Consider the following 115,186-nt stretch of genomic DNA (forward strand, 5'->3'; position numbering starts at 1 on the left):
CAGACAAAGTGGGTATAATGTGTGGGGTACCCCAAGGTTCGATTCTTGGACCATTGCTGTTCAATATGCTCCCGCTTACACGTTATACAGAACACAAAGTTAATTACCATAATTATGCAGATGATTCTCAAGTGTACATATCCCTATTTCCTAAAGACCTAGATCCCATACATTCCCTAACTCAGTGTATTGATGATATTAATCTATGGATGACGGAGAACTTTTTACAATTGAACAAAGATAAGACATAAATACTTATTTTTGGTGCAAAGACTCAGAGACAGAGAATTAGAGCTCATCTCAGCTCTCTGTCTCTGGAGTGCAAAAGTGAAGCTAGAAATCTCGGTGTAATCATAGACAGTGATCTGAATTTTAAGAGCCACATCAATCATCTCACAAGATCAGCCTTCTACCATCTTAAAAAACATTTCAAATCTAAGGGGCTTTCTATCAATATCAGACTGTGAGAAATTAATCCATGCATTTATAACAAGTAGACTAGACTACTGTAATGGACTATTCACTGGCCTCCCAAAGTCAGTTCTGCGCCAACTTAAGTTAATTCAAAATGCAGCAGCACATGTTCTCCCCAGAACTAAAAAGTATGAACACATTATACCTGTTCTTAGATCTCTGTATGGCTCCCCGTCAAAACTAGAATTGATTTTAAAATTGTTACTTGTATACAAAGCGCTAAATGGCCTTGCACCACACTGTATAAAAGACATGCTAATTACTTACAAACCAGCAAGAACTCACAGGTCCAATGCCAGTGATCTTTTAACCATCCCTCGTGCTAGGTCTAGAGCAGGGGAAGCTGCATTTTGTATTTACACCCCAAGTAGATGGAATGTCCTGCCTGAGGATCCGAGAAAGGCCCTGACACTGGACACATTTAAAAGCAGGTTAACAACCTTACTTTTTAAAACAGCCTATGGCTAAGTTCTTGGTGTGTGTGTGTTTGTGAGTGTGTTTTGTATATTTTGCAATTCTGCTCCGATTGTCGTTACTTTTAATTAATCAGTTTTTGTGGCACTTGATTTATTTTACTAACTCAGCTTTAAACTTGGCTGTACTTTTATAAAATTTGTCTGTACTTTTATTTATCTTATTTTATGCTTTTATAATGCTTTTTTCCCTTCTTGTCTTTTGCATTTAAAGCACTTGGAACACTGGCGTAAATATAGGTGGTGCAGCCGGTGCAGTAGCACCAGGGCCCGTCGCTAGGGGGGGCCCGTCAATATTTCTGCATGCATTGTCCTAGTCCAATGTTACGTGTCTGTTTTGAGCATGTGATGATAGCTTGTTTAGCGCGCGGAATATCATTTAACTATCTAGCCTACCTAAGTAATGTTAGAAAAATAAAATCAAGCAAGCAAGCATGAGTTACACACATAAAAGTGGATGTAAAAAGAGGAAGGAGAGCAAGGAAAAAAAGGAAAGCTGCAATGTGTGCTGCGTGTGTGCCAAACCATGCAATCTACCAGGTTTTGAGTCTGATGTGTGCTCCCCTGTTACTGTCGAATGACAAGGCTATTAGCTATGTTACAGCCTAGTTGCTTGTTTGACTTGTTTTATTGCCTTGTCGACTGATTTGATTTAGAGACTGTCTGTTTAGGTTTCCAAACTCTGTCCGTGGTGCGTCCGCTCTCCGTGGTTCTGAAGTGTAGCCAATCTTTGATGTACTGACCTTAACAATAACTAATCTGTGTAAACGTTGTCTGTTACTTTGATATTTCTATTTTATTTGTTATATTTTATGCTGTGAAGCACTTTGTGATTGTATATCTGTGAAAGGTGCTATACAAATAAATTACTAAAATTACTTACTAAACCCACCTATGGTGGTGGTGGTGGTGTGTGTGTGAGCGAGTGAGAGAGAGACGGGGGGGGGGGGGCTACGAGGGTTGCTTGCACCAGAGCCCATAATACATATGTTATGCCAGTGACTTGGAATGAGCTCTGCGATGATAAGGTGCTATCCAAATAAACTTGCCTTACCTTGCCTTGTCGATATCATATCGAGACATTGGCACTGATGAAAAGACAGGAGGCGGAGCTGGAGGTGACAGAGTTGAACATGCTAAGGTTTTCATTGGGAGTGAAGAAGGAAAGGATTAGGAATGAGTATATTAGAGGTACAGCTCAGGTTAGATGATTTAGAGACAAAGTAAGGGAAGCAAGATTGAGATGCTTTCGACATTTGCAGTGGAGAGATAGTGTATATATTGGGAGAAGGATGCTGAATATGGAGCTGCCAGGGAAGAGGAAAAGAGGAAGGCCAAAGAGGTATATGGATGTGATGAGGTGAGAAAGGACATGCAGGTGGCTGGCATGACAGAGGAAGATACAGAGGACAGACAGCAAGAGATGGAAACGGATTATCCGCTGTGGTGACCCCTAATGGGAGCAGCCAAAAGTAGTAGTAGTAGTATATATAGAATATCTGGACCGGCCCACTTTTTCCTCAACATATGCTGAGCTATGTTTCTTTATGCAACTCATAAGTTACATAAAGGAAGATCAGGCTATTTATAACATATAGGCAAAACAATTCGCACCCTAACAACAGGTGTACTTACAGGGTTTCATAAAATAATGTAATAAATAAATAGCCAAGAAATAGCTTAGAGGAAAAGCCGGCACCCCAAGAGGTGCATTTAGGATTTTATTCATCTGACAATGGGCAATCCAACTCTCGGCACTCTTAAGCCACAATCCATATCTTAAATAAAACAAACATGACATAAGCATATGTCATGAATTTAATCTATGGCAAAATGTAATGTGGTCATCATGAAACAAAATGGCCAAACTCAATTTTTACACTGGACAAAAGCTTTCCTTAATGCAGGCCTAGCCAAATGATGATCTGGAAATGTGTGAAATAGGACATTAATTAACAGCGCCCTATTTATAGTCACTCAGCCGACATTGTGTTTGCAGCTGATCTGATGCAAGTCACACATAAAGCTTAAAAGTCAGGATTTCATGCAACCGACACTATTTAAACAGGTTCATTCAGCGCTATTGTCAGGCTGTGACAAGCAGCATGCCTGCACCCTATTGGAGTGGACCCAGAGTGACTAATCAGCAGAGCCATACTAACACTTGCCTTGACTACTACTACTACTACTACTTTCGGCTGCTCCCGTTAGGGGTCGCCACAGCGGATCATCCGTTTCCATTTCTTCCTGTCTTCTGCGTCTTCCTCTGTCACACCAGCCACCTGCATGTCTTCCCTCACCACATCCATAAACCTCCTCTTTGGCCTTCCTCTTCTCCTCTTCCCTGACAGCTCCATATTCAGCATCCTTCTCCCAATATACTCAGCATCTCTCCTCCACACATGTCCAAGCCATCTCAATCTTGCCTCTCTTGCTTTGTCTCCAAACCGTCCAACCTGAGCGGTCCCTCTAATATAATCGTTCCTAATCCTGTCCTTCTTCGTTACTCCCAGTGAAAATCTTAGCATCTTCAACTCTGCCACCTCCAGCTCCGCCTCCTGTCTTTTCGTCAGTGCCACTGTCTCCAAACCATATAACATAGCTGGTCTCACAACCATCTTGTAAACTTTCCCTTTAACTCTTGCTGATACCCTTCTGTCGCAAATCACTCCTGACACACTTCTCCACCCACTCCACCCTGCCTGCACTCTCTTCTTCACCTCTCTACTGCACTCCCGTTACTTTGGACAGTTGACCCCAAGTATTTAAACTCAAATGCCTTTGTCACCTCCACTCCTTGCATCCTGACCATTCCACTGTCCTCTCTCTCATTCACGCATAGGTATTCCGTCTTGCTCCTACTGACTTTCATTCCTCTTCTCTCCAGTGCATACCTCCACCTCTCCAGGCTCTCCTCAACCTGCACCCTACTTTCGCTACAGATCACAATGTCATCCGCGAACATCATCGTCCATGGAGACTCCTGCCTGATCTTGTCCGTCAACCTGTCCATCACCATTGCAAACAAGAAAGGGCTCAGAGCCGATCCTTGATGTAATCCGACCTCCACCTTGAACCCATCTGTCATTCCAACCGCACACCTCACCATTGTCACACTTCCCTCATACGTATCCTGCACCACTCCTACATACTTCTCTGCAACTCCTGACTTCCTCATACAATACCACACCTCCTCTCTCGGCACTCTGTCATAAGCTTTCTCTAAATCTACAAAGACACAATGCAACTCTTTCTGGCCTTCTCTATACTTCTCAATCAACATTCTCAAAGCAAACATCGCATCTGTGGTGCTCTTTCGTGGCATGAAACCATACTGCTGCTCGCTGATCGTCACCTCTCCTCTTAACCTAGCTTCTATTACTCTTTCCCAAATCTTCATGCTGTGGCTGATCAACTTTATACCTCTGTAGTTGTTACAGTTCTGCACATCGCCCTTGTTCTTGAAAATCGGTACCAGTATGCTTCTTCTCCACTCCTCAGGCATCCTCTCACTTTCCAGGATTGTGTTAAACAATCTAGTTAAAAACTCCACTGCCATCTCTCCTAAACATCTCCATGCCTCCACAGGTATGTCATCAGGACCAACTGCCTTTCCATTCTTCATCCTCTTCATAGCTGCCCTCACTTCCTCCTTGCTAATCCGCTGAACTTCCTGATTCACTATCCCTACATCATCCAACCTTCTCTCTCTCTCATTTTCTTCATTCATCAGCCCCTCAAAGTATTCCTTCCACCTTCTTAGCACACTCTCCTCGCTTGTCAGCACATTTCCATCTCTATCCTTGATTGCCCTAACTTGCTGCACAGCCTTTGCAGCTTGGTCCCTCTGTCTAGCCAATCGGTACAAGTCCTTTTCTCCTTCCTTAGTGTCTAATCTGTCATACAACTCACCATATGCCTTTTCCTTTGCCTTTGCCACCTCTCTCTTTGCTTTACGCTGCATCTCCTTGTACTCCTGTCTACTTTCTTCATCTCTCTTACTATCCCACTTCTTCTTTGCCAACCTTTTCCTCTGTATAATTTGCTGTACTTCCTCATTCCACCACCAAGTCTCCTTGTCTTCCTTCCTCTGACCTGATGACACACCAAGTACCTTCCTAGCTGTCTCCCTCACTATTTCTGCAGTGGTTGTCCAGCCATCTGGCAACTCTTCACTACCACCCAGTGCCTGTCTTAACTCCTGCCTGAACTCCACACAACAGTCTTCCTTCTTCAACTTCCACCATTTGATCTTCGGCTGTGTCTTCACTCGCTTCCTCTTCTTGGTCTCCAAAGTCATCCTACAGACCACCATCCGATGCTGCCTAGCTACGTTCTCCCCTGTCACCACCTTGCAGTCTCCAATCCCTTTTAGATGGCGCCTTCTACATAAGATATAGTCCACCTGTGTGCACTTTCCTCCACTCTTGTACGTCACCCTGTGTTCCTCCCTCTTCTTGAAATATGTATTCACCACAGCCATTTCCATCCTTTTCGCAAAATCGACCACCATCTGTCCTTCCACATTTCTCTTCTTGACTCCATACCTTCCCGTCACCTCCTCATCACCTCTGTTCCCTTCACCAACATGTCCATTGAAGTCGGCTCCAATCACCACTCTCTCCTCCTTGGGTACCCTCTCCACCATGTCATCCAACTCACTCCAGAATTCTTCTTTTTCATCCCTCTCACACCCAACTTGCGGGGCATATGCGCTGATAACATTCAGCAATAAACCTTCAATTTCCAGCTTCATACTCATCACTCTTTCTGACACTCTCTTCACCTCCAGCACGCTCTTGACATACTCTTCCTTCAGAATTACCCCTACCCCATTACTCCTCCCATTCACACCATGGTAGAAGAGTTTGAACCCACCTCCGATACTCCTGGCCTTACTCCCCTTCCACCTGGTCTCTTGCACACACAGTATGCCTACCTTTCTTCTTTCCATCATGTCAGCCAGCTCTCTCCCTTTACCAGTCATAGTGCCAACATTCAAAGTTCCAACTCTCACCTCCACATGCCTACCCTTCCTCCTCTCTAGCTGCCTCTGGACATGCTTTCCCCCTCTCCTTCTCCTTCGCCCAACAGTAGCATAGTTTCCACCGACACCCTGCTGGTTAACAGTACCGGTGGCGGTCGTTGGTTACCCGGGCCTCGACCGATCCGGTATGTAAGTCTTATTTATGATCCGCATATTTGATTTGGCAAAGATTTTACGCCGGATGCCCTTCCTGACGCAACCCTCCCCATTTGTCCGGGCTTGGGACCGGCACTAAGGATGCACTGGCTTGTGCATCCTCAGTGGCTGGGTTTAACACTTGCCTTGACATCATTTAAAAAACAGTATAGCACGGTGGCCCTAAGCAGTGAATAGAATAGAATGGAATAGCATGTCCTACCTTAGGTGGTGAGAGGATGTCTCATCAGTGTGCTCATCATTGGCATCGGTATTTTTGAATAAATGTGTTAACTTAAAACATTTTTCAGAGTCAGCCTAGTTTTTTTTTTCCCTGACCTTTTCTGGACATGGACATGACAGAATGTCATGTCCATCTACCTTAGGCATGTATATAAGTAACCTGCTAACATCTCTGATATATTCTCTGCACCATTGCACCTTATCACCTCTCATTTCACCTGTATAAGTTATCCCTGTGTATATTTCTGAAGATTGTTGCATTGTAGTGTTGTTATTCTACGTTAAGTACATAGAGAGAGCCACGAAACCGGAGTCAAATTCTGTGTATGTGCAAACCCACATGGCTAATAAACATGATTCTGATTCTGATTCTGCTCCACCTTTTTGCTTTTTGGGACTTTTATCAATTTCAGGCTATAGGTTTATTTTCGAACTTATAATTTTTAGTTTCCACTCGTTCTCTCTTGATTTGATTATTTCCCAGTTGACCTCTGACATTACATGGATAGATGCACCCACTTGAAGTGGTGGGGGGAAGGACGAGGATAGCAGTTCCTGCACCTTCCTTACAGTATATAGGTAGACTATTGACAATTGGGACCGTGTAACCCCCCAATCAGATGGGCTGTTCCAACATAGAGTGGGCCTCAGCCGGCAGGTTGATTTTTTTCCCCCTCTACATTGCTGACCTTGCAGCCCACTAGTGGGCCAGCCCATCTGGCACTTCCCAGAGTTGCCAGATTGCCAGTCCGAGCCTGAGTAAGGGTGACACTTGTATGGGTAAAAATGTAACAGTGCCTTACCTTACCTTGTATACAGAGAGCATGTAAGCCTACTGCCTAACAGTATGCTAAATATAAACACACTACAAGTCTAAATGATAAGGTGAGATGAGCAGATGGGATGTGATGATTTGACAATGAGAAAACACTAATCAAGCTGTTTGGCTTGCCAAATGGCCTAGCAGAGTTCAAGGTTCATTTAATCACAACAGGTGTTTCAATTAGAAAAAAACCAATAGAAAGCTGATAATATGATTAGATCCATTACAGAGTATATTTTTATATATAAATCTATTCAAAATGAAAATGCTCTGGAGTTAAAGAAAGTATTTTGCTACAGATCATTGTTCTTTATGAGTCTCTCAGAGAACAGGATATGTAGTGCCCTGGTATATACAGCGTAATCTGTCTTATCTTGTTTTCAGGGAAACAGCCTGGGAAATGCCTGTCTCTCTGACTTGTGGCAGCTTTTGACAAGCTGCTGATGATTTTAGAGCCTCGTTTATGGCCTCCAGACAAACGTAATTCAGAACAAATAACTGCAAGGGTGTTTGAATGATATTTTCCAAACAACAATGAAAAGCTTACTATCACAAAGGAATGACACGGTCTTTTTTCTGTCCTTTTGGACAACAGAGAGAAATGAACAAGCTGTGTGATGTAAAATTCAAAGTTACTGTTTCTATGGAAAATATCATCAGAAGAAAATGATGATGACTTAAAAAAAATCCCTCTAGTCTGAAACTTAAGCAACTTGTACAATATTAACCACAGTTGTAAATATTTGTGTTCATACTCGTGAGATTATAAATGTTCCTCAGAGCTCCAAGCTATATGCGTGGTGTTAGCATTCTGGTTTTGCCTGAGCGAGACCCGGCAGGAAACAGAATATTTTGTATGACAGCTCCATATTTCAACATTATTTCTTACAGGAGTTCTTAAATCCCACTCACTATGCATCAGTGCTCATGAGGGAATAACAAATGAGAGGAATAGTAGGCTAAGCTCAATTTATTGAGTGAACTAAATGAGTGGGCATTTTTTTTTCCAGTTCGGCCCCACATCAGTACGCAGCGGAAACGTGCGTGATGACCCATCCATTTCCGTTGACACGTAATACGCAAATTGGTATCTCTTGCTCGGGTGTGGGCTGCTACAGCCAGTAGTTTGTGCAAACTGCTGCTGGAGAGACATACTTGCAGATAAAGCAAATGCATTATATTCATAGCGACGTGCGGGACTTTTCTCTTATTCATGAATAAGTTCTGTTTCCAAGGATGTCTTTTATTAATGTCCTTTTATGATAATCGCCATTAAAGTTTGGGGAAAACGATGTCAATTTGCGTGACCAACTACGCAAATAACTTGTAAGGGCATCGGTGCGCCACCGCGCTGCTTTGCGTTAAAAACAGCGGAAAAAAACGTGCTACTGAGCCTCACAAAATCTCTGTATAAACGCTGCTGAAAGGCTCGGTTTGGGCTTGAATTGGAGAATTTGGTGTGAACCTAAGCAGTGAAGAAGAATCACAAGAAGAGGAAACATCATCATCATCCTCCTCCTCCTCCTCCTCCTCCTCCTCTCAGAAATGTCCCGTGTGCCACTGCCGCCGTTTGCGCGATGAATGGAGATACGGTAGACGGCGAACTCACTATGTACTTCAGATTATAATTTGGAAAAGAAAAACAAAATGTTCAAAATAACGACAGGTTCTTTCCTTTTTACTCTTTTCTTTTTTTATTGTATTTTAATAACAGACCGCTTCTTCAAGTTGTGTGTGAGCGGAGCCGCCTTGCCCTAGATTGATCTGTCGTGGAGGCGCACGGCGGAGACCTCGATGTCAACGGCGAACGCGCAGACATCGAAGACGTCGAGTTGGATAGTAAATCGCGCATTTAGGTTGTCGGAGACGATGTTGGTGCCGAAGGACAGCGGGAAAATTGCGTAGTTGGCCGCCAGACGAGGAGGACTTCGAGACTTCAAAGAGACAAACTCAACTATTACCGACGCCCGTCGACCCACTCGGTGTGTTTGACGAGGGGGGTTGATGTGAGTGAGGAGATGCGAGGCATAACATGGATATCCGAGAAAGGATAAACACCCGCGGACATTTCCAGGGATATTCTCAGGTAAATAACTCAAACGTTTAATTTTTGTGCCATTCGTTGCTCTTAATAAGTTTCCGATAAAGCCTGCCGATTACCCACGTACGTTTGTTCTATTCAGTCGTGCGCTTCCTATCCGTATGCACTGCCCAACTTGCGCTTCAAACTAGTGAATTAAAGATTTTAAAACGGCCTATATTCATTGAATGTTGGTTACGCACGTTTTGAAAATGTAGCAAGCTGTTTCTCTATATTGCCAAAAATGTGTTGATTTGTCCTGTAGTTTAAGGTAAGCATCTAGATGTCATCCAGCTGTTGTGACTGAACGTGTCGCTGCATTAATCATTGCCGTTGTCTGTTTTCGTGTCCCTGCCTTCTAATTGTGTGTTTCCTTACCCCGTGGAAAAATATGGAGAAGCCAATTTTATTTCAGTCTGAACAGTACTCATCAATTCCCAGATGACATGGGCGATATCCAACACAGTAACTCCACCACATCCCTTTTCTGTGCTCTCTAATTGCCAGGGACATTATTGCATCATGCATCTTTTCTTTAAGAGGACACCAATCTACCTATCCATCCTTCCTCTGTTAAACCTCTGGTAGGGCTCATTTGCCGTCAGCACTCAACAGGGGATTGGAATGATTCCAGTTTCATCATCCCCCCTCCCCCCTTTCTTTGATTGCACTGAGCTCCAGGCTTGATTGCAGTTTTGATTGTCTAAAACTTATTTGCTCGTGGTGCCCTTGGAAATAGTTATTCTGTTGAAATAAAGTGCCCATATGTTCAAGAGAAACCCGTATTACCCTGCCGGTGAGCACATTGGGACTTACTCAAATTGGTTCAGATTTAAATGCCTCCCTTGTCCTGAACATTTCTGGTAGTTTGTGTCTGATTGAATGATATTTCTACCTCTTAGGTCCTCAATTTGTACGTCAATATGGTATTGCTTTAAGCGCAGTCTTGATTTTATTAAGTCGTCATGTTGACAAATTACTGGCTGCCTGTTCTCAAGGTGTAAAGGGAATTGTTAGTACCCAACGCTCAGGTTGAATTCCCTGTGCTACCACTCTGGACTCCAATCACTTGCCGTAGCAAAGTGGTTGTAATTGTACTACACTTCTCCTCAGGGAAGTGTGCTCATGGTTGGACACACCTCTGATGATGTCACTGGTTTTACAGCTTATCAGATGGAGGAGGAGAGTGGAACATGAAGTTCATACTACCCCATTGAGCAGTGCCTGGTGTATAGTGGTGCATCAAGTCTGGGGGAAAAAACACACCTCACTTTTGGGGATGCAGCTAAATTATTTTGCAAATAAATAACCATGTAACAAAAAAAAAACAAAGAAAGAAGGAGTTGTGGTAGTGGGGGTGTTCATTTTTCATAATTTGAGGAACATAGAGTGAGCCTGTACTGAGAAAGGAGATTTATTGCCATCCTGTTAGTATATTAGGTACACCTTAAGAAGCACATATTTCCTCAGAACACTGTACCCCCCTGCTGTTCATCATCCCGTATCCCCTTATGTTTGGAAACAAATACATAACATGAGGGGCTGGCAATGATTGCCACCCGCAGCTTTTCTTTAAAGATAAAGCATTTCTCACTGAGTGCAAAAAAAAAAGAAAAAGAAAAAAAAGCTCAGGGTGTTGTGCTAAATTTTGAAATAGTGCATCAGAATTTTAGTAAGTGACTAAAATATACAACCCTGACTGCTGTAGAATAGTAGCCCCATATGACCAGTTTCTTGGCTTCGCAGCACACTCTGTCATCTGGTTTGGAAACCCCTTAGATCAGTCTGTTAGAAAGGAAGTCACAGATTTCATGGAGAAACGACTTGCTTGTCTTGAAAGCATAAAACAGGATGGCTATACTTGTGAAGGTGGCAGATATGTTAGAGTTAAAAGTCTTAGCATGCGTAGAAAGTCTTTTTAGTGAGAATATGAGTGTTAAAAATCCAGCATGTGATGGCTTTGATGGATGAATCGCATAATGAACTCATTGTGTTCAAGCTAAGGCGTGGCATAGTCCTGGACCATACATGTAAGTATGGACAACCCCTCCATATTTAGAAGATGTGTTTGTCATATGGGAGCTTGGGATGAGTGCATCCGGAGAACGTTCCTGGTGAGGTCTGAGAAACATGAAGACGCTGGCATGTGTTATGTCATGCCTGTGGCTTGTGTGCTTAGATCAAAACAGCATTAGTCTCTTTGTCTTGTGCCACTATTTGAGGCAGCTTCCTGATTTGGGAATATATTGGCACAAGCTCAACTCTTGAGTTGTGCCATACGTTTAGGAGACTGAAAAACTTCACTGACAGGTGAAACTTCACTGGTTGTTCAACCCAGAAAGGCTTTTTTAGCTCATCATTGGTTAGTATACATGTATATTGTCTTGTAAATCATTATAAAGCAGACAAAGTTCTTTGTTGCTTTCTTGTGGCAATGTTCACAGTCAATATAACCACACACAACACCTTAGAGTCTCAAAATATATATCAACATGTATCATCAATTAGACAGTGAATAAAATACTCAATTACCGTTTCATGATGACTTTTGTTTTCATTTGGTGTAAAGACAGGGTCTACAAAATCCTCATAGCTATATGATAGCACAGTCTTATTAGGAATATCAGCCCTTCCCCACTTCCTACAGAGTGCCAGCTCATAAATCTTTGATTCACATGTGAGTTGAATCAAAGTACATGGCAGTGGGGCAAATTTCACGTCCCCTGCAACCACTAGTCTCAACTCAACCCCCACCAGAAAAAAAAGAAAATAATTTTAAATGACTAGAAGTGCTTAGAGGGTTGAGATGAGCCTCACATACAGTGAAGTGTCGATCGAGCCGGTGCCTGCAGATCAAGTGAAGTCACGTCCGGGCGATTAAAGATGTAGCATCGTGCGCCATTTTTCCTGGTCTTGTCTCGTTCCCGTGGAGTGTGGGAGTCTGGTCTCATTCATGATTCAGAGCTGGGGGGGGGGGGGGGACGCTAATACATTTGAGTGTGAATCTTATTGTCATCTGGACTCCTCTACAGAAAGGACCTAGAGTGCTCTTCTATTAATACGCCTTTTTTTTTTGCCCGTGAAAAATTGATGGCTGTAGAAAGATCAGGCAGAGTGGAGGGAGGTCAACTCAGCTGCCATTCCTGTCAGCTTCAGTGTCTGACTGAGCTTCTTCCTAGCTGTGGTTTATCCACTTCAGCTGATGCTGTCAGAAGAGGGGATAAAAAAATAAAAATGAAGCGTTTCTTAGACAACATTGTATACTTTTGAGGAGCACTTTGTCTTTACTTCCTCCCAAGTTTGAAGTTCCCCCTCAAAGCAGTTGAATTTTTTGGAATAGAATCAGGCAAGTAGGCCCCCATCCAAGCCACCTGCTGTCCCTCACATTCAATAAGGGATAGTGAAGAGTCCCCGTCCCAAACGAATGTAAAGGTCTGGCAACATCTTAAATCCATGTGATTACATCGTGCCCATCTTTTTTATTCATCTGAGATCTGAGCCTGGCTGTTGCCTCTTGCCCAAACTACGGATCAGCAGGTGGTGTACCCGAGATGAAATTGAGAAAACATTGGTATAAAATCATATTGCAGAATTAACGGGGATAAAGACATCTTTATCGCTCAGGAAAAATATCTTATGTAAAATTGGGTAATTTGAGCAAGTCAAATAATCTTGTAATACTGTATTAATACGGTGTGCTGTATATAGGGTAAGGATAAATCTTATCTGCTGTTTATTTAGTGAGAGAGCAAACGTCTGACCCCAAGTTGTCAGTTTTCGGAGGGTACTCACTTCATGATGATTAGACTCCATTGAAAAGTGTTGATTTCACAACATCAAATGTAAGCAGTTTTGCACACCTTTGATCCTTTAGTATTTGGCGTCACCATGTGTGTAGACTTCACACGACCTGGCTTATAAATACTGTATGAAGAGGTTTCACTAATGCTGGAACATATAAACCGGGCTTGTATCGTGGGCTGTTTTCACCCTGGTACAGCTAGTGCTCTTGACACGGTATTTTTTCTTGAATACACCATGTAGTATGTCTAAAAAGTGGAACTTAAGCTGAAATTGCAATTCTATGGCTAAAAGAAAGAGAGAAAGAAAAAAAAAAGAAAAGAGAAATTACAACAGCCAGAACAACAAAGCCCCTGTAAACCCATTACGGTACATTATCTGGCTCTAAGCTGTCAGAGTCGGGTGCTTCGTGTCCACAGGTATCTGGATGAGAAGGAACATCACCGTTGCTGAGGGACACTGTCACTGCGGTAGTGTATGGGGAGTGGGAGTAACAGAGACATTTACCGTCATTACAACAGAAGATATGCCCGCCAGTTTCCATTACCAAGTCCTGTGTGACGATGTGCCACACCTTACGGGGGTAATTTATGCCCCTTACGGAGCCAGCACCAGTTATACCATTACCCATGAAGGAAGAGGAACAAAACGTATGTGGTTTTCAATATATGACATTTTTTTCCCTATTTGGTTAGTACATGAGGGCTTTTTCTTTATCTCCACTACTACATTAATTCCTTTTACATTGCAAATTGAATGCCATGGGTAGCTCATTCAAACTGAATGTTTGAACGAAGCGAGAAACAGCAAATATTCCAGGCCCAGATTGTCATTCTAGGCTCGATCCCATTTCCTTCCTCATCCATTTGCCTTTTTTGGTAGACATAAAAAAAGGCTTAACTTGAAAGGCAAAAAACCAAAAACAATTAAAAACCTCCCATTGTTTTTTTTTTTGCATCTCACACAGTAAACAATTGTAGATTCAATTCGGCATTAAAGTAAAGTTGTAGTTCTTTTCACGGCCGCTTAAGTTCACAAGGGTAATTAATTGGTAGCGGAGAGAAAGTCGAGCAGTGCCGTGGACACTCCCAAACCACCACTGCCATCATCTGAGTGCTGAGCTCCTTAGGATCAAAAGACCGTGTTTTATCCCCCCCTCTAACGCTGTCTAATGTCTCATGGCTCACAGCTTGCTAAGTAATAGAGATCAAGGGATTGCTCTTACTGATACCTGTTTTTAAGAGTCAGGGAACTTAACAGTTCCCACCTTCTGGCCGCCTTCACTTGAGATGTCATCATTTGTGATATGTTAATATTGGATGGCCAAACATCAGACATTTTCCTGGGTGAATAAACCATCACTTCCACAATTTCACTGAAGTCGGGAGTTTTTGCTCAGGTTGCCTCGACATCACATTGCAGCAGCATCATCAGCCCTGGCTACAGTCTGAAGTGTTGAATATATTCATCTGGATTGGTACTGAAAACAAGTCTCAAGACTCTTAAACACTTTATCTTCTGCGTTTGTGAGGAAAAACTCTGCATACTAGATACCATCCCAAACACTCGATTATAACATGGTACAAAGAAGGGGAAAAGTTAGAATGCAAAGTGAGTTTTGTTGAATATCAAGGCTCCTCTCTTCTGTGTGTCAGAGGTATTGTGTTGGAGTAATTTATTCAGCGCATTTCTCACAATTAGTTCCTCAAAGGAGGAGCTCTCCAAAAATATCCGATTAGAGCATGAGAGGGGATTTGAAGTTGCTCTGTTTTATTATTAAAAGCCAACATTTACTCGTGACGTTTACATCCTAATAACTGTGAGATAAGTTGGAACTAAGATGACACTTAAGACCCAATCTCTGTAATGTGGGGAGATTGTGGCTGGGTGGTGGTGGCTGGCTTTAATGGTTTAGTACAGGCAGATAGAGAGCAGTGTAAGTGAACATGTCGGGGATGCAGCTGATATTTTCAAATAAGCATCGACTATGCACCACCATGCCTTATAGTGTCACAGAGATATGATGCAAGCAGATAAGTGGGGAACTGTAACAAGTGGTCTTGTTGTTTTGCTGCCTATTTGGACCCTTGCATGTGAATAAGGCAGTAATGTAACTTGTAATTTCCCCCCCACCTTTTTTTTTTCTTCTCCCCAATGTACTTGGCCAATTACCCCACTCTTTTGAGCCATCATGGTCGCTGCTCCACCCCCTCTGCCAATCCGAGGAGGGCTGCAGACTACCACATGCCTCTTCTGATACATGTGGAGTCGCTAGCTGCTTCTTTTCACCTGGCAGTGAGGAGTTTCACCAGGGGGACGTAGCACGTGGGAGGATCACGCTGTTCGCCCCAGTTCCCCCTCCCCCCTAAACAGGCACCCCCACCGACAAGAGGAGGTGCTAGTGCAGTGACCAGGACATATACCCACATCCGGCTTCCCACCCGCAGACACGGCCAGTTGTGTCTGTAGGGATGCCTGACCAAGCCGGAGGCAACATGGGGATTCAAACCGGGATCCCCGTGTTGATAGGCAACGAAATAGACCGCTACGCTACCCGGACGACCTTGTAATTTTTTTCTGTATTGTTTAGCTGAGTTGTAAATTTGTGCAATCAAAGGAATTAATGCTATTAGTCAGTCACAGGTTCCAGGGATAGTCATTCAGTTTGGCTGAAGACATTTGATTTGATTTGATTTCCTCCCTTCATGCTTCTTCACTGCATTTGATCACTTCAAATGCCGGTGAGCCAAAGCGGCCTATCTCACGGACACATTAATCTGCTACTTCACAGGGAGAGATCACCGCCGTTGATATATTCGGTGGGAAAATGAGCATTCGGAAAAATAAACACATCACTATTTATCAGCCAGAGTATTGCTGTCTGTCATTATCATATGACAACCTCATCTAAGAATTTGTATGAGTCTAAACTGGGATGAATTACAGTTTAGTTCTTGAGAAAATCAATTGTCTGAGTTTCCCGGGGGAATGAAAATGGTTTTGCGCTGTGTTTAGTCAGCTCTTTATGTCAGAAATGTATAATCCTTCCAGCTGAGATGAATTGGAGGGCCCAAGACAGTGCTTTATTACATGCTAGGGATGTGTCTGACAACCACCCTACTTTTTGTTTTGTCTCAGCAGGTTTCAGCACAAGCAGGCAGTCCCTTTATGTTTCATTTGCAGACATGATCCCTATTATGCAATGTTAAGCACACTTAAGCAAACTCTAATGCACATGTCTTTTGTAAGAGCTTTTCCAGAACAAATTGTCTGTGTTGGCACAAGAGAAGGTTTCTTGCACCTTGATTGCATTCGGCGGTGCACATTAAAATACTTGGAATTAGAAAAATAAGATTAAAAAAAAAGGCCAATGATGACTGCTATCAGCAGCACAGATGGAGACTGGTGCAATAAAACATCACGTACAGTAGGCTTGAAGAAAGCTGTATTTGCAAAGTGACAATGTCACTTTCAAAGATACACATTTTTAAAAATGGTTCCTGGCTTTCAGGAGGGAATACATTTATTTTGATCATTCTTTTGTCTTTCATGTCTTAGAAGTCATTACCAGGGAAACATAGACAATTACTGTCCTTGTGAAATTGAACACTGACTGACTAGACCACACACACACACACACACACATACACACTATCTCTCTATACTTGTAGGGACCCCTCATTGACTACAGTTATTCCCTAGCCCTTAACCATAACCTTAACTACATGCTTAACTTTCACACTTAACCTAATCCTAATTCTAATCTTAGCCCTAAACCAAAGTCCTAACCCTAAATAGACCCTTTTCCTCATGGGGACCCATAAAATATTCCCACAAGGTAGGTGGTTTCAGGTTTTTCTATCCTGACGGGGACATTTGGTCCCCATCGGGAAAGAAAAACATGGCGCGCACACACACACACACACACACACACACACACACACACACACACACACACACACACACACACACACACACACAAACTTGCTCTTTACTCTCCCTCTTTCTACTTTCTCTTGCTGTCTGTCCTCCTCTTTTTCTTTTCCTTTGACAGAAGAACAGTGAATGTGCCGGAGAGGACAAAGCCAGGATTCTGAAAACCTGTGATTGGATGTGAGCACCTGACACCATTAAAATGGAGTTGCTATGGAAACTTATAATGCTGCTGTCATTGGTGGAGTGCCTGGCAGGTAAGTCTCCAAAACATTCACATGTTGGACTTGTTAAGAGTAGGGGATGCAAGTCATTATTTATAGAAAAATTATCAATTGTATTGTCATACATTTTCGTGATGGAGCCTTGACACATTGTGCAGATGAAACAAGTGGAGGATGGATCTCAAATGTTTTGTTACCAAACTTTCTACAAGATTTTACAAATGGCAGAAGTCTTTGCGCTATTGTCTTCACATTGGCAGCTCATGGCAGCATATTGGTTTTGCCTCCTGTACTTTCTCAGCTAGTGAATCATGTTTGTCGAAAATAAGTGGGCTTCTTGCATTTAAAGAGAGGCCTTATCTTGCAGCTCAAAGTGCAGTCGTTCATTTCAAAGAGCACCTCAATTGTTGCCCTAATTGAGGGCACACTAAAAGTACAAAAACCTTGTCATTGATCTTGCTTTTAATGAGGGGCCTAATTTTACTGCGTTACAAAGTGTCCAGGGATAAATGCTATGCCTTTTTAGAATGTCAGTATGTGACGCTGAGAACAAGAAGAATTAAAGCTTTGTGGCACAATTACAGTATGTTGAGGAATCAGTCATCATCTCTAATGTGTCCTTCCTTTGTAACATCAGCCACTTCGCGTTACATCTGGGACCTAAAATAATTAGTGTGGGACCATATGTGTGTGTGCGTTTGTATGTGTGACACTGTGTATTTGTTTGCTTGTCTCTGCGTGCACGACAGCACGCCAGTGCCTAAAAAATTTGCCTACATGGCAATTAGCACCACTTATCACTAAATCCAATACGCATCGGTGGTTGTCTAATGAGGCTTTCCTTGGGGAACTGTGACTCACTTTGGGATTAGCAATTTCACAATTAGTCTAGATCACGTATTACGTCCTAGTTAGGCATTCTTTTAAATGCACAGTCAAGATAATGTTGGCTGCATCGGCAGCAATCCCAGAGCAAATCCCACTGAGCTTGATCTCGGATGAAAAAGCTTCAAGGAGACCGTCCAAATTCGTATGTGTGACTAATGTCCACCAGATCACTCCTGCAACACTTACTTGTGTAATTAGGAGGTGCAGATATAATGTTCAAAGGCATCTGCTCAAAGCCGATTGGTACTTAACAAAGGAGCGGAGGGTGGAACGCTGAAAAAAACGTTGTGTTACACAGCCCTTGCCTCACTCTCCGAGGCTCATGCTCACAGTTGGTAGCTTGGAGTAACCAAGCATTAATATTCAAGGAACGGGTTCCATTACATATGCTCTGGTTGCACGACAAGTGTGGTGCACTAGCATAACGATAGACTTCCAAAGCCTCTGCATTCCGAGAAAGCCGTGATGAGCATTTTAGTATGCAGGCGCATATGCCGTATTGGGTGGAGAGCGGGCATAGAGTGAAGGTGTGAGATAGGGGGTGTTACGTTAGTTATGTATCCTGACTCAGAGGTATGCAGGTTGTGTGGGAGAGTAGCGGGGCCAAGGGGAGGCATTCCCATAGTGAGTTCATCCAGAGTTAACTAGCTTTCCCCTTACATTCCCCGAGGGCCCAGAGGGCCCAAGGCAGGGGCGTGTGCATTTAAGGAGGAGAGAGAGAGCAAGAGGAAACGAAAGAGAGACAGTGTAAGAGCAAGGGAAAGAGAAAGGGGCATAGAGGGAGATGGACGCTACCGCAAGAGAATATGGCTAACCCTGGCAGAGCAAACATTGGATGGGTCAGCAATATACATATGGGAGGAAGCAGTTGCATCATGCAGTAGTTGTGGTTTAGTGTGTTGCTGAAGGCTCATTACAAAATCAGTTTGTAACTCAATTTCCCAAAGGAACTAATGATATGGAGGGATGAAATGGAGAAGATGAAAATAATATTCAAGGAGCAGCTCATTAAAAAACCAAAAGATTGAATGAAATTATGTAGCAAAAGTAACCTGACACAAAAGTCTTGCAATGACACAGCCCTGTCATTAATAATAGGAGAAGATTAGGTATTAGAATATCAGTAATTACCACCTTTTACCTAAATGATGGTGGACGTTTTAATTTTTTTTTTAATATGAATAAATGAACTGAAACCCTGCCCATTGCAGGCCAGCAAACATGAGTACTTGTGAAAGGCTTGCAAATACTAAGACCACCACTATTTGACTGAAACAGATCCACAAGTCTTGTGACGCCAGTGGGAAATTAAGGATACGTTTCTGGCCAGCGCCACAATCTGTCAAAGCTGCCTTTACTCTTCTCTGGTGCCCCTTTTTCTGGAGCAGATTGCCCGCACAGATATTGACTTAACTCATCGATTTATCAAAACACAGAAAAGCATTTTAGGAATTCTTAAACAAGGATTTCTCTTATCATATTTTGAAGTGTATGTGTAGCTGTAGAATAGTACCATAGTAAGTTAATTTTTAATTTTCACTATTCTGTCTAGTAGGGACACTGTGATGTGGATGTCTTAATTCACATTTGTAGTTAAATTTTATTTAAAGATGTGTGAATTAATCAGTCCATAGTGTTGTGGATTATTTTTTGCTCTATACAGGTTTCACAGGATTATGTTGATGTGGAAAATCGACCAGTATTGTTTTACAGAACCAAACGAGTGACATTAATTTTGTCAGCAGTCAATGCCAGGATTTTTATTTTTTTCACAAAAAGCAATGATACAAAAATGTAAACATTGGGGCATCTGGGTGGTGTGGCGGTCTATTCCGCTGCCTACCAACACGGGGATTGCCGGTGCAAAGCCCCGTGTTACTTCCGGCTTGGTCGGGCATCTCTACAGACACAATTGGCTGTGTCTGCCTATGGGGAGCCGGATGTGGTTATGTGGCCTGGTGGCTGCACTAGCTCCTCCTCTGGTCAGTTGGGGCACCTGTTTGGTGGGGGAGGGGTAACTGGGGGGGGATAGCATGATCCTCCCACGCGCTACATCCCCCTGGCAACACTCCTCACTGTCAGGTGAAAAGAAGCGGCTGGCGACTCCACATGTATCGGAGGAGGCATGTGGTAGTCTGCAGCCCTCCCCGGATTGGCAGAGGCAGTGGAGCAGTGACCAGGATGGCTCAGAAGAGTCGGGTAATTGGCCAGATACAATTGGGGAGAAAAAAAAAAGGGGGGGGATTAAACATCATCACATTAATTTCTCACCCAAACAGTGTAATTGGAAGATGTCAAAGATGATTGATGATTTGACAGCTTTTATGCCCAGTATTGCCGTGCTACATCTGTCATTTGGTTAGGAATATGATATTCACCAATTCAAATAATCTATAACGCTATAATCTCAATTGTCAAACAGCCAAATGAAATCCACAAATAGTCATATCATGTATTTTGTAACTTAGTACAGCTGAACCTATTACTGTACACTTCTAAACCATGATGAATGTTCCCATTAGTGTGGACCACAGCAGCTGGTAAGTGACAAATAACCTGCTTAGCAATCTTGTGGAGGAAAAGGTAGGGATATTACTCCAATTAGATGACGAATGGCATTCTCAACAGCAGTATGTTGTTGGGTTTATGTAGCCTTTCAATAGAGAGAACAACTATAAAAAAGCCAAAAAAAATAAACTTTAATTTGCCATTCTCACACATGCAGTTGGATTTAATCAATGTTTCAGATGTACTGGATTTGATTAGCCACTGATTGGTGTGGCATGGTTGGATGTTGGTTGAAAATACATTGGCCATGTTCCTTTCCCTACACTCCATGTTAGTGAAAGATTCATTAACTTGAATCAGTTGAAGTGTCTGGAGGCACCCTAACTAGCTATACAATACACCATCCAGAACGGTCATCCAGAACGACCTGACCTTTTTAAGACGCAGAGCGTTTTTGCAGTCGTTTCACTCTTTGGGGCTTGAGTTGCTTTTGAAGCTATGGATTTGTTAATTGACTGTTTAAATTAAGGTGACCAGAGTACACGTCTGTCTGTCTGTCTGTCTGTCTGTCTGTCTGTCTGTCTGTCTGTCTGTCTGTCTGTCTGTCTGTCTGTCGGTTCATCTATCTATCTATCTATCTATCTATCTATCTATCTATCTATCTATCTATCTATCTATCTATCTATCTATCTATCTATCTATCTGTCTGTCTATCTGTCTGTCTGTCTGTCTGTCTGTCTGTCTGTCTGTCTGTCTGTCTGTCTGTCTGTCTGTCTGTCTGTCTGTCTGTCTGTCTGTCTGTCTGTCTGTCTGTCTGTCTGTCTGTCTGTCTGTCTGTCTGTCTGTCTGTCTGTCTGTCTGTCTGTCAAGTAAATGTTATTTGTATAGCCTAATATCACAGATGACAAATTTGCCTCAGGGGGCTTTACAGCAACAAAACGTTCTGTCCTTAGACCCTCCCATTGGATAAAGAACTACTCCCTAAAAAAAACCAACCTTTAACTGCCTGTCTGTCTGTTTGTCTGTCTGTCTATCTATCTATCCATATAGGCTCATATTATGCTCATGTTTTTGTTTGAAAAGGCTCTTAATATTTCCCCATCAAAATGTCAAGTACAGTATTTAGACCAGTCGTGATCGAAACCTCACATTCCATAAATCAACCCAGACCTCCTTCCGTTCCAGGATAACATTTGAAGTCTCTGAATGAGAGACCTTTAAGGTGTACCTTATCGGCCTGGACAGAGGGGAAAGATGCTTTAAAAAGCAAGATTGGCTTTTTTTTATATTTGATTCATAAAACCCTGAGCTGAAGCGAATGGATTTGGGACCTCACAAACGACCGATACCTCCCCCACAGTCGACTCCCCATGTGCCTGTTTATTCATGCTGAGGTAAGCTGAAGGAATTCATTTGCAGTCAGCTGGTACTGAATTTGAGATTAGTTTTTATTTCAGCCTCCAAAACAGCTCCTTTAGCTTTTCACTCGTGCTGCGTTGTTGAGTCTTCTGTAGTCTGAGAAGTCTTTGAAGGTGCCACACATATCACCATCTGGCAGCAGGTGACAAATATGAGTGGAGGCCATTTCTTTAAAATACCAAAAACAAAACAAAGAAAGCCACATACATACATAATGACCTCCATCTCCATCCTAGGGTGTTTTTCTGCCAACTTCCTGTTGGCATTCTGAATCTGTACACCTCTCTGATCAAGCACTTTTTCATCCATCTGCTATCTCAGTTCTCTGGGATGCTCTGGGATGCTTTGAGTTGGGCCTGCCATCAGACTTTGTGCAGCCGTCAGCTCAAACAACACTTTGACTCCAGCATGACTTCTTGACTCCTTGTTCAGATGTAATTTCAGACACTTAAAAGGGGTAAGGCCCGGCCAATTGGAGGGTCCAGTGTTAACATTCGCTTTGCTGTATTGTTACCCATTTGCCCACAAACGTCTCCAGTATATACTCAATCACTTTTGCAATTGTGCCAGCAAAGCACATTAGATGTATAAACCACCCCCCCTCCTCAAAATCCTCCTGGATGGATGGCCTGTGGATGCCAAACTGAGTAACATTCAAGCAGCATGTTGCAATTCTCTGTTTTCTTGATTACCAGAAAGCAAACCTGAAAACTTATTCCCATTCCCATTTGGCCAACGAAATGAGTTTCATGGAGTTTGCATCAGTTTGAACTGGACCCCCAGGCACAGCCCCCGGAGCGAGGTACCTTCTCATTATACTAGCACTTATCCGCCTTAATAATAACAGTTGCCATGGAGCTGGCAAAAAAAGCACAGGTTGGCTCAGCTCTTGTATAACCTATACACCAGGGCCAAGTACCTGATACACAGATTAATTCTTTATTAAATGACTATTGAGTTAATTTTGCAAACCACTTTAGAATTGCTTAAAAAAATACAATGCAAATCAAGGTTAAGAAAGTGCTGCTCTTATGGACATGGTTAAAAGGGTTTAATGTGTTTTGCTTTTATTTGCGGTTTATGTAATTATTAGTAGTTATGCTGCAGTGTATACCTACAGTTGTTTTTGTCGACTGACAGCAATAGCGTGGGCAGTTGTGATAGGTTGAACATCAAACACTTTAAAAAGGCAGCATGAATTGCTCTCTGCTTATTTTGGAGTTATTGAATAGAAGACTAAAAAGTAACATGTTACGCAAACCAAAAAATACAGCGTACAACATGCCCTATATAATTACTAGCACCCTTGATCAACCTAAAAAAAACTATGGAAAATAGATAAAATTAATAATTAGCCTGTGCTCATTAAAGTTTGTTCTTCTTCTGTTATAAGGCATTAAAGAAAAAGGGGAAAAACGTTTATTCCATGTTGTGTTGTGTTTATTCCATGTTTAATAAATCTCATTTGAAAATACAGATTTTTTTTTTCATTATTTCTCTTTAAAACCTTGACTGTATTGTCAATGGCGGCACGGTGGCGCAATAGTTAGTGTGGTCACCTCACAGCAAGAAGGTCCTCGGTTCAAGCCCCGGGGTAGTCCAACCTTAGGGGTCGTCCCAGGTCGTCCTCTGTGTGGCGTTTGCATGTTCTCTCCGTGTTTGCGTGGGTTTCCTCCGGGTGCTCCGGATTCCTCCCACAGTCCAAAGACATGTAGGTCAGGTGAACTGGCTGTACTAAATTGTCTCTAGGTGTGAATGTGTCGGCCCTGTTATGGACTGGTGGCCTGTCCAGGGTGTCTCCCCGCCTGCCACCCAGTGACTGCTGGGATAGGCTCCAGCATCCCGTGACTCTTAGTAGGATAAGCGGTTTGGATAATGGATGGATGGATGGATGTATTGTTAACTATTTGAATGGTCCTCAGGAAATTTTCTGGTATCAGAGTTTTACCCTCTGGTTAACCGTCGGCCTGCCTAACATCACTAATGAAATATCAAAATATTGACATTCATTTGGCTTGTATTAACCTGATATCTAGACTATGATTTAAGTCTGGTCATTTTTCAGTTCACTTCTAGGTCAAGCATTTCAATACCTTGACATTTCGTAATGGGAAATGATTTATAAAGTGGAACAAATACAAAAATATTTTTCTTCAATTGATGGAAAAACTGCACTTGGCTCATTTTGGCTAAAGTGTACTGTACTCTGTCTTCTGGATAAATTAATAGAGTTTTTGAATTGCTTAGAGTCCAAGGGCTAATTAATGACCCAAGGGCCGGATTTGGCATAAGGGCTGCCAAATGAAAGACTTTTTCAAAGTGTTTCTCAAAGTAGCTGTGAGTAATCCAATGTTAGCCTACTAATCAACGGGTTAAGGCACAGTTATCTTGTGCAAAAAAAATGGGTTTGTCTCATGATCATGTTTACTGGCAGGGGGCTCTACATCCATCCTTGCAAGTTAGTGTGCAGTGTGTGCAAGTGTTTGTTTGAAAAGGGACCCCATAAGAAGTGTCCTCTGGTAATCAATCAACTCTGCACTGCTTTGAGAGACATGCTACATCTAACTAAGATTATAATTAGACAGCGTTTCATTCGGCGGTTCTCTGTGAGAGGCTTATCCTTGAGGAGAGGAACAATCAGTTTACAAGGTCCCTCGTCAAACAACTCTATCCCCTCTCGGAGAGTTATTTTGAGTCCTGAAGATAAACCTGCAAACACAGGGCTCAGCAGACATGAATAGGATACCTCCCCCCCCATACAAATTAGTAACCCTACCTATCCTTCCACGTTTTCTGCCATTACATAAATGCAAATACATTGGGAGAAAGCCAAATTAATTCCCCATCTGCCAGAAATAGAAATGTTTATTCCAAAGAAATGTTGACTGCCCCATGGGTCACTCATTCCTTTCTGAATTACTCTAGGCCCTCCTGGCACAACATGCATTTGCTGTTGTACCTTTCTAATTAACTAAGAAAGCAGTGTCATAGCAGACATGCCGCTGTCTCTGCTGTGTCTGCTTCTGCTGTGGCTTATGGAGCTTTTTTTTTCTTTCTTAAAAAGACAATGGGCCGGTAACCAGTAGTATTCTAATTAATGTCCTATGTTGTACACATCTGTCATGTTGTCGTTTCACTGCAGCAGCCCACATTACATGATATTAGTTCTGTGGTGACATTTAAGACAAGCATACATGTAAGCATGAGGATATAAGAATAATTTTTTTTTATTGAATTGCTATCCTAGCATTATTAAAAACAGAGAAAAATACACAGCTCACCTGGTAACAGACATCACTGTGCTAGCGATAAAAAAAATCTTGCAAGCAACAAAAAAACAAAACAAAAAACAAACAAGATTCTTGCACAGATTTGAGTGTTCATATGCACTTTTCTTTTCATTATGCTAACAGTATTGCACTTTATTGAAGTGTATTTCTACTTCCGTTTACGCACAATAAGGCACACAATGTAAGTAGCCTTAGAAAAGACATTTTATTAGATAGCACATCTTCCTATTTCCTGATTTCCTGGTAAATATAATAAAACACAAAACAATAGAGGCCAAGACTTTGTTTCAGACTTGGATTTTGGGAAGAAAACAAAAGAAAACTAATGAACAAAGAAAAAATAAAATTCTGAGCATGCTTGCTTCTAACTTTGAAAATTATAGGCTTTTTTTCTTTTTCTAACAACCAAAGGGCACCATTATGACAGCTAAAATGAGTGGGGCTAGCGTCAAACTAGACCGTATTACTCTCGGTATTTGTTTTGGCATTTAATTTTAGACTTCTTATCGGGTGACATCCCCAGGGAATTTGGTGGTAACTTAGAAGGGCTTCAGATGAAATAGTGCCAAAGTATGATGGTGGCAATGCAGTGTGTCTTTGACAACTCACTACTTTCTGATGGTTGCATCAAAGTTTTATGAAGGTTACCGGCTGATTATGCAGTACTTCAGGGATCTAACAACTTTCATGAATAATATCAAATGTACTCGGGGGGGCTCTGTTCACAAGGCTTATGGATGCCATGCCAAACTGGCATTTTATAGCAATTCAACCTGCTCTAGCAGTCATACCATGTCATCCTCTATTCTACATTTCCTCCCTCCTACCCTCATAAAGCCTTCAATATCTAAAATGCACGGAGGCAAATAATTTTTTTTTAATCATCTTTTTGTTAGGAAAATGTGAAAAATTGCACAAGTAGTGCTTTTTTTCTGATGGAAGTGGAATCCTCACTGGGACCAGGCATCAAAGGTAATATATTTGTGTTGGCTCTCCTCCCAGGAAGTGGAGTCATATTGAGGCCCGTGTTCACCAAACAGCCCGGCAGCGTGGTGTTTCCCCTTCACCCAAGCGAGAGCCGCAGAGAGGTGGTATTCAGCTGTGAGGCCCAGGGACACCCACCTCCCTTCTACAGGTAACACCTGCTGGCATGGCTTTACGTACAGTTTGGTTTTTGGTGTTGAGAAGCCCTGAGGTAATATTGCAGAGCTGTCAAGTGTAACATTTGCTATGGAAAATCAAGTGAGACCGGATTTATTTCCATGGGAGAACTGGGAGGGGTGGGGACCTTCTTGCTTGTGGCTACTTACTGCCAACAGCGCTTAGCGTCACTGTCAGTCGCAGTTAACTTGAGAATGATGAATTAATTGGACTCAATTGTGAATTCACTGTACATTTGCATTGGCAAGTGGACATTGATCTTCTGTAGAGTTCCCTTACAAAGCTCTCTGTTGCCTACAACAACAACCAGTTAACAGATTAAGTAATGCAAGAAGGTGATGTGCAGGAACTCTAAAACCACCAAATGGGATAGAGATCAAGTGAACTCAAGTGGTATTGAGGAACAAGACAGCAGAACACTTCACATAGAGGAAAAAAAAACCTCAAAAAGAAATCTGTGATGCATGATAGAAGTTATCCTCCCTATCACTGTTTCTTGCCTGCATTGATAAACATCACATATGGTGCCAGTGCCAAAGGCTGAACAAGCACCCAATCACTACAGGGTATCTGGTACAGATCGTATCAGGTTTTTATAAACACTATTCATATCATTTGATGGATTGAACTGCAGAGAAAACACTTACTTCATTTGTTGATGTCCTTCTTTCATGTTCAGCGTACTGGCCCGCACTAAGCTAGTGGTCCCCCGCCGACGTTTATATGAACAAACTGATGTCCAGTTCTTCTTTTGCTTAACTGGTGACAAATGAAAACAAATGACAAATGCTGACTTCTTCTGAAGCACATCGCGCGCATGAGCTATTAATTCACAGTCTATCAAATTGGGCCATAGCTGTTGTACTCCTGTCACTGTAATTAAATGCAAATTGCAAAGCCAAGCATTTAATGTGTAATAGGTTGAAACAATTCCTCCCAACATAAGCATGTTCGGCTCTTAATGTAGCTTGAAGATCCTTGATGTTATGCCTAATGAACACAAATTGAAATGAATGTACATGATCTTATCACTTGGCCAGAATACGTATTAAGCAATCAGTTGCAATTCATTGTTCTAGGTAACACTTACACTCACCTTTTGAATACGAACCTCTTAATGAGTTCAAAACTGCAGGTTTCTCAACCTCCTTCCTTCCAAGTTTTTAGATTGTGCAAAGCTCCATATCTAATCAGATTTGGTTTTCATTAGTTCTGTAATTACAGCAAGTGCCACCAACTGTGCCATGTGTGTACAACACCAAGAATTAGTTTACAGATCAATCACAAGCTGCTTTCCTATCACGTTTTTACTTAACAGAGTGGTACATATAGAACCCATATTCTCTTTTATCAATGGTATTGATAGTCAGATGGACACTTTTTTTGCATTGCCTGTTAGTTCGGTCAGAACAAATCCCAGTATTGCCGTCAAAAGCCTTTGCAATTTTATTTATTATTTTTTTTGCATTCTAAGGTCACGTGCTCCATCATCAAAAATGGACTGAAAAGTTTCTTGTGAGGTCCTGCAGCAGGAAGGTCCGCATCATATGTCTAGTAGCTTTTCACTGCTGAGAAAGTAGGCAGCTCTATTTCAGGGGTGCCAAGGACAAATTAATTTATCTGAGACTACCCAATGTCCACCGCCACTGAGAACCCCCACCTGGAGTTGTCACCGTAGTCCCCTTGATTTGTTTCATCTGGAGATCTTGGACCTGTTCCAGCTGCAACACCAAATCACTAAATCAATCTAATCAGCCAATCTGCTGTTGAGCACTGCTCCACTGCATATGCCCCCCCCTCCATCTCTGTGCACCTCCCTCCCTCCTTCTGCCTCTCTCTCGCTCCCCAAACACCCTCACCAAGAAAGGAGAAAAATAGTAGAAATAAAAAACTTCAAGCTTGCTTTATCCCAAGGAGTTGTGAAATTGCAATCAGCACCAAAAGGATAATATTCAACCTAATTGTGCCTTATCCCCTCAGTGAAATCCCATTTGTGGAGAACCTCCTCTTGCATGGGTGGCTTTTCTTGTTAGTCTTTGTTTACTTTCCACTTTCTTTCCATTTTCCTTCCCTTCGACAGTTGGCAGGAGAATGAAAGTGTCCCTTGGACAATGTCTTTGCCTTGAGAGTATCATGTTATTCTGCAGACAATTGCAAAGACCTATTGAAGTGATGAAACGTATCTGAATGGATTTGGAAAGTCCTTTTCAAAACAAATCAAAGGAGTATATATTCTGCCCCAATATTTGGTGAACACTAATATACAACATGTCATTTTATCCAAATAGCAATTCTTGAAGGTATTGCGACAAATCTGATTGCAGTTGCACCAAAATGACAGTTTCTTTTGGATTTTGATTCTGATTTATTTAAAGCGAAATAAATTATTTCACCCACATCCACATTCTCCATCAAGTGCAACGTCCTATTACAGCAATCATTGGTAGCTAGCTCTTAACCCTTGTTGGTTTCTGCTGTAGATCCCATCTTTTCAAAATCAAAACTGCTGTTATCCTTCAATGAAGCTTATCTTGTTTGAGCAGACCTCAGTACTTGGCCCTCCTGTCTGATAATCAGCATGATCGGGAGTAGTCTTATGATTCCTGGTGCAAGAGCCTCCCTCTTGGGATTTTGATTGAGCACAACATGGGCAGGTCCCTGCAAGGTGTCACTGGATTGCTTCAGATTGGGAAAAAAAAGTGAGAAAAGAGAAGAAAATGTCAGAGGTATTTATAGTCTTTGATTTTGTCTCGTCTAGTCTTTGAAATCAACCAGGCCACAAAAAGAGATTAGTTATCATGGCAAAAGTGTAATGTCTCACATTGATTACTTCTTACTTGTGAGTTATTTCTACTGCTGTTTCACTGCAGCACGTAAAAAGCCTGTGTTATTTGTTTTAATTTCTGCTTCGTTCAGATTAAGGGCCATTCGGTCATGGGAGTTTGATTGCACTTTCATGGTGATGAAAGCAGGTGATTATGCTGTCTGACAGTATGGATTGTATGTGTAATGAAGCAAAACTGGGCAGCCCTGAATGAAACATGAATTGGGCTCAGTGCCATGCAGCCTAGTGTTTCTGGAATCAGCATCAATTCATTTATTAAAGCCCAGCACACACATTTAAATCATTATTCAGTATTCAGAAAATGGGGCTTTTGGATCTTAAAAAATGGCTTGAATAACAAAAATAACAATTTCAGTAATAAATATAGCAGCAAGCAGCAATTCCGGGGTTAAAGCCAACACAGACTGTTACAAGTTGAAAGCTTCAATGGCTTAATTAAAAATATCAGTGCCGCTCTGATGGCCGAGCGGAATAACCCGCCGTTCTTGCAACCGCTCGTCATGTGGCTGGGAGGTTCGTATCCCAGACTCGCCGTAACCGGTCACGGCCAGAGCGTCCACGGGGTAAGGCATTCATTAGGCCACCCTTACCCGAGGGATAGTGGGTGTAGATCGGTGTAGTGTTCGGGGACTCGTCGTTCTCCAGCGACCCCTCTGGCCCACCCGGGCGCCTGCAGCCAAGCAACCGAAAGCATTCTCCCTACGTCTCCTTCGCGGCCTGAGGGTAATGCAATCCATGTGAGGCTTCAGCGTGTAAAATGGCGAGAGCAGCCGATACGAGTTTGAAGGAAGCTGGTGCTACGACTATCTCCTTCCTGTGGAAACGTGAGCCAGGGGAGTTATTCGACAAGAGTTCCAGCCATATGCCATTGGGTTAATCGGGTGGGATAAGGGGAAAAAAACTAGAAAAAAATAAAATTAAAATTTTTTTAACCAAGTTTGGTGATATTTGGACAAACTGTCATTGATTTATGGCCAAATTTGCGCCAGGCCCATGCACATGTTTGGAATTGGTGGCGCCCCCTATTGAGTGATTTCAAAATAGTTTTACACGTGGTTCGACATTGTTATGAAACATTCGGTGAGTTTTGTAATGATTGGACAAACAATTTCTGATGTATAGTCTGATTTGTTTTGCATTTGTAGCGCCCCCTAGTGGTCGATTTGAATGAAACGTTCAGGGTTTGTTTCAGATACTTATGGGCATATATCCTGCAGGTTTTGTGACGATTGGCCCAACAGTTGTTGATTTTAGTCTATTCATGTGCTGAGCCATGCTGTTTTGAAGTGACCATCACCACGGAGACCAGGGAGGAGGACAGACTGCACGTGCACACGGGAGAGTCACATCACACCATTCACATTCAAAGAAGAAGAGAAAGGAGAAGACATCATTCAGAGAGAGAAAGACATGTGAGAGAAGAGAACAGTTTGCAGTAGTCAATAAACTATACTCTAATCTTGTCAGTAGAACAGTGCTTGGTAAATTCATTGAGACAGAAATTGACCTGCCATGCAATACAGGTTGTGAAGTACTCAATATAAAAAAAACAAGAAGGGGGCATTGGGTGGCGTGGCAGTCTATTACGTTGCTGACCAACATGGGGATCGCCACTTTGAATCCCCATGTTACCTCCAGCTTGGTCGGGTTTCCCTACAGACACAGTTGGCCGTGTCTGCGAATGGGAAGCCAGATGTGGGTATGTGTCCTGGTTGCTGCACTAGCACTTTCTCTGGTCGGTCAGAGTGCCTGTTCAGGGGGGAGGGGGAACTGGGGTAATAGTGTGATCCCATCCCCGAGGCAAAACTGCTCAATGTCAGGTGAAAAGAAACGGCTGGCGACTCCACATGTATCAGAGGAGACATGTGGTAGTCTACAGCCCTCCCTGGATTGGCAGAGGGGTGGAGTAGCGACCAGGACGGCTCGGAAGAGTGGGGTAATTGGCCGGATACAATTGGGCAGAAAAAGGGGGAATAAAAAAATATTAAATAAGAAAATTAAATAAGATATCAACAAGCTTCATGTAGCTTTTGATTAGCTTGGTCCAGTAATGATCCACAGAAAATCTGGTAGCAATCAGACCTACGGTTTATGAGGAGATGCCCAAAATATGTTTTTCAAAAAATTTAAAATGGTCAGGCAGACTTTAGTGGTTCTTGAGGCAGATTTGTAGAATGGGGATAGATGGATGTCAGTACCAAGTTTTGTGTAAATTGGACTTACAGCATAGGTGTTATGACATTTCAAAAGTTGGCCTTTAATTATAGCGTCCCCATCAGGCCGATTGGGCTATATTTCTTGGGCAGTACTTGCACACAACTTCCAACCAATGGGCAAAATCTAATGTCTCTACCATTTACCGTCTCACAGAAATTTGCACAACATTTCTGAAGAAAAATAATGACTCAACACAAAAGCAGTAGGGTTCAAGCCCAAACCCCTAACCCTAATTACTTAACTGATACTGCACTTTTCAAAGGCAACACTTTAAATGTAATGCTTTGAGATTAAATCAAAGAAAAGAGACAAGATTAGACAAGCAAAGGAGAGCAGCAGCCATATCTGTAAGGGCGGGGTCGTGCTTGTGTCTGTGCTTGTATGCTTGCTGATGGGCAGCGGTGGGGGTTGGGAAGTGAACTCTGTTTAGGGAAAGGGATAAAGTTGGGTGGATGGGGTTTGGCCCAGTTTGATTACGGGTCTTAGCCTGAAAAAGGCTCAAAGTGATGGGAATAGACACAAAAACAGGGCATACAAAGAACACCGATCAGTGCTTATTGAGGTTTTTGGGACTGGTTGAATATTGCCCGTGTATAACCTTCTCCAAGAATTTCAAATGAAATCCTTTCACTATGAAAAATGAAATCATTCTCACTTTGTTTTCTTGCAGGCAAAATCTTTTCAGGCTGTCTGGCTTCTTCAAAAATCCTTCCTTCTCCCTGGCTCAGCTGCATTATGTTCTTGCTTTAACAGGTGGAAGCTGAATGACTCTTTCATCGTGCCCAGACCAGGGTCACGCTATTCTCTCATGGGGGGCAACCTGCACATCAGCCATCTAAACAAAGAGGAAGATGTGGGTGTTTATCAGTGTCTGGCTTCCAATTCTTTTGGCACCATTGTCAGCAGGGAGGCCAGTCTGCACATTGCCTGTGAGTTAATTTTTACTTAAAAAGTAAAGTTTGGATTTCTTTATGAGAATATTGTTTTAATGACCCCTTTTTTTTAAAGCTTGCATTCCTAATTTGAAGCAAATGTTTGCCATTTTTATGGGCGTTGTGTGCTGTCCTATAATGTGGAATGTTTACCAGATTTAATTCCTCAGCACAACCTCCTGCGTGTCTTAAAGGTTTTGTGTTTAACTCAGTTCAGATTTAAAAAAAGTTTCACTCAATCTTTGTTTTAGAGTTATGTTTTTAGAAGGGGAAAGGTTAATTAAACTTTTGTGGTTGTGTCACTGAAAGTATAATGACCCAGAAGAATTCTCTAGGAGTTGTTTGTTGACAGGCTTGATCTTCTCTAATGGAAAACATCTAGCCAGCGATAAGACTCTCACAGTAGGCTGATACTGTTGGAGTCATTAATGAGAAAATACTAATTAACGGACCACGTTAATGCCATGCCATGGGTCTATCTTTTAGGCTGGATTAAAGCTGCCAATGTGGACGTTTACTCTGTGTGACTGTCTGGGGGTACTAAAGTAATATCTCATCACATCCCTGTGATGAAGACGGTGTGATTGTGTGCTGGGCCTTGACAGACCCTGTATGGCTGATTCTTTACAGCCTTCATCTATCATTCTTTATAAGACCCGAAGTCTAAGCCATCTCTGATAGCAAGGTGAACTTGAGGCCTCCACTCTTGATGGGCAGCCCATCTCAAATGACAACGATATCTGTGAACAGATGGTGCCTCTAGATTGAATTCTGACGTCTGTTTCTTGGCCATATCGCACCCTGAGATGATCCTTGGCAGAAAGAGCACCAGGGGCATTCATCCGGCCACTATTTGGTGCTTCTTTGTCACGAACCAGCATTAAATCTTCCGCATATGATGCAAATCTCAGTCATGAGCTGCCAGCAGGCAGTGGATCATATTCACATGTCCTATCAATTTTCGAGGCTTGACCTGAACTGTATGTCATTGTGATTGGTCTTATCCATTACCCAGACCTGACCTGGGATCTACAGCTTTTGTCAACGGATGAGGACAAGCATCAGCACTGATGTGTCATCCATCTTATTTATTGCTCTTGGTTTAACTTAATTAAGCGTGCTGTGTGATTGAGCAGGTCTCCGGTCAGGGGATAATTCATGGCAGAGCAGCCTGTTATGAGAGTCTGTATTGTGTCATTTGTAACAGACTCTGACCAGAGAAGCTCATATGCTCTCTCAGACACCAAGGGGCTGAGTCCTCTCCTCATGCTGTAATAACTCTGAAAGACAAAGAACAAGGTGCACTGTGGGCAATGGGTTAATGAAGTGAGTACAATATTTTCTAAAATGCGTGGGACATTGTCTTACTGAGTAGGGCTGAACAGTATTGGAAAAAAATTAACATGGTCATATTTTTATTTTTATTTTTTGCAATATGTATTGTAATATTAGAGGATAAAAATGAGTTTGCAAAGAATTTATCTCTCTAGCAATGCTTAGAGTGATTTTAGAGAGGGAAATAAGGCGGTTGTACAAAAAGTCATTAAATCAGACTAAATTATATTGATTGTCAGATGTGCCGAATTATTTTTCTTCAAGAGTAATCAGAGACGTGTACATTGTTAGATTTTGTTTTCTATTAAGCAACAAGAGGTTTAGCCCAATATGACTGATGGGCCCAATTTGCCTTACTCTGTATCCTTTGCAATGTGACAGTTGCACATATGTATATTACCGTGTAGATTCTGAAAATATTTACTGTTCATGTTTTCTGAGTACAAATCCTCCAGAAATCATTGCAGAAAAGGAAAGTTGCAATGTGATTAACAAATTCTGATTTTTACCAAAAGTTTTTGTCAATCTCACTTTGCCAAGGGGCATGGTGGTGCAGTGGTTAGCACGGTCGCCTCACAGCAAGAAGGTCCTGGGTTCGAACCCCAGGGTTCTCCAACCTTGGGGGTCATCCTCTGTGTGGAGTTTGTATGTTCTCCCCGTGTCTGTGTGAGTTTCCTCCAGGTGCTTTGGTTTCCTCCCACAGTCCAAAGACATGTAGCTTAGGTGAATCAGCCATGCTAATTGTCCCTAGGTATGAATGTGTCAGCCCTGTGATGGACTGGCGGCCTGTCCACGGTGTGACCCTGCCTGCCACCCAATGACTGCTGGGATAGGCTCCAGCATCCTGTGACCCTAAGTAGGATAAGCAGCTTGGATAATGGATGGATGGATGACTTTGCCAACATTAAATGTGTCTTACAAACTCAAACCCTGGAATTATTTCCTGATTAGTGTAACTAATACCAAAGTATAGTAGACTTGTTAGGCCAGTAAATCATATTCCACAACATCAACTCTGAAGTGTAAGAATGTGTGATACTGACTACATAAGAGAAAAATATCCTACATTTTTCATTCCCCACCGGCCTGATGGAAGGGCGATCTTACAGGTTCTCTTAACATCTGGTAGAGGTTTAAGCCTCTAAATCTATAAAGGTTCCTGATCCTGTTGACAATGCAATGTTTAAAAAGGCTCAGCTTGTCTGTTGTGAGTGCTGAAAGAAATAATCTAGTTGGTTATAGGGCCAGATTGAGTTCGCTAATCTCCAAGAGATATTTTTATAAGTGAAAGGATTTCCCATGATGGAAGGTACAACATTACAAAGCAGATTGCAAGGGCTGCGTTATAGGCATCGTGTTTTGAATGCACATCCTGAAGAAGGCACACGTTACAACCAAGATGCAGTGCTAAGTTTAGAGCCACAAGGGTAGTGCAGTGTTTAATGAAGGGTGAAATAACTGCATTCATGAAAGCAACACTGGTTGTGACTTCCCGGTTTATTGCATGCTTGGGATTTTTCCTCTGAAATTCAGCTTTGTGATTGCATATAATTTGCATTTTTCTTTCTTACTGGCTCCTGTAATATAATTGCCTTATCTGTGTAATTACTTTGCCAGTATAGGATTTTTATCTCTTTTTTTTTTCAACAAGCAGCTTCTCTCATTTCTATCAACTTTCTACACTTTATTCATTGCTCTTACCTCAGGTGAAAATTAAGCCTATATGAAGCTGGAGAATATGCGAGATAGGGACAATAATGTTTCTTTTTGGTTCTATGATGCTAAATGCTCACCCTGGATCTCAAATTGTCTTTTTAGAGAGGAGGGCAGCAGACATTTTCTGAATGTGACAGTTTACACTGTACAGTGTGGTGTGGCAATTGTCAGGAGACATCAACAGCAGCCTTCTAGAAAGATCATGGCCCTGGTGATGTTGGTCAATCCACAAATGTCATGTGTCAGTCACTCTTAGGCACTTAATGCATGATGCCTCTCAAAGAAAAGATAAGGGGAGAAGAGAAGATGAAGCGAAGAAGAAAAGCATCAAAAGAAAATGTAAATTTGTCTCTGCAAACAAAGAAAATGAGATTTTAAATGCTACCAGTTATGTTAATTTAATTCAATTTCAAATCAGTGTGACCTTCACACATATCTTAATGTGACAAAACTCAGCCCGCACATCATTAATCTAAACGGCTCGGAGTTTGCTTGCCCAAAAATCCCAAGTTTGGCCCATACCACCAAAAAGGGTTGAGGATGACCCCTATGTAATTCACTGGGGCCAAATAAGGACATACTTTGGATTGTCAAACACAAGACACTAAGACATCATGCAAAAGACAAAATTAAAACCTTTTATGCATTTTGTGTAACGGTTAGTTATATGAACATGGTAACTATGTGTCAAATTTTCTTCTCTCTCATACTGCAACAGAATGGCTTCAATTTTCCCTCCCCATAATCAGCTCTCATTCATTACAGTGGGTCACATTGTGGTAGCCAGCCCCCAAAAATGCTAATTCACATCCAATTTCATGGATCTGAAAGCACTCAAAATAGCCTGAACCCTGCCATGGAGAGGCACATGGAGGTGCAGAGCCGTGATAGGGTTGATAAGATGATCCACTGGGTGCAGAACAGCTTGGGTTGTTAGGCATTGCTGGCTTTTAGTGTGTCTAGCTCATTCAAGCCCTGCCATACTCCGAAGGAATATTGATCAAGAGAGTTTCACTCATAATGTGAGTTGGGGAACTGTGATATCGTCTAACACGTGAGTCCAGCCCTTTAGAAACAGATAGATCCCATACTGTATATTCCTCTCAATGCTAAGTGACACTTAAGAACATTAGTTAGACACCAGCCTCCAGAAACTGTTCCTATTAGGAAAAAATACTTTTCTGGCCGAGCCATAATCAAAGGAAATCCTTTTCAATAAGGTTATCCAATAGCCTGGAAGACCGTAAGTCAGAAAGCTCTGTAATTTCCCATTTAAGCAGCCTCCTGAAGCAGAACTAATCATATAGAAGATATCAGAGAAACAGGGAAGTACACAGACCTATGAAGAGGCAGATACTCAGCCCTAAAAAAGCCCCTTCCCTAGGCCATATTCTCCTTAAACACTGACTCTCTTTCTCTCCCTCCCTCTCTCTCTCTCTCTCTCTGAACACACACACACACACACACACACACACACACACGCACACATGCACAAATGCTTGCATGCACTCATATAGCATGAAGAAACATACACACATACACAGTCACACCCCAAATTGTTGGCAGAAGGTATTCAAATTCTGAAGGTACAAGGGGCCAAATGCTCTGCTTTTATCGCACTGAATAAAGACTGCAGTCAACCCACATGCAGAGTGTAGGATGCTCATTATCACACCTGTAAATTGATTCTGTTAAATAGAATTTAGCATCTCTGACTGCATAGTCTGCATTTTTATCTTTGCACCCAAGTCATTAGTGAGCAGTACAATATGTGTTCAACTTTAAACACACATTAGGTTGTAAACCTCTGCAGTAGTTTGGCAAGATAAGATCAATTTCCTTATGAAGATCTCAGTGGGCGTAAAATCAGTGAGCATGTGTGACTATTGACAAATGCTTTTGAGACAAATGTGAAAATTGATAGCAAATCATTATCATGAAATTAAACACCTGTCGTGGAAATTTACATGTGATCACTCTGGACTCTGAAATAATTACACAAAAACAATGATGGTTGATAATAAAAGACAATATTGTCAATCATCAACATCGGCGGTCACTCTGAAGACCCAGAAGGAGGGTAATCAAGTATGATTGCCCTCCTTCAGGGTTTTCAGGTGGGCGTAGAGGCCAATCCTGGAGCCGCATAATGGGAGGATGCCTGCACGTGACAGCTTTTTACGTGGAGTGCCTGATGCGCCTGCAGCCACCACACGGACCTTGACGGATTGGCCAGAGTCCAATGGCATGGAGAACCAAGATGATTGGGGACCACCCTCTGTTGCAGCCTTCATCTGCCTTCACTGGCATTGTTTTCCGCCAGTTCCACCGTTGAGGTCTTTGTTGGATTGCGCTTCATCTGGAACCTCCCCCATGACCTATCTGCCTTGGGTGACCCTACCAGAAGCCAAGCTCCAGACGGCATAGCTCTTGGGATCATTAGCACACGCAAGCTTCTCCACCATGGCAAGGTGGCAATCCAGGAGAAGAATTTGTATTGGACAAGACGAGATGAGACGAGACAATACAATTAGTATTGTACCATACAGAGAAACACAAAAGCAGACCTTATGGGCCCGTCCCTGTATTCTCCCATTGTACAACATGGAGAAGACCTCCCTGTATTCTCACTGAACAAGGCAGTTGCCTTCATTATATACTCTTTCAAGACAAAGAAAGACTTATTCATTGGTCAGCTTCAAAAAAATACATTTTCCTGTACCTCACAGCATAGGTTAATTTAAACATATGGTCATCGCCAGCTAAGGGGGCTATACAGAATTACAAGGCACTGTGAGTTAAGCAGGGTCTATGGGAGAGAAGATGCCCATCTCCCATTACAAATTTTCCTTACTCCCCACTGGGGAATTCACAAGACCCTTCTTTAAATTAAATTTGACCCATATGGTATATAGAACCAAATACACAATGAATAAATGATAATTCCTAATGCTTCATGCCAATTTTTCTTCACACACCCAAAAATAGCCTCAGACAGAGCTTCTTTTAAGTGATTGAAGGGTTTAAATCATGGTGGTGCGCTGCAGTTATTCATCAATGCTTTTCGTGGAGGGTATAGCAAACCTTGAAAAATCATGTGGTTTTGGTGAAATTTCTCACAGTAGCTATATCAGGTTCATATTTATGTCTTTAAGCAACCTCACTATAACCAAAAATGAAAGTTGTGGAGATCCTCTTTCCTTTAATAACAAATGCATGCATAGTGTGTGTGTGTGTGTGTGTGCGCGTGCGCGTGTGTGTGTGTGTGTGTGTGTGTGTGTGTGTGTGTGTGTGTGTGTGTGTGTGTGTGTGTGTGTGTGTGTGTGTGTGTGTGTAAATATAAAATCAGTCTTCATGATCAACACAGTCAATGGAGAACTTTCTGTAATGGTTGGCATGTTTCTCGAGGGACCCAATAGGTGCTTGTTCCTGCAGAGAAATATATTATTAGATTGTTTCCCATGGATTAATCATCAGTTCAACAAAAGGCCCTCAAGCATCCATGCAACCTGTTACCCTCAAATTTGGAAAGATGTTAATGATCCGGCAAATGAATTATTGAAACCATACAAAGGTTCTCCAGTGGATCATTTGTGAAGTGAGAGAGTGCTTTCAGTTGCTTTAATGTAATCATGTATTGTCCTGCTGGATACAATGTTCCATTACCTACCAAAGAATGCAAAGATCATGCATTTATCATGCAAAGGGGCATCACAGCATGCTTGTACACAGGTCTCATTTACTCTTTCTGTCTGCACTGGAATTCACACTTGATTATTCTATTTTGTGGCAGTTGCATATTTGGTTGTAGCGCCCCAAATCTCTCTAAGAGCCACAGCAGGCGAGACAGGGCATCGTATTCAAGGATTGTTGTCTATATTTTCTCTCTCCCAGCAGGTTGTCAACAAGTAATCGGTCTCCATACAAATGATGTTTCAATCTCAGAGTCATTTAATTGTTGCCGGGCCGTGTGCAATGGATGAAACACAGAAAGTGATAACAATATGTAGTTCCAATTAAATTCACTCATGTGTGACTTATACTTGAGGAATTACTTTCTGCTCCAGCCAGAAGTGCTGAGGATCTTACAGAGCCACTGCCGCATTTATGCAAACAGGGCATGATTGTTTTGTGATGCTACCCAAAGATGGTGCACTTTGAAGGCGAAGTATACAGGCTTGTGTGGATCAGATATTAAAAGGTTGAGCGTCAGTAGATGGAACGTCCACCTCCATTTTTATGTCCACTTGTGGACAAATAAACATGTCTGTGTCCCTTTGACTTTGGGAAGAATGAATTGATTATTTTGGTTTATTGCTTTTGTGTTTCGGTAAACAGACTTGGAGAACTTCAAAACACAGAGGAGGAGTCCAGTAAGAGTTCGTGAGGGTCAAGGAGTGGTCTTATTGTGCGGCCCCCCACCCCACTCTGGAGGTAAGACAACCGACTCTGATCCTGTCTATTAGGAAAAGACTGGTCACTGGACAACGAAGATTTTGCTTCCTGAGCACTTTTGGGTGTATTTTATGGATTTTGGGCTGCTAACCAAGAAAATCACGTTAAAATTTTCATATCACATACCGCTTTGTAGATATAACCTATTTTTGTGATTTCCCGTCATATTTTAAGTCTACTAGTATATTCACCACAAAGCAAGCTGTTTTGGTCAGTCCAAGCATGCCTGCGTGTGTAGTCAGTGCTATGCAAATGTTGTCTTTGGCATGCCTGGGCATGCTTAGTCAGGTTAGATGCTGGTGGACAGGCTATGAAAGCTGCTCACATTTGCAGATGCTGTTTGGACGCATGTTGATGCACATGTTCTTCAGGCAGTAGCATAGTGAGTGTACTTAACAATAGGATTTATTGTCTTCAGGACGATTTAATACAGCAGAAATGTCTCGGCAGTGTTGCAACAGCTGCGATACATTAAGGCTCAAAGACGCACCATGACTGCACTTATTAAGAAAGCCTATGAGCTCTACTTCAGATGTAAAATAGGTAACCAAGAGAAACGCTGGGCTCCTCACATTTGTTGTGCAACATGGGCAGTCACCCTGAGCGCTTGGCTCAGAGGTACTCGGAAGTCAATGCCATTTGCAGTCCCAATGATCTGGTGAGAACAGAAGGATCACATGACAGTTACTTCTGTCTGACCAATGTATCTGGCTTCTCTACTAAAAATAAGAAATCTACTGAATACCCCAATCTGCTTTCAGCCATGAGGCCAGTGTCACATGATGACAGCTTGCCACTACTGAAGCCACCAGAGACATGGAGCCTAGATGAGGCAGATGAAAATGCCACAACACATGAACCAGATGTGGAAATGACACTGATCTAGATGTTGAGACCGTTATGCCTGGTTATCCTCATGATAACACAGCCATAATTAAATGACCTGGTCAGGGACTTAGATTTGTCAAAAGCTAAAGCAGAACTACTTGGTTAAAGACTGCAAGGATGGGGTTTGCTGTCACCAGGTACAAAAATTTCTGTCTTTCGAAACCATCAAGAACATTTGACAAATGTCTTTACACAGATCGACAACCTCTGTTTCTGCACTGACATTGATGGATGTTAATGGCTTTGGGTTGTGTGCATGATCCACAACAATGGCATCTTTTTATAGATTCGTCAAAGTTAAGCCTGAAAGCTGTCCTGTTACACAGTGGCATTGTCCACCCTTCAGTACCCATTGTCTATGCAGTACACATTAAAGAAACCTACAATAACATGGAACTGTTGTTGAAACACATACGGTACAACAGTTACGACTGTGGTCTGTGGTGATCTAAAAGTATTGACACTTCTACTAGGAATGCAGCTTGGATATACAAAGTACTGTTGTTTCCTTTGTGAATGTGATAGCCATGCTAAAGAGTCACATTACATTAAAAAGAATTGGCCGCTCCGTAAGTGTTTCGTCCCAGGGCAGAAAAGTGTAGCGCATAAACCACTTGTCGACCCAACAAAGATAATTCTGCCTCCTCTTCATAAAAAAACTCAGATTGATGAAAACTTTTGTGAAAACAATGAATGAAGAAGGTGATGGATTTCACTATTTGAGACAGACGTTTCCTAGAATAACCAATGCCAAGATTAAGGAAGGCATTTTTGTTGGTCCACAAATTAGACAGGTCATCAATGACAAGAGTTAGAAGATCTGCTAGTGGGGTCTGAGTAAATAGCATGGAAGGCATTTAAGGATGTTGTTGAGAATTTTCTTGGCAACTACAGAGCACTAAACTACATTGAGCTGCTTGACAACACACTTAAAGCATACAAAACCATGAAGTGCAACATGTCATTGAAAATTCATTTTCTGTATTCCCACTTGGGCTTCTTCCCTGCTGATCTTGGTGCAGTCAGTGATAAACATGGTGAAAGTTTTCACTAGGACATTGCAACCATGGAAAAGAGGTATCAGGGCAACTGGAATCCATCAATTCTGGCTGACTATTGTTGGACACTGACACGAGAGGCACCAGATGCTGAGTACAAATGAAAATAAGCTGCAAAACATTTTAAGCTCAGTTGAACTAACACAATGTGTCAGCATCATCATGCGATTAAACATGTTAAATTCAACCAGTTATTTTAACGTTTCTCCAAATTCCTACGTGATACAGCAATTCTGAAGTTATTTTTGTGTTCAGCTGGACATTGTCTATCATAATCTCTCATTTCTTTTTCAGGCAGCAAAACATTTGAAAAAAAATTTGTTGTCCAGTGTATCGATCATTTGATCCTCCTTTTTTTGTCTACCTCATGTTTACTCCAACATATTGGAAGTCATGTTTGTCCTCTCATCTGTGGCTACCTCCTAATATTGTTGAGGTCAGTGTAGTCAGTCATTTTTACTTTGGGACGCTCTGACCTGTCAGCCTGACTTTCAATTGCGGGCAAGGAAAAGCTTTGGCATGCAGACTGTAGAGCCTGTCTGTGGTTGGGGCCCTGCCAGGCTGAGTAATGGAGCTCTTCTGTGAAGGTGTTTTGTTTGCGTTCACATCAGCCCTTTGCATCCATGACATTATCAATGGGAGTTAGGCTCCAGCTCCATTAACTCCCATGCAGGGGTCTGGAGGAGGACGATTCGTTCGCCCAAGCAGCAGGCTAAAAGTAATTCCCCACTGCTGCAATTGAATGGACTTATCTGAATGCACACATGCCTATCAAACCACTATTTTTCAAATCACAAATTGTTTCTATTTGACCGAAATGTTGGATTTAAAAAGCTTAGCAAGCGTGTGATGGTGCTTTGGGTAATTACTTGGATATTTTAACAGATCTAGAGATAGTGTATTTTGTGACTTAATTCAGTGACCACTGCTCAGTGAATGACAATGTATTTTGCATGAACTCATAATATTATCTGTTACTTTTAGTTTGTTTTCTGTATGTTTATGTCATCAAATTACTTTTGCATTCTGTGAGTTCTATCTTTTAATACAGTTATCTTAATATTAAATCTTACCTGTATTAGATATTTAGCGTAAAGTAAAATATAGCCAAGAATAATTGATTTATTGCTGCTGTTAAATTACATACTGCTGCAATGGAAAAATTAGACTGTATTTTTGTCACACATTAACTTGCAAATTTAATGATACGTTTGTAGTGCATTGCATGTGTTATAAGGAGGCATCTCACCTTGTGTTGACAAGATTGGAACTACAGGCCATATGCTTATAGTTGGCAGCTTCCTAGTTATAATGGCGCTGGCCTGGTGCAAAGTGTCCAAACGCTACCATACTGTAAATGCAAGCCAGTTAAAGAGAAATGACAGCACTGTCATAGCAGCAGTGTTGCATTGTGACAGCAGAGTCATGGCCAGCAGCATGACCATGTGTAAAATTCTGTCAGGTCTCTAAATTCTTGATACAATGGTCTGTTGGGGAAACGGATGACAAATGCACCAGGCAAAAGCTTAAAAATTTTCATTAGGCCATTAATGAAGCTTTTTCTAGGCGCTTTGAGAGTACTGACGAGGAATGGGCCACTTTCCTGCAACCTGTCAGGTTGCGCAGCATTTCAGCACTTAGATATGGCCACAGAAGTGAATTAGCATTGATTGGCTCCTACCTGGAAGGATTACATGTGCCGATTCCTTGTGGGCAGCTCACATATTTCCCCTGTAAACAAGACCACATGCATTACTTGGCAGCCAGTCAGATAGGGAAGGAAATTTAACAACCCACTCATGTGTTTACTCAGGTATTTATTACAGAGGTCAATAAATCACCTCTTTTTATCAAATATGATATACTGTGGTTTTCATTTGGTCTTTGCTGAGTCAACTGAGGTTGTACCATATTTTTTAGCATTCTCATGCAATTTTACATAACTAGCAACTTGGGATAGCTGAGTTATATAAAACAATATAAACCATGTTACTCTCCTCGTGTGCCTTGTGTAATTTATTGCATTTCCTTATAGCAGTAGCTGTGCAGTAATGACAGAAATAAATTCCTAGGTTCGTTCATGGTGTTGGATGATGGGGTAAAATGCATGAGCTTGCTGTGACTTGGCATTTTTTCCTCTTTAGAGCCAGTAAACAGAATTTTTTGTTCAATTTGAAATGTGTTGTTGTTGTATAAGGACACATTTACTTCATTATCCTGTTTGTCGTACTGGGGGCTTCTCATGATAAGGACTTAACCTTTGCAAAATGTGGGGGGGGGTAGAAATTGATAAAATGACTCTGCTGTACATGAAAAAAAAATCAATTACAGTCTCGGGCTACTTGTTCTGCTAACACTTATTTGTCCTGCTCACATGGGACAGACTCACTGGAGCCATGCATTGAACAACTGGTCACTTTAAACTGTGCACCAAAGAAGACCATCTCAGACAAATTTTAGTTTCACCCTTCACACCCCAAAGAGTCTACAATATCATTTAGTGCACAGGTATAATTTTCTGACAAAGAATAAAGGAACCTGTCGAATTCTCATACCTGACTGAGAGCCAGGGTGTATCCACCAAGGTAGCAAATTGTAATTAAAATGTAACGATGACGGCAACATTATGAGTCTGTTTTGTGTTTCCCAAAGCACGTTTTCATAAATGTATCATACAAATTCATTTTATTTTATCATTGTTAAAAACATTTTTTTTTTGGCTTGGCAATTAATACAGAATGCATTACTTCCCTCTTTTTTTGTTTTGGATCCCCCCCCCCTTTTTCTCCCCAATTATATTTTGCCAATTACCCCACTCTTCCAAGCCATCCCGGTCGTTGCTCCACCCTCTCTGCCGATCTGGGGAGGGCTGCAGACTACCATATGCCTCCTCCGATACATGTGGAGTCGCCAGCTGCTTCTTTTCACCTGACAGTGAAGAGTTTCACCAGGGGGACGTAGCACGTGGGAGGATCACACTATTCCCCCCAGTTCCCCCTCCCCTCTGAACAGGCGCCCCAACTGACCAGAAGAGGCGCTAATGCAGCGACCAGGACACATACCCATATCCGGCTTCCCACCCACAGACACAGCCAATTGTGTCTGCAGGGACGCCCAACCAAGCCGGAGGTAACACAGGGATTCAAACCAGCGATCCCCGTGTTGGTAGGCAACGGAATAGACCACCATGCCACCCAGACGTCGGCATTACTTCCTTCTTATAGACATGTTGCACTCACGTTTACCATCTCAGTCTCCCACACCTGGTGAATTCTCAGGGGTAAACCTTTAGTTTGAGCAAACCCACAATCCCTCTTCTGTATCTGTGGTCTTGTCCCAATCATCCGCACGCGTCACTTCTTTATACCCAAAGCTAAAGCATCAGGAGTTCATGTCTTGTATTACTAAACAAGTATCAACGAAGAATCCCAAAACTGCACCATATACGCGGGTGTGACAGTGCATAACAGGCAGGTTGGGATTAGCCTGAGCGACAAAGAAGCATAAATGGTGGTGGTTGGTGGATGAGTAATGAGTAAAGTGGCCATTTAGCTCTGTGCACAAATACAAGTACAGCGCAGCACTGTGTACAACTGCTGAAAACTGCCACAACTGTCAGATTGATTTAAATTAAAACTCTGCAATGTCCATAATATATAGAATAAAAGTTCCATTGAGTTGATTATACAAAACGAAAGAGGCACGCAACTGATGCAGATGCTGCAGTAATTTCTGTCAATTTAAAAAAGAAAAAATTAAAAACCTGCTTTAGTTCATTAGCTTGCAGTCTGAAACATCAGGAGAAAATTGTCAAGCAAATTGTTGGTTGTTGTTAAGGGATGAAAGTAATTTGCTAAAAATAGTACAAGCCAATTTATTTGCAATATACTACAGCCGAAAGTAGTAGTAGTAGATACTGTACAATGTACAGGAGTTTTTTTTCCTAGGGACAATTATGGTCGTCATACCTGCCAAGTACTACAGACATATGGTAGCAACTAAAGGACTCTACATTTAGTGCATGATGTACAGTTTCATACTCAGGGATTAGGTTGGGCTGGAGCCAGGTGGTGCTCAGTTTTTTAAACATTCGATGCTGAGCCCCAGCTCATCGGGTTACAGCTCTTAATTTTGACATTGTTTTTTCACTTGACCTATTGTTAAAAAAAAAACAGCCATTACACATTAACCGCAAAAAAAGTCTATATTTAATCTGCTTAATACAGTTCAAGGTGACATGACGTCATTAAGCCTGCAAGTGGTCTACTCTTCTCACTCACCACCAGCAGTGACAATTATCATCTTAGCACGATTTGTGTGTTGTTCGATCATTAGCGCCAAAAGATGCCCAAATCTATGATAATTTTGTTCTTTCACAAATACGATGTATAATTTTAAGGGTATTTGACTTGGATTGTTCAGTCCAATGTAAAAAAAGGTAGATATGTAATTAGGGGTGTCTTGTTTTTCTAGGCAGTCGCTGAAAGGCTTAATGCATGCGGTGTCCTCATGGAGTGAGCAGAAGGCTATCTGCTGAGCAATTGCGGTTTAATTTTATCAAACACTTTCCTTAGACAAGGTTTTCATTATACAGTTATTGGTGTAATTCTCATTCATTTGAACACCTTGTGTTTTTTTTTTAGAAGGCCAGAAGGTCCACTTTCTACAGAGGACCAAATGTTAATTCTTCTTTGTGGAGCTGAAACTTGTTTGCTGACTAAATAGGCGGTGTCAAATTTATATATAAATATGGGCGGCATGGTGGCACAGTGGTTAGCGTGGTCGCCTCACAGCAAGAAGGTCCTGGGTTTGAGCCCCAGGGTAGTCCAGCCTTGGTGGGTCATCCTGGCTCGTCCTCTGTGTGGAGTTTGCATGTTCTCCCTGTGTCTGCGTGGGTTTCCTCCAGGGGCTCCAGTTTCCTCCCACAGTCCAAAGACATGTGAGTGTCAGGTGAATTGGCGGTACTAAATTGTCCCTAGGTATGAATGTGTGTGTGTGTGTGTGTGTGTGTGTGTGTGTGTGTGTGTGTGTGTGTGTGTGTGTGTGTGTGTGTGTGTGTGTGTGTGTGTCAGCGTCAGCCCTGTGATGGCCTGGCGGCCTGTCCAGGGTGTCTCCCCGCCTGCCATCCAATGACTATTGGAATAGCCTTCAGCATCCCCGTGACCCTGAGAGCAGGATAAGCGGTTCAGATAATGGATGGATGGATGGATATGTATATATATAATAAGTCTTCAATATCTGTCTTACAAGCAAATGTTTTAAACATTCTGAATGAATACAAGAATTGAACATTTTCAATAGATTTTTTTTTTTGTGTGTGTGGCTTTTTCCTCCTCTTTTTCTCCCCAATTGTACTTGGCCAATTACCCCACTCTTCCGAGCCGTCCTGGTTGCTGCTCCACCCTCTCTGCTGATGCAGGGAGGGCTTCAGACTACCACATGTCTCCTCCGATACATGTGGAGTCACCAGCCGCTTCTTTTCACCTGACAGTGAGGAGTTTCATCAGGGGGACGTAGCGCGTGGGAAGATCACGCTATCCCCCCCCCCCGAGCAGGCGCCCTGACCGACCAGACGAGGTGCTCGAGCAGCGACCAGAACACATAGCCACATCTGGCTTCCCATCAGCAGACACGGCCAATTGTGTCTGTAGGAACGCCCGACCAAGCCAGAGGTAACATGGGGATGTGAATCAGTGAGCCCCGTGTTGGTAGGCAACAGAATAGACTGCCACACCCCCCGGACGCCCTTATTTTCAACAAATTTTAGTATTTTATTTTATTTTTTACGTTCATATCACAATGTAATATAGTAATAGCCTTAGTTTATCAGCTCCCAGATCGGTTGATTTGAAGGCCAACTTTGTCTGAATGCCAATGTTGAAGCAGGCTTGACTGAAAAACTCAATGATGATTACCATGTTTGCTTCCTAAGGGAGAAAAATTCATATCACAACCAAATATCGTTAACAGCTAAAGATAATCTCATTTAATTAGGATATCAGGCTGAGTTATACTCACATTAGAACAAAATTTGCAGATATGTCTCCCTTGTGTTTGTGCTCTGCACAGTTTGTGCAATGGCCAGTGTGGCCAGATGGTGAATATTAAACTATAGTACTTGAGTTTAAACATTATTGCATTTTGAAGATGGCATTGTACATAGCCAAATGAAGATGAGTCATAGGTATAAATATATGGTTTTCCAAACAAAGGGTGTTTTTTTAGAAGCAATAACCTTAAGATATACACTCACCGGCCATTTTATTAGGCACACCTGTCCAACTGCTCGTTAACGCAAATTTCTAATCAGCCAATCACATGGCAGCAACTCAATGCATTTAGGCATGTAGACATGGTCAAGACGATCTGCTGCAGTTCAAATCGAGCATCAGAATGGGGAAGAAAGGTGATTTAAGTGACTTTGAACGTGGCATGGTTGTTGGTGCCATACGGGCTGGTCTGAGTATTTCAGAAACTGCTGATTTACTGGGATTTTCACGCACAACCATCTCTAGGGTTTACAAAGAATGGTCCGAAAAAGAGAAAATATCCAGTGAGTGGCAGTTCTGTGGGCGAAAATGCCTTGTTGATGCCAGAGGTCAGAGGAGAATGGCCAGACTGGTTCGAGCTGATAGAAAGGCAACAGTAACTCAAATAGCCACTCATTACAACCGAGGTATGCAGAAGAGCATCTCTGAACGCACAACACGTCGAACCTTGAGGCAGATGGGCTACAGCAGCAGAAGACCACACCGGGTGCCACTCCTGTCAGCTAAGAACAGGAAACTGAGGCTACAATTCGCACAGGCTCACCAAAATTGGACAATAGAAGATTGGAAAAACGTTGCCTGGTCTGATGAGTCTCGATTTCTGCTGCGACATTCGGATGGTAGGGTCAGAATTTGGCGTCAACAACATGAAAGCATGGATCCATCCTGCCTTGTATCAACGGTTCAGGCTGGTGGTGGTGGTGTAATGGTGTGGGGGATATTTTCTTGGCACACTTTGGGCCCCTTAGTACCAATTGAGCATCGCGTCAACACCACAGCCTACCTGAGTATTGTTGCTGACCATATCCATCCCTTTATGACCACAGTGTTCCCATCTTCTGATGGCTACTTCCAGCAGGATAACGCGCCATGTCATAAAGCTCAAATCATCTCAGACTGGTTTCTTGAACATGACAATGAGTTCACTGTACTCAAATGGCCTCCACAGTCACCAGATCTCAATCCAATAGAGCACCTTTGGGATGTGGTGGACCGGGAGATTCGCATCATGGATGTGCAGCCAACAAATCTGCAGCAACTGCATGATGCTATCATGTCAATATGGACCAAACTCTCTGAGGAATGTTTCCAGTACCTTGTTGAATCTATGCCATGAAGGATTAAGGCAGTTCTGAAGGCAAAAGGGGGTCCAACCCGGTACTAGCAAGGTGTACCTAATAAAGTGGCCAGTCAGTGTATGTGTGTGTGTGTGTGTGTGTGTGTGTGTGTGTGTGTGTGTGTGTGTGTGTGTGTGTGTGTGTGGCTGCCACACATCACCGGCCCCAATTTAACCCCTTGAACGGTGGTCTTTACCTAATACCCTACATGCGCACAGCATATTTGGAACTCTGCCAGCATGAGCATGCAGAAAGCATGGCAATACAAATGTCCAAATACTTTTTGTCTTGTTTTTAAGTTATGTGAATGAATAGTCTGATTTATTATCAGATGTTTGGAGGACGAGCACAAGGCCAAGTGCAGGTTTACTCTACAAACAATTACTTTCCTTGGTACCACTGACTTACCTTCAAAACAGCAATAATTTTTCATGAATACTACATGATGCATGCTTTGCTAGATGGTCTGGGAGGGTTACATGACCTCATCTAGGGGTCTGGGTTGCTCCACAAAAATAATAAACAGTACATGTGAACTTTAAAAGGCTATGAAATATGAATCAAGGCTTTGTCACACCGACTGAGGATGGAAACTTCTCCGCCATGCCAAACTTTGCAAAGTGTCACAACAGCACTTTGCATGTCCTCTTCATTTTTTTGCCCCTGAAAGCGTCATCAACCTTTGAGGTTCACCTCCTGTAGTCATCGGAGTGGGTTTGGCGTCATTTGTTTCCACTTGCGTGGTCTATGCTCCTCTTCTGAGTTGCATAGCTTCTTACTTTGTTTTTGCATAGTTGATGAGATATATTGTTTCAACTTTTAATTGACAGATGGTTGAAACAGCAGGGGTCTCTGTTTTCTGTCACTTCTATACCCTAAGCACGATAATGGTGTTTCAGGACAACTTTTTTTTTCTTATTTTTTTTATTCTTTCAAATTGTGGATTAAATATGTAACATTTCTCTTTGGAAAATCATTTTCATAACATCCAGTAGATATCCTTGGCTTTTGATGTTGCACTTTGTTCAGGAGCTCCAGCAGCTTTGTTGTGACTGAAATATTGCGTATTTGACAACGTCACACTTCAGAGTTGATTTCAATGTGTATCCCCTGTATTTGGATAAAAAATAAAATTAATTGGAGATATGGTATCTGTGTCTCGATGCTTGTGTCTTTGGAGAGGTGCAAAATGATTTATTTAATAATTGTTGGCAAAGTATTTATACTCCTCCTGTTTGTTGTTCGCTACCAAATGTTTTGGCCCTGTAATTTTTAGCTGCAAACTGGTTGGGCATCTTTCAAAACGACACAGATCAGGACTGCTGAAGGGTTGGGTTTGGGTTTGCTAAACACACCTGATCCATTTCTATCAAATCTGTTTTGAAGCCACACATTTACCTCATATTTTTGAGTGTGAAAATTTGGTTATACATTTCACAACAATATAACATGCATAACATTATATGTAAAATAATTAATTGTAAGAAGTAAGATACTACTTACTTATGGATAGATGTGATTTGTAGAAAGCGAGCTTCTGTTTGATAGTGCAGTTTTTCCAAGTGAAGTTTTCAACAATAATTTGCAACATTAGCGAACCCAATGCAAAATCCAAGCGGTGACCTTATTGTTATTTTACCTTGGTTACTTTAAAATGATTTGGGACAAAAATTATTTAGTTAAACCTTTCATTGTTTTACGAATGTCATACAAATAGAAAACCCTAAAAATAAATTCCTCATCTTTTGAACATTGTGTACTTCGGTTCCTTGTAAAGTATTTCACAGGGGTGTTTGGGTGGCATGGCGGTCTATTCCATTGCCTACCAACACAGGGCTCACCAGTTCGAATCCCCGTGTTACATCCAGCTTGGTCAGGCATTCTACAGACACAATTGGCTGTGTCTGCGGTTGGGAAGCAGGATGTGGGTATGTGTCCTGGTCGCCGCACTAGCGCCTCCTCTGGTTGGTCGGGGCATCTGTTCAGGGGGAGGGGGAACTGGGGGGAATAGCGTGATCCTCCCACGCGCTACGTCCCCCTGGGGAAACTCCTCACTTTCAGGTGAAAAGAAACGGCTGGCTGACTCCACATGTATCAGAGGAGGCATGTGGTAGTTTGCAGCCCTCCCTGGATCAGCAGAGGGGGTGGAGTAGCAACTGGGATGGCTCGGAAGAGTGGGGTAATTGGTTGGATACAATTGGGGTGAAAAAGGGAGACACAGCCAGAAAGCTTGCCTGCTAAAGTGATGGTTAAGTGAAGTCGTAAGTGAACATAAATAAATTATTTACGACTGAGTATAGGGTAAACACATCTGTAGTAAAAGTTCAACCATATAAAGCCTGCTAGTTTAAAGTACCAGCAGTGGTAAGGTTACACTTGTTCGGTAGACTGCATACTGTACATGACTCTGGTCACATTCCTTTAAACGCCGCCGAAGTCCAATTTCACCACGTTTTCCTCATATCAAAGCTGTTTCTACAAGTGCAGCCAGAGCCTGTTTATAGCAGAACTAAACGGATGTGTTTTTATTTATACAAATAGCCCATTCATCCTTTTGTATTGTGATGGATCATTCTCTAGGAACTCGGCACAGGGCCTGAAATGATATATTTTCTAGTCAGGATTTCCGCTGCTGTCATTGTAGATTACGCCTATTGATGGGGATGTGGAGAATGATGTGTGCTTTAGCCTGAGTCATCTCACATGTTTCGGAAACTTAGCTCAAAGGCAGCTCTGTCAATATCTTCTACGGTAATGATGCATATTTTTTCCAATCTCAGTTACACACTCACAAGCCAACATGCACATACTTGCACATGTACGTGCACACACACACACTGACACACACACACACACACACACACACACACACACACACACACACACACACACACACACACACACACAGAGCTCCTTTTGTAATTCTGTTACACATACATTCTCTTGTCAGCATTTAGCAACCAAGGATATTATAAGTATAGCACTGACATGCTAGTATGACATGAACAAGAAAAAGAACAAACAACAATGATAATAATGATAATAATAATAAGCTCTATAGTGCCTCAGGTCCATAGTTTGGACCCAGCTCTACAGGATGTAAAACGGGAAATGCGAAAGAAATAATAATAATAATAATAATAACTTTACAAATAGGCGGCACAGTGGTTAGCTCAGTCACCTCACAGCAAGAAGGTCCTGGGTTCGAGCCCCGGGGTAGTCCAACCTTGAGGGTTGTTCTCTGTGAGGAGTTTGCATGTTCTCCCTGTGTCTGCATGGGTTTCCTCCGGGTGATCCGGTTTCCTCCCACAGTCCAAAGACATGTAGGTCAGGTGAATTGGCCATACTGAAATTGTCCCTAATAGTCCATGGGCCAGACGATATTTCGGTACACTCAAGGTGGCAAAACTTACTTATAATTTTTGAAAGGATCCATGTCTGTAGATGATATTTTGGTATGATAACCATTCCTGAGTGGCAGCTGTATCACAGTTATCAGCTCATGAAGTTAACCACCCGCTAAACTAAATTGCATTTTAGACGCTGGTGCATATCCTGGTTTAGCCTCATGGTCAGGACATTTTTCAATGTTCTATAATATTGTCTTTGGTATCATTTTAAAGGGGACCTTCTTAGCTTTCATTCAAGCCCTGTTGTGGATATTTCTCACAAATATAGAGGTCACTTGAGCTCTTCAACCCGTCAATAACACACATCTTTCTGCAATTTTCACCTAAACTATATACTTTCTTTTAGCCCTGTGGCATCTAGGAATATCAGGGACACAAAACACAAAAACTGGAATACTCACAGGACTGTAAAGATTCAGAAAATGTATAATATATCCATACTATTTCATTGTGTGAGGTGATTGTGAGCCTTAAATGAGAACTAGACCAAAGCCAGTTAGGTCACAAACTGGTCTCTATACATTTGTTTAAATACACAATCAAAATACATGATAAAAAGGAATACCATAGTGAGGTAATGAACTATTTTAATATTTTAAACAACATTGACATTTACATATACTTAGTCAATGATACATGTAATCCCATATCATTAGTGGGTATATGTAATGGTAATGGGTAGGGTAATGGGTATATGTGAATATGGTTACATTATTGTTATCAAGCTCTGGGCAACCAAGTCCAGAATCAACATCCTGTGCATCAATAGACTACTACCACAGTAATACCATCAGAATCATCACACTGTCATTCATCAAACTGCTCGTTTCTCTCATCATCTGACTCCCCAAGTTCAAAGTCCAGTTCTGGACCATCCTGCTGTTTTTGGTTACTGCAGGTCTGTAACCTGCACATGTCTGTGCATGGAAGTCCATTTGACAGGCACATGCAGCTTGACATTTTGCATGAATGCACACACTTGCATGTTAGCATTTCCAAGACCACATCTGGTGCAGGTGGGGAGCGCATCCAGTAAATGGCCAGCTTGCCTTCATCGTCTGTCCATCCATACTCAGTAGGGCTTGGCACCACAGGGTTAGCCTGCAGACAGCACTTCCATATTGCTGCCTGATAGTTGGCTCGTTGAACATGCATAAAGAGACAGTCTCTACATGGTGGCAGCTGGCTGGACTCAACCTCTCCCCTTTTGGTGCAGAAGAGCTGGTAACGCAGTTTGTTCACTTCAGCAGTGCTGCTATTAGCAACATACATCCGACAGGTGAACTGCTCAATTTTCTGGAACAGCTCATCACTCACATTCCATGTCTGTCCCAGTTGACTAAAAGTCTCTTGGCAGGAAGTGTGCTTTCTCACTATCTTCAGGGCATTCAGCTTCCCTCGACCAGCGAATGCACTGACAGTGTCGCAGCCTGTGAAGGCATGTAAGCCAATTAGGCTGTCACAGATGCTGTCTCCAAGTGAACTTGCCAGTTTGGTGATGTCGACAAACCGTGTGCGGTTCTGAGTCCCACACTTCTGGTAGATGGGACAGGTGATGTCCTTCTGGAAGCCAAGACAAAGCACCATGACATCAGTGTCCTCAGCTGTGATGATAACTGACTTTGAGCCCACATTTGCTGCATGCAATGCATGCAGGAGCAGACGGGTGTCAGCTTCTTCATGTGTGGAGTGCAGTTCTGCTGCTTCCTCACACCCATCTTCTGTCAACTTGTAGCAGGTTTCCTCACAGGTCATGTACAACACCTTGCCAGGCAGCATAGCTCTGTATCGTGGGAGTTTCCACTCTTCCACCAGAAACTTGATGAGACTGGTCTTGTTGGAGGAACTGCACAGAAATTTTCTCCACTGCTGGACGTGGTGTCCCCCTGCAAGATTCTTGTACTGGAGAGTGATGTCTCCACCCCGGTTCAGTCGTTCAGCATCTTTGATCGAAGTCTGGTGATAGACATCAAAAACAACATCAATCCTCCCACTCTGTGCTCCCTCATGGAGGACCTGGGTCAAGGCTGACTCTGCCACCTGTGCAAAGGTTTTTTTGTTGCCATTCTTGGACCAGGCTCATCCCATCAATGATGGAAGTAGATGGGATTGGGATGTCTTCTGCAGGAGATACATTCTTTTCAAGCTCTCTGGCAAGTGCAGCCTTGTTTGTTTTTCGTAAGGACCCATCAGCATTTGCCAGTGCCCATGGTAGTGGGCCCAATGGGTAGGCAAGGACATCCTTCAGATTCACCTTCCTGCTTTCAGCCACCAGGATCATGTGACTGAAAAGGTTTCTATCTGCCTTCAGAACCACATCCTGTGCTTTCTTTCCATGAGCTTGTTTTGTGCTGACACTGGAGAATGTTTTCAGACTTTGCTTGGTCATCTTGTCGTGGAATTTCACAGGTGGTGGGTCTGCATCTAACCTTGTTTGCTGGAATGCTTGGTAGGCCTCTTCTCCTTTCTCAAGAGCTCTCAAGAGATCTATGGTCACATCAGGTGGAGCCATGTTGCCAGTGGAGAGGCTAACCAAATCAATCTCATCAGGGGACATAGGATTGAGCCAGTTATTCTCCATAAGGTCCATGAGAGACTGGACATCTGCTTCATCTCTCTTGATCCTTGGACTCTCTAGATCTGGATGAGACCATTTGCACCTGCCTTGACCTGTCAGGTCTCTCAGCTGTCTGAGGTACATGCTTCTATACTCAGCTGTGAGATAATATTTGGTCACAGCTCCTGGCTTCAAGCTGAATCCCTTTGTCCCTCCAGCTGTTTGGGTGTCTTTGTTCACCGTTTCTTCTATAGCTTGGTCAACAGGGATTCGGCCAAAGGGATTGGTGGAGCCCAGTTGGACTGAGAAGCCTCCTTCCATGAATTCTGTGTACACATCTGGGTGTGTGATGGGCAGCTCAGACATCTGGGCGTAGTAGTAGGGGAGGTAGCGTGCATAATTCATCCTGTCATAAGCAAAGCACCATGGGATCATTGCTCGAATGCTAGCCAAGTGTAGCATCCAGTCTCCCTCTCTGGATGCTCAGATGAGCCCCAACAAGATTTCAACCATGTCCAAATAGGACATCCAGAAGTTCGAGAGGCTGCCGTTTCCACCTCTAAGGAACTCACGGTAGACTTCAAATAGATCCATGATGCGTGTACAAGAGCTGTTCTCGAGGACCTCCTTCAAAGCATGTTGTGAGACTTCTTTCCCAAGGCTGTCAATGGTCTTCAGTGTCTCATTCAGGTGAACCATGTCATTCCTGTGAGTTTCTTCCAACCAGGACAGGAAACCATTCAAGGTCAGTCGCATGAGAGCCTCATACAGGAGCTTGTGTAGTCGCACTGCCCTGTTGCACTTGCGGCCATCCATAACACCAGCAATTGAGCCTTCTGCAATCATGCCAGACTCAATGCAGAGGTCTTTGAGTCCAGCATCTTGGAAACGCTTTCCTATTATTGCCAGCAGTGTGCAGATGGTGTGGAATACCCCAAGCCTAACGATGATATCATGGAACTTGTCATGGTGTTTCCATGTGATCTCGACAGCCTTCGCATACAGGGCTTGGTCAAAGACACAGACAATCTTCCTCAGGCCTAAGCACTGCATGATGCTCAGTGACTGGTTAAGCACCTCGTTGACAGTAGACATTTGTGTCGCTGGAGCATTGATGGTAGGCAGATAGCCTATATTGTCGGGGATGACCGTCATCTCTCCTCGAGTCAAGATGTTGAAGCCTGTCCAGCTGCTGACTGACTGTTCTTCTTGTTGTGACATGCGTGCTAGGACCCAAAGAAGGTTTTTCTCTCTGGCAAGCTTAGTATTGGCTGCAGTATCGGCATCTGACTTTTTGCTTTGTGGTGGCCCTACCCATTGTCCAGCATTGTAAGTTGGTAACATTGGTGGGGGTCCATCAATGCTTCTCTTCTTTGTTTTGGGAACAGTGGGCATGGGTTGGACAGGAAGTGGGTTGACTGGCTTTGCTTGCACAGCAATCCCATTGACTCTGTGAGATGTTCCCTCACCACTGACAGTTTCTTCAAGACGGTCGATATTGTCCCAGGCTAAAGTTGTGAATATGCCAGGATGGATGTTAGCTGGAAGGGCAATGCCACTCCCTGATGATGAGAGTTTCTGGAGACACAGGGCAGTGTTGATCTCTTCCATCTGTGAATAGGACACACTGTGACCAAGTCGGTTGAGGATGTTTATCAACTCTACATTTCCTGTCAACGATTTGACACTGAATGGCAGAACAATGTGCTTGGAAGGCTTGGTATTTCCACATGTCACTGCATATACTATGTCATGGCCAAATGACTGCAGAAGGCACTGCACTCTCTGGGATGCATGATCAGGATCATTTGAGCCTGTGAGTAGAGAGTACAGGAAGATAATGAGCGACTCTGGAATGGTAGGACATTCTGCTTCTGGTTTGACTTCAGGCGGCCAGGTTTGAGGAACATCTTGACTTTTAATGTCTGCTCTCAATTTGATGGCTGCTTTGGCTATAACATCTTGTGCACTGACACTTTTCAGGGTCTGCAGCTCCCTTTTGAGAGACTGATTTTCTTTGGCAAGTTCCCTCATGGACAAGTTATCGGGATAGAGGAGGAATTTTCCTTTCTCATCAGGGAATATCTGCAAGGCTCCAGCAAACTCACTCTCCAGGTTTCGCCTTATGTGCTTCTTGGTTGATTCCTTGACTTGGGCAATGCCTTGGGAGTTCATTGAAGCTACCAGTCTATAAGAGAGATCAGTCATTGTCATCACTTGAGGATTGCCAAAAAGCTCCATCCTGATGAAGAGGAACAGCTCATTGTATGCCTTATTCACAGCAGCTTCATACTGGGCTGCAGCATCATCATCTTCATTGCTGGCAACCTCTCCTTTGGAAACCTCTTCTTTGGTGTAAAGTCTATAGCATGACCTGTGGTAGTGCCCTTCAGCTGCTACAAGGTCTCTACTCACAATGGCAAGGATTCTGCTGTCCCTTTTCTTTGTGGCTGCACTCCTGATCTTTGCATCAGCTCGCAGTTCTCGACACTGCACCAGTACTTCTCTCGTATTCTGTCTCTTGGAATATTTGCTGTTTTTCTGACAAAATATGCACTCTGCATCATAAGTCCTAGATGTACTTGGAGCATGTCGAGCTACTCTCTTAGATTGTTTCTCTTCAGCAGAGACACAACTTTTCTTTTCTTTTGCAAGGAGGCCATCAAGAATTTGCTTCATAGTGAAGATACTGCGACACTTTCTGTGGTAGTAGATTGCTGGAATCTGTCCCTCAGGAATGTCTTTTGCCAGTTTCAAAACTGGTGCATGATTTCGTATCTGAGCTGCCCTGAGCAGAGTTCTCCATGAGTCGACACTTTGTAGTGAAACCAGCTTATCTGTATCATCAGAACAGTGGATAATGCACTCCACCCGTGGGCGCTTTGGTATTGGGTAAAAACTTGCTTGTTCACCAGTGGCCATATTCAGTCAGTTTTCACCTGCCACATACAAACAAATACATGTAACTTAGGTGTATGAACACTACTAAAACAAAGTTTACTTTGCTTCACCAGCGTCATATTACCATTATTTATCTTACATAGCCACAAATAGATACATTACCTAGTTGCTATGCAACAGCTGTATTTTGTCCACATGAGGCCGCTAAAATCAACACAAGATGAAAGTTCCTCGTAGCCACTTTAACTAATCATATTAACATATACATTAAAAGAACATGCTAACATTATGGGAAATTAGCTTACAATCTTCTCCAGAGTGAGACAAGAAGATAGATACCAGTTTCCTCTATATGTGTTTAGTAGAAAGCTATCTGGCTGCACGTTAGCCTAGCTTAGCACAATGAATGGAAGTACACAGTACTGGTTATCCTTGGTTGTTGGCCAACTAAGAACTGTCCCAGAGTTTAAGCTAGGCTAATCAGTACCAGGGGTGTTGAAATGCTATATTTGTAAAAATCTGGGCAAATACACAATCGTGAGAGGCACAGAAACAGGTTTCCTGAAAGAAAAATGAAATAGCTGCTCATTTGGAAAGGTTATCATGTATTATTTTACTTCTGTTAGTGTACCAAATAAAATGGCACCAGTGAAGTTGTGTCACCTTGGGTGATATCGATATCTGGTCTGACCCATGGACTAACTGGCTTTGGTCTAGTTAGTTTCTTAGTAATAATGCCCTTCTAATTTAAGGTTCACAATCACCTCACACAATGAAATAGTATAGGTATATTATACATTTCCTGAATCTTTACAGTCCTGTGAGTATTCCAGTTTTTGTGTTTTGTGTCCCTGATATTCCTAGATGCCACAGGGCTAAAAGAAAGTATATAGTTTAGGCGAACATTGCAGAAAGATGTGTGTTATTGACAGGTTGAAGAGCTCAAGTGACCTCTATATTTGTGAGAAATATCCACAACAGGGCTTGAATGAAAGCTAAGAAGGTCCCCTTTAAAATGATACCAAAGACAATATTATAGAACATTGAAAAATGTCCTGACCATGAGGCTAAACCAGGATATGCACCAGCGTCTAAAATGCAATTTACTTTAGGGGGTGGTTAACTTCATGAGCTGATAACTGTGATACAGCTGCCACTCAGGAATGGTTATCATACCAAAATATCATCTACAGACATGGATCCTTTCAAAAATTATAAGTAAGTTTTGCCACCTTGAGTGTACCGAAATAGGAAATTTTGGGCTCTGGCCCATGGACTATAAGTGTGGATTTGCGTGTGTGTGTGTGTTGGCCCTGTGGGGGACTGGCGGCCTGTACAGGGTGTCTCCCCGCCTGCCGCCCAATGACTGCTGGGATAGGTTCCAGCATCCCGTGACCCAGGTTGGGATAATCAGCTTGGATAACGAATGGATGGATGGAACTTTACAAATAAGAACTGGTAAAAAAAAAAAAAAGGCCAATGAATAAAGGCGACAGATATATGCATTGTTTCAAACATTAATGCATATCTGCATCAAACATTTGCAGCTGCTATGAGGCATTTTGGATTTTTGTTGACTTTTTGCACCCCAGCAATAGTGTGTTTCGCCAAAAAAAAAAAGACGTTGTAAAGACCTACATTCAACCTCTTGTAGCTTATGCATTTGTTTTTAAGTGAAGGGTGAGAGTTGTAATAGTTATGAGTTAATGTACTATCTCTGTGACTCTATCCCGTCTATGTGGCGAAAATTGTTTCTTCAGATTTTGTGCGGATTCCAACCTGGAAAGAAGCATTTGGGATTGTTACATACCAACGTCTAATCTTTTCACTGATGGTTTCATTTGCTTATGTCAGTCATATTAAGGCATTGACATTGAAATGAGACTGATGAATAAACAGCCAAGAACGCCTTGTAGCAGCTTCAAATCTTTGACAAACATTTACAAACGAGGAAAACAGGCAAACACACTGACAGGAAATTAAGTTGGAACAAATCAATATAAAAGCCTCTCTGAAAAGGGAGAACATTGCCGTCAAAAGGAAAGTTATCTAATCTTACTCGTGTTCCTTATTCAGGCAAATACATAGATTTAGGCTTCAGCATGAATCAAAGATAAGTGCTAAATTCTTCTTCGGAATAAGTTTGAAATACAGAGTGTGAGGATAGGATACATAGCTGAAATTGTTGAGAGATAATTTGGAGCCAATAACAAGATTTTCAGTTTTGTCCATGTTTAGATAACAGAAATGTTGGCTAATCCAATCTTTGACATCAGCCAGGCAACTGTGTCATCTCATCAATCTGTGAAATACATTTGCTTAGCAGTAATAAATGATTCTGTGCTGAAACATAATTGAATAGGATGAAAGTAAGATTTTGAAAAGATTCGGACAAATATAGTATGTATCAGGTTGAAGTTACCAGGCTGTGAATATTGAGCTCTGACAAATGGTGACATGCTCTTCTATATTTACTGTGATTGTATTGCTGCTCCGTGGTTAGACAAAAAAAATCCTGACTGGCATTTGAATAGAGCATCACTCCCCAGTGGAAAAGTGAAAAAACATGCTGTCATAAAGGGTGGCGGGACATAATTCATGATCAGCACAATACTGCCTTGCATAAGGATCTGCCTCGTCACCCCTTTAAAGATTGTCGATAGACTATGCATAATTCAAGAGGCCATTATTTCATTTTTACGACAGCTCAAAGGCCTCAAGATGGCCACAGGAAGTAGTTTGGTATGGAAAAGATTCTCTGCAATTTCTCTAAGGCTGTTGAAGTTGCACTTAAAGTATGACCAAAACGTTGTTAAGGGTCCAAGAGGAGTCACTACTGTGTTCGTTTGGAGCGCTTTGCTGTATGTGCATTAGGTTGTCTGTGTCATCATCTGCTCTGAGAGGGTCTGAATGTCTGTGGTTAGACTGGGACTCTAATGCATCTGACCTCCTTTCACTAATGGAGACGAGACCTTTTGGATTTACTGAAGGCTGAAATCACTTGTTCTCTCTCTCTTCACAGTGCATCTACCCCAAACAGAGGCCGCTAGCCGGCTGGTAACAACACACATACCTCGGAGGGATATTTTCCCCCATGTGCGTGACCCGAGCCATTTTATAGAGTGAACTGGTTGTGTGTTATGAATACAAATATGTAGGGCTTGTAAATGGCTGTTCTCATCCACGGGACATCGAGCACTAACTTTGACTCGGTTGAGCATGCACTTTACTCTGATACAATGCCCACTTGAACGTAAACCCAGTATGATTCCAGTGATTCAGTATGTCCTTGGTCTGTCATGTTCTATTTGTCCTCTCTACTTCCAAATCATTACAGGGGAAATGGTTGCTGCCTGTTCATTATGCAATGGCTAAATGGAAACAGAATGAAAATCTGACACTCACTGTCATTCATGATTACATTATTCCATTACAGGCCACCCACAGAAGGCTCTCAACTCAAATCACCAAATGTAACCAAGGTTGCTTTTTTCACTTCCTTATTCCTGCTCCCTGTTTCCCTCCATGAAAATTTAACTAGTCAATTAGTAACCTCTTAGTTGCTGTTGTTCCCATTTGTCATGCCCCTGCACCTTTGGAAGATATTGTTTCAAAAACAGACATTAAATATACATTGCCTTGTCAGGATGTGAGCTGGGATGTAATATTTATGGGAGAGGAAGATATTACAGTGGGTGTCTCTCTCCACTTTGGGTGAATCAAGCTAAGAACTTGTGGTTACTACAAGTCATGAGTGCAAAATGGAGGCCATAGGAAAGATAATGAAAAAAAGTTACATATTTTAATCCATGTATGATACCTCTCTTAATGGGGTCTATAGCACTTCATGAGACTCATTAATGCCAGTGCACATATATCAGGAATTGCAGACTGTTAAGAGATATATGAAACCAACCGTTCATCCTGATATTCATTCACTATGTGAAATTTTAAATATTTCAAAGTGGAAATCATGTGCAGAGATCAGATGAGTAGAAACTGGTGTGTGATTACATGATACAGACCTTGTCTTGACCCCATGCAGTGCTGTTTTATATTTTTTCATCGGTTGGTCCTATACTCGACTAGTCAAAATCAATTAAAACCTCTCTCTGGTGGACTAAAGAACAACGAACTGTCTCGATATGCCCACCACAGATCTTCAGGATCCTATGAAACATTGCAACTTGCAAGGTTTGCAGTAATATGTCAAAGACCACACACATCCTCTTGTCCCAGACTGGTACTGAAGAATACTTACTCAGTGGATGAGTGTACAACTTACATCTCAATTATTTCCTATACTGTAGTGCCGAGTCATCGCTTAGACAAGTTTTTACCAACGGCTAAGATTGCTTTTGGGACAGGGATGCAATATGGTCCAGAACAATCTATCCCTGTGTCAATATGTCAAAACACCATCATTCCTTTTATAATGTTACAGATAGTTAGAGCAAAGCCACAGACTAAACTCCATTTGGTTGATACGGTGCTGAGAGTCTTTTCTGGAAACTTGTTTTTATGGATGATGAATAGTAGACTAGGTGGTACCCTACTGAATTGTAAGATCCGGAATACATTGATTTTATTGAGCATTACACTGCTTTTTTTCACTCGATCTGCAGTTAAGGGTTGATTTAGGGCCCTCTGCTGCTTTTTGACAGCCACAAAGGGAGATGAACAGCGCTATGCAGGTTGTGTATATTTTTTATGTTCAACTTCTTTTCCTCTCTCTGGTTTATTATATAGATTCATAATAAACCCAAGGAACAGGTGTAAAAAAGGAAAAGAAGAAAGGAAAATAAAACTGTATTGTAAAGGAAAAAAGAAAGACCTGTAATCACCAGCAAATCTTTGAAGGACCAAAAGTTCTGCAGTAGGTGTAAGCATAAACTCAGACATGACTTTAGACCCAGGCTGCACTGAAACACCCACCATGTTAATGAATCCCTCTGAAATCCTCACTAGTGCCATCCAGGGATGCCCAATAATGGGAGCATTGCACATTTGAAAAGGGCGCCATGCAACAAGGGGACTTTTTTACTGGCATTGTGCTAATGTATTAAATTAGATGCATTAGGGTTTGGGGCTTGGCATCACATCTTTTCAGGGGGCCCAGAATCTCCAGCAGCACCCCTGACATCATCACTCCAAAGCTGCCCAGTAAAACTGGACAACTTCTATCATCCTAATGGCATTGCTCTTTTGCCCAGCTTTGAGTTAGTGTAATTGGTTTTCAGTTGCTTTGGCCTTCTTTGCTTTTGCATTTTACTGGTTATGTTAATTTAAAAAGAACTTTCTGAAGATTTGTGAGCATACCGATCTGCTAATTATTTTCCTTAGCTTTACAATCAGTACAATATACAGCAATATACGACAGTATACAACATATGACCTACCTAGCAGTCCATATATAACTTACAATTAGGGACTGCTGACGAAGAATACATTCTAACTGGAACTCAGACTTGTGATTTGTGATCTATATTTAATTTGCCTCGGTTTGTTCACAGAGCTTACCTTCACATGGATCTTCAATGAGTACCCATCATTTGTTGTCCAGGACACCCGGCGCTTTGTGTCCCAGAAGACAGGCAACCTTTACATTGCCAAAGTAGAACCATCTGATGTTGGCAACTATACTTGTGTCGTCACCAACACTGTCACCAAAAGTAGTGTTCAAGGACCACCAACTCCTCTTGTATTGCGGGTCGATGGTAGGTTTGTGCATGCACCGAGCATCCATATGTGCATCCTCATCAACTCAAGCATGTATACATCATGGGCTCAAAGAGATGTAGTACAGATAGGGAATTATTCACCAGATCTCTCTAACTAACAAGTACTTTCAGTGACACTGAAACTGAAGTTAGCACCGAAGAGGTCACGTCGAACAAGGAAAGCGTCGATGATATGTTTTGCCCTGTAACTCTCCGCCAGGTGTTATGGGCGAGTACGAGCCAAAGATTGAAGTGCAGTTTCCTGACATTGTACCTGTTGCCAAGGGCTCCACTGTTAAGCTGGAATGTTTTGCACTTGGAAAGTAAGTCCCATTGTGTATTATTATGCCGCAGCATTAACTGCACCATTAGCTATGCACTACTTAATTTAAGCTTCACAGTAACCCTTGAAGACCCCGTGAAGTGGTATCAGAAGTAAGACACATTTAAAGTATAATGAGGTTTTGCTGCACTGTACACCAATTTTTGCATAGTGTAAAGTGGAGAATCGGCTCTCATCAATTAACTGGCCAGATTGAAATCACAGATTAACATATTTTATTATAGGTGTTTCTCCACTGAAGAAGAAAATCTTGGGTTACGCTAAATTCCTGTCTGTGAAAAAAGAGCTTGAAGCATGTTATTCTCATTTTAGCACTGCTGTGTGCTGTGTTTGTGTGCCTTCAGCCCGGTGCCAACCATTAGCTGGAGACGAATGGATGGAGCTTCATTTGGCAGGAAGGTGGACCTGAATAAAGCCAGTGGGGTCTTAGAGATTCCCTACTTCCAGCAGGAAGATGCAGGGCTGTACGAGTGTGTGGCTGAAAACACGAGAGGAAGAAACTCTGTCAAAGGAAAGCTGTCTTTCTATGGTACGTAGGAGGAGGGTTTCTGTTACTTTGTTCTCAAGTACATGTTACTTCACATCGTGCGTCAAGGGAAGAAAAACTTCAAATGGCTTCAACTTGTCAGCCTTCTTTCAAACATGGCATGTAGAGAGTTTTTATCAACCGATCTTCAGATTTTGTTTTAGATTTAAGATAAAAGAAATAAAAACAGGTCTCTCAAAAAAAGTTTCACCGATCATATAAAGTGAAAACCTCACCTTGTAAAAGTTTGTCTGGTTGAGGGGCCGAATCTCCGGCCCCATGACAGAAGAAATATTGGGTGTCATGCATTCTGCTTGTATTAGGACTCATATATAACTGCATCATATAGTGGAATGTCGTAGTAAATTAGGCTATTACCAATAGTTCATTCCTGACAAGCTCTTTACTGTGCCAGGGGCTAACATGAGCCTGTAGTGCACACAGATTTATACTACCTTTCAGAGAGTGTTAATATTTCCCCTACCAAGACTGGACTTATGGCCCATTTTCTGAGAAAGCTTTTAATGGCCCCTGATGAAGGATTTTTATGGTTTCTCTACCCATTATTTGACTGTTTATGCATTGATGATGGCTGCCCACAAGGCCCTGTGGGGATGGGCCAGATTGAAATCATCAAATCCAAATGTTCCTTTCCTCAGAAGGAGGATGCCTTTGATATGATAATACAGCTTTTTTTCCAGCACCTGTGGGTAGGATGAAGTGCGCACAGTATGTACCTGTAGGTAGGCTGAGGATTAAACACGCTCCAATTTAGAGAGAAGTGCCTGTCCTAAGAGTATATCGCATCACGGTAATGGGGCTTGACAACCTGCAGGCTTCAAAACAAAATAATATCGTGATATCTTGTAAACAACATGGTAACTTCCCAAGCTTTCCATCTGCATCAAGCAGCATCTTTTTGGTACAAAGTCACATTGCCTTAGCACCTTCTCTCCACTATGGTCCTAGGAGGGTTGTGTTTCTTATTGTAAGCCTTAAGTCCTGTCTTCTCTCAAAGCTCAGCAGATTGGCTGGATGCCAGGTGATAAAAATATGTAATCTCATTTTAAACTCCTATAGATGAGAGCTTGAAGAACATCCATCAATTCTACAGAGGAATAGCAGAATCAATATGGGGATCTGGTGTTTGCAACATGCATCCAATGCTGGCACAGGAACAATAAAAGGGTGGCCTCCCTTTCAATTTCCCACTTAATTGCGCCTTCTGAGTTCCAGGGGATTTATGAAATTAGATCATGCTTTAGCTGTTGAATGCATTTGAATTGGCCTGCAGAAGATCAGTTGATTGACTTGGAAAAGTGGCTGCTTACATGATGTCTTTCTTTCCATTATCTCATCTCTGGCGTTCTCATTTGTTTGGCTGGATATCATTCAGCATCTGTTTTTGTGTAGAAATGCATTTTCAATTCAGTATTGTTTGCTTGCCACCTAATGCATTTATTATTAAAAAAAATTCTACCGGTAAAAATTACAGTGCCTGTGTTCTGGTAATAGAATATTATCATGATTTCTCTTTCCTGCTCTTTGTAGGCTTTTAAATGTTAATTGAATGAATCTGAATTTGTTCTTGCGAAGGAACAGGCGTGAAGCATTGCATTTAGCAGCCCATTGTAATACAAGATAAGAAACGTCAAGAAATAATTAACATGGAACACCTGGATTCTTACTGAAAACTGCTGTTGTTGTCTTTACAATTGCAAACACAATCACTTTATTTTTGAAATTGGATGATGTTCATTGGTTGGGCTTTTTAAGCTAAGTACCCAAGAATCTGAATATTGAAGACTGCTCAGGAAGAAAAACAGCAAACATAAAACTCATAGAAAAACGGCACTTTTTTGATCCATCTTTGGGTTCATGTTTGAAGTAAACATGCAAGCACAGACATATCTGTGTGATTCAGATGGCAGCGTGGCCTTGTGGTCAGAGCGTTATTCAAGAGAAGGACCCGTTTTTTTAAGCCCCCGTGTGTCAGTAAGCATCTGTCCTACCAAAGAGTCCTTGAGCATGACAGTTGTTTATCCCTGCCAGCACAGGAGACACATTTCTGTGGCTGACCCTGAACTCAAGAAAATGTAAATAATAGGGAAATGAAATTACTTTTTTTATCATTACATTATTAGTATGATACAAGCAAGTAGACAGACCCATATACCAGCCGTCTCTCCTTGACCCTGGGCCACACAGTATTTACATGATGCCTCAGAAAGGTCATAAATAGCATCATATTGTCTCCAGAGATAAGGCACTCGTCATTTATGTCACACTGGGACTGCCGTCGTAAATACACATTGTCTCCCTGGATTTGGGATGTTCTCCAATGACATAAGGGGAATATCCCTGTGCAATATGTTTAATGTGGGCGGCACGGTGGCCCAGTGGTTAGCACTGTCACCTCACAGCAAGAAGATCCTGGGTTTGAACCCCAGGGTTGTCCAACCTTGGGGGGTCATCCCAGGTCATCCTCTGTGTGGAGTTTGCATGTTCTCCCTGTGTCTGTGGTGGGTTTCCTCTAGGTGCTTTGGTTTCCTCCACCATCAAAAAGACATGCATGTTAGGGTTAATACTCCTGTCTGTGCCCTTGACCGAGGCATGGCAAGATGAACTGGAGTTGGTCCCTGGCAGTGGCGGATCTAGAGATTTTTTCCTGGGGTGGCAAAGGGGTGGCATGAGGTTCAAGGAGGGGGGCAATGGACATTATTCTAAACGTATTATTATTCAAAACTAGGATTTCATCGAATGTATTTTGTTCTCTACTGTTTGAGATGAGTTTGGTGCGGGTCTCATTGACCTTCACCATGCATGTACATAAAATATACTTTAAAAACATATTATCTGATTTATAAATGGGGGGGCAACAGGGGTGGCAAGACTGTGTTCCAGAGGTGGCAGCTGCCACCCCTTGCCACCCCGTAGATCCGCGCCTGGTCCCCGGGTGCTGCACGGTGGCTGCCCACTGCTCCTAGCTACACAGCTAGGATGTGTTAAATGCAGAAAAATAATTGCCCCACGGGGATTAATAAAGTAGTAAAAATAAATAAAAAATAAACCTCACCGCTCTAAAGAAATACCGCTCTTAGGTTCTAACTCTTGTCAAAAAGATTTAATTGCATGATAAATCATATTCTTGTAAAATGACATGAGTCAGTGTTTTAAATAATCCACTAACTTATTGATATGCTTTTAATTTTACACTAAAAAAGTGTTTAAAAGAAATCTATTGGTGCTTACATGTCTCAACCTTTTGAAGTTATTTTTACTTGTGTTTTTTTTTTTTTTTTTGTCAAGCAGAGGTCAGCTTTGGGTTAATGGAAAGTGAATTGATGATTTGCTTGCTTGGATGCCTCATTACCAAACTAATTGCCTGCTGGGTTGGCTCATTGATTTATCCTCAAACGGCGGTAATTCTTAACCACTAGCCCTGTGATGTATGAATGCCGATGTATGAATCCATTGACATGATGCGTGACTGTGAGCATTACTTCACAGCCGCCCCCCATCTGATTGAGAAGCCTCAGGATGCCCAGAAGCTCATTGATGACACCCTGGTCTGGGAGTGCAAGGCCAGTGCCAAGCCCAAGCCCTCCTACTGCTGGCTGAAGAACGGAGAGCCTCTGGACCCCATGGAGGTGGGAACATTTTCAGACAAAAGTCAAATACAGTCCTTAGAGTTATAATCAGGGAGACACCAATATTGGGCCAATATCAAGCTAAAATAACCGAAAGCCGAAAAACCATTACTAACGTGCCATGAATAAAAGCAAAATTTCTTGATTTACTGTATTCTTTGCTCATGGAAGCCTGCAGATCGTTAATGGCAGTTATTTAGCCCATTGACCCAAAACTAATGGCATAAGTCTGCACTGTTCAGCAAAAGTTATGGATTGGATCAGTACTCGGTATTGGCCGATATTTAAAGATTTGTACTCTGAATTTGTATCGACAGTGAAAAAGTGGTTTCAGTGCATCCCTAGATATAATTAATTGAGACGACTGTGCTTCTTGAAAAGAACTTGTTTGTAAGACGATCAGACACAATTTCACAAGAAGTGCTACGCTGCAAATGATCTCTTTTTTTCTCCATAGCAGTGTGATGTTTACATCTTTTGACTTTCATCAGATCCAAGCTGATGTTGAAATGTCATGCTCTTTTGATGACGCATCACGTCTGCTTTAAATTGTGAGACTTAAATGCCATGCATTTATTCAAGAGCAGTTGGCTGAGAGGGGATTCGTTCCAGTCCTGCGGGAATACTTGAGTGAAACTTTAGTTTTTCTTTTCTCTTTTTTTTTGGGGGGGGGGGTCGTGTTGAGCAAAGATGGATAAAATTGCCCGTGTAAAAGGTGGCTCTGATTAAATGCCTATATACCCAAGTCTTAAGAACTAGTTTACTGGTTCAAGTTTTAGAAGTTATGCTAGCTGTACTCATCTTGCATGAAAGACAGTGTATTTGATTCAGATGCTTGTACTTGGCAAGATGATGGCACTTTGAAATGCCTATATTTGCTTGTGACTAAAATTGGCACCACAAGTGTGTGTGTCTATGTGTCTTGGCTGAGGGGCTTTTGGGATTTGTTTTGCAAAGAAGCCAAAGTGATGCCATTTTCTGCCAATCATCAACCAGGGACTATGTAGATAATCTAGTGCTCCATCTCTCTCAATTTTACCATTAAGTCTCTCCTCTCTGCGGAAGGGGAAACACACCTTATCATCCAGAGTACGTTTCACATCTATGGAATTTGGCTTGTTGTGTTATTGTGCAGCTAGAGTGAGCATGCTCTCCGCCTGAAGGAAATTGCTTTAGTGAATCACAGTCGCTGATAGTGTCAGTGTTGGGATTCGGTAATGAACCCTAAACTGGGTTGTTGCTGTTGTTGTTGGACATCTATTTAAATGGAATTGGGTGGTGTTAGTTTTCTATAACTTGGATTGAGGGTTGAGATAAACTGCGAAATCTGGGCCGCTTTAATTAGAGTGGGATTGCAAATCCAGAGTAGGAGATTAAAGAATTTGGCACTCAAAACGGTGTCATGATGACACAGAGATAGTTATGCACAAATCCTATATAAGCATCAAGGCAAATTTCAGCTGTTAAAAATAGATGGCACGTTGTCATGGACATTTATACTCTGGGTCAACCATCAGAGTTCACCCTGTAGTTAATTTTGAAGGTAAGTTTGAAAGGTCCAGTCATCTGGTTGCCATCCATCTTTAACCACATGAAAACCTTATCACGCCACCTGTGCATTTCCACTATTGATTATTGAAAAACATTGTAAAAATAATTCCTGAGGCGGGTGGCCCAGGTAACACATTCTCTATACATGTGGCGATATTAATGAGGCGGGGTGTTACCATTTTCAAAATGCCACCATCAACAGCAGCAACAGTAAATCAATTTCCAAACCCAAAGGTCAGCGATGTAGAGAGAGGAGAAAAAGAGGAAGGCCAAGGGTGCCATTTGTTACTCCTCATTAGAATGGATCAGTCTTTCTCTCTCCCCTCCCCCAAGACTTTCTTCCTCAATCTTTTCTTCTCTCTCCTTGATCCCTCCCTAATTTTTGGCCCACTCCAAGGGAATTAAATGGCATCGAGTCAGGGCTGTCACTTCAAAATGTCACCCTGGTGAAACAAGGACCCACTCACGCTTGTATTTTTCCACTCTGCCGCCTAACCCCCCTTGATTTTCATACAGTACACAAGTGTATTTTATACACTTTTTTTCCCAGCCAACCTCTAAAGCTGGAGGAATAACTTTTTCTGACTTGTGTTGCACCCCCTGCCCCCCCCTCCCCCAAACTATTGGCACAGCACTCGATGTCTGAAACGGGATCGTTACATCTCAGGCAGACAACAGAAGGTGTGCTAGTTGCCTTTGCTCATCTCAACTTGAAATAGTGCTGATATCAGAGAAGAGTCAAGCATAATTAATGACGGCCATAAAGCAGACGTATGCCACCATTTGTCTCCGGTGCTAAAGAGATTACGATAGAGCCCCCACAGAGTCATTGAGGGTTTTAAACTGGGCAGTGGGTACAGAATAGCATTGTGTGGTGCTAACCTAGCGCTCACACAGATCTCTTTCATCTCTTTCATCCCTCGCACTGCGTAACCTAAAAAGGACCATCTATCATCTCTATTCTCCTGTCTCACTCTTCTTCAGATGTTCGCCTCTCTTGTCCGCTCACCCTTCGATTCTTGCTCTCCCTCTCACTGCAGAAAACGCCCATCTTAACAGGCTAATTAATATGGTACTGAGCATCATTTGCCTTTAAACCTTGTAAAAAGAGATCTATAGTAATTTTACCGTGCAAACCAACTTGTTTTGTGAGTTTTCCTTTAATTTTCTAAATTCAAATGATCAGTTATCTAACTTTAAGATATTGACAGTGTCTGTAAATATATAAAATTATTGCTCCAAGTGAAACTTTATTTGAAACAAGCGGCGTTATCTTTGACTGGTTGATTTTTTTCACTGGTTTTAAGAAAATAGAGGACTTAATAGAAATGAATGGCTTGTTAAAGTTATGATGGCTCAGATTTTGGCAGTGCTCTCGCTCTCTCTCTCTCTCTGTGTCTGTGTGTCCATCTGTCTGTCTGTGTTTGTGTCTCTCTCTCTGATGCCTTTCCCTTGACCACATACAAGTATAAGCCCAGGGACTCGTTGTGTGCCGCCTGGAAATTGTTGCATGCATCCACACCAAGGACCCTTCTTGGCACTGGCTTTGGTGCCAGGTCAGCCAGTTGCCCACCGTGTGACCGGGCCACAAAAAAAGCCTCCATTTGAAGTGGCAGAGCGGGGTCATTCACTGGTGTTGAGGGACACTACTTGTCTTTTCAAGTGGCAGGGCTGTAATGCTTTCAGATGACAGCCGGACTGGCAGCAGGACCCTCCGGACGTCTCTGTCAATGACATTAAAAGGACCGGCTGCACTCAGTGGAAAAGATCAAGGGCAAGAACAATGAGCGCTGCCCGCACTTAAATTGACACAACTATAAAAAGGGAGCAGAAAGCAGTTTCAATCCTCATAAAGGTCAAATGGAGCGGTGAAAGAGGAAGAACTGGACTTCATTTAAGTTTGTGCGTTTATGTACGTATTGCATGAGCTGAGTGTGCTGTACGTAGGCTCAAATTTTTTTGGAAATTGTGTTGTTTTTTTTTTTTGTTGTTGTTTTTTATCTGAGAGATTGCCTTCTAAGCAGCCTTAACTTTCATACACCGTGTTATATCTTATTTGGAAGAGCTAGTATCTAGGCTATTCCTGATTAATTCCACAGAGACTTCAATTCAACCACCGCTTGAAAATGTCTCAGTGCTATGTTAAGCAAGGGGGGATTACATCTAGTCACCACAGGCCTATTAAGACCACAGAAAATTAGCTGTATTTCAATTATCACCCACCAAACACCCCCCCCCCGGGGGAGAGGAAAAGTGTGGCTAAGGCTTGAATTAGATCAGACCATTCATCAGAACCAGCAGAGTTGACACAGTCATACTTAAAATGTCCATGTATAGCCCCAATTATCCGCCTCAAAGCGGGTTGTAGTCCAGCGTTTTTCGCATTATCACCTATTTGGCACTGCACTGGCACTAATTGGGCCATTTTTAAATCTTGCCTAATGAAGAGCTGAAAGATCCCACACTTCAGGGTCTGTAGGCCATACTGAAAGTGTATGTTACCTACAGGGTAGACTTTTGGATGTGTAGTGAGTCAGAGCTTTTGGCCTAGAAGCAGCTCTTCAGAGGTTTAGTTAATTAAATTTAAGATTATTAGATAAAATATATTAGTGACAGGCATGGGCACAACTCCATGAATACTGGCGTGGCATTTAGCACTTTTTACCTGTGCCCCCATCCATAGGATTAGTGGTTGGGAAGCAAGGGCATCTGATGTAAATTCTTTTTTTTTGGACCTCCCCCATTTCTCCCCATGTGTATCTGGCCAATTACCCCACTCTTTTGAGCTGTCCCGTTTGCTGCGCTACCCCCTCTGCCGATCCGTGGAGGGCTGCAGACTACCACGTCTCCTCCGATACATGTGGAGTCGCCAGCCGCTTCTGTTCACCTGACAGTGAGGAGTTTCACCAGGGGGACGTAGCGCATGGGAGGATCACGCTATTCCCCCCAGTCCCCCCCCCCCGAACAGGTGCCCCGACTGACCAGAGGAGCTGCTAGTGCAGCGACCAGGACACATACCCACATCCAGCTTCCCACCCACAGACACAGCCAATTGTGTCTATAGGGATGCCCGACTAAGCCGGGGTAACGCAGGAATTCAAACTGGTGATCCCTGTGTTGTAGGCAACAGAATAGAACACTATGCCCCCCCCCCGCCCCCGACGTAAAAGCTTGCCAAATCATTATAACAGGGCGTGATAGAGCCCATAAATTTAAGGGATGTTCTTACATCTGTGAGAATAAGAATTTGCAGTGGTCTTATTCCAGTCTATTAACCAAGTTTTAACCGGGAAAAATATTATTATAACTACACAACAAAACAGCAACATTTTAAGTTTTCTCATTTAGCAGACACTTTCCTCCAAAGCAGTTTACAAGAGTCAGCAATTAGCCGATTTGTGTGTGTTAACCGACAGTAATATTAAAACCAAGTAGTTATCATATTAAAGCCAAGAGTTTGTGTCATGTCAAGTGCAATTTATGTAAGCATGCAACAGTTAGATCACCAACAGTGCCATGAGTAATAGGGGATTCATAATTAGCAGAACAATGCCACAAATCCATATCCAAGTCGTACTTAACGTAATCAAGACTGCAACCTTGATTGAAGATGTGGGTTTATTTCATCATTTTGGAGCAAGGTGAGAAGAGCACAACCCTTTTGAAGTGGACAAAGACAGCAGCTTTCCAGAGGTGGAACAAAAAGGATGAGCAGGAACATACATGCAGATATGGGATTATAGGAAAACCAGTACCCGCTCCTTGAACTGCCCGGAAGGCCAGCAGCAAATGTTTGAACTTAATGCTGGTTGCAGCTGGGAGCCAGTGTAAGGATACAAAGAGAGGCAAGACACGTGCTGAGGTTGAAAAAGCAAGTGCATCATTCTGGAGTCTTTATAGCAGCTGGATTGCAGTTGGATTGCACACATTGGAAGATTATTGAGATTCCCATTGCAATAGTTTTGCACAATAATGCTTTGTAACTACTTCTAATTGCTCTCCTAATACACAATATATTTACTGGATCAAATTACAAATGCAAAGTCTGGTGTCATATAATAAATTAAAAGCAAAAATGAGTTCCAGCACCCTAGATGTGTTATTGAGTGTTGTGCCAACATCCCCAACTTTCTTTACTTGAATTATGTCTCATTGTTGTGTTACCATAGTATGTCCCTTTAACTTTTTGCACAATAATACTTAGTAATCTGTTATCTGACCCAATCTGCATTTAATGATAAATAGTTAGTGGGTGAGTGAATGTCTGAGTGAGTCAAGGCCCTGACCACAGTGTGTGAATTTGGCCATCATAGTTAACATTAGTAGCTATAGTTGGCATTGGCTGTAGTTGTAGTAGTTGGCGACAGGCATGGGCGCAAGTCCATGAATACTGGGATGGCATCCAGCGCTTTACATGTGCCCCCCATCTATAGGGTTAGTGGTTGTGTCAGGAAGGGCATCCGACTTAAAATTTTGCCAAAACATTATGTGGACTGACAAGAACATACTAGATCGGTCGAGGCTCCATATGGGATCAGCTGAGGCCCGGGTTACAATGGCCGCCATTGGTGCTGTGCCCTCACAGGGTACCGATGGAAACTGTAAAATCCACTGTGTGTGACCCCTGAGAAACGGGGAACAAGTCAAAAGAAGAAGAAGAAGAAGTTAACAGTAGCTCTACTGTAGTTATTAGCGGTTAGTAGCTTCATCCTCGACTTTCAGCCTCAAACTTGGGTTTTCCTGAGGTTTTCTTTTGCAACCGCCGTTCTAAATCTCTCAACTTTTCTGATGCTTTCAGAGACCATAGACGCTTCCAGAACTCTCAAATATTTTTCAGATTTAAATCACCTGACCACATGCCAGGAATCAATGCTCCTCTTCTCAGAGGCTTAATGTATATCAGTGCGTGTGGGCTCTAAAGCCCAACACCAAGGAAAGCTACACTGCATAATCCTCATTCCATTGTACAGGGAAAGTGGGTCATCCACTGTCTGTAAGTAGTTTACAGAGACAGTACAATGATTAAGAAGGATGCAAAGACATTAAGACCATTGTTGAGTGGCAAATGTATTACAGTATATTATTACTCTTCCAAGTAATGACATAGTGTGACAAATAAATAACAGTAACAGCATTACAGTTTTGAATCTAAAATGGATTAATAAATAACTCACCACCCCTGTATTTGTTTTTGCGAGAGATGAAAAATGGCAGACATGTTTGCCTCCACTGGGTATAAAGATTCACACTACTTACACTAATAACAGCATCAATTTGTGCTGATTTTTTTCTAAGGCAAGATGATGTGATCACCAAATTTAAGGGCTTAACAAAGAAGTAATAAGTTGTCTAACAAATTAGTCCCACTAGGTGCAAATAAGCAAACCAAGAATGTTACCTTTTGAATTTAGCAGTGAGTATCAACACAGGTTACTCCAAAGAAATTCAGTTTTTGCATAATTTATTAACTTCGCTCGGTTGCTTGATTATTAGCTCATTAGCAAGTCTTTGTTTGAGTAATAAGCCCAGCCCAGAAGACACAGGAGAAACGGTGCTAGCTGGATTTGAACCTCGGACAGAAGGTTGCATTGTTTTTATTCCAGAGGCGATCACTGCATTATGTCCAGCTGCCTGCTCTGGTTCTGTTAAGTGAACATTGCCATAGGTTTTGCAGGTTTGTCGTTGAGTTTGTGTGTGTGTGTGTGTGTGTGTGTGTGTGTGTGTGTGTGTGTGTGTGTGTGTGTGTGTGTGTGTGTGTGTGTGTGTGTGTGTGTGTGTGTGTGTGTGTGTGCGTGCGCGTGCGTGCGTGCGTGCGTGCGTGCGCGCGTGTGCGCGCGTGTGTGTGTTTTTTTCTTCCAGGTCAGAGTTCAGTCAAATAATGGGGCTCTAACCATCAATAGCCTGAAGCTGGCTGATATCGGCATGTACCAGTGTGTGGCAGAGAACAAGCATGGACGAATCTTCACCAATACCGAACTCAGAGTCATAGGTAAGAATAAACACATGAATCTGGGCACTGATTTTTCCAAGGACAACCACTGAAGCTGTTCATACAATACTGCTACTACTTACTGTCTGTGGTAGAAGCAGTATAAATAGTAACAATAATTCACTCATTCTCAATACCTGCTATCCTTTTATGGGTCATATGGGTGGGAGTCTATCCCTGCAACCTTTGAGCCGATGAACGAATGAATGAATTAATAGTGAAACAAATCATACTTCACTATAATGAACTTTACCAGTGTTTACTACTTTAATACTTAAGTAAAAGCCAACAATATACTAAGAAATAAATTGAAACTAATTCATGAATACATGTATTACTTTTAGTATAATTTCCAGGTGATAGCAGTAGTGCTATTAGCAGTATCAGTGTTAGTGTTATGGTAGTATTAGCATTAGCATTAGCTTATTACCAACAGTACCAATTTTATGCCCATTGCAGAAATATTATGTCCATTTTTCCATGAAACTTGTAGTTAGAACAAACCCTGGTCTATGACATCTCTATAAAAGAAAACCTTATTCTTCAGTGCACGTTTTGAACCATCTCACCAAAAAAATAGTTTATTCTTCAAAGCCTCTGCAAGTGAGAGAGTTTTAGATTTAAGGGCCAGTTAAACAAAATGTTGATGGTCACGACTGCTTGGCACATTCTCATGGCTGCTTTGTTCTCACCTCATCTCAAGGATGAAATGACAACCTCTAAAATCGTCTTGCGATTACAGACAAACATGATATTTCAGGTTTATGGTCAGATAGATGGATAAATAGATAGATGTAGTATTTAATGGTCAATGTCAGACCAACTTTCTATGTTAAAGACTTAAAATTCAGCAGATACCCATGCAATTTTTCGATCCTTGCTAAAGCAAGCCCTTCTGGACAGAGATTGGAAAGGTAAAAAAGAAAGACAGAAGAAGCGAGTGAGAACATTGTAGAAATCTGAGAGAGACAGACAGACAGATTGTGATGTGAGTAAGTGTGTATGTATTTGTATTTGCATATTTCTGGGTTTCTGTGGCCTTACATCAGGGGTCCCAATTACTTTTCATAGTGGGCCACTTTTAGGGCCACTTTTAAAACCACGGGCCACTCAACCTCCAGCAGCATGTTGTTCGTTAGTTTGTTTTGGTGTCGATACGTTGCAGGTATTATAATTTAAACAGAGATTTTTCATCTATTTTTCGATATATTACTAGTCTTACTTTTACTAAGAAATTAATTATTTCACATACAGTAGTGGCCAAAAGTTTAGTCCGGGTGCCGAATTTGTAGGTTTTCAATAGAACGATGATTCGTAAGATTCCAATGTTTATTATATTTAATGAAAAGAAACTAACAACGAAGAAATGTTATAAACATAAGCTTTTAATAAACGTTTTATAAAGTTATTGTCTGAAAAAAACATAATATCACTGGCCTAAACTTATAACCGATTGAGTCCATGAGAATTTGCCCTCCGGATTAAACTTTTGTCCACTACTGTAGACTCACCGCTCAGTGGGAGAAATGACAGCGTCGGGAAGCGGCCATGGTCCTGAAGTTGGGCTCGTACTCCGTTGTTGCTATGCGAAGGCACTGGTCAAGATGTTCGTTGGTCAGCTGATTTCTTTCTTGTCTTTTGATCATCTTCATCATTGAAAATGATGATTTGCAGATGTAAGTGGATGGAAACAATGTGAGCAAGAACAATGCAATGGCTCTTGCGAATCTGAATTTTTCGGGCACACTGATCCAGAATTCGGCAGGTTTGACATTCTTATGCTGTTCTTTCAGTAAATCCGAATTTGAAAGTTCTACAACTTCTAACTGGAGAGATGCTTCCTGCAGCGATGGAAGCAGCCTTTTAGCCTCGGTAGTCCACCGTCCATCTGGTTTCACAGCAAAGGGTTGGCGGAGAAACATCAGGATTTCGCTTGAGAGTTTGAAATTGTCAAAGCGTTCCTTGAAATTCTCGATCAGTCGCGTCATGAATGCATGCATCTGTGGCGCAGCCTGTGTGTGGTTCTTCTCGCAGTGCTGCTGGAGGCGAGGAAAGTGGAGCATTCTCCCATGCAGATCTCTCTCAAAAATGTTCAGTTTGAGGCGGAAAGCTTCAACGGCCTCGTACAGGTCAGCAACAGTGTGATTCCTGCCCTGCATTTGCAAATTGAGCTGGTTGAGGTGGAATGTGACATCGCACAGAAAATGCACATTTACCATAGCACTACTGTCATTCGAAACGTCAAGAAATGTTTGTGCCTTCTGGCTTTTCAGGCTGCCTAAAAAGACGAGTATTTCGTCTTGCAGTTCGCACACTCTCTCGAGTACCCGGCCCTTGCTTAGCCAACGTACATCATTGTGCAACAGCAAGTCCTTGTGTGCCGCTGACCGTTCCTCCAGTAGAGCCCTGAAAAGTCTGTGTTGCAGACTGGAGTTCTCGCGAATAAAGTTTACGAGCCGTATCACAGTATCCATGGTTTCTTTCATCGTCCCACACAGTTTTGCAAACAAAACGGACTTGTGAATGATACAGTGGAATGAAAGGAGCGCTGGGTTAACGGCAGCAAGCCTGCTTACCAGACCCTTCTGAGAACCAATCATGGCCGGAGCTCCGTCTGTTACAATTCCTATAACTTTGCTCATGTCCAAATCATTCTTTTCAAATAACTGGGTTAGTTCTGTAAAAATAATTTCACCTGTAGTGTGCCCATGTAATGGGATCAAACATAGCAACTCCTCTCGAAAAGACTTCTCGTCAAAAAAACGCACAAAAACAGAAAGCTGTTCAATGTCAGTTCCATCACAGGACTCGTCGACGGCTAGTGACATGGAATCTGCCTTTTTGAGATCGGCAAGGAGGGATGAGAAGCAATCCTCAGCTAAAACTTCTATCCTTCTTGTTGCACTATTATCAGACAGCGAGACTTGTTTGATTAACTCTGTCACAGATTTTTTTTGTTTTTTCGTCGTGACTGAGCACTTCCTCCAGCATATCCACAGCACAAATCTTCAAAAGCTCTGCGTCTGAGTAAGGTTTTTTGCTCTTTGCGAGACGCCATGATACACGGAGAGATGCTGCGGTAGCATTTTATTGAGCAGTAGCCGTTTTATGAATAACTTTAACAGAGTGAACATATGCAGAGTTTAAGCTGGCTATTTTCTGCTTTCTGGTATCTGATTTCGGTGGAAATCTTTCATTGAAGCTGCTGTGTTTTGTTTCGAAATGGCGTTTGATGTTAGCAACTTTGCTGACCGCTACCGTTTGCGAACAGATCAAGCAAGTTGGCTTAGCATTGTTATGTTCAGGTAGAATGAAGCAAAATTGATCCGTCCAATGTTCATTAAACAGTCTATTTTCGGTGTCAACTTTGCGTTTCTTTGTAGCCATTGCAATTGGGAACTTACTTATTTGGTCTTATGCGTCTGTCTCGATTCTTGATTCTAGCCCACATAACTGAAGTATTTTCAGTAATGCTGATAAGGTCATGTGACGCGCAAGTGAGGGGGGCTGGACTAGCCCACAAGGGGAAATGCGGGGTGGAATTGATAGTTACAAGGTAGCATTTCTTGTTGGATTGATTGCTGATATTATGTTTGGAATAGTGTTCCCAAACAAAATGTGTAGAAATTCCAGAAGGACGAAACAATTTTTTATTTCCCAAAAAAAATTAAAAAGTTTTTTTCTTTGGTAGGGAAATAAAAAAAATTCTTCCTTCTGGCATTTCTCCAAAAATTCTCACGGACCATAAATCAACCTGTCACGGGCCAGACGTGGCCCGCGGGCCGCCTGTTGGGGACCCCTACCTTACATGCTCAGGTACTTGGGCCCCGTTTCTGGCACAGATGGCATGTTGGCTTTGAACTCTGACTCTGATGAGTTGATATGAACAAGCAAATAGCTCCGGACACTGGCGCCTCAGTAATTAAGGCCTAAAGGAGTATCAACAAACCCTCCCTCCAGTTGTACATCATTTACTTTTTTTTTTGTTTCAAAGCTTAATGCATACTTAAAAATGTCTTTTAAAAGATAATCCACTGGGTGTGTGTGTGTGTTTGGCCAAAGGTCTGAAAGCTGAGATACCAAGTAGAATTACCTGCTTTTTTTTTAGGAAGCACCACTGCTCCCTCTTCCCTCGTTTCCTCAACCCTCTCAATCTTTATCTATGTCTTCCTCTTCCTCACTCCTCTCTGACAGTAAATTGAGCTTTGTCAGTCACTTATCCCTTTACTCTTGCACTCAAAGTAAATAATTTACTCTCTCTCTCTCTTTCTCACTCTCTTTTGCCAGCAATCGCTCCAGACTTCTCTCAGAACCCACTAAAGGCCCAAACTCTGGCCCGACAGAGTGGCGATGTACTAATCGAATGCAAGCCAAAGATGTCCCCTCGAGGCATCATTTCCTGGAGGAAGGGAAAAGAGGCCCTTAGAGAGAACCACAGGTACACAGTTTACTCAAATATTGCAGCTAGTAGATTTTTAGTTACAGTGGGCTACAGGTAAGAAGGCAGAAATGATGTGGGCCCCATCCCATACTTGCATTCTACCTTGACTTGATGTTTTTGCATACCACAATTGATACTCATGTGAGTACATGGAAAAGAACTGAACCACCATCTGATACAATATTATTTGAACCGCACAACATATTGTACACGTTCTACAGTATCTACATCCAACCCCCCTCACCTACCCTCCTATTCCATCATCCTATGTTCTCCTGGACATGCATGGGACCAGTAATTTCAGTGTTTACTTAAGGTAATTGGCCGTTCCTAGACTGCAGCACATAGATCGATGCACTGATCCATCAGCTCATTAGTGGCATGTAAAGCCCAGAGGGTTGTAAGAGCACTGTGTAGGCTGTGATCCAGACTGCTATGGAGACATAGAACATGCAGACAAAATCCCCAAAAGGAGTCATCAATCCCCGACTGTTGAAGAACCATACTTGGCCTTGATCTATTCTGTAGTCATCATGGTAAAAATCGTAGTTTAACACAGAATAATGCAATATCGCCACAGGATAGAGCAAAGAAGAAAAAGGAGAAGAAAGTATAGTGAATTGGTAAAGAAAAATACTTCTCTCTGCAGAGGTGATGTGGGACGAGGCAGCAGTGGGTTGAAAAGGGAAAAAATGATCAGAATGCAGATCTGTTTAGACTTGCATTGTGGCCATCAGAGGAAAATGGTAAGAGCCCTGAAGTACACAGCCTCCACTGCATCAGCAGTTGTAACATGTAGATTGGCCCTCCAAAAAGAAATGGTGGAACTGGATTAGAATTAGCACACACAAACACACATACACACCTAAAAAGACACACAATATTGCAGGGGGTTCAATCATTTTGTTCTCTGTTTCCTAATATGAAAATATCCCAACGTTTGATGATAATTGTTCAGCCTTTGAGAACTTACCTATATGATAAACACGTCCTCTGTCCAACAAAGACATTTTTACTTGTCAAACCATACTGTGAAACACTGTAGAGTAGCACATTAATTTAAGAAGTGGCATCCGCTCTAATTGTATACAACAATTTGCTCATTACACAGGAATCTCCCTGATGCAACAGTTTCCAGTCTCTGTTTGATAACGCCTTTATTTGTGCAGACAAAAGCTAGGCAGGAGGCAAGACACACCTGCTGGTGGATGTGGCGAGGTAGCGGGGGTCCGAATTTCTCATTTGATCTGGGATTAATTGTTCAACAGGCTCAGCAGCTTTTCCACATCGTGCCTCCCGGATATCCATCTTCACCTCTGTGGGGGCACAGTAGGCTTAGCCGTGACTCACCTCCCTCAACCCAGAAAATATGTTAGCAAGGCAAGGAAGGTGAGACATAGGTGGAGCAAAAGCTGTTTCCAGATGTAGTCGCAAGGTTGAGACATATTGGGTTAACAGGAGAAACAGTGTTTTGTTTGAAAGGGAGGTTGTAGTGTCAGCATCCATGATTATGTGTGGCAGAAGGTCTTATGAATGTTATACCTGGCTCACAAATTTGCAACCCTCTAAAGCACTGTAAGAAAAATGCATCCCACTGCAGTTTCATACGCTAAAATGATGTGTGCGATCTGGTCTCCTAGTAAACGTCAATACAGTAATATGCAACATTAATGGTACACATAAGAAAGAGTAAACCCTCACCCTTTCCAATTCGATTTTACAGCCCAGCGTTGAAGAGGGGGAAGCTGAATATAAGATGTTGGGGTTTAACATTATTGCAGCATCTCTCAAACCAATCCCCCTGTTCCAGGCTCTTTAGCATTTACTTTCCTTCATATCACGATGGGGCTGCTACCAATGCTATTACAGGAGTGGCATAGCACTAATCCATCCCACTGGCTCTACTAAAATACCCATAATTCCCTCTAATCTTCCAGGGATAATGTTTTCGAAGATCTGAAGCAGAGGAGAACAAATCAACTGAGAACAAGGTGGGATCTGATTAGTTAATCAAATCATGTGGCGGTGATAGCTACAACAGTTCATATCCCAGGCACGTATGGCAGAATAGCCCCATAACAGGATTGCAGTGCACTTATGTAGGAAGCTGTAAGGTTAACTATAATGTTGTTTAACATAATTTAATTTCAGTGCTGACCGCTGCCAACCACTGTAAAATTGTTGTAGGTAAGAGCTTTGACAATATTGGCATTGAAATTGAACCGCTGTGTGAAAGGCTGTTATCCTAAATGGTATTGTGTTGTTTCATCTTTTAAAGTGATACCATTTATAATCTTGACACCAAAAAAAGTCAAGCTCTTTTCTTTTCTTTTTTTAAAAATTTGAACCAATCCATCCATCCAATCGGAGAATTCACTGCCAATGAGTGAAATGTGAGAAAATGAAAATAGAGCAGGTTATATATTTCATTCTGTATTCCTTTTAAAGTACTTGCTAACATTACAAATTCTTGGTAATATACTAAATTTACTGAGCAATCCTTTTTAAGTGGCTGGGAGAGTGTTTTTCCATTTACGACCACTTAGTTTTTTTTTGTTGTACCATGGAGAGACAAACCTGTGTGTTAGATTACAGCCAGTAGCTCACTTTAACATCGGCCAATAAGGTCGAGAAAAAGTGCTTCTTTACTATAGTTCACTGCCAAGTTTTTATGTACCCCACAAATTTCTGCAACACCTTAATTGCTCCAGAGCACCCCCATGAAAGAAAAAAATGACAGAGAAGGTTTCTTTTTTTTTTTAAAGAGGAAGTGCTCCTTTTATCTCTATCTAGCACCATTTTCTTGTATCTTTGATAAGGTGGAAATCTGACATTGGCCTCTCTCTGCACAGTTTAGTGCCACGTTCTATTCCTGTGACATCTCATATCCATAACTCTTTATAATGGTCCATTACAAAGAAAGCCTTCGACTCACTTAAAAGAATACACTTCCTGCTCCCCAGGGAATGGACACTGTAGTAGGGGCTAATGCATTTTAATTCTTTCATCCTTGTAGGCTTAACGGGTCATTTTTGATCATCTTGGAAGGTCTAGGTTGCCTCCAAGGGGTCTTTTTGGAAAGAGTGTGTAAGATTGGCTTTAAAGCAGTTAATGTGTCTGAAGCATCGGCTCAAGCTGATCACACCGATCAGCTTGAGCCGATGCTCCTTAGCCATTCACGTGATGAGAGGAAAGCTTAAAATGTGGATTTGCAAGGATATGCGTCTTTCAATGGGCTAATTAGTGTACATGGGTGCATACGTGGTCAATAAAGCCTTCTAAAACCATAGTCAATAGGTCATATCAGAGAAGAGGCATATCATAATACCCTAATTTGAAAAAAATAGATTTGTCCTCTTTCTAATAGAGGAAGCTGTATGTATATGTAAAAAATTAAACTGGGTTGGGCACGTTTGCTGAACGGAAAGGACACTTGCAAAGGACATCCTGCAAGGCCTGGCAGAAGGGACTAGGAAGAGAGGGAGACCGAGAAAAACCTGGGTAAACAACATTGGAGAATGGCTGCAGATGAGCGTAGTGGAGGCGGGGAGAGCTGTGATGGATAGGGAACAGTGGAAGAGACTTGTTGAGGCATCAGCTGTGGTCCTACGACCTCCATAGGTTATGGAACTGATGATGATATGTAGACAGATTTTGTACTTCAATTTCAAAGAAACATGTATCCTTCCTTTCCTTCAGATAAATTGTCCAACAAGCTTCCCTCGCCAATCAGAATCATAGAATGAATACAATAGCATTTTGCACTGTATTATTCTTATATTTAGTATTGTCTCCCTATGGGTTTTTGTTGTGGTAGGGATAGGGTTAGGAGAACATCTTTGTCATCATCCTCCATACATTTACTCAATTTCCTGCTAAATAGAACATTTTAGAGAATTGAGACTTTGCACACTCATCATAAATCTATCAAATGATGAACTCATGCAATATGGACTATGTTAGCCACATGGTGGTGCCTTTGATAGATTTTTTTTAAACTTTATTTATGAGTTTCATATTTTTACCAAAAATACACACACAAAAATCAAAACACACATAGAAATTATTTGATAGAAATTGTTTAACTCCCACGAAATACACTGTGTGGCTGTGACTCCCACATCCATAGTCTGACTGACACGAGTCTTCATACGCATATTCTCCTGAGTGTTTTTAAATTTATATTTTTTGCCCACCAAGTCCACCTTTGGTTTTTTTTCCACCTACTTAGACCAAACTTGTCACATAGGTAGTGAGGCTTGAGATAGATTCTGTGTGTGTTTTCTCTGGCAAGATTGGATATACAATATGGCCGTCATAATCAAATAAACTTTGCAATGGGTGTGGCCTGACTCAAAAGCAGCTTTAACTCATACTGTTGGTACAATCAACACAAAACTTCGTGTACTTGTTTAATCGAGGATAACATGCAGCTTTCAAAGGGCATTTTGAAATCCACAAATAGGGTGGATGGTGCAAATTATTTTCAAAATTACTTGTAGTGGGCGTGGCTTATGATATTAACTTTGCTTGTGCTCAGACAATTGCCACAAAACTTGCTGGCCGCCGTACTTGTCCTATTTGGAACAGTTCTACCATGTTTCATCACAGTCGGAGAAAATTAGACAAATGGCATCGATAATTACAAAATCTCACAAACTTCCATTGTATTTATAATTCAGCTACTGTAAACAGTAGAAACTCCATCCAACTTTCTATGTGTCCATTATGACATACTCTTCAACTGTGTAACATTTCATACTGAAAGGTTTCACACTCGAATTAAGTGATACATTGATGTCAATGGACCTAATTATTTTTTTATTGTATTTATAACTCATAGTTTTTCCCCTCCATTGCACTTTTAAAACACTCAGTATAGCATACTTACCAATTGTTATAAATTCACACTTATAATAATAGCATTAGCAGTTATAGCATACATGTGTCCATGAGCCATATCAATTTCAGTTGTATGCTTACTAAAGCAGAATCTTCATTTAAGTTCGTACATAAGTACAATGAATGAGATAAGTGTTTCATTTAATTTTGCAATGGGATTTTTCTGTGAATCACTGTGGGGCACCATAGAGGTCAACAGTTTGCATCTCCTAATACGCTTGATGAAATTGCATGAAATTTGTATACATTCTCCAAGATCACGTTCTATTTACAAGCTGGCCAAGCTTTACAATGTTTCATTGGGACCAGCCAAGTCCACCATAATGATTTTCTGCTATTTTGAATTTTGGGAAATGCGTTTTTTTTCCCTGAGGGTTTTTCCCTTTGTGGCCTGTGTAGAGTATGAATTAGTCATCTTCACTCATCATGGCATATTGTGCCCAGACCCTAATATGTGTTGTTTTTGGCTTATACCTTACTTAGCAATTTGTGCTTCAGCCACAGAAACTTGTTTACCTATATTATATTTATTCTCAAGAGGTATACAACAAGAATTACACGATGACTGGTTAAAAAATAAAACCATACACAGTCTTATTGCTTTGACCCTCTATTTATCTCTGTCTGTCTGTCTGTCTGTCTGTCTGCCTGCCTGCCTGCCTGCCTGCCTGTCTGTCTGTCTGCCTGTCTGCATGATGGTGAAGCTGATGAAGGTCTTCAGATAACCAAGGCAACTTCAACGAGATGGAGATCTAAGTAGAGCCAAAGTGGAAAAATTGTTTTCTAGTTTAAGTGATACTTACGTTTTTCTGGATTTAACAGTGTCTTTTAGCACAGTGGCGATATTGCATCAAAGCGTGTTGAACTCATGAACAAAGGCTTTTCTTCACTTGGCACACAGTGCAGCAAGGTTTTCACCTAGAGTAAGGACGATCACATTTGGCGCAAAGTAAATAACATGTATTAAGCCATTTAATAGAGAAAAGCTTTTTTTATTTTGCACTTCACTAACTCGAGACCCAGTCATCTATTTTAAGTGCAGTATTAGTTTGTCCGAGGCTTGTGATTATCCGATCAAGCGTGATTGCTTTTAAAATGCTTTTTCTCCTTATCCTCTGTCCTTGACTCTGAAAAAGCCATAAAAGAATGGGGGAGAAAAACGAATCCCTTATGCAGATATCCTGAACAGCCCCATGTCTCTTAGAGATATTGCTCTACTCTGTACACCTAAAAAATAAAAAGTCACCTCGTTTTGTAAATGTGTCCTGGTTTACAGCACGCTAATTGAATCTATACTCACCTTGAACATGTCATCCTGGTACAATGCCCTCACTACCAAAGACAAAACAAAAACTCTCCCGCATAACTAATCAGTCCAGCAAAATAATTGGTTCACCCCAAACTCCCCTATCTGAACTGTACACCCGGTCAGTTGGAAAGCCCTTCTGATCATGCAACACCCCCCCCCCCCCCCAGTCCTTCCAGTCACTGCCATCAGGTCAATGCTACAAAATCCCACTGGCCTGGAAAACATCTACAAAAAAAAATCTTATTTTCTCTGCGATCATCACTCTGAACAGATGAAAATAGGCACTGTGGTCTGAGCTGTTAAACACTGTTCTTGTCAGTTGTAGTTTTAACAGGTTTAGTCCTGTTCTGTGTGTGTGTGTGTGTGTGTGTGTGTGTTTAAATGCGCATAATTTTATTGTTGAGCCGTGTCAAGGGAACGTTTCTGTTACTTTGTGATAGACAATGAAGTTATCTTAAAAGCCCCCACATCTTTTTTTTTCCCAAGCAGCACAAATGTTTCTAAGGTTTTGTTTTTCAACCTAGGAATATGTGCCCCAAGTTTGTTTCTTCCAGTATTTATGATTAGTGGCTAAGAAATTAAAAATTTACAGCCAGAAAACAGTTTGTGCATGGCCTTGATTATGACTAAACTTTAGAAGTTAAAGTTGTTGTTTTTTTCAACAAAATAATGCTAACCCTATTATTACACATTAAAGCCAGATAAAATGAGACTGTGAATGATGATGGTGACAGAGGAAATGTGTATGTTGGTCATTTGAACTCTGGTGCAATGTAGTTTTGAAGTTTAAGATCCTTTTAGTGCCAAAAAGCCAGACAGTCTGACTCTAAAATGTCAACAATTTCAATATGTATTTAAATTTTTTTATTGAAATTATATTAACAATACCTTTTCCATTTGGTGTTCAATAGTGTGTCTCACAACTCAATCCTCTGTTGATGTACTTGTAGTCATGGTATAGACTGTCTGATGGTGCACACAGCTCAATGTAATTTATTTATTTATTGCATGGTAAGGTACGAGTACACCAGATCTTTATACATGAGGCATGAAAAGTGCTGAAGAAAGGGCTCGAGACGAGCGCTCTCTCACCCTATAGAGTGATCTTGCTCTAGCGCTAGCAAGTGAAGTGCTGAGGAATCAAAATGACGCAAAGGCTGTACATAATGTCTTGCCAAAGCATGGAGAGCCAATTAAAATTCATTGAGATCAACTTAAAGCTAAACTTTTAACACTGAGAGACATTGAACTGGCTCATTTACAACAGCTTTTTATTCACCAATGGGCTCTGAATATATGTCTAATGACAACCACAGTGGCTGCCTCGAGAACAAAAACTGTATTGCCATGTGGAATTGTTAAGCTAATGTGAAGCTGTGTCAGCTAAACTGCTTCATGTAGTGACATTTTTTTAATTTTTTTTTGTAACCTTCAGAGTTTCTGTCTTGGATAGTGGAAGTCTACGGATCACTAACGTAACAAAAATGGATGCTGGTCTCTACACGTGTGTGGCCAGAAACCAGTTTGGAGTGGCAAGCAGTGCTGGCAGTCTTTTGGTTAAAGGTAAGCTGTCATTCCTTGATTCAATCACGCCTTGGTTTTGGCTTTGAAACCGCACCTTTGAGCTCCCAAGGGTTTAAGTCGTCCGTGTCCAGAACCCCATATGTGCCCAACTGGTTTATTAGGATCAAATGCCTTTCTTACCAGTGTCTCCCCTGTTCACTCTCCTTCTCTTCTCCAACCGAATAGCTATGAATAAAATACTGAAGGTGAGTGAACTGCTCTTTCGTCTTAGAAAAAAAAAAATTTCAGAACACTTTGCCCTTGGTTGGTTTCTATACAAGTTGGAAATCGGTGTGTATTTGCTGTGTTGTTGGTTTGAAAAATGGTATTGGTTGTTATTTGTTAAGGCTTTTGATGTTAAACCAGTGAAACAGTGGGCCTTGTTTGCTCTTTGTTTTTCAGACCTTGTAATAAGCTAACACGTTATTGAAGTTTGTTGTTATTTTTGGGCAAGCTGAAATAAATGATCCAGCAGGCTACTACATCACAAGAGCTGTCACAGACAACTGACTATGGTTGCATTTTAGGTTACTCATCATCATTTACTGCTGCTGCACATTTCATGAAATATTGACGGGCTGAAAGGTATGCGCAGTTGTTACGATAAAGCGCTGCCTGCGCTTACCTGACAAAGATACAGCGCAATTAGTTGACTGGTCGTGGTTAAAGTGAGCATGACTTAAGACTCATTGCGTTCTTGTGCCTTAATGTTTAATTCATACTGCTTGCACGGTGGCTAATAGCCATGCTCAGTTTGTTTAAGATTTCAATCCATTTAAATTGCACACTTTTGCAAGGCAATGTGTTTTCCAGGCTTTTCTAAAAAGCAGAGTCAACAACAGTGCTCTTGTAAAATGCCTTTCGGTGATTCCTTCTTAGCAGTTTTTTGAATTGTAAATTAGTTTATATAGAAACCAACTTTTACTCTCTTTTTCACTGCGCCTTTACATGTAAAATTGGCCCTATCATACATATGTGTATATGTATAGCTAATATTGGTAGGCTATATATGTGAAATTCCACCAGCTCTGTCTCAGAGGAGTTCATATCATCCACCAGTTCATCCCAGGTGTGTTATTCAGGCATAACCGAAACTCAAGCAAAGAACTTGAAGTTGCAGCAGCCCAACATTTTTGATACTCAGGAATAACTAAGCAGCTCCGCAATCACTCATTAGGCAGAAATATTAAAATTCATGGTATTCCCTTATTCACAACATTACATCAAAGTGAGGAGGCGAGTATTGTGTGACAACAGTATTTGCCACATTTATGCATTTAATATCGTCTGTCATTGGATTTAACCCTTTTGCAGATGCAGCACATTTAATTTAGTCTAAAAAGCTCCGTTGAAATCAGTTACAGTGAGAATCAGAAATGAGAACTCAAATAGCACTGTTATAAGACAAAAGAATTGTGGCATGACTGTGGCAACACTGAGGTATAGAGTTGTTATACATATTATAAAAACACTTTTTTTCCAAACGGAAGACATTACTACAATAAACACCATTCAAATTACCTGATCTAACCATACCTTGAATGTAACATGTTCTTTAGATTTATGCGAGTTGCATAAATTTTGCCAAGAAGCAACTGCAGGTAACACAAGCTTCAAATTTGCCTTTAATCTTAACAGGACATGAGTGTGTGACATGTTTGGAGAAGGAAGCAAAAAGTTTTGCCTCCCCTCATTTTGTAATCTAGTGCCAAACTCTGAATGCTCACCTGGAATGCACTGCCACGACCAGTTGGTTATCCTCAGGGGGTGGGAGATAAACAAGCTGGTTTGTTTTGACAGAGCCGAATATAGGCCTACACTCCCCCTGACACGCTGTGTCGGCATGCCTGCCCATTAGATGCTTATGACATGCATGCATAATTCACAATGGACCGGTATATGGGCCTCTCAGGCTCTGCTCATACTCTCTGCGCTGTGCTGCTGTCGAATGAGACACCAAAGATTATGTTGATGTGCAGCACACTGGAGTTTGAAATAGAATGGCTTTTTGTCTGGGCAAAAACACAACCAAATTATACACTCGGCTCTGACCTGTGGAAATGGCACAGGGTTCTCTTCTTCCTGGTGGTTGTTTACATCAGGTTGTAGCTTATGAAAACAGCAGAGAGAGAGAGAGAGTTGCTACATGAAATCAAATTACTTACTACCACATTGTGGTTAAACACTAGGACTTTAAAGCTGCTACGAGGAGTTTTAAATTTTTGTTAACTTTTTGCACCCCTTGGGACAAAGCAAAGAACAACTTCATTGTGCATAAGTATTGCCTCTTGTCAGAATTCATTCCCACATTCAGCTTCTGATAGCTCGTTCATTTGTTTTGAAGAGGAAAGTGAGAGCGGTAGCGGTGGTTCTGGAAAAAACAGGTTTGCAAAATATACACCAGTAAGGTAATGTCTCTCTAATTGTGGCCCTGTATTCTCTCTGTGCCGTAAATCGTTTTGGCAGATTTCATGGAGAATCCGACACAGAAACAAGTGTTTGGAATCATTATACCATAGGAATATCGAATCTTCTCGCTGATGGTTTCATGTACTTATGTCGGGTCAAATTGAGGAATCAAAATCGAATAGAGACTGATGAATAATTATTGAAAAACTCCTTGTAGCGCACTTTAATTTGACATAACTGGCTGATTACCTTTTTTTTTTCAAAGCTCGGCCAAGCTGTCAGTGTCCCTGACACATGCTTAAAAAGCTAGCCAGAATAACCAGAGAGTTATTTAAACAGCCATAGACAGCTGGGGGGGGGGGCTGTAGCTGCAGTGAAAAGAGGCCTTTGTGCTGCTTGCCTGGCTTCCCTTATAATTCTGTCCACTTGAAACATTGTGTTCCCAGAGCCCACGATGATCACCAGTCCAGCCGGACACTTGGACGTTACGGTGGGGGAGAGTATTGTCCTTCCCTGCCAGGTATCCCACGACACCACCCTGGAACTCAAGTTCACCTGGTTCTTCAACGAGCAGCTCATCCACTTTGGAGCCCATGGTGGCTACTTTGAAAAAGTTGGCAGCGTAAGTGCTTACATGTTTCTCATGGCTGCTCTAATAGCTCTTTCAAGTTTTTAAGGTTAAGTGGTCTTCAATTAAAAAAAAAAAAAGCCAAAGCTTCCATTCATTGCGTTCATTAGCATGGTTGTGTTATCGATCAGCCAGGTGAAAAGCCTAGTTTTGCATTCGGCTGGATTTCCTCTCCGCTGACATTTTCTCCATTCTCAATAAGAGCTAAATAAGTATACAACTTAAAGTGACATATCAGCAATGAGAACTGGAGGAAAGCAATTAGAAATGATGGTTAACAGATTTGCCTTTCATTTCCATGTGTCTGTTTTTATTTTTTTTCAAACTATCGTCCATGAAACAAAATATTGGATCCGTGTTCATTATGAGTCGTACCAAATTTGTGTCTGTGGTAGGGCATTCACGACTACTGCATTTTAGTAGTCGTCAACTACTCCCAAAAAGTAGTCCAGTAGTCGATTAATCGCAGGAGATATATTTTTTTCACCCATTAATAACGATCAATTCTTGTCAAAAAAGTCAAATATAACCAACAAAGGGTTAACTCATGTAGGCGGGACCAACGTGGATGAAATAGCAGAGTCCTTGTTTGACTCTGAGAGGCTGTTTACAAATGAGCCACAATCTATTGGACTAAACTGCCAGCAGCTGGAGCGTTTGACTGCAGTAACAACACGACCACTTTCTTGCAGGTGTTTCGGTTTAACTAGCGACCATGTTAAAGCAAAATTGTGTAACTTTATTTTTATCTTAAAACAGCAGCTTCAAAATCATTTTGATGGTACACTGACTTGTAATAGTAAGAATGGCGCCTCTTTCATTCCCACTCCGCGGCGCCCTGAATGCCTGTTCTTGCACTATGTAACCTGGGTTGAGCGGGTATGAGCTCTGGCGAGCAGTATTTTTTTTCTTCCTAGGAAGGCGAAGTCAGTGTACCGAAAAAGGATTTTGAAGCTGTAATTTTAAGGTAAAGAAAGGTTGCACAATCTTATTTTAGCTCGGGACTTTCAGCTGAGTCCATCCGTGGTTGCTGTGGTGACGGCAGCTGTTGAAAAGCCTGAAAGCCTTAAATTATCTTAAAACTGAATGTTCGATATGTCCGGTACTTTTTGTCCTACATTATATAAATCAATCGGTGTCACCAACACGAAGCATTCACATTTCTTAAAGCTACTTTCAATGTGGGGAAAACCAGAGATTAGCAGAGCAGCTAGCATCTAATCAGGAATCTGACATTGTAACGGTACAGGTTAAATGATTGAAAATGGGTCGCTTTCAAACTGAGGATAGTGGTATGAGATACTGCCAGCTGCCAGCTGGAATTTGTTTCCCACATTACAAGAAACGTTATGAGAGGTGAATGAGCCTTGCGGAGCACAATTTAATTTACGTAAAACACAGATGAGTGTGTATTTAAAACTGAGTAAAATTTAAGACACAATGTATTCTGTTGGTGTTTTCAACAGCTCCTGTCCCGAAAGTCACTAGTTAACATGGGGATAGCAGGAGTCTTTCCTTCTCTAAAGACCTTAAATTCTGTTTATTTAACATGGCACAACGTAGAAAATGATTGTTCAAAACAAACATATCTATGTTGGGACCACAGCGCCCCCAGCTGCATATCTGCTGCAGATGCATTGCCACTGCTTAATTACTGCACAGTGCTGAAACCACAGATGAACGATTGATTAGTCAACAACTACGAACATGGTCGACTAGTAGTTTTGATAGTCGACTTCTCGACTATTCTGTGAAACCCCTAACCTGTGGTCGTTTCTTCTATTTCTGGAGAAAAAGATTTATCAAGAATGGTCTGTTAACCGGTTCTGCATGTCGATAACGCCTCCTCCTTTGACAATAGTCGCGCCAAAGGAATTCCTGATTCAGTGCTCAGTCATGCATTACATTCGATCATCTCGCAATGAATACATTTCTCTTTTAATTAGGAAAAGCAATTATATGGTGCTGGCTTCTTTATTGCTTCTGCTTGATTCCACATTCATTGTGATCACGAGCAGCAGCAAGTGCTTTATCATTTTGTTTACCTTCCACAGTTCATTTGGGCACTTGACTCCCCACAACTCTGTACTTGACATGGCGCTGACATATTGTGGTCATGAAACCGGCTACATGTTTACTGTAATCAGTCATAAGGCAGTTCAATTTGACTTTCATTATCATCTGTATGGTAGTTGAAAAAGGGACTAGAGTAATTTGTTCTGCAAGCTCAGTTTCGGTGTCAAGATTTTGTTTTCTTTCTTGAGGAAACAGCCATTCTTTCAAGTGTAAACAACTGAATACACAAATACGCCAAATGTTCTCAAAGAAAATGGGGCTTAATTGGAACATGCCGTGGCAGTTAGTCATTGGCTGTTAAAGTGTAGACATCCTTACAATGTAGCTATACCAGACAAGTACTGCTCCCATAAGTATAACAATACTGGTGTCAGACTCCTTTTTCCTCCTAGACAGTCTAACAAAGGAACAATCCATTGTTTAAAGTGTCTTTGTTACAGGTGAAATCGCATATGTTAAAAAAACAAACAAACCTTTGGCTCAGTAGAAAATTTGCTTTTTATCCAAAACACACTGTGATTTGAATAACAGGTAGGCAAACTTGAATTACAAAGAAAAAGACAAAGACAAAAAGAAATTAAACTATCACAACAGCAGGTGGTATTGTACAAAGTTAAGAGACTGAATTAGCACAAGCTTAAAACACATCTGATAACATGAGGCACTCAGCGTTGTATTATTGTGGAGCACATAATGTGGAGTTTAGTCCCACAGCCTGATGGTGACATGCATATTAGGCGAATAGTCTATGCTAAACTGAACATTGTGTGTGTGTGTGTGTGTGTGTGTGTGCATTGGCCTGTATTTCATGGGTGTTTTGGATGGACTCTGCACGTTGTGCTAGTCTTATCTTCAGCTGCACCATTCATGACTAACTGAAGCACATTTGCAGGAAGACATTTGTTCTGCAATGTCTGTTTGGAGCTCCTGCTTTAAAAATACCATAGTAAGTTACTATGTAGGACTGACAACTGAAGGATTTTAAGTTTAAAATCCTTAAAATTCTTTTTAAGTTTAAAATCCTTCACTTTTCAGTCTTATTACTTGTGTAAAAACACCTGAATATGTTTTTCATAATTTAGCAATACAATGCTAAGTTGAATGTAAATATTGCTACAGGGATATATCTCCAGGGTCTAGGGTGTCTCGCTGCCTGTCCCCCGGTGCTTGCTGGGATAGGCTTTAGCACAGCTAAATTGGAATGTGTGTGGAGTAGAGTATCAATCAATGAATTGTATTACTGCTCAGTCTGGATAGGGGAGTTGGGTATTATGTTCAGCCAGTGTCATTTTCAAATCCAGCAACGTTACTTCACAACATCCTCCAGTAGCATCATTTCAGGTCTGCTTGTCTGGTGGTTTAGTTATATGACTGCACACCTAATCTACTGTTGTATAACAATAGTAGAGAGACATAATATTGAGACTTCCTCTATCTAGACTGCAGTATTCAATTAAACTGGCCTAAATTTGCATGTATGGTCAATGCTCACTACCTAAGGTTTGGTATGAAGTCCATTCCTAAGCTATTAAAAGCCTTTTCTGTTGTTTGTATATGCTCATCAATAAGCTGTTCACAACTTACCCTACCAAAGTGGACTAGTTTAAAAAAAAAAACCTAATAGCAAGTTTAAAATGCCCTCCTTGTCAGGTTCATAACTCCCTGCTGATTTATAAAAGCAGTAGCTCCAAACGGACTTTATAGAGTGAATTCTTTGCTGCAAATGTGCGCCTGTAAGAGCTGTGAATGGTGCTGCTGAAGAGAAGGTTGGTGAAACATACACTACCGTTCAAAAGTTTGGGATCCCCCAAACAATTTCGTGTTTTCCATGAAAAGTCACACTTATTCACCACCATATGTTGTGAAATGAATAGAAAATAGAGTCAAGACATTGACAAGGTTAGAAATAATGATTTGTATTTGAAATAAGATTTTTTTTACATCAAACTTTGCTTTCGTCAAAGAATCCTCCATTTGCAGCAATTACAGCATTGCAGACCTTTGGCATTCTAGCTGTTAATTTGTTGAGGTAATCTGGAGAAATTGCACCCCACGCTTCCAGAAGCAGCTCCCACAAGTTGGATTGGTTGGATGGGCACTTCTTTGAGCAGATTGAGTTTCTGGAGCATCACATTTGTGGGGTCAATTAAACGCTCAAAATGGCCAGAAAAAGAGAACTTTCATCTGAAACTCGACAGTCTATTCTTGTTCTTAGAAATGAAGGCTATTCCATGCGAGAAATTGCTAAGAAATTGAAGATTTCCTACACCGGTGTGTACTACTCCCTTCAGAGGACAGCACAAACAGGCTCTAACAGGTACTATTTAATGAAGATGCCAGTTGGGGACCTGTGAGGCGTCTGTTTCTCAAACTAGAGACTCTAATGTACTTATCTTCTTGCTCAGTTGTGCAACGCGGCCTCCCACTTCTTTTTCTACTCTGGTTAGAGCCTGTTTGTGCTGTCCTCTGAAGGGAGTAGTACACACCGGTGTAGGAAATCTTCAATTTCTTAGCAATTTCTCGCATGGAATAGCCTTCATTTCTAAGAACAAGAATAGACTGTCGAGTTTCAGATGAAAGTTCTCTTTTTCTGGCCATTTTGAGCGTTTAATTGACCCCACAAATGTGATGCTCCAGAAACTCAATCTGCTCAAAGAAGTGCCCATCCAACCAATCCAACTTGTGGGAGCTTCTTCTGGAAGCGTGGGGTGCAATTTCTCCAGATTACCTCAACAAATTAACAGCTAGAATGCCAAAGGTCTGCAATGCTGTAATTGCTGCAAATGGAGGATTCTTTGACGAAAGCAAAGTTTGATGTAAAAAAAAATCTTATTTCAAATACAAATCATTATTTCTAACCTTGTCAATGTCTTGACTCTATTTTCTATTCATTTCACAACATATGGTGGTGAATAAGTGTGACTTTTCATGGAAAACACAAAATTGTTTGGGTGATCCCAAACTTTTGAACGGTAGTGTACATAATCTAAAATGCCTGTTTCTATGAAATCACAGAGTGTTTTAAACTAATGAGGAATACGGTATAGCACCAAGTGAAACGTGTTTTTTCTTTACTTAAATAGAGAGCTGCTGGGCTCTGCATGATAAGCAAGTGTGATGCCCAGTTTGCCGAAGCAGGCTGCAGAATATTTCTCGTCTTACTTTCTCACTGTCCACTGTATTACATCAAAGAATGAGACGAAAGATTGCGCTGCAGACACAGCCCCTTTAGGAGGTTTATGGAAGTTTATATCTAGCTGTCTGAAGGACACAGTGGAAAACCATTACTCGACAGACTCAGTACCACTTTAACTATCTCCATAGTCTCGCCCATTAAACACCATAGATATGGCTAGATCAGTCAAGTTAACATCAGAATTGGAATGAAAACAAACCAATGATTTAATCGGCCCCTGTTTGTAAACCATACAATGTTGATGTTTGCACAATATTTTCTCAATCTATCCTATTTATTTAGAGTAATCTTGTCAAATGTTGCTCCTCTGTCACATTAAGCTATTACTATTGACTATGTGGGTATTGGAAAATTTAGAAAATTTGTTTAAGAATTAATTATTCCATCCGTCTTTTTCTTTTTGCATGATACTGGGAGAGGTAATGACTAATAGCGGCTGAATTTTTATCTCTGGAAAATGTCCGTGGTTTCACATCAAAGCAATTACCGAGTCTCACTCTGTTTCACAGTCCCGTACTTTCCCAGATAAGACATAAACTTAACATTAGCTGTAACTCTAGAGTTCAAAGCTAATAATGCATTAGGCACTGATTGGACGTCTACAGACTAAGTGGAATGAGATGGAATAAAAGGGATGGGGCTGAAAGAAGCCTTTTAATTCCTTACAAAGAAATAACCTCATAATTCATCATGAAAACCTGGGCTCACTCATTTGTCGAGTCCTTGGACTTTTGTCATAACCTTCTCTTCCATTATTTAATACAAGCAAGTGGCAAAAGAAATCACTCTGACATTGTGCTCATATTTGCAGTGCTTTTATTTCATTTTGCAACTCTGGAATCTTTAACTTTTTTCTGGCTTTTTTTTTTTAAATTCAACATTCTTTCCTGACAGCGCTCAGCTGGTGACATCATGATCCGGAACATTCAGCTGAGGCATGCTGGGAAATATACTTGTGCCGTCCAGACCAAGGTGGACAGTGTGTCTATTGCCACTGATGTGGTAGTCAGAGGTATGAAAGACCTTCACACCACATGCTCCAAATAATAGCCTTTTGCCTTTCCAGACCCTTGTTATACTTCTTATTTAATTCTTAGTGTTCGTGTGAAACTAATCCTTCTCACAATATAAACACAAGCTTAACAGTATTAGCTATGGAAGAACAAATCCATCTACAAAGATGGATACACTTCATTTAACCACACAAGAAAAGTCACTATTTAATTTTTTTCTCCTAAATCATGGATGTTGCAAACATTGTTTGTATTAGTTGCAATTCTAACTGAGAATATTAGCTTAAAAATTATAAGCAGCTGCTGCCTCCTTGAAGTATTACCTCGCTAATGATTCTATTACATCTCTTGTAAGCATGGATAATTTTCCTTCCACTCGGTATCTGCCTCTCTCATGGTCCTTGTCTCCATTAATCTGTATGTCCATCGGTGTGAATGAACTGCGACTAATGATCTCTCCAGGTCCCCCGGGCCCCCCCGTAGAGTTTCAGGTGAACGAGATGACAGAAACCATTGCTTCTCTGTCCTGGGGACCTGGTCTGGACAACCACAGCCCCATCCTCAGCTACACCATCCAGGCCAGGACACCTTTTTCCCTGGGTTGGCAGGCTGTCACCACCGGTAGGGCAATTTTTCTTTGAGTCTTGCTATGCGGGGGAGGGGGGGGGGTTGGACATTACCTTGCATCCTTTCTCAGCAGCACACATGAAACAAAGCTAAATAACACATCACCAGCCTGGCTAGGGTTGCAGGGGAGCTAGCAGGTTCTTGATAAAAAGGTTATTTCTGCCGTGTCTTTTCAGTTCCTGAGCTGCTGGGGGGGAAGCAGCTGTCAGCCACTGTCATTGACCTGAGCCCCTGGGTGGAGTACGAGTTCAGAGTCCTGGCAACTAATACTATAGGAACCGGAGAACCCAGCAAACCCTCCAAAAAGGCCCGCACCAAAGAGATGCGTGTGTACCAAACGTTACTGATGCTTCTGCAAACACTGAGACTGACACAGTTTGGAAAGAAAACAAATTGCAACTTGCAACTTAATTTCTGTTATGAGGATGGAGGATGTGAATGATAACTGACATGATGGCGATGATTGTGATGAAGATGATGATGACAATTACACAGATTAAAAACACATTCAACATTGTTCCACAAATGCTACAAGCTTGTTCAATTCAAGGTAATACACAGAATCCCAATCTGTAGAGGCAAATTAGAAGAAGCATCACTTCCACATATTTTTTGGTTTTGCCCTGTGTTGTATAGTTTTTGGTCAACGACATCTGATCGAATCTCCAAAAAGGTTATTCAGCTTGACCAGAACAATGCTATATTTGGTTGCTGAGAACCCATCTTGAGATTTCTAGAGATCAAACAGTTATTACTGATGTTGGTAATGGTGGCAGGAAAAAAAAAAGATTTTAAAGGCACTGAACTCTTCTTCATCACTCTTTTTGCAGAAATGGTTGAATGAAATGGTGTCAGTTATCCACATGGAAAAAATATGATTTAAGATAATGACAATTTTGGATTAAACTCATACCTCTGTACCCTGGTTGATCTGGCAGCTCCCAGGGTAACTCCATCCAGAGTGAACGGAGGGGGCGGTGGCCGTTCAGAACTGGTCATCACGTGGGAGGTAAACTCGGATTGACATGTTTTTTATTTATTTATTTATTTTATATGTAACATATCATCAGTCTTTGAATAAAATCATGATTGCATGAGATGGAAACTGCAAAGTTTATGCTAGTGGTTTCCCACTTGCAGTTAGAATAGCGATTTTAGCATTGCATATATCCTTTAGTGTCCTTGATTGATTGATTGATTGATAAATATAACTATTTAATATGACGTCTGTGTTGTTATCAGTACGAATAACAATAATCAGTAATGTAACCATGTTATTAGTCAGAATGATTAGTCCTTAAAATTACAGGCCTCGGCACTATGCTAATTGCTCTACTACGTACATAGATGGGTTTCCAGTGGCTAATGAGATCTTTAAGATGAGTCATGCTGTGCGAGCCTGACTCATTCCCCTAAGATATCTCAATACCCCCCCAGCCTGTGCCGGAGGAGCTGCAGAGTGGTCCTGGCTTTGGCTACGTGGTGGCTTTCCGCCCACAAGGGGCACAGGGGTGGATGCAGGCTGCCATCACATCCCCTGATGCCTCGAGATATGTCTTCAAAAACGAGAGCATCCCTCCCTTCTCCCCATACCAGGTCAAAGTAGGGGTATACAACAACAAGGGCGAAGGCCCTTTCGGGCCGGTGACCACCATCTACTCAGCTGAGGAAGGTATGCCCTGTAGCCCCTACCTGTTTACCAGCTGCATATTTTGCGTGGCACAAAACCTCCACATAGTTCTGACACAAATTCAACCAATAGTTTTCTTCAAAACATAGGAGCTTTATATACAGATAAATTGGAGTGTACCCTTGCTCTACAAATATTTAACATAAAGAAATTGAAAAAATGTAGTAAAAAAAACCCTGAGCCAATAAAGATGCTGTTTGGAGTAAGTGGTTATGGGCATATACTATATGCACAAACAAAATGAAGTCCAAGGCACTCAGAGTTATGCTCATGCACAAGTTAAAAAGCTTGTGTTCAAGCTTTTTGAACAAGCTTGGTCAGGTGTGCAACCCGACGAGGGCTCCTGCCGAAACGCGTAGGCGTCAGCAGAGGTGGAAAGTAACGAAATACATTTACTCACGTTACTGTATTGAATACTTTTTTTGTGTATTTTGTATTTTTTAAGTACAATTTAAAATCGGTATTTTGTATTTTACTTGAGTACGTTTTGACTCAAGTATTGTACTTAGTTACTTTATAAATCCTATCCGTTACTGAGTAAAAATAACAATTCAACCCACAGGGGAAAAATACGCGCCAGAACCATAGACAGTAAACCAATGGCCAGAACCAACAGTGACAAATGATGATGTGATTAGCACTGGCGCGTGAACATAGAGGGCGCGCGCGGACAAGCTAAGTTAGTGGGCATGAAGTTTTTAGTTTCTAGTGCTAGAATGGAGGTCGACAAAGCAGGCACGGCCAGCGGTTGCGGTCCAGAAGACCCGGACCTAGAAATAATAGATGAAGTTCAAGCTGAAACATCGAAGTCTGTAGAACTAGATGCAGAAAAAAATCCTTGGCCACATTTGGAAGATTTCTTTTTGTTCAAGCATAGGAAAGGCAACAGCGTCATCATGCAGTGCAAGATGTGCCTCCCAGCAGTGAAGTACCTGTCTGCTTTCAACAACTCCACTTCAAATCTGCAGAAGCATGTTTTGGTAAGTATTTCTGCTGTCTCATTAGTAGTTTTATTTAATATAGCCAACCCAGGCTCACCCCATTTCGTGGGCATTTTTATGCTAGCACCTGCAACCATTGACAGTAGAAGAGCTAGCCAGCACATTCTAATTAGCTGCTATGCTAACATAATCAAACACGTGACACATCATTAAGTACCAAATGAACTCGCTCCAGCCGACAATCCGCATGTTTATCGTACTTCAAACAGATACAAAACGCGTAATGTATATTTGCAGTCTGTTTAAGTCTTTAGGACATTGGCTAAATTTGCATAACAGCTAGCCCCTGGTACTTGAGTGTGTAAAGGCTAGCTGTTAGTTGCTAGTAGTCTTGAGTGGACTGGTTAAATTTAGCTGCTATGGATAGTCGGCGTTACCCCATCGAAATTGCCACGGGTTTCAATTTGATTGTGTCTTTGAATTTACAGTCAAATCAAATGTATCAACTGTGTTAACAGAGAGGGTTGTAGTGTGAGGCACTTTGCCTAACCAACATTACAGGGCACTCAGCGCTCCTCCACTATAGGCGGGGAGCTAAGGGGCCTTAGCGTGCACCCTCCTTACAATCGAACGAAACCAACTTTTTTTTTAAAACGTCTGACCATGCTGAACATGTTAACAAATGTTAACATTGAAAATTTTGGGTTGCATTTCATGTTTCAGGTACTCAATGCATTTCAATGCATTTCCCTCCATTGGAAATGCATTACAATTACAGGAACATGACTCTCCATGAGCAAGGGGAAAGTGTGACATCTGTCTTTGCAAGTTTAATCACATCTAGTGATAAATGTATGGTTTTAGTGGTATTATTGGCTTTTTCTAAATAATAAAGGCCAAAATGTAAATTATTTCTACTCGATTTACAAGGCAAATCAAGTAGAAGGACTTTAAATTTCGGTTTCTACTATTATGGAAAGCCAATAATACCACTGAAACCATACATTTTCCAAAAGCTTGTGTCCTCTAGATGTGATTAAACATGCAGAGACAGATGTCACACCTTCTCCTTGCTCGTGGAGAGCCAATGGAGGGAAATACATTGAAATGCATTGAGTACCTGAAACATGACGTGCAACCCAAAATTTTCAATGTTAACATTTGTTAACATGTTCAGCATGGTCAGACCTTTCAAAAAAAGTTGGTTTCGTTCGATTGTAAGGAGGGTGCACGACTGCACGGTAAGGCCTCCTAGCTCCCCGCCTACTAGGCAGTACAAGAAAAGACTGTTTTGACTCCTTCATATCGACGACAAGGGATTAGATCACTAGTAGGCGATTGTTGCTCTGTGTGCATGCAAGCAGCTATGATGATTACACATGCATTGATATGTCTCCTTCCTCTGTATCATAATACTGGTAGGCTATAGAAACACATTGGCTTTTGATGTTGATTTGAAATCTCAATTTTAGCATTCAAATCCAAATCATTGATTTTGTTGGGAAGGGTGCAGCATTGTAATGCCCTCTGGATTGTGGCATATTGTGCTTAATACAATGTAATAGACAAAATGTGATGACTAAAGAAATAGAAAACTTTTATTTATCAAAGTTTTAATTTCAGTGTGTTTAATAAGCACCACATTGATTCCTGTACTGATAATACCCTTTTCTTTTTTTTCACAGAGGAAACATCCATCGAAACAGTTGGCTTTTAGCCGAGCAAAGCCAGGGAAGCGAACCCACCAAGCAAATCCACCAAGTCAAAGCAAGCAAACAAATATAAAAGATGCCATGACAGTGGGAGGCAACCGCCGTGTGCCACAAGGCAAGATCGACAAGATCATCATTAGGCTAATATGTGAGGGCCTTCATACATTTAGTTTGGTTGAACAACCTGCGTTCAAAGAACTTTTGACAACGCTAAATCCACAATGCAAGGTCATTTCCAGGCCCACTGTCCGGACAAGATTACAGGCATCTGCCATTCAGATGAAGAAGAATGTCATGTCCCATCTCAGTAAAGTGAGCTACGTTGCCACCACTACAGATTGTTGGACTGCACACCAGCAAAGTTTTATTGGGGTGACGGGTCATTGGGTGGATGAAGAAACCTTTGAGAGGAGATCAGCTGCGCTTGCATGTAAGAGGTTAAGAGGGTCCCACACCTTTGATGTCCTTGCAGGGGCACTTGACGACATACACTGTCAGTATAGAATTAGGGGCAAAGTGGTGAGAACCACAACAGATAGTGGCTCAAACTTCGTTAAAGCTTTTAGTGTCTTCGGAGAACAGAGCCAGTCTGAGGATGCAGAATCAGATGCTGAGTCGGACAGAGATTCAATTGATGATGAGCCCACAGCCAACTACCTGGACACATTCAGCATCCTGGAGCAAGATAATGGCCTGGAGTACCAACTTCCTACACACCAAAGGTGTGCATGCCATCTTCTCAACTTAGTTGCCACAACAGATGCTGAGATAGCAGAAAAGAAGATGGACACATACAAGAGACTATCACGTGCAGCCTTTGGGAAATGTCAAGCCATGTGGAACAAGACGGGTCGTTCATACATGGCAGCAGAAGTTGTGGAAGATCATTGCCGACTCCAGCTCATCCGACCAAATCAAACACGGTGGAATTCAACATTCATGGCTGTGGAGAGAATCATACGGATCATACAAGAGAAAGGGGAGGAGGCAATCAGGAATATTTGTGAAGAATTCAAATTGAAAACGTAAGTTTTAATTTGCATTTCAACAGTATGAAAGTGTGAATGTGTGTTTACATACTTGAAACTTAACTTTTCCTGCTTGATTTCCTAACAATTGTTTGTATTCTATTTATGCCAGGCTGACTCAAGCAGAAATTGCTTTCCTGACTGATTACTGCTCGGTGATGAAACCTCTGGTAAAGGCCTTGAACATACTTCAGTCAGAGACCAACACACACTTAGGGTGGCTTCTTCCAGTGATATGTCAGCTACAAGCAAAACTCAAAAGGCAGGAGACCTCATCCAAGATGTGTCTACCACTCATCAAAGTCATTCAGGATGGTGTCCAAAAGCGTTTTGGTGAGATGATGATGGACCCAGAACTGATTGCGGCAGCAATACTTCTACCGAAGTTCAAGACCACCTGGACAGAGAGGCCTGATGTCATAGAAACAGGTATGATTGCATCTTATAATAAACTGCTTTTCAACAGTTTATTGGAGATCTACTTTGTTTTATACTCAATACAATGTGGTCAGTGCTATAAGGCATTATGCATTATGGTGCACTCTTGGTAAATTAATCAAGTCTTAATTGTCAGAAATGTGTTGTTTGTCACTCGACAGGTCTGGCTTATGTCAGACAACACCTTGACCAGATGGCAGAGGTGGAAGTGGAGCAAGTTGGACAACATTCCTCAGATGAAGATGATTTCTTCTCCTCAATGAAGTCCAGAAGGTCAGAAGGTACAGGGGAGTTGGAAGGGTACCTAGCCTGTATCCCAAACGATATGGATCTGCTAAATTCCTTTCCAAATTTAAAAAAACTCTCTCTGAAACTCAACACTGGCCTGCCTGCTTCAGCTGCCTGCGAGCGGCTTTTCAGTTGTGCTGGATTACTGTTCACTGCAAAGCGAGCAAGGATGAGCTCAACTGACTTTGAAAATCAGCTGCTGCTTAAACTGAACAAGAAGTTTGTAGACTAGGTTATAGGTGATTTAGGGTGTCACAAAACTAGTGGCCTTGATTTGCAATATTCCTCTCTGGAATATTGCTGCTCTTTTATGTTAGTTTGACTTTGTAGCAACACTTATGAGCGTCATCATGTGGGCATTACTTTGTACTTTTTACCTGTGTGTGTGAGGGAGAGAGAGGGAGAGTGTGTGCGTGTGAGAGAGAGAAAACATGAGAGTAAGCATGTTTAATGTTGTACCACTAAATGGATGAGCTCAGTTAAATTTAAGATGCTACTTAAACTGAACAAGAAGTTCAGTTGTTGTGAAGTTGTTGTTATTGCGCTTACATTTGTTACACTTGTTCTTTAATTAAAAACAAAATAGTTATGGATTTTTGACCCCTTGTCCTATTTTTACTACCCTCACACCCCACACAAAGAAAGTAACTAAGTAACTTTTACTTAAAGTACATTTCAAATGAACTACTTTTTACTTTTACTTGAGTACATTTTCAGATGAGTACTTTTACTTCTACTTGAGTAATATTTCATCAAAGTATTGGTACTTTTACTTGAGTACAATATTTTTGTACTTTTTCCACCTCTGGGCGTCAGCCATGCTTCAGATGAAGGCTTTTTAACTTTTGCAACACCATAACGGAGTACAGAGGAACTTTGTGTTTGAACCATGTTTTTATTTATTTATATGTTTAGCGATATGATACTAAATGTGTACTCTTATGTACTGTAACACTTACATGAAGGGCCTCTGTAGTTGTTTAAAGCCATGGGTGTTATTGTGATTCTATGCCTTCCCTCCCTGTTCCCTCGGTGCTGTGCAGAGCCCAGCAGAGCTCCGGGACGGCTGAGGGCGAGGAGTGTGTCAGCCTCTGAGGTGGAGATCACCTGGAAGCCGCTGGCATGGAGCAACAACCGCAGACGCATCCTGGGCTACGAGGTCAAAGCTTACACACACATAGAGAGCAATACTCACTCAGCACAGACAGAACCAACACCTTGTGGCATTATGATATTGTTATTGTTATTATTATTGTGTGTGTGTGTGTGTGATAGCAGTGATCTGGCCTAGTGATTATGCATTCATGCAGCCGTCTCTTTCAACATGTGGAGAGCATGTCCCCCCAGGACTCACACCCACCAGTCCAGCATCATGCCAACTATAGCAGTAACAGTATGTTTTAGTAATATGATGTGTGCTGGGAAAGTATAATCTGTGTATCCACTGTGTGTTATCAGCTGCGCTATTGGAGTGAAAGGGACAAGGAAGACACAGCCAGCGTGATCAGGACCGTTGGGAACAGAACGTCAGTACTCATTAGGGATCTGGAGGGCAGCAGTACCTACTATGTCTCCCTGCGGGCCTATAATAGTGCTGGGCTGGGACCAAAGAGTGCCATCGTCAATGTCACCACCAAGAAACCACGTAAGGGCAATTGAACAGAGGCTGTGCTTGGCGAGTGACTTTGAATGCATGGACTCTCTATCCCACTCTCTGACTCTTCTTCCATCTATTTCTCTCTTTCTTACTCCATCACTCTTGTTCATTGTCTCTTTTGTGCTTTGGTTTCCTTATGCGTTTTATTGTTTTCAAAATTAAAGCTACATCAGCACTCCCCAGTTTTTAACCGTTGCCAGTGGTTACAGGATCAGAGTAGGGAAAGCAGTAAAATGTGCTGAGGTGCACTCCAGGTTGCAGTGACTGTGTAACATCTGCTGTTAAAATTGGCTAATAACAGAAAACTGCTCCACAGCGGCAGTAAGGTTTTGTTTTTGTAAACTGCAATGGAAAACAAAGCTTCCGTCTTCAACTGTCTATATCTTGCACATAGTCTGTTTCCTACTCTCTCCTTATCTCCTCTCCCCGCTCTCACAAACACGCACACGCACACACACGCGCGCACGCACGCACATGCACACAAACACCCTGGCAGTCGGTGAGACTGCTAACAGTGGGATGATGAACTGATAATGAGAAAGGTCCTTCATGCTGAGTTGGTTCTGGATGTTACTGTATATTGATCGGGCTGCATGCTGTTTTTCTCCATCCTTTCTCACCCTTAACCCTGGCTCCCTAACACCCCCCCTCCCCACACACACACACATATACACACGAACACCTTTGACAGCTCCGAGCCAAGCCCCAGTCAAGATTATGTGGAACACCTCGAATTCCAAGGTCATCCTCAAGTGGGACCAAGTCCACGCCCTGGAGAACGAATCCGAGGTCACAGGATACAAGGTAAAAAGAACCCATGCGCAGCCGGAGAGGGTTTATTTTTGTTTGTGTGTGTTTTTTTTTTGTTTTTTTGTTTTTCAGGTTTTCTTCTAGGAGATTGCACTTGTGCGATGGAGATCTGACTTCAGCATCTATGAGGTCGGTTCTGCGGATGGTAACTTAAACAGGGAATGACTTGGAGAGTACTTGCAGTCTCGACAGATTGTCAACTGATCCGCTGATATCTATCTCAGTACATTGGACGTACTCCCAGATACCATTTTGACTGTGCTAGTATTTGTACATAAACAGGAACTCTGGTTGTGCTGTTTGAGGAAGGCAGCACTGGAATTTTTTCTACAGATTAGCAGCAAATGAATTTCAGTGAAAGTGCATCATAGCATGCCTTGCCAAAGCCCTGTTCATGTGGGTACACTGTTACTTGGTAATGTGGAGCAAATTATGTAGTTTGTAAAGTGAAATGCCTCCTTAAATTACTCCCTTTTATGTTTTTGAAAAGACAGCTGTCGCTTGATATCATTTGATAACACACATGCCTGTGCTATCAGCAACGAACTGTTCCTGGCAACACATTACATTTTCAGTAAGGAAATTATCTTCTTTTTTTTTCTTTTTTTTTTATAGTTGCTTGATGAAAAACTCATGCAGTTCATACGATACTTTTACATATTCCCAGTTGGTTATATTTATCGCTCTAGATTTTCAGTGTCACAACATTTGTTAGTGAGAAATGTTTTCAACACCATATGTATATCAAATGTATTTTTTCTTGATTGCTCCTGGCATTGCAGTCTGTTTTTATTAATCCCTCTGAATCGCCATTTGGCCTATCAGCCACTAGACTCATTAGAACATGATGAATTTATGGCTCACTAGATTAATGATCCATGCGACTCACATTTACTCATGTCAACAAGAAACTTTGGTTATGACCAATTTCGTACAAAGACACCCCTCAAATCCAAAGGATCCGTTCGATTTTATTAGATTTCCAGATACAATATTAGCAACCCCATGCGAAAAGTATTTTCATGAGCTGCGACATTCATCCATCCACAGGCTAAAGGCAAACCACACTGATACACCACTACATTTCAATCCTGTGTTCCCCTCTTCCTGTCGTCAGGAGAAAGATCCTGTGAAGATATCCAGGATACAGCCTGGTTGGTTACAGAGGCGGTGCAGTGTATTCCCTGCACACATCACGCGCCACACCGCTTTCTAAACGAGACACAAGTAGAGACAAAGGCTTCCCAGTGTATTGATGGGAATGTGCAGAGTCCACTTGCATCGAATGCTGTTAGACATCAAATTGACTTGACTTGACTCACACCACCACCGCAATGATTTTGTGCCCCTCCCTGCCTCCTGTAGGTGATGTACAGCCAGGACAAACACAGTCGTCCCAGCGTGGTGGAGACCAACACCACCTCCTTGGAGCTGTCGCTACCTGTCAACCAGGACTACGTCATCCAGATTAAGCCTTTTAGTGAGGGAGGGGAGGGCAGCAGCAGCCGCCAGATCACCATACCCAGGATAGCAGGTGGGGAAAAGTCTCGCAAAGAACAAAAGATTTCTCTCTCGGGTTGTTAGGGACCTCGCTTCAAAGAAAGAAAGAAAAAAAGATTCTCGCCTTTCTATGCCAAGTTGGCATGTCCAATTCCCTTGTCTCCTACCACTGTGCAGTCCCTACAAATGTTCTGGCATGGTTCAGGGAGTAGAGTGGGTCACCTAGTAGTCGGAAGATCGCTTGTTCGATCCCAGGCTCCTCCAGGGAACGTGTCAAAGTATCCTTGAGCAAGACACTGAACCCCTAACTGCTCCTGATGAGCAGGTGCCTTGCATGGTGGTAACTGGGGGGAATAGCGTGATCTTCCCACACACTGTGTCCTCCTGACAAAACTCACTATCAGGTGAAAAGAAGCGGCTGGCGACTCCCCATGTATCGGAGGAGGCATGTGGTAGTCTGCAGCCCTCCCCGGATCGGCAGAGGGGGTGGAGCAGCGACCGGGACAGCTCGGAAGATTGGGGTAATTGGCCGGATACAATCGGGGATAACAAGGGGGGGGGGCACAGACATGTTAGGGTTAATGAGCCTGTGTTCCTGAGCAAGGCAATGGAAAGAAGAACTGGACTTGGTTCCCGGGCGCTGCAGCTGCCCACTGCTGCTATACAATAGGATGGGTTAAATGCGGAGAACAAATTCGTTGTACGAATACAATTTGTTATAAGAATATAACGACAAAATAAAGGGGCTCTTTTTAATTCACAAATATCCAAATTATGTCACTTTGTAGTTGCTCATTTTATTGGTTCCTGTCTGGCAAGACTTTCCCGGGGGAAAAAATGATGCCTTAAAATGATGCATGTTTTACATCTTCTGCATTGCAGCCAAATGCACTAAAATAAGGCATGTAGTGGCAAGTTTAAAGAAGAAATTAAGTTGTGTCTAACTTGCAGCCAAATGCACTAAAATAAGGCATGTAGTGGCAAGTTTAAAGAAGAAATTAAGTTGTGTCTAACTAGCAGAACAACATCTAGCTAAAATTAACTAAAACTGATCACAGAGAGGTGAATCAGTTCATCTGGACACAACGTTTAGTGGGAGAAACATTTAATCACTCAGCCTAATTGACCTCTTCAGTCTAAACTGACTGCAGGTATCCCCACCCTTATAAACAACTGGTTGCATTACGACTGAAACCAACAATTGGTTTCATATGCAAATTGCTGTGAGCATTAACTAGAGTTACAATGGCCATGTGTACTATTCACAGAGGATTGGGGAATGGTTGCAATCACAGCATTGTAAAATGGCTACAGATGTACACTTAGCCCCCCCCCCCCCCCGGTTCAGGGATGGTCATTTCCTCGTAACATAGATGGCCTCTTTGACTCCCCGTTCAAACCAGTGTCCCTCCCTATCAAGGATGTGCACATCCTCATCCTTGAAAGAGTGGCCACTGGCCCGTAGATGGGTGTGGACTGTGGAGTCCTGGCCTGACGTGTTAGCTCTCGTGTTGTGCCATCCTCTTGGCCAGTGTCTGTTTGGTTTCTCAGATGTACAAGTCACAGCAAGCCTCCCGGCAGATAACAGCATACACTATGTTGCTCTGTTTGTGCCAGGGGACCCGATCATTGGTGTGGACCAATTTCTGGCACAACGTTTAAACCAGTCATTGGTTTGGTCGCTATGCCACTGTATTGTTTATAAGGGATGGGGATACCTGCAGTCAGTTTAGACTGAAAAGGTCACTTAGATGAGTGATGAAACATTTCTCCCTATAAACGTTGTGTCCAGATGAACTGATTCACCTCTCTGTTATTTCCTTACCTGGATTATTGAGCATGCATAAAGACATTAACTAAAACAGAGTTTCAAACATGTTTTTTTGTGGGGAAGGTACTTGCAGTTCAATATGATAACACAAACAACTCAGTTTCATTTTCAAATAGATCTCTGGGATTTAATGATCAAACACCAATCCAGTTAACAGCATGTCATTACATTAAAACAGAAAAAAAATTGTTAGGATTTGTTTATTTATTTTATCATAGCTTTAGTTTTAGTTTTCTTGAACAATACTTTCAGTCAACAAGCTGATGGGGGTGAGATGATTTATTTGCGATGTAAATCTTATGTCACGACATGAGTTTTCTTGGCATCGACATGTTCCGTTAAAAAAAAAACACTGATTTCCAGCTTTGTAAAAAAAAAAGCAGCACTATCTTATCCCATTGCTAGAGCTGCTGTTTCCTATTTCCCGCGTAACGTGAAAACTCATCTGTACTCGAAATACTTTCTGTCTGCCCAAAAATACATTTCCCTCTTCCATATCCTACTCCTGTACTTGCTTTTATGTGCTCTGTATTGAAGACTATTTTTTACCCAACACTTTTGTACAAACACATACACACACATACATACAGTCTCACATTCAGAGAGAGAGAGAGAGAGAGGGCAAGAGAGAGAGAGGGCGAGAGGTCTGTGCCATAATCTGTGGTTGTAGGAATATTTGGTTGCGGTAAATTCACTGAATCGTCACAGTCCTACGGTTCTTAACCTTTACTGTCACTTTTGGAAATACTACTTATCTAGAAAGTAATAGCTTTTCTATTATACTCATTGAGAGCTGGTCAGGATCAGACTGTCAATGGAATACCATAAATATGAAAATGCCACACGGTTGTTAAGACTTGGAATGACAAATATGCAGAACTGTATTTTCAAGACCGTGGTTTATTCATTCATTTATTCATTTTGAAATCTGATATGTCAAGTGCAATGGGCTTTTAGTGGGCTACCTTTACCCACCGCAAATAGATCCCACTCAATTTCTGTTCTTTGAAATTCATGTTTATTCAAATTAGGGGACAGTGTGTGAGTGCCACCTACTGACGCAATTGTGTAATCAGATACTGGTTTGCTTTGCACTGTACCTTGTGTAAAATAGGTTTATTTTTTGCAGTGTGGTTATTTGTGTGGAACCTTGTCCCATTTATGCCCAAGTTTAATCTCAAAGCCCATTTTACATGACAGTTTGTGCTTTATTTTAAGCTGACCCAAACCACACAGCAAGCATGACGCCAAAGAAAGATAATGAACAAACAAGCAAAACACCCTGTTGGGTTTATAATTACCTCTCTCAATGTACTTTCCAGGTTCCATACCCATGGGAGCTGCCCCGGAGCCCGCTGTGTTATCACTGGTCAACGTTGCAGCCCTCCTCCTCACAGCCAGGACTTTGCTATGACAAATATATCTGGGAACCTGATGCGACAGTCACTTATAAAGAGGAGAAAACATAGGACAAAGGCGAGAATAGTTGACAGCCCTCTGCTCCACCTGCTCCCCAAAGCACCCTGCTGTCTCTTTCCTCTTCTTTCAACAAAGAGCTCTTTGAGGACCTGTTCTCTTCCCTCACCTTTATACAGGAGATACTGAAAGGAGCTGTCTTCTTTCAGAGGTCGCTTTTACGGAGCTGAAAGGACACCGTGACTTGACTGCGGTCTTTCCGAAACTGTCTTTAACCCCTGCTCCCTTCATGCTAGTGGATAATCCCAGAAGGTTTTCACTTTAAAGACAAGGTGATATAGGATACACGATGAAGTCTGTATATGTATCCCACAGGGGCCTGTGTGAATTCTGTCAAATGGATGTGAAGCGCTGGCATTTCTTGGATGGAGCTGTGTCTGTAGCTATCTGAGGAATTAAGGCATATGGAGAAGATATGAAGCGCTTACATAGCTGATGTATGTGTGAGTGTTTTTACATTTGAGCTGGATTTAAGAAATGTACAGAAAAAAAAAGTTTGAGGTCATTCCTTTAATCTCCATGGACTGTCTTTTGGATGATTTCTGCACCGTCATACGGTAGAAGTAAAACCAACTCCGTTGCTAATCCCTGCCTTCCTACAACGGGGGACCCTTACAAGCCTCATCACGTTCTGACAAAGCATACTTTGGGACCTTTGTACCTTTTGCCTGGACTTTGTTCTTTGCTTTTATGTGACAGTACTGCGTGCAGAAGTTAAAAAATCGTCATAAAACTGACTGGAACCACAGGTTTTGAGCTGACCAGGTTCTCTCTGTCGCCCATTGTGAAACGTTTTAAGAAACTGCAGACTGTTCACATTCAAAATGGCTTCCATTGTGAACAACAGAATTGTGTTGATTGATAGATGTCTTTTACCTTCTTCCCTCATTCTTCCATGACAAGTGCATCAGAAAGACGCACACTGACCCATGTGAGCCACTTTGTTGTACACTGTATGTATGAAATCCTCAGGTCCCAAATGAGCCTTAAGTCTTTATGATTACTGTCAATGTTTATCATTCAAGTGATATTTCACTTGTTTTCCTACTTTGTTTGCCCCCACAGTGTGCTTTGGATTTTTTTCCAATAAGCGGCGATGTATTTACATTTTTTTTTGTTCCTTTTTTAGAGGTTATATGTTTGGGCCTTTAGCGCTCAGAATCAACATCCTACCTGTGTTTCATGGTCAGCATTGTAATACAGTACAAGTGGCAGTGATTATTGACTTTTCTAACGTTGCATAAATACAAAGTAGGGAGTGGCATTTTAATGTCAGCTGCTGTTTGGCATGAGAATGGGCAGTGTACTGGTGTCGCTTAGGATGTATGAATGAATCCACCTGCTTTTAATAAACATGCCATTTTCCTCATTCCTTTTTTTTTGCTACGGAGAGAAAGGAAAGCACATCGTATATGTCAAAGTGTCATAAGATATATATTTGAGAAGTCGATGGTGCACCATTTCCTTATCAAGCCGTGATCTACGCTGAGGGCTTCTCAAATATTCCTAATCACCAATTTTATTGAAAAATAATTTCATCATTGAAAGCAAAAAAGCATTAGTTTTTTTTTTGTTTTTTGGGGGGGATTTCCCCCCCTTTTTCTCCCCTGTTGCACCTGTCCAATTACCCCACTCTCCCGAGCCGTCCTGGTCGCTGCTCCACCCCCTCTGCTGATCCGGGGGGAGGGGGGCTGCAGACTACCACATGCCAAGTCACCAGCTGCTTCTTTTCACCTCACTGAGGAGTCGCCAGGGGGGCATCGTGCATGGGAGGATCACGCTATTCCCCCCAGTTCCCCCTCCCCCGCTGAACAGGCACCCCGACTGACCAGAGGAGGCGCTAGTGCAGCGACCAGGAAACATACCTACATCCGGCTTCCCACCCGCAGACACGGCCAATTGTGCCTGTAGGGATGTCTGACCCAGCTGGAGGTAACACAGGCATTTAAACTGGCGATCCCCATGTTGGTAGGCAATGGAGTAGACCACTACGCTACCCAGATGCCCCCTAAAGTTTTAGCTTTAAGTGTGTTTTGATTTAATTTGACTCAACTGATGCGATACAAATAAGTAAAAGAAGGATGTAACTTATGACTGTATGTGGGTAATCTGTCAAGAATACCCTCAATGTACATAAAACTGCAATGTTAGCTAACTTAATTCTAACTGCAGCTCTTAATGATAATTATTGATCATTTAAAATAGTAAAGGACATAGACAACTGCACCACACTAACATAGACAACCACCATGCATCACTTCATGGTGTTGATCAGGAGATTCGCTGTCTGCCGTAAACATAACATTTGGCATTTAGACCAAAATACTTAATTTTTCGCCTCATTTGACCACAGCATCTTTTGCCACTTTCTTGCTTGATCAGTCAGGTAGCTTCTTTCAAATACTAGGCAGGCTTTAAAAAAAAAATTTTTTTTTTTTCTTAGCTTCTCTCTTGCCACCAGGCCATAGGGGCTACTTCTGTGCAGTGTTCTTGGAAATTGGTGACTGATGCACATTTTCTTCCATCTCAGCCACTGAACTCTGTAACACACTGGAAGCTGTTGTTGGTCTCACAGAGGCATCTCACAGGATTACCAAGCTACACAGTTTGAAGGGACAGCCTGACCTAGTCAGTGTCTCCTATGGTATGGTGCTTCTTCCATCCATTTCTTGATGGTGTCAACTTTGTTCACAGATTTCTATATTGTTTTTCTAGCCTTCTCCTGCCCTTTCCCTGACTTGCTTTGAAAGCTCATTGGTTGTCATGGTTGGCAGTCTTTATTTCAAAATCCCTACTGGATAGAGGAATATCACAGAAATGGGTGTTTTTTTTTTTATCCTGAAATCTGCTATTAATTGTTCCGAACCACACAGGCAGAGGCCACTCAGTTAATTGGATGGCTCATCAAGCTTTTTTTGTACCTACATTAAGATTTGCCACAGTAAATGGGTCTGAATATATTTGTAATCCTCACATTTAAATTTTTTTCTTTGTAGTTTTTGCCGACATTAGCTGAAAGCCTGAAATTTAAGCTGCTTATTGTAATTTGACAAAGTAGGACATCATATGAGAGTTTGCATGTTCTCCCTGCAGTTGTGTGGGTTTCCTCCGGATTCTGTGGTTTCCTCCTACGGTCTAAAAACATGCATGTTAAGTGAGCTTGAATCCCTAAAATAGCCATAGGTGTGAATGGTGGGTGAGTGACTGTGTGTGGGCCCTATGGTGGACTGGCAACCTGTCCAAGGTCTCCCTGCCTTTCTCCCAATGCCTGATTGGAAAGCCCCCCCCCGACCATAAATTGGACTGGGCGGGTAAAGACAATTGATGGACGTAAATAGATATGAAAATGAACCAGTTCATATATGCAGAGCTGCAAACAGAAGGAGCTTCCCCTTGTTCTTTTCTACCTTGTTTATTTATGTAGAAGGAAGGCAAGTACACTGTACAGCAAAGACACAGCACCAAGCAATGGGGGAACAGAGCGGAGCAAGAGATGGTACAGAACTACAGAGGTGATGGAAGGTTCTCTGTACAAATGGGAGTGGGTTGGGCAAATAAGTTGGGTTCAAAGGTCTCTCAGAGGTCATCCAATCAGGAATTGGCACCTGGTGTCTCTGCCACAGCTGTGTGTCTGCAATTAATCACAGTCTGGCTGATTACTTGTCCGACTTC

At 41.8% G+C, this 115,186-nt stretch overlaps 1 protein-coding gene across 1 annotated transcript; it reads left to right on the forward strand.

Moving 5' to 3' along the window:
- Nucleotides 1-17,211: 17,211 nt before the first annotated feature.
- On the forward strand, nt 17,212-111,483 carry cntn3a.1 (contactin 3a, tandem duplicate 1). Its single transcript, XM_056272997.1, has 22 exons — nt 17,212-17,270; nt 26,345-26,473; nt 32,315-32,490; nt 39,883-39,978; nt 63,714-63,917; nt 64,141-64,243; nt 64,608-64,792; nt 68,300-68,439; nt 75,850-75,979; nt 80,267-80,417; nt 88,067-88,194; nt 91,050-91,225; nt 97,398-97,515; nt 97,979-98,137; nt 98,320-98,469; nt 99,082-99,152; nt 99,581-99,815; nt 105,284-105,399; nt 105,699-105,885; nt 106,589-106,701; nt 108,073-108,241; nt 111,361-111,483. Exons 1-22 carry the CDS (start codon nt 17,212-17,214, stop codon nt 111,450-111,452), a joined length of 3,087 nt encoding a protein of 1,028 aa, XP_056128972.1. The 3' UTR covers nt 111,453-111,483.
- Nucleotides 111,484-115,186: the final 3,703 nt, after the last annotated feature.

This window comes from Lampris incognitus, chromosome 2 (assembly GCF_029633865.1).
Source record: "Lampris incognitus isolate fLamInc1 chromosome 2, fLamInc1.hap2, whole genome shotgun sequence".
Classification (NCBI taxonomy): domain Eukaryota; kingdom Metazoa; phylum Chordata; class Actinopteri; order Lampriformes; family Lampridae; genus Lampris; species Lampris incognitus.

Excerpts from the sequence above, each read along its gene's own strand:
- cntn3a.1 (XM_056272997.1), top strand. The coding sequence starts at position 17,212 with ATGGAGTTGCTATGGAAACTTATAATGCTGCTGTCATTGGTGGAGTGC. Across the intron at positions 98,138-98,319 it reads TTGGCAGGCTGTCACCACCG|TTCCTGAGCTGCTGGGGGGG; the intron begins GTAGGGCAATTT and ends GTGTCTTTTCAG. Across the intron at positions 106,702-108,072 it reads CCGAGGTCACAGGATACAAG|GTGATGTACAGCCAGGACAA; the intron begins GTAAAAAGAACC and ends TGCCTCCTGTAG.